This window comes from Astatotilapia calliptera, chromosome 19 (genome assembly GCF_964374335.1).
Source record: "Astatotilapia calliptera chromosome 19, fAstCal68.1, whole genome shotgun sequence".
Taxonomy (NCBI): Eukaryota; Metazoa; Chordata; class Actinopteri; order Cichliformes; family Cichlidae; genus Astatotilapia; species Astatotilapia calliptera.
The window spans coordinates 6,174,312-6,296,207 of NC_137440.1; the positions used below are offsets into that span (position 1 = coordinate 6,174,312).

The 121,896-nt window shown below is 40.7% G+C and overlaps 1 protein-coding gene and 3 long non-coding RNA genes across 5 annotated transcripts; 1 reads left to right on the forward strand and 3 right to left on the reverse strand.

Moving 5' to 3' along the window:
• Window positions 1-22,155: 22,155 nt before the first annotated feature.
• On the reverse strand, window positions 22,156-22,911 carry LOC113011610 (uncharacterized). Its single transcript, XR_003270596.2, has 2 exons — window positions 22,646-22,911; window positions 22,156-22,398 (listed from the first exon to the last, which is right to left on the reverse strand). It is a non-coding gene; the product is annotated as an uncharacterized LOC113011610 (long non-coding RNA).
• Window positions 22,912-54,162: 31,251 nt separating this feature from the next.
• On the reverse strand, window positions 54,163-54,550 carry LOC113012619 (uncharacterized). Its single transcript, XR_003270727.2, has 2 exons — window positions 54,376-54,550; window positions 54,163-54,296 (listed from the first exon to the last, which is right to left on the reverse strand). It is a non-coding gene; the product is annotated as an uncharacterized LOC113012619 (long non-coding RNA).
• Window positions 54,551-60,567: 6,017 nt separating this feature from the next.
• LOC113011733 (protein jagged-2-like) lies at window positions 60,568-112,883 on the reverse strand. 2 transcript variants are annotated; one of them, XM_026151426.2, is made up of 26 exons: window positions 112,497-112,883; window positions 111,207-111,530; window positions 93,704-93,761; window positions 86,928-87,182; window positions 86,140-86,200; window positions 80,457-80,587; window positions 79,548-79,667; window positions 79,309-79,422; window positions 79,057-79,170; window positions 77,093-77,206; window positions 75,805-75,851; window positions 75,076-75,249; window positions 74,826-74,976; window positions 74,550-74,714; window positions 74,147-74,260; window positions 73,508-73,621; window positions 73,304-73,417; window positions 73,087-73,203; window positions 72,844-72,871; window positions 71,961-72,046; window positions 71,247-71,360; window positions 70,489-70,604; window positions 70,122-70,382; window positions 69,492-69,623; window positions 64,210-64,369; window positions 60,568-63,876 (listed from the first exon to the last, which is right to left on the reverse strand). In XM_026151426.2, the coding sequence occupies exons 1-26, from the start codon at window positions 112,566-112,568 to the stop codon at window positions 63,371-63,373; spliced, it is 3,762 nt and encodes a 1,253-aa protein (XP_026007211.2). In that variant the 5' UTR covers window positions 112,569-112,883; the 3' UTR covers window positions 60,568-63,370. The 2 variants fall into 2 exon arrangements, with proteins under 2 accessions (XP_026007211.2, XP_026007212.2); XM_026151427.2 differs by lacking the exon at window positions 77,093-77,206.
• LOC145422281 (uncharacterized) lies at window positions 111,396-119,068 on the forward strand. Its single transcript, XR_013903554.1, has 4 exons — window positions 111,396-111,594; window positions 116,104-116,178; window positions 117,123-117,225; window positions 118,687-119,068. It is a non-coding gene; the product is annotated as an uncharacterized LOC145422281 (long non-coding RNA).
• Window positions 119,069-121,896: the final 2,828 nt, after the last annotated feature.

Sequence of the window (121,896 nt, forward strand, 5' to 3'; positions counted from 1 at the left end):
CACACGGTTGGAGAAGATCGCCAGGTCAGCATGCATCTTTGCATTTCCAAACATAATTCTGTCCACTCGCACACTTGATACTGACAATACTGACTTCATCACCTCATTTTTTTAAATGTAATTTTATGTTTTTAATTAAACACATTAGTAATGTTTGGCATAGGGTTCTTTTTCTTTTGTCAAAGCATCTCAACTGGGTAATGATAAAACATACAGTACCAGTTAAAAGTACACACCCACTAATTGCAGATAAAGTGTAGAAGTTTCTGGTATAACCTCACTTCCTTCCAAGGTGCATGGAGAAGAGCAGACGTCTTAAGAGGTTGAAGTCTGTAGTATGAAGAAAAAACTGCTTGACTTGCACATTTTTGCCTGCAGCCCTCATCGGGGTCATCTTTGATGACCTTGATTACCCTGGGTGAAGAGTACAGTGAACTCTGAAGGCAAGTGTTGCTGAAGGCAAGCGTCAACCTCTTGACACAACCACTGATTCAAAAGTTTTTCACTATTTTTTTTTAACATTGTCTGTAATATAAAACTAAGTTGACGTGAAAATTATGAATGTTTACCTGATGGTGTCTGCATATCTGGTTCTCACTGTGAGGATGGAAGTGGAGGTGTGATCGAGCTTTGCTGGTGAGACTCAACCTGCAGTGACATACCAGTTCACATGGTTTAGTAGGCCCACCATTTATTTTCCATCAGGACTATAAGTCAAAACACACATCCATGCAGAGTAAGGACTGTTTGACCATGAAGCCGTGTGATGCAGTTCTGCATCAGATGACCTGGCCTCTGCAATCCCTTGGCCTAAATCAACAGGAATGGTTTGGAAGGAGTTGGCCGCAGCTTGTTGATAAGGCAGCCAACAAGTGCTCGGTACGTGTGGGAACTCATAAAGCATTCCAGGTGATGACCTCGTGAAGCTGGTTGAGAGAATGCCAATATTTTGCAAAGCTGTCATCAAGGCAAGCAGAGGCTTACTTTGAGGAATCTAAAATAAGGACTTTTTTTTGCTTTTACTGACTTTGTAACTCAATATGTGTCATTTCATAGTTCCTACGTGCTCGGTACTGGGTTACAGCGCTGAAGGAAAAAAAGGTCAAAATAAGGAAAACCCCTTGAATCTGTAGAAGTATCTTATTTTTGTTCAACGTCCCCTAATCATAGAAAAGATTCAGACAATTTCAAATATTTCTGTGGCATTTCATTTTGACCCTCCACTTTACTGATCCACTGTAAATTATTTCATATCTGTCCTCCCCCGTCCAATTTTCTCTTTCAGGACTAAAAGAACAAAAACAGAAGCTCTGCATTAATCTATGTGCTACATCTTTCTGCAACACCTACTGGCCTTACAGTCACAGTGCAGGATCAGTTGGGTGGTGCATAGGCCTTGCTGTCTTAACTGTACACACCCGGCAAGGTGTGGATAAAAAGCATGCCTGCAGAGGCATGCATGGTCACCGCTCTTTTGCAGCTGGGAAGTATCATGTCCACATTGCTTCTTAATCTGTTGGATGTTCTCCATTATATCTTGCCCTTAAGTTATTGATTGAAATAATACCACTGTCTTTGAAAACTGTGGTGTTCGGTCCCCATTTGATGTGCACACAAAAAAAGCTCTAGTGGATAGTCAACGCTGAAGCAAAGCAGCCATTAACTTTAAATCTAAACTTTTACTATTTACAGGCTGCTAAACACTCACACACTTATCGTGACTAAATTTCTCCAGTTCACCTTGAGATTACACTGTTTACACACGGTTCAGTACTTCTGTAATACATTACCTAACTCCTTACTCCAGGCCGACACTTAAGCTAACTTGAATGTAATTCTTAAAAAATAAAACCGTTAAACAGCCTTTTGAAAAAAAATGATGGCTGAACAAAGTTTACTTATATGCAACAGTTTCCAAACTCTGAAATACTATGTTTGCTATTTATTTATCCCACAGTTAAAATCATTTTACTTTATCTTTCTCCACCTTTAGTCATCACAAAGTCAGAAGTACAAAGAGGGACATCATCACATGTGCAGTAATAAGCAGATCTGCTATATAATATGGATGCAGATGGCAAAAGAACAACATCAGCATGAACACTTACACTTTTGCTAACACACAGACATGTACATTAATGAGCCAAAGCAGCCAAACATGCTGTTGGCCCTTCATGTACTGCCAAATAAGCTCCAACCTGCCAAGTCCTGGATGTTACAAGACCTCTAAATGTGCATTTTACATTGCTAGCAGATCCTTTTAGTGATGTAAGCTGTGAGTTAGAGCCACCAAATATTAGACTTTTAGTCACTAATCAGTGTTTTGAGGCATTCACTGCTACTGACAGAGACACTCTGACTCAGATGTTTGGCTGGATGACAAAATCACCACAATTTTTGTGCCTGGCCGTTTCACTCCCATCTAAGCTGTTTAATATATCCCTGAACTCAACACAAACTGTTATTATGAGATAATAAATGTTACTGAGGTCATCTGTGAGTGGTTATATTTTTGGCTCACGCTGTGCACAGGTTTTCTAAAATGACACACAGTCCTACTAAAACACTCGTGTCTAGCTTCCACTTTCTCTCTGTCTGTGCCTGCTCCCCATCTTGACTGGATTAAAAACTGACAGACAGTTTGAACAAATGATGTAGTACGTGGTTTTCAAGCATGCCACTCAGCAAATCATCAGAAACTGAGAGGTGATGATTACCAACCAAACCACCGGAAAAAGCAAACACACTGTGCTCCATTTTATGTTCAAGGAAGTGCCCATTCATTTTTTTTTGAGCCAAACCAGAGAGAGCATGTGAGAACAAGAGCGTTAGAGCCCAGTACAGAGAAGCCAAGGCAGAGTGAGGCCTGTGAATCCCAAAGGAACAAAGGTGGGAACTTTTTCTCTAAACCGCACGTCGGACTGACTTTATCCTCGGAAACAATTCACTTCCTCTGGGAACTTCTGCTCAGTACTGAATGACAAGAAGACAGAGACAATGGTGGCAGTGAAAGTGTGGCATTTAACATTTCAGCTGCAATATATCACCATCAAATTTGAGTGTGATTAAAGTATAAGGAAGTGTGATTAAACAACAGAACCCTTTCTGCTCCACACCACAAATCTTTTATCCCTGGGTCAGAGCTACTGGGAACTCTGCTCGATTGCTTAACAGTCAGAAAGAGTGTGATGTCTTGGAAATAAAAAAAGACCTGCAATAAAATAACTTTTTCTAGTTCTCCCACTAGCATTGTTGGTAAAGTTAAAAAGGCTCATGATCAGGTGAGGTTTACTGTTTGTCTGTCTTTCAATAAAAGTAATACCAGATAATGTGCAGAAAAGATAAGATATCAACAGCATTTATAATGGAGCAGATAAAAGCATGTATGACACAGGCTGTTATCCTCTACCACATATTCACTTGTTTTAGTGTGAAATACACCAGCCTAGGACAGCTGATTGTGATTAATATCAGGACCTGTGTTTCACGTTTTTGTGAGTGCTTACAATTGCTGATTTCATGATGGAGTAGAAGCAGCACTGAATCACAGAATCTGTGAGGATCTCCATCAAGTGGTCCATGATCACCCAACTTTCACAAGAGCAGAGAGAGTTGGGTCACTTTAAGCTGCATACACACTGGAAGCGATTTGTGGTGATGTGGCTACCACAGAAAGTGAATGATGTTTGGCAGTTTCAACGAGCCGAAAGTGAAGTGGGCAGGTCCTACAACAAACCATCTGAAAGAGTACTTCTGGAACAAATCAGCTGTCTTGATTGACAGGGGTCTTGATTCCGGCTTTGGCTGTATTTGTCCAGTCTATGGAAACCATCCTATAGAGGAATGAATGTGTGTTCTAAATATTAGCTTCGGCAACTCAGAAAGGAGAGATACCAGCATGTCAACAGGGGCTCAAACCAGCAACTTTAATAGTCAGCTGCACTAAACCCATCCAAGTTGCTTATCTGCTGTTTGTAACTGTCCACCCTAACAAAGCATGATAGTACAATTTATCTTAACCATAAGGTCTTGGCTGCTTGGATTGTCTACATTTAAGTTTTATGATCCAAACTACAAACACCTTGACAACGCAAAATATAAAATGGCCATTCTGAGTTTGTGAAACAAATGTAGTTGCACATAATCCACTTCAATTAAATTTGGTGTACCCCAGAGCTCTGTCCAGGGACCTCTCCACTTTATTATTTATCTCCTATCTCTCAGTAATATTTTCAGGGCATGTCACGTTCAATTTCAGTTAAGCAGATGACAGCCAGCTCTATTTCTCTTCCAAGCCCATTGCTACTCTCTCACGAACATCTGTTTCTGATAGTTTAAATAAAATTAAAGTTTGATTTTCTCACAATTGTCTTAAACTTAATGGCAATAAACTGAGTTTATTCTTGTTGGCACCAGATCTTCCCCATTTAAATCACATAGTTTTTCGTTATCTGTTGATAACTCTGTCTTCCCTTCCCCTCAGTTTAAGGGTCTGGGTGTCATCTTTACAATACTCTCACGTTCACAATACATATAAACAATATTACCCAGTCTGCCTACCTTTGTCTTTGCAATATTAACTCACTCACATTTACTCGCTTTCCTCACAGTACTGCCATACATGTCAAAGCTCTTGTCACATCTTGTCTCAGTTACTGTATTTCTCTTCCCTATGGTCTGTCTCATAAATCTCTCCATAACCTTTATTTGGTTCAGAATGAAGCCTGCCACATTATCTCCAGAACCAGATCCGCTGAACACATAACACCTGTTCTTAAACAGCTCCATTGGCTTCCAGTTCAACTACATATTAACTTCAATATCCTCCGTCTCACTTTCAAAGGCCTTCATAACTGATCTTCTTGATACTTACTCACGCTCTCACATACTTTGCTCCTCTTCAGCCTTTCCATTGTGTTCCATCTGCTAACCTGACTACCATGGGACTTGGAGCCTTTAGTTGGTCTGTCCCAAGACTTTGGAATGCACTTTCACCAGATCTTTGGATCTAAGTCACATCTCAAAACCCATCTGTTCAATCTTGCAAACACTTCATTACAACATGGTCTTACTCTATTGTTACCTTGATCAGTATAATTCCCTCGAAGCACAGGCAGACGCAAGTGGTTTTCTGTCACTGGTTTATTTGAAGACTTCTCTCCAAAGCCACCGTGAAAACTATACAGCATTAACAAAATAAAACTCAGCATAAGACACAGCAGTAAAAACACTGTACAACAAACACGATAAATAAATAAATACCTCGTTGGCTGCATGCTGCAAAAAGGGAATTAGCCGCCGTTCTTCTGAGGTTTCCTTTAACCGTGTGTAGTCAAAGTCCACTTAACATGTCTTTCAATAAAAACCATCCTTTCTGCGCGCTTACAGGTGTTTTTCTTCGTTCTACCCAAAGAGGAAACTAGCGCAACTTGTAAGCGAACTTGACTTTCAAAATAAAAGCACCAAAACGTTGACTACAAAAAACAAACAAAGTACTGTACAGCTTAAATAATTTACAATCATGACATGGATCTTGACGAGATAAAGAAATAATCCAAATTATATACAATGTCATCATGCCAACAGTTACACTCCCACCAAATCACACAAATCTTTACGTGGGATTTCCCTAATGAAATAGTCTCTCCAAACAAGCATTTCTACTTATCACCAAGACTTCTCGTTATCAACCCTTTGTCAGGTAACTTCCAGCAAATAACCATTTAGTCTGCTTCTAAGAGAGTAACCACTCTTTGAACAGGTCTCTCAAGAACAACAGTTTTAGCTGTGTGGCTCCCTCCTTTGTCATGTGTATCACTGACGTGCAACTTTATTCTCCTCACTCGATTATCTGATCCTGGATAAACTTCTGTGACTCTAGCCATCTTCCACTCATTGCGTGGTGCCAGATCATCTTGTAGAAGGACAATGTCGTCAACCTTGATGTTCCTTCTGTTCTTCCGCCACTTTTGTCGCTCTTGTAAATTTAGAAGATATTCTTTCTTCCATCGAGTCCAAAACATATTAGCCAAACACTGCACTCGACGCCATCTTTTCCTAAGATAAACATCTTCTTTGACAAACTCTCCAGGCGGGGGCAGAATGATCTTGGACTTCATTGTTAAGATGTGGTTTGGAGTCAATGGTTCAAGGCCTGATGGATCATTCAAATGTTCAGTCGTGAGTGGTCTGCTGTTGATGATAGCCATGACCTCATACAGAAAGGTTCTCAAGGAGGTGCAGTCAAGCCTTTGAGATGACTGATCGAGAATAGCGGTAAGAACACTTCTTATAGTCCTTATTTGACGCTCCCAGACACCTCCCCTATGGCTTGCTGTTGGAGGGTTCATGAGAAATTCACATCCTAGAATCTTAGCCTTTTCTTGATCCATTCCCTTCATTAACTCCATGAACTCTCTCCTAGCACCAACAAAATTTGTTCCTTGGTCGGATCTTAGCTGTCGAACATTTCCTCTTATGGCTATGAATGCCCTTAAAGCATTGAGAAATGCATCAGTTGTCATGTCATCAACCACTTCTATATGTATGGCTCTTGAACATAGACAGGTAAACAAAAGACCATATCTTTTGAGAGTCTTTCTTCCTTCCTTAACATAGATTGGACCAAAGCAGTCCATGCCAACGTAGGTAAAAGGCGGTGTTGTTTCTGTCCTATCTTGTGGCAAGTCACCCATTTTTTGCTCTTCAGTGGATCTTCTGTACTTCCTGCAGGTCACACATTTAAAATATGTGATGAAACTGCACCGCTACATCCCAGGATCCACCAACCATTTGCTCTCAGTTCGTTCATTGTCATTCCACGTCCTTGATGATGGATTCTTTCGTGAAAATGCTTGATTAGTAAAACTGCTACGTGGCTAGTTTTTGGCAGAATTGCTGGGTGCTTCACATGAGGGTGCAACGTGGCTTGACTTAAACGTCCTCCCACTCTTAAGATCCCTTCTTCATCCAAGAAAGGATTTAACTTGCACAGTGGACTGTTTTCAACTATTGTCTTTAGCTCCAAGCTCTTTATCTCATCTGAGAATGCTTCTTCCTGAACCAACTTGACAATCACAAGTTCTGCTTCTTTTCTCTCCTCTAGACTTGTGCTATCACTTGTTCTTTGCTGAATACCTTTGTGCATTCTGATGTATCTTTTCAGTCTGGCAACTGCTCTCGATAACCTTGACCAGTCAGAGAATTTCTTGAAGTTATCCAACAATGATTTGTCTTCCTTTGACTTTGTGTTACACACAATCAGCTTGCGGAGTTCAGGATCATCCTCCTTGATTTCACCCACCTTGCATTGTCTGCCAGGAAGTTCTTTTTGCCAAAGAAATGTTGGGCCGGTAAACCAATTTGAGGTCCTAAGCCGCTCTGCAGTCAAACCTCGAGAAGAATGATCAGCTGGATTATCTTCTGAAGCGACATAACCCCATTGTTCAGGGTTTGTACTTGACTTGATCCTCTGTATGCGATTTGCTACATATACCTGAAACCTTCTGGCGTCGTTGTTTATGTAGCCAAGAACAACAGTGGAATCTGTCCAGAAGAATTCCTGAAGATCCTGGATTTCCAGTTCACTGCGAAGCATGTCGCTGGTTCGGGCTGCAACAACTGCTGCAGTGAGTTCCAGTCTTGGTATCGTAGTAACACTGATTGGGGAAACTCTGGATTTTCCCATTACCAAAGAGCAATGTACTTCATCAGATTCACTGATGGCTCGCAGGTAAGTACATACACCATATCCTGAGAAACTGGCATCTGAAAAATGGTGAAGTTCATACCTTTTGACATTACCAAAATCAGAAGGTAAGAAGGATCTTTTGACTTGCATGTTAGTCAGGTTGGGAAGGTCTCTAATCCAGGACTCCCACTGAGGTTTTAGGATTTCTGGAAGCTCCTCATCCCAGCCAATCCTTTCTTTACACATTTGCTGGAGCATTTGTTTCCCTACAAGGACGAAGGGTGCGATGAATCCCAAGGGGTCATATATAGAGGCCACAGTAGAGAGCACACCTCTTCTTGTTAGTGGATTGGATTTCACTTGAACTCTGAACTTGAATGAGTCAGACGTGACGCACCACTCTACTCCAAGAGCTCTTTCCATATGTGGTAAGTCCAAAGCCATGTTCAAATCCTTGATTGTGGCACGCTCTTCTTGTGGAATGGTTGCCATGACATTCTCGCTGTTGGAAACAAACTTATGCAGTCTCAATCGTCCGATACTACAAAGCTCTCGTGATTCCTTGACAAGCTGGATGGCTTCCTTCTCAGTCGGAACACTTGCCAATCCATCATCTACGTAGAAATTCCTTTGGATGAAATGTATTGTTTCTTCGTTGAACTGACCTTGCCCTTGAGTTGCCAGATGTTTTAGGCCAAAATTGGCACAGCCAGGCGATGAGGCCGCTCCAAACAAATGAACCTTCATTCTGTAAACTGATGGTGAGGTTTCCAAGTTGCCATTCTCCCACCATAGGAATCTCAAATAATCTTGATCTTCCCTTTTGACATGAAACTGGTGGAACATTCTCTCAATGTCACACATGATTGCAACAGAACCTTTTCGAAAGCGACAAAGGACACCCACCAATGTGTTCGTTAAATCTGGACCAGTGAGTAGATGGTCGTTGAGAGATGTTTCTTGGAATTTGGCAGAGCAGTCAAATACCACACGTATTTTCCCTGGTTTCTGTGGATGATAAACCCCATGATGTGGAATATACCAAGCCAATTTCTCATCATTTTCTTCATCAGGGACCTTCTCTGCATCACCACATGAAATGATGTCATTCATGAAGCTTACGTAGTCTCTGTAGTACTGTTGGTCTTTCTTTAGTCTCCTTTCCAGGCACTTCAAGCGATGTATGGCACATATCTTGTTGTTGGGTAATTTAGGCCTGTCTTCTTTGAATGGCAGTGGCATTTCAAAGTGACCTGTATCATTTTGCACAATGTTTTTTCTCAACTTTGTCAGGAACTTGAGATCATCTTGAGACACAATATCATCTCCAGTTCTTTCTGAGAAGTCTGATTCCAAGACCCTTATGATGTCTGAAGGAGTTACTTCCTTCACTTTGGTTTGGCTCACATAATGCACTACCCTTTTGAGGTTGACAGAAGACTCAACATCTGGTATCACTTGTCTCACTACTATGCGATGACTGATTCCGATTGCGTCCCCATAATCAACACAGGGGTTTCCATTACCAACAATACTCCATCCAAGGTCTGTACGTTGTGCATAAGGCTCGTTCTCTTTGCCAGACACAACTTCTCTCGGAAGCAGGGCTTGTGAACAGTCATATCCGATAAGCAGACCCACGTCACAGTCCTGCAGAGGTGCAATTTCTGACTGTAAGTGTACTAGATGGGGCCACACTTCTGCAGTTTCATTGGTTGGGATGTGAGTTCTGTTAGCTGGGATGAAATCACGCGTGTACACTGGTGGTAAGGAGATTCTCTTGTTGGAGTAAAAGCCACGGACTTGTAGGTTACTTACTCTTAGAGAACTCACCACTGTAGTTCTTGACGTCATGGTAGAAAGCTTAAGCTTGACTTGCTCTCCATTTGTCTGTAAGGTTTCTGCTGCTTCACTCAACACAAATGTTGTGTCACTCTGCGAGTCCAATAAAGCATACACAAGGACTTCTTGTGCTGGTTGTGTTGTGCAGGAAAGCCACACTGGAACTATTGCCGCTGTTTGCATTTTAGCTCCATGAAGCATTACTGTATTTGAAGTAGCAGTTCTGGTCATTTCGTAATCCTGTGCTAGTTGTACTTCTTCATGAACCTCACTCGAAGTTTCATGATTCCGATTTTGCTTGGCCTGTGGTGGTTTTTGCTTCTCTTTGGTTCGTTCTTCGTGCAAACAAGTAGGATGACGCTTCTGGCACTTGTCACAAACACTCCTACTGATGCAACTCTTTGAGTGATGACCGTACTTCAGACAACCAAAGCACAACTTTTCCATTTGAATGAATTTAATTCTATCATTAACTGCTTTCTCCCCAAACTTCCTGCATTGGTGCAATGTATGCCCAGTCCTTTTGCAGAAAAGACATGTATCAGCATATTTTTCACTGGAACTTGTGATGAGTGTCTTTGCTGCAAAGTTGAAATGTCTTGAGGATTTGGTTTTTTCAGTTTCATCTTGTTTCAGTGCCTGCAGCGATGTGAGAGGGTTGCAAGCAATTTTCACCTCTCTTGTCAAGAACTTCACAAATTGGCTGAAGGAGGGAAATTGATTAGTCGCTTCTTCTATTTCAATAACTTGTCTATTCCATCTTGCTGTTAGCCAATCTGGTAATTTTGACAAAATTTTTCTGTTTTCATTACAGTCATTCAAGATTTCCAGTGCCTTAATATGGACCATGGCGGCTTCACAACTACGGAGAAAGTCAGAAAACTCTCTGAGTTCAAAGCTGTCCTTGGAGCCTATCTTGGGCCATGTCTGAAGCTTATCTCTATATGCCTTTGCAATCGTGAATGGGTTTCCGTATCTTTCCTCCAAAATCTCAACTGCGGCAGCATAGGCTGATTCAGTTCCAAGAAGGAAATAGCCATCGATTGCTTTCTTAGCTTGTCCACTTACATACCGGCGAAGGTAGTAGATTTTCTCCTTATCTTGAATGCTCTTCTGGTCAATCAGCGTTTCAAAGGAGATTTTCCAATCACTGTATTTCAATGGATCCCCACTGAATACTGTAGGTTCAGGAATTGGAATTCGGTTGGCACTTAAAGCTCCTGCCAGCACTTTGACAAGTTCTGCAGTACTGTCATTTGAAGAAGTGGTCACAACTTGTGGTGCAGGAGGCATACACTGGGGCAAAGAGCCTGTGGAAGCACAAAGTTTATTATCCACTACAACCTCAGGTTGCAGTATGTCCTTTTGCTCTTCCTCTTTGTCATTCTCTTGATTGTACACCAGCATTCTCGCCCTTGCTGCACTGAGATCCTTCATTGCCTCCAGATGCTGTAATTTTCTCCGCTTTTCCTCCAGAGTCCTTTGTAGAGCTATGTGCTCTTCCTCTAGTTGAGCCTTAATTTTAGCTTCTTCTTCCTCTCTCTGCATTCTTCGTTTTACCTCTTCTGCCTCTCTTTCTAACCGACGTTTTACTGCTGCTGCCTCCTGCTCAGCTATCTTTTTCTTAGCTTCGGCTTCTAGACGCTCGATCTCTAACTGTTCTTTTTCTTGTTCTTGTAACACTTTAAGAACAGCCTGACTTGCAGCAACATCAGCAGCAGCATCTTGTCGCCTTGCAGAAGACCTGCTTGAAAGTACTGAGGTGCCTTTCAAAATGGAAGCAACAGAACCTGAATTGCAGGTGCTTGAATTAAAGAGAGAGCCTGCTTCTGGCCAGTCTTGCTCCTCCTTTTCTGGAGACCTTCCATGCAACCTACTTGAGGCTCTGGATGCAACAAATGTAGAAATCTCTACACACCGATCCACTCTACGACGCGTGACCTGGTCTGGAGCAGAGATCTTTCGTAGCTCTTCATAGACACGCTGGACATCTGCAGAAAGACCTGTGACATCACTTATAATGTCATTAAGCAAGTCCTCAGATAAGGTCTCTGCTGTCTGTGATAAGGATTGTCTTGCAGATTTAACTTGTGTTTTCCATTTGTCATATATATAGTTAAACCTTTGCTGGAGTGCTTTAATTTTCTCATCTTGCATTTCTTTGCCTTTCTCTGTTAGAGTTCTGATTCTTTCACTTCGTCTTGGCTGCTGCGCTTCCTCTTGCTGAGCTTCAGCACCATGCACTTGACCTTCTTCAGACTGATCTTGAAAGTCTGCACTGTCACTAAACTGAACTGTAGGCTCGCTTGGTTCTGACATTTTACAGCACTTCTTAATCAACCCACTTAGAAATAAGAAATGTAGATGGTTAACCAAGCCTCAATGTTTAACACTTACTCATATGTAAATGGCACAAAAATAACACAGTTCAAATGGAAGTGTTATCTTACAAAAATACACCTGATAATAAACTTCAAAACAGTTCAAGAATTTACATCCAAAACCTTCACTTATTGCTTCCCAAATGCACTTTTATCTTAAAATCTTCAAAAGTTTTAGCTTACACCAAAACAAGATGTACTATACACCACAGTAGTTATCAATCACAGTATTCTTCAGAAATGTTTGCAAAGGTCCCTTCTTAGGCCACTTAACTTAAACACCTTTCCTTAAAACACTGCCCTTTAATACTTGTGCATGTGTCATATCACCATATGCATATAGTACTTTCAGCTTATCTGCCAGTTCTTGTCAGCTCCGCTGCGCTGTAGACATGTAGGAACAAGCCCGCTGATGCTTTGAAGTTGCCGCATCGTCAATTAGTGGCCGCTTGCGTTGACGAACAGTCCGAGTTTTCACTATAATTCCCTCGAAGCACAGGCAGACGCAAGTGGTTTTCTGTCACTGGTTTATTTGAAGACTTCTCTCCAAAGCCACCGTGAAAACTATACAGCATTAACAAAATAAAACTCAGCATAAGACACAGCAGTAAAAACACTGTACAACAAACACGATAAATAAATAAATACCTCGTTGGCTGCATGCTGCAAAAAGGGAATTAGCCGCCGTTCTTCTGAGGTTTCCTTTAACCGTGTGTAGTCAAAGTCCACTTAACATGTCTTTCAATAAAAACCATCCTTTCTGCGCGCTTACAGGTGTTTTTCTTCGTTCTACCCAAAGAGGAAACTAGCGCAACTTGTAAGCGAACTTGACTTTCAAAATAAAAGCACCAAAACGTTGACTACAAAAAACAAACAAAGTACTGTACAGCTTAAATAATTTACAATCATGACATGGATCTTGACGAGATAAAGAAATAATCCAAATTATATACAATGTCATCATGCCAACAGTTACAATCAGTTTTTACAGTTTTAGATTTTTATTTAGTTTATTTTGTCAATAAATTATGTATGTGTTTAAATATCTGTATAGATGTAAGGTGACCTTGGGGGTTTTGAAAGATAAGATAAGATAAAGTCCACAAGTGGGAAATTGTGCTAAGTCATGGCAGAAAGTGGACAGTACAAAGGTAAGAGCGGCAAAAATTAAAAATAACAACAACAACAGAACAGACTAAAATAAAATAGAATAAAAGCCAGCAATAAAAATGTATTGCTATTCTTTTTCTTATTATTAAATGTTTCTGAATCTGTCTTTGACATATCAAAGACAGTTAGTACAAAACAGTCCACTTCCGGTGTTTTCTCACACTACTCTAGGCATTACCTTTGGTTTAGGCAAGGATTCTGCCTAGAGCCTGCAGAATGTAGGACATGTCACCCACTTGCTCACTGTTGATTCTCAAGACAAACATGGACGTTTTTCAAATTTTAGGAAAGACCTTCTATTTTATTTTATTATCATTATCCAGTGACATTCTTTTATATAGCAACATCTTGAAGGGAAAATCTGTTTTTTCCCACATCTCTCCAATACTCTAGGTGTCTATATAATTCCTGTATAACATTCATCACAGAAAAAAGATTTTTAGTAAGCCTTTCAGGAATGACATACAAGACTTTGTGACCTCAAATGCCTTTCATACAGTTCAAACTCACGTGAAGGCAATTGAAAGGTCAAGCCATTTAAAGAACTGTTCTTTTCTTCTCCTTACAGGAAGTTGCAAATGAAACCTTAAGATAAGGGTGTGCCACCAGTCGCATCTCATTTCCTTTAAAGACAGAGAGAAGAAGTCAAATCGCCCACTCATGCAGGTTCTCTTGTTGAGTCACTCAAAAAGCGCATGGACCCCAAAGCTATGTGTAAAAGATGTTTATTCAGTGCCAAAGTATTTCACCCAGCGGTGAAACACTCTCGGCCTCAGTGCTGTTTGCCCAGACAAGCACAGGTAGGCACAGTGCAGGCGGCGTGTTTAGGCAGGGATGAGGCTTTAGCTCACTGACAGTAATGTTCAAAGTGGGAACAAAGACACACACCTCAGACTATTAATCATGCATGACTCTGTTACACTAAGTTGTCCTGCTCTTTCATTAAGGATCAAGAACCAAATAAAAAAGTGGGTTTGATTTGAGTCAGTCCTAGAATCCATTGGATGCAGCGGTTTGTGTTGGCCAGTTTTCATGAGCGTAATCGACAGATTAATGCAGTCTCCATTCAAATATGAAAATATGCTGCATCTCCCACGCATGCTTCAACTGTTGACACTGAGGTCTACAGATGCTGACAGAAAATATGCGAGTGGTAAATTTCCAAACTTCTTCATGGCCCAGTGGCAACAGTTTTCTCGCCTAGATTTACACGTACTTCTCATTTTCTTGGTGTGGAGGGCAAAAATCACAACTTTGGTTTATTTACTTTTCATCACCTGAGTCCTCCGGCCTGATGTAAACTACAAGACCCTTGGCCCCATTAGCTTTTTTAAGTGAGAAGTGTTGTTTGTTGTCATGGACATGATAATAAACATGCCCTACCTGCACCTTTGAGCTTTGGTGATTCAGTGGAGAAGTCTGGTAAATGCATATATATTGGGCATCTGATGAATATATATTCATACAATATGCATTTTCATTGTGCTTTTTTTTTGCTTCTAATTGGGAAAATTAGGGAAAAGACTGACTCCTACTCTCTAAGCACATCGAGTCTTGTTCCTTTCATCTCTGAACCTTCACAAAACCAAACCTTTGCCGTCATTAGTACCCAGTTTTCTGCTTGAATATTGTGACACACTTCCCTAACCCATCTTTAGTTAATCCAAAATACAGCAGCTTGACTGCTAACAAAAAATAATTAGTACTTGCACATAACTCCTATTCTTGCTTCCTTTCGCTGGCTTCCAGCGAAATTCAGAATTCATGTTAAAAATGTTATTAATCACGTATAAACCCTATCTGCCCAGGCATAGCAGATCTGCTGAGTCTGTATTCCAACAATTGGCCTTTCTGGTTATAAGATCAGACATTTTAAATGTACTAAATTATCTGCCAAGAAACTTTGTATTATTTTTAACACACATTTGAATTTTGACTGTCACGTCTCTGAGCTATCCAGTCTTGTTTCCTTCATCTGAGAACCAGTGCAAGAATCAAACCTTTACCAGCAGCCAATAATGTGGAACTATTAGACCACACTTTTCTTTTTTCTTTTGGTTGTAGTTCACATCAGATGTACGTAAGGAAGTGCATGCTGAATGATTTCAAGACTATATCTGCTGTCTGTTGGGACATGTTGACCTAATCTTTTTTATTACAGTGGTTTAATCTAAATATTTTGCAACTGTGTGTTTTAAAAAGTTCTGTACAAACAAAGTTATTTGTATGAAGATTATTTTGTACACAGCGTCTGTATTCGTCTTTCAGATCTGTTTTTAGTGAATCATCCTCAAAGCACTCCTCTTTTCGAAGCTATAATGGTATATTTTAGTTGATATCCCTTATACCTGATGACCAACGTGATCTTTTCCTCAAGCAAGAACACCACTAGTTAATTTGAATGTTTAACTATTTAAAAACCATAAAAGAACAACTGAACATGAATATCAGAGCAGAATTTTATAATTCCTCCAGACTGGGAATCCTGATGACTCCATCTATACTGCATAAAAGTTTGCTTTAGATGAACAGTAGATCTGAGTGAATTTTAAAAAAATTATGGTATGTGCGCTTCCGCTAACTCTCATCTGAGCTCATATGGAAAAGTGGAGGTCATGTCCTTGACTCCTAAAACAGCCAAATCAACACATAAATCAAACGAGATTAGAGAGAAAATTGACTCTTCCCAAGGAGCAATTAACTAATTCAGGTTTAAATCCCTTATAAATGCACAGCTAATAGTTCAAAGCTGCACAACAGTTTATGAGAAAATAAATCTTTGCAGTGCCTTCCGGCATGAAGGTGGATGGTTGTCTTTCTATTCATTCCCATATGGAAAAGAAATAGAAAAAACTTATAATAGACTTGCATCAGATGTGGCCTACTTCATATAGTGAATCATATAAGTCTTACATGATTTACTCATGAAAGTGGCCACTTTCTCATTACTTTCATATATTGTTTTAGAAAGAATCCAAAACATACAAGCTTCATTTATATAATTTTTCAAGGGATCTTACATCTGTTTTCACTCTTGTATGCTTTTCATACAAGTTTCACACAAGACAGAAACAAACTTTATAAGATTTATTTATATCTTTTCCGTATGGGTTAGCTCTATAAATGACAGGTGAATTATGCAACTTATACTGAAGCTTCTCCCAGTGGCTGCTGAAATAAGCTTGTTTATCCCACATACACTAAAGCTTGAATCTGCACTTCTACATGAGTCTGCCCTTTTGAATTTTGACCCATAGAAATGTGATACAGCATATTAGATATTTTGCAGCTATTTGGTTAGGTTAATGTACAAGAACATCTTTGGAAAGCTCAGGATTTGCATTGCGCAGGATAATGGATTCATACTGTTAAGGCCGTTAAACAATAATGGGGTTAAGGCTAGAATGGGTTAGCAGCTTCCCATTCAAAGTTTTGTAGCACCAATCGCTCCACCCCAAGCTCCTCCTGTATACGTTTGAGAGTCCAGGAAAACACCATCAAATAGAAAAATATAGCAAAAACACACAGACACAAAAGACGTTAAGTAAAACACAACCAAAGTAGAAAAAGTACAGTATTACCATGCAATTCGAAAACACGTTACCTTAAATCTTTTTCTTCCTCACAACACCAGCAAATGCTCCTCTTCTTCAAAGCTTTTTTCAGTGCATTCCCTCAAATGTTTTTCTTTCCGCAGCTCTCACAGCTGTTTTGTCAAGTTATTGTCTCACCAAAAAGGATTTTCAATTATTTATTTATCTTTGCTTTTTGTCTTTTTACTTTCAACATACTTTTTGCTGTGATCGCGAGACTACGACGGCGTATTAGGGCCACATTCAGAACAAAATGTTTGTTTTTAGGAGATTACAGTTTTTGTTTCCAGCCAAACACCTGTCACGGCTCCTTTAACATCTGCAAAGCGCCTTGTGTAGATGAGTCAGTGTCAAAAATTAATGAGCCATCTTATCGTTCCTTATGATGCAACATACATCCTTTTTATTGCACAAGTGTGTAACCATCAATATTGTTTCATCTGTCCATTCATCTGTCCAAATCCGACCAACTCTTTCAAGTTTATGTGTTTTTTTTCCTTTTGACCACCTGATCACCAACATCCATCAACGTCTTTGTACTTATCATCACAATGTGTTGATACACATACAATGATACAATGTCCTAAAAGCAAAATCATTTCCTTTCAACTAAAACCAATTCTGAAGTACAATTTCACTGACTCAACTACACAAGGCATTTTGTAGTTCACTTCATTATCAAAATATTATTTCGACTTTATTCTCAGAATGATCAATTATACATATTTTTTTCTAAATGTAGCCCTAAGATACCTTCGTACTAGAGGGACAATGAAAGCAGCTATCATTCCTAATGAACCTTCTCGTGCAGGTTTAGGTTAAGGTTAGCGAAAGAATCCCTAAGATGAAAAAAAAAAATAGGATGTGGCCTTTCCAAACACTGAAATGTTGTCCAGTATGTTTCTTTTTTTGCTAACTGGTTGTAAGTAAAAATAAATAATAAGTACTATAGTTTAGAAAGGTAGGAAACTCATGATGTAACGGGGAGCCTGAATCTAAAAGTGAATGCAGGTGTTGTGGTATAAGGCGACAAAGTGTTCAACTGCCTGTCCAGTAAGTGATGCAGAGTGTAGTCAGGACCCATTTACTATCCACAGCCATTCACTACAGCCCCAAAGATCATTTAGATGATCATTTAGATGCTCTTTGTGTAAGGTGAGGAGGAATCTTAACAGTAAGTTGTTTAAAACTAGATTTAAAGTACAACAGCAATAATGAATTACCTCAGCGAGTTCAATATTCAAGCCACAGAATCATTTATTTGCAGTTACATGGGATTGCACCATATTTCTTATCACTCATATCAATTGTTTTGTTTTGTTTTTTCAACTTACTAGACATTCCGATTAGCATTTCCTCATTATGTAAACAGATAAGCTAGCCAACTTAGTGCAATGAGGTTTGGCTGTGCAGTTCCCACTTTGAGTTTCTGTTGGCAGGTTTCATTGCTGACTAGCTTCAAAAAAATGTATTTATATTTCTGTTAGATTTCTATATGTCAGTTTTTTTTTTTTCTTTAAAGTTGCAGTGATTAAGACTGTTGCAGGGAGAGCTACACGTAGACGATCGTAGACGTTGTGTTTTGCTGGCAAAATGTGTACTGCAAACAAAAGTTTCTGTCTCTTATAAAATAATGTTTTCCTCTCGTTGTTCCAGGGGATCAACAGAGAATTACACCGAATTCTGAGGTTTATGTTGGCAGTCCACCAGCCTGTGCGAAGATAATCATTAGATCAAGACAGAGAATCCACGATAAAACACAAAAGTATGCCTCCCACGCACTGGATCATCTCCTCGTATTTGACTTGTTGATGTTCCGGTCTGAGACCCTTTGTGAAGAGAGAATAATTGGTGAACGGGAGGAGCAGTTTTAGAGATGAAAAGCTCTTGTTATCACGTTTAAAAACTGAAGCATGACTTATGAGGTTTGGTCTCGTTAACCTCGAAGAATGGTGATTATAAGGTTTTGGTGAATTTCTTGTGAAAGTTTGTCATGGTTTCACCAGATTCCCTACAGCAAACCCCAAATTATTGTTTTTGGGATAGTAAGGAAAGGAATTTTTCTTTTTAGAAAAAAGCTGGTTCCCATAAAGTCTGCCAAACTGTGCTTATGTCATGATAATGTACCAATCTGTTAAGGCAAGACTGTTGGGTAATTAAAAGATAAATAAATAAGGACTTGTCAGAGCAATGGCTGGATTATCATCAAAGAAAATGGCTTCTTGTGATACATTTATTACTGAAAATAATAAAAACATTTTTTAAAGTGATAACAGGATTGTGGCCTCTTGTGTTAATCCAGTCCCTACTTGCCCTTGTTTGGAAACAAACATTTAACAGTGAGTTCTATAAAATGTTAATTTTACAGAACTAGTAAATTCTCTTATTCAATGGAGATTAAGTATCGGAATTTCAGGAGTGGGACCACGCCTCCAAACACATTCCTTCTGGTTCTCATATATGTTCCCCCAGTTCCACAACTGTTTATTCTAGTTTACGTGCCCTCCCCTCCCTCCTCTTTTCAATTCTTTCATTTCTTCACTCCTATTTAGTACATGGCGATCTGCCAGGCCCGGGAGCCACCGCCAGTCCACTTTGAGGCTTTCCCCAAACCGTAGCTCAATTCATGTCCAAGCCATTCACCTTTACCACTAAAATGCTGTCTAACCTAAGATGAGGACGTGGGCCCAGCAAGTAAATGTACCATTAAATAGGGAATTGTAAAAGGATGGAGTGCTAAATTATCAGCTAATGCTAAGAAGCTTGGTGTGGAAGCTGCAACTATAAACTGTGCAGATGCAGCAGAAAAAAACACATATCTATTAATTTGCTGAATTGCAGGCAATAAATTTAAACAGGACTTTAAACTTCTTAGGTCTGGACCATGCAGCAGGCCATAATAATCCTCAGGTGCTTATATACAGTGGCTTGCAAAAGTATTCGGCCCCCTTGAACTTTTCAGTTATTTATTTGTAAAAAATGTTTGGAATCATGTATGATTTTCATTCCACTTCTCTCGTGTAAACCAATTTGTATTGGTCTTTCCTGTGGAATTCCAGTAAAACTGATTCATGTTTGTGGCTGTAATGTGACAAAATGTGGGAAAGTTCAAGGGGGCCGAATACTTTTGCAAGCCACTGTAGCACTTTGCTACTGTTACTGAGCACTCAGCGTGCTTTCAACTACAAGCCTCATTTACGCAATTTACACACATTCATACAGCACTTTTTCATTCTGCGCCTAAGCACCCTAACAATGACTCACAACATTTATTTATGCAAGGCTGCCTGTTATAGCATGTGCAGTTTCCCCAAAAAAGAGGCCTAATTATCATCATATGAGGCTTGAACTGCCCTAAGAAAAGGCTTTAAATGGATGGTCTGAGATATGTCTCATATATCCCAACTGCAATGATATCTGGGAAAAAGTCCACTCTTTGTATTTATGTATGCAGATAGTTTATACATTTAGCCTCAAGAAAAGATCTGTGCCGATAAAGTTTCCTTTTTCTTTTTTACTGCCGTCGTAATGATTAGACAGCAAGACACCTACATGCTGAACAAAACTGGGGAAACCACACAATCAGATTACGGTTTCTGCTTGTAGTTTTGTTCTTTAGGCTTGAGTTCACTCAGTGATAATGTATTCCTTTTTTGATGCCAGCTCATAAATCCCAAAATACGATTGTCCTCAAACACAACATGGAGTGACATGTTAATGCTAACAACCACGTTTGCTTCTTACATCTCATAAGTTGTTATGCCGATGTTATCTGGACCTGCATTGTGCAACGTCCATGTTCCCCTTTCGGGACTTGTGTCTAGTCAGCGTGTGAGTCAGGTCAGACTTTCAATATGATGGATTTTTGAACATCACAACCATAGCTAAACCTGTTGTGATTACTTTGTTCTGAGACACACACACACCAACACACACACATACACATGCACACACTTGCATATACAAAAAGAACAGCTGCTGCAGACCTCAACCCCAGCCAGTGTCTTAACGGCATGAATAATCAGGCATGGTATGTCTTCTACACACATACTCTTTGTTTTCTGCTTTGTGCCAGACTGGTATTCATGTCACCGTGGGGCTTTTAGCTTTACATTTGTAAAATTCTCACACAAACAAATGACCAAGAAAGTTTAAACAAAATAATAGAAAGCGACAATGTGATTTTTTGAAAAATTGTCTGCTTAATTTTTAACCATTTATTTTTGAGTCAGTGTTCAAAGTGCGATGAGTCTGTTTAGAGCAGGTCTTCAGGTAGTCCCTCATAAAATGTTTGGGTAGTTCAGTTTAACCTACAGGAGTTTCTCAGGCCTCAACAGGAAATAAAACCACAAAAACTGAAAACAGACTAATGACTTTTCCTGGCGTCATCACAGCAGACATGAGCCACTGCGAAAATCAGTCAATCAACCAATAAATTACAAATGTCACACACTCTCATGAGCTGAAAACTACGTCAGGAACCTGACATGAGAAAGAGTGATCTGCCCATGATAAACAAAACACAAACGTAGGTTTTATGTATAATCATTTGTCATATATTACTCATACAATCAGTTAATTATATTTCATGGCAACTAAACAAATATGAATATCAATAAGTAAACAGGTGTTGGAGTGTTGGATAAAAGGTGTTTTTCATCAAACGTGGAGCTGTGCATAGGTGTGCAGACTTCCTCCTGGCAGTTGTTCCAAATGAGCCATACTCATTTTTTTCTAATGCTTCTGTCATGAACTTTAACATTTTACACGGAGAGGCGGAGGTGTAATTCTTGACTTTAGTTTTGCAATTTCTCTGACCATTGCAAGGTCTGACCTTGGAGTGAATTTGCTGCAATGTTCACTCCTGGGAAGACTGTGGCATTATGTTAACACACATTTGAATACTCTAGACCAGCAAGCTGTCAAAACAATTCTGTTTTTATTGAAGTGCTCAAGCTTGCTGATGATTATTTCAATGAGTGTCACCTTTATTTGCTACTCTAAGGTTGTTACTTTACAGAATATGCAATAGGATTGTAAAGAGTAAAGATAGTTAACACAGGGTTTTGTCTGGGTTTTTAGTATTGTGAACTATTGGTAATGTCTTACTGTTGATTTAGACTTCAGCGGTGAATCTTTGTAGAGACTACAGTTACATAAATGGCAGACATTGTTACCTGTGTTCGTTTCCCAGTGTTAACACACAGCCTAAACAGTTGGCCAAAGTGACACATTTTGTTTGCAAAATGCTCTAACCGTGCCAAAACATTTAAACAACAATTTGTGAACAAGTGTATGCGCTCTTCCAATCAATCATTACACAAAGGACAACAAAACACAGCACTCAGTGCGAGTCAGTGCACCATTGCTTGTCAGTGTAGCCCATTACGTAGCCTTCATGGCAGTGGCATTTGCTATCTTTCTGCATAGACTGTGTCAAATATGTCTTCTTGCAATGAGTTGGATCCAGAATCAGAACTGCTTTGACGCATATTTTATTGATTCCTTGACTTTTTTCAAGTTGTGACTGAAAACTGAAATACTGGAAATATTACAGAAAATACATGTAAACCAAAATAAAATCTGTTGCAGTTGTACTGTCTTTCCCTCTTCACACTGCACAGAAGAGGAACCAGCAGCAAGGTTCAACACTTTTCTTCCATCAAGACTTTGAAGACCATTACTCTTTGTCCACAGGTTTAATGATGTAGAAAGTGTGAAACTGAAACAAACATAACACAATTACAATTACAGTATATTCTTTAAATCTTACATATACACTGTACGTACAAGTCTACAATAATCTAAATCAACATAGCGTAGCACTTTAGCTGCAAGAATAAGCATAGCCGCGCTCTAAACATGTGGCTTTAGCAACGTAAGTAACACATTTACACATTAAACTTCCCTCATGTCACAAAATACAAGAACAGAACTACAGACAAGTATCAAATAAACAATATACATACAGACGATGCTCCAAAAGATGAAGGATTGAGGGCAGATGCATGTGGATTCATGGCAGTCTCCTTGGCCATGTGCAAACTTCACTAAACCTTACTACTTCCTGCTTCCAGTGATGTCACCAGGTATCAGAACTATTAAAGGGACAGCTGCACTAACACTATCAGCACACTCCCCGCCTGGCATGATAGAATGCCACTACTAACATACAATACAGAACAGTTATACATGGTTATATATGTATATACATATAGAGTAACAGTTCAGTCTTTGTCTGGATGTAAGAGAAGAATGAGCTCCGACACAGGTCTCAAAAATACTTTTGACCCGTCTTGCCTGGATACCTTCACCTCTTATTGTCCTGGCAAGGGAAGACTTGGGTGATTACTCCAAGGGGCCATTCATTTCTCGAGCTGCTGATCTCTGAGAAGTACAATGCTCCCAGGCTCCAGATTGGGTTGACTGTCCTGCCACTTTCTTCTTGGCTGCAGTGAAGAAAGATACTGTTGTCTCCATTTGCTCCAGAAAGTCTGGGCCAGATGCTGCACCTGACGCCATTGTTGTTTACATATGTCTTTGATATTGGAGTCTTTAGGTGGAGCTGATGGAATACCCATCTTCTGAGTTAAGAGAGTGGCTGGGGTGAGTAGAACTGGGTCCCTTGGATCAGTACATACTGGTAAATAATCAAATAAATCAAATAAATTCAAATTTTATTTGTCACGTACACAGTCATACACAGTACGATATGTAGTGAAATGCTTGGACAACTGCTTGTGACCTAAAGAAAACAAAAAAGGAAAAGGCTATGAATAAGATAGGAAATAAATATGAAAAATTAAAAAGGGTAAATTTAACTAAGAAGGAATAAAATATAAATTAAGGTTAAAAATGAAATAACTGTACAACACAAATTAGAATGAAGGGTAAATTTAACTGGGAAGGAATAAGATAAAATATATAAATTAAAGTTGAAAATAAAATAACTGTACAACAAAATACACAATATAGAACTATATAAGAATGTATGAAGAAATCTAAATATAAATAAATATATACACAATAACAGCAGCTGTACAAGTATTAACCGGAAATGAAGAATATAGTGACCAGTGTTGTGCAAAAAAACAATGTGTGCAAAAACAATGTCCAGAAAGTCCAGTGTGTGTGTAAGAACCATATGTGTGGGTCAGTACTGTGTGGTGGTGTGATTGAGAGACCGTATCGCCTGCGGGAAGAAGCTCCTCCTCAGTCTCTCTGTGTTGGTCTTCAGGGAGCGGAATCGCTTTCCTGACCTCAGCAGAGAGAACAGTCTGTTGTTGGGATGGCTGAGGTCCTTCACGATCTTCCTGGCCTTGGTCCGGCACCGCCTGCTGTAGATTGAGTGCAGGTCAGGGAGCTCGGAGCGGATGGTGCGCTCAGCTGACCGCACAACCCTCTGTAGAGCTCGTCTGTCCTGCATGGTGCTGTTCCCGAACCAGGTTAAGATGTTTCCCGCCAGGATGCTCTCTATGGTGCACGAGTAAAAGTTCCTGAGCACCTTGGAGGGCAGTTGGAAGTCTCTCAAGCGTCTGAGGTGGTAGAGACGCTGTCGGGCCTTTTTCACCACGGTGTTGATGTGACAGGACCATGACAGGTCCTGCGTGATGTGAACTCCGAGGTATTTGAAGCTGTCCACTCTCTCCACTGGGCACTCGTTGATGACGGGGGTCTGGTAGTTCCTCTCCTGCTTAGTGCTGAAGTCCACTATCAGCTCCTTTGTCTTACTGACGTTTAGAAGGAGGTTGTTCCTCTGGCACCAGTTCTCCAGATTCCTAATCTCCTTCAGGTAGGCGGTGGTATGAGAGGCCTAGCGTTGATAATTGCCACCACTTCTGCCATCAGTGTAGTAAGGACCTCATGCGTCAAGTTTGATGTCTCAAGTTGCAGGAACATTGAATCGAGGATTCTTTTGGCTATTCCTATCATCCTCTCCCATGCGCCACCCATGTGAGACGCATGTGGAGGGTTAAAGACCCATGCACAGCCTTTTCCTGCCAGGTACTCAACAGACGTGGAGTCAATATTGGATGGAATCTTTAGTTCAGCTGAAGCACCCACGAAGTTTGTGCCTCTGTCCGAACGTATTTGTTTCACAGGACCTCGAATAGCTAGAAACCTCCAGAGGGCATTAATGAAGCATGAGGTGTCCAGAGATTCTATGACCTCTATGTGGACTGCTCTAACGGCCATACAAGTGAATATAACTGCTCATCTCTTACTATGAGTGAGACCACCTCTTGTACGCCGTGCAACAACACTCCACGGGCCAAACACGTCCAGTCCAACGTAGGTAAATGGGGGTTCCATAGAGAGGCGATCTGATGGCAGGTCAGCCATCTTTTGTTGTTCAGGGAGGCCGCGGAGCTTTCGACATGTGACACAATGGTGGATGACAGTGCTCACCAATCTCTTCATACCTATTATCCAGTAGCCTGCTGCACGGATGGCACCCTCTGTGAAGTGGCGTCCATGGTGCAGGTCATGGAAATGTCTGACCAGCAATGTTGCAATATGGTGCTTGCAAGGAATGATCTTAGGGTTCTTAACTTCATGAGGAACCTCTCCATGCCTTATCCGACCACCAACTCTGAGGACATTGTGTGCGTCAATGAAGGGGTCCAGGGTCCTAAGAGGACTCCCTTGAGGGATCACCTTATTCTTCATAAGACAGGCCAACTCTTCAGCATATGCCTCTTCCTGCACAGTTTGAATAATGATGTGCTCTGATAAACTGAGTTGATCAGGTGTACCTGCTTTCTGACAGAAATGCCACCCCTTGGATCGCATGGTCCCTTTGACCTTGCGTGTGTGAAAGCTGTTCACAATGTGAAGGAGATTAGCAATGGCACATTTCAAAGCTTGCCAGGAAGAAAATTTGGAGAAACGGTGGGACCCAAGCAGTGTGCGAGAAGCCTGTGTTTGCAAAGTAGAGATTTGTGGGCGTATCTCAGCATCTATGTTTGCATCCACAAGGTCAAAGGAGTCTGGTTCTAGAGAATCTTGCATAGGCTCAGTCAGAAAATGAGGTCTAGTGAGCCAAGAGGTATCTGAGAGAAAGGCAGCCGGTACAGACATAGTCGCACAGTCTGCTGGATTTTCCCCTGTAGACACATACTTCCACTGCTTAGGATGAGAGGACCTTCTGATGCGCACAATATGATTACTGACATACACATAAAATTCTCTTGTCTCGTTATTTATGTATCCGAACACTACTTTACTATCAGTGTAGAAGGTGATAGCATCGATGCGCATGTCAAGCTCTGATGATATGAAATCTGCTAACTCTACAGCCAGTACAGCTGCACAAAGCTCAAGTCTGGGGATTGTGTGTCCAGGTCTGGGTGCCAGCTTCGCCTTACCCATAACAAAGCCAGTATGAGTATTCCCTGCTTCGTCCACCACCCTGAGAAAGGCAACTGCTGCAATAGCCATTGTTGACGCATCAGAAAAGACAAACAGTTCTCTCGTCTTTGTTGTTGAAAGAAAAGCTTTGGTATAGGGTCTTGGAATCTTCACGCCACTTAAGTCTTTCAGTGAATCCCGCCAAGACTTCCATTGTTCCTGCATCCCTTCAGGGAGCTGAGAATCCCAGTCACACCTTTGTTGTGTGAGCTCTCTTAGAATGTGCTTCCCTTGAATGGTCACAGGAGCCACAAATCCCAGGGGATCATACATGCTATTTACCACTGATAGGATGCCTCGGCGTGTGAAAGGCTTCTCTTCTTTGTTGACTTTAAAAACGAACGTGTCAGACTCCAAGTTCCAATTTAGTCCCAAGCTGCGCTGTACAGGTAAAATATCTGAGCTCAGATCCAAATCCTTCAAGTCATTTGCGAGATCTTCAGGTGGGAAAGCCTCCATGACCTCTTTGCTGTTAGAGGCGATTTTGCGGAGCCTCAGGTTTGAGTTTGCCAAAACATCCCGAGTTTTCTTCAACAGACAGACAGCGCTTTTTACACTTGAAAAAGATTTAAGTGCATCATCGACATAAAAGTCAAGGCAAATGAACTGTTTCACCTCAGGGTCATGATGTGGTTCTCCATCCATCGCAGACTGCCTGAGGCAGTAAATGGCAACTGCTGGGCTAGGGCTATTACCGAACACATGTACCGAACATGCGGTACTCAATGACATCTTGTGTAGGACTGTTGTCTCTGAACCAGAAGAACCGTAGGAAGTTACGATCTTCTTCTCTCACAAGAAAGGAATGAAACATCTGCTTGATGTCTGCAGTTACTGCAATGGCATCCTTGCGAAACCTCATCAGAACTCCCAGGAGTAGGTTATTGAGGTCAGGTCCTTTCAAGAGAACATCATTCAGAGATACTCCCTCATGTTGTGCACTTGGGTCAAAAACGACACGGATGTCGCCAGGCTTCTTTGGGTGGTACACTCCGAAAATGGGTAAATACCACTCTCTGCCATCTATAATCCAGTTTTGAGATCCCTTCCCAGACGCCTTAACGCCCACTCACATCCTGGGCCATCTGACCTCAGGAATTCGCATGATAAGGTGGGGCCAGGTTTCACAATGAACTCACCCGAAACTCTGGCTGATTGGGACGCACACCCAGTTTCACACCTTGGCTCAGGCGATTAGAGGATCATCAAGGGGTCCTTTTGTCCCTCTGTGGGGGGAAACTCCCACTAAGTTTAAATCTGGGACTCTCCACCATTTGACCTTAGAACTGAAGAAGCTTCTCGGATGAGAGGTGAAACGTCTTCAAGTAACTTAAAGAAGTCCAGACGCTTTTCTTTGCAAGCTCCTTTGACCATCGTTCCTGGTTTGGAGTGAGAGGAGGAGCAACTTCAGCATGACCATTTTCGAATATTTTCCCCATGAATTAGAAGAAATGTTGGGACATCTCAGGTTTCCTTGTTAAGTTGCGTTTGAGGGAGCTGAAGCAGTTAAGAGCTTGCTGTCTGTTACCAGGGAGGTGTTATCTACCAAAATTCACCGCCAGATCAACCATCTCATGATTAGTGACTGCCTTTGCTAACCTGTCCGCTGCTTCATTCCCCCTTACCCCATAGTGAGCCGGGACCCATACAAACACTACCGATAGACCCATCATATGTATCCTGTAAAGAGTTTGCTAAACCTCTAATAAAATATCTGACCTACCTTTCGAATGACCATTCTGTAGACTAACCAAGGCTGCACTGGAATCTGAACAAATAATTGTGTTCAACGGCCTCAAATCTTCCACCCACTGCACTGCTAATAGAATCGCTATCATTTCTCCTGCAAACACAGACAACCCATTATTAATCCTCTTCCCAATTTTCACCATAAAGTCTGGAATTACCACTGCCACCCCCCACTAGCTGGATTCTTTGAAGCATCCATATATACCTGCACATACCCATAATACTGATCTATGAAACCCTAAAACCCTAAGATTACCCTTCAATTTCTTAAAAGCCTTATTATGACATTTAATCACCTTATCACACTCCGTTGTCCACCATGGCACAATCTTCCTTTTCCCACTACCCCCTTTTCTCTTGATTACCCTGCTTGCCGCCACTAAAATGGCTTTACAAATTGAGTCATTTAAATCGTCCACCCCTACATTCATATCAACCTTTTGAAATTCCTGTTCACTGAGTACCTTAAAGACATCCCAATTATCCTCACTAAAACACCATCTCTTCACTCCCCCGGTAACCTGTCTCTCAATGCTCAGCCTCACCGCAGTCTTTATAGGATAATGATCACTTCCTATTGTTGTAAGTTTCATTACCTCCCATGAACATAAGCCTGCCAATGAATCAGACACCAACGTTAGATCAATAGCCGATTCAATCCCTGTTCTAACATCAACCCTAGTATCACTCTCATCGTTTAAACACACATAATTCTTCAAATCCAACAACTCCTCAATCACTTCCCCATTCCGATCACAACTATAGCCCCATAAAGAACTTGTGAGCATTAAAGTCCCCACACCACATCACTTTCCCCTTTAAGTAAGTATCCAGTTCCGCCACTTCCATTAGCTTGCCACCTGGATTATAAAAATTTACCACTCTAATGCTCCCAAGTCCCCCCCCCCAATCCCCAATTTCCAATACTATATACTCTAACTGCTTACCAATAGCTACCACTCTATATTGAACCCCACGTTTCACAAAAGGTACACAACCTCCCCCATTACCCTCCTTCCTATCCCTCCGAACCCCATCATATCCTTTGATAACAAAATCCAAATTAGGCTTCAGCCATGACTCCTGTACACAGATTATATCTGGTTTCTCTTTGCATTTTTCAACAAGTCCTTTAAACTCTTGACCATTAGCAATCAAATTTCTAGCATTCCACTGTAAAACAATCAAAATGTCCTCTCCCCTGATCCTTCCGCTCTCCCTTCCCCTCCAAGTCTTTTATTTATGTTCTCCCAGGATATGTCTTTAATCCCGAAAAACCTCTCTGCCCCCTTCACTATTATTTTGATTTTCTCTGTCTTATGCTTCACTTGATCTGAACAGTTTATGACATACACAATGAACAAAATCAACTTCTCCATTGTCAAACCTGGGTAAGTCCTATGCACACTAACAGCTTCCGGGGTAACCCTGTCTGATCTTTTCCTGGACCATCTCCACCCCTCTGAACCCTCCTGACTGCCTCAGCATAACTTATGTTGTGAGTAACCTTGACCTGCTCAACCTCCACGGCCTTCTTACTTACCTCACAGCCCCCAAAACTCACCCTATGCTGCCCCCCACAGTTACTGCATTTGTCCAGAACATTATCTCCACACTCCTCAAATCTGTGCTCACCCCCACACTTGGGACACTTCTGCTTCCCCTTACAGACTACAGCAATGTGTCCATATCTCTGCCATTTATAGCACCTAAGGGGCGGTGGCACAAATACTCTCACAGGAAAGCTCATGCACCCTATTTTAACCCTGTCCGGCAACACAGTACCTTCAAATTCCAACAAAACTGACAAACTACTAACCCTTTCCCCATTAACAGTTTGTAACAGTCGCTTTACTCTGCTGACCTTGCCCCCCTGAATACACCACTTTAATTTCTCTAAATCCTCTTCTACTGGGATACCAGAAATCACCCCCTCTGGTCGCTTTACTGTCTCCCAACACCCGTTTCTCTTGTACTATCTTTTTGCAGATACTTTCAGTACTCAACACCTTGTTTTTCTGTTCTTCTGACTTGACCACTACCAGCAAATTCCCATCCCTTAGAACCTTAGCTAGAAGAACCTCTCCAAACTTCTTTTTCAATTCCCTGGAATTGCATTCTCTCATCCTCACTCCTGAATCTCAAAATTATCCTAAATTCCTCCCTTACCGTCTTCTTCCTCACGACCCTGGACCCGTCATCCGAGCTGTTCTCTTCCAAACTCCTTTTACTCGTCTGCGACCCAACCAAACCCACGTCCTCTCTCCTGCTTCTCCCTCTTCCTGATCTTCCCCCTCCAGCCACTGGGGTCCAGTCACCAAAATCCATATCAACATCCTCATCCACCAGAGACACCATTCCAGCCAGTCGCATACCAGTTTATGGCAACTGCCACTATCCGTGATCCTAATCCGTAATCCAAAATCCAAAAACTAATCGATTCACTCAATCCTTATGTAACGTCCACCTTCAAATTTCCCGCCACCTCATGGCAGTCTCCTTGGCCATGTGCAAACTTCACTAAACCTTCCTACTTCCTTCTTCCTGTGATGTCTTCTCCTTCTGTATAGGGTTTATTGGCAGTTGGCAAACAGCAAAATGGTGCATTACCGCCACCAACTGGTGTGGAGTGTTTCCTGTGGTGTCACCAGGTATCAGAACTATTAAAGGGACAGCTGCACTAACACTATCAGCACAGCAGTATAAGAAACTGGCACATTTGATACTCACTCTCATCCATCACTCCATACATGCTGGTAAAGAGCAATACAGACGTGGCAGGTTTGAAGGCTTGCACACTGATTGCTAAGTGAAGATTTTCAATTCACAACAACAGTCGCCTCAAGGTGCTTTATATTACAAGGCAGACCCTGCAATGTGCATACAGAGAAAAACCCAAAAATCATACGACCCCTTATGAGCAAGCACTTTGGTGACAGTGGGAAGGAAAAACTCCCTTTTAACAGGCAGAATCAGGCTCAGGGAGGGGCAGCCACATGCCGCGACCAGTTGGAGTAAGAGGAGGAAAACAGGATAAAAGACATGCTGTGGAAGAGAGCCAGGGATGAATAACAAGTATGATTCAGTGCAGCGAGGTTTATTAACACATAGTGAGTGAGAAAGGTGACTGAAGAAGAAATACTCAGTGCATCATGGGAATCCCCCAGCAGCCTACACGTATTGCAGCATAACTAAAGGAGGATCCAGGGTGAGCTGATCCAGCCCTAACTATAGGCTTTGGCATAAAGGAAAGTTTTAGGGCTAATATTAAAAGTAGAGATAGTGTCTGTCTCCTGAATCCAAACTGGAAGCTGGTTCCATAGAAGAGGGGCCTGAAAACTGAAGGCTCTGCCTCCCATTCTACTTTTAAATAGTCTATGAACAACAAGTAACCCTGCAGTGCGAGAGTGAAGTGCTCTAATAGGGTGATATGGTACTACAAGGTCATTAAGATAAGATGGGTCTTGATTATTTAACAGGTACTTCATTGATTTTAATTCAATTAAATTCAATTTTATTTATATAGCGCCAAATCACAACAATAGTCGCCTCAAGGCGCTGTATATTGTACAGTAGATCATGCAATAATACATACAGAGAAAACCCCATGAGCAGTGGCGGAGCGGGGGGTGGGGGGGTGGGGGGTGGCTTACTGGGCTTAAGCCCGGGTTGTTTTTTCAGAAGCCCGGGGTCTTTTGGAGTGTAATTTTTTCATAGTTAAATGCCTGGCTGACAACTGTATAAAACAAAAACTACACACAATATTCGAAGCACATAGTGCACACCGTGGGAATTTACGACTGTGTGTAAATCCCTCCTAATATTGGTATGATCCGAGCTCAGGCACTAAGCGACTGAGCGAGGGGGCGGGGCAGCTGCTGCCTGCGAGTGCGCTGTTGGAGAAGCGCAGCGAGGCAGACAGAGGAGAGCTGAAATTCGACCAGGTACCAAAGCAAATCATTCGTACTGTACAAATAATGTAAATATGACGGTGCATCACAAAAGATTGATGTTAAACTGATCACTTGACCCATATTACGTTACTCGCTCTTCAAGTGAATCAACAAATGGCGAAATGAAAAGCGGAACAACAACAATGCTGTTTCTTTAGAGAGTCTTAGCTTATGTGTGTTTATTTCATATTTTCAGTTGTTACCCTCCACGGCTAAATAAATCGGTTTCAGTAATGCACTGATATACAAGAATGGACATAAGGAGCTTCTTTCAAAGAACAAACTCAGGTAAATGTTATTTTATATATTATGCTTTGTGTGTTGTTCAGTATATTTCTATGCAAAACAAGAGGAGTTTCAATACACAGCAGTATATTCACAGTTGAAACCAGATATTTACATACACTTTATGGAAAACACAAGAATATTTTTTTACTGTACAACATCAATTTAGAGTAAACTTGTTTTGTTTTGGATAAATAAATATTGAAATATCTTTTGAATTAGTTAAATGTCAGAATAAAGAGACAGAGCTTTCTGTTTTTTATCACTTTCATTAAATTTAGGAGTACATGTACACTCAGTTTATTGTTAATTAATAAGAAAACTCCAGACAATTCCATTGTGAGCTGAAGAAGCTTCTAGTAGAGGGAAAACACAGAGCCTGTTTCTTTGAAATGGGAAAATCAAGAGATGTCAACCAAAACAACAATTTGGTGCCATTTGTAATTAAGAAATACAGATAGTTTCTCTCTTTACTCTTAAAGTTAACAGATATGTTTTTTGTACTTATCAACCTAAAAAAAATAAACATTTAGTCTGATTTTATGTTACAATTAAAAAGGTATATCTGTTTTTATCTGAAGAGTTTGTAAATATCTGGTTTCAACTGTATATTTGATGATGTTGGTGTTTGGCTTGATTGTCAGCACAAAGAGGAACAGAGAGGAACAGAGAGAGAGAGAGAGAATGAGGACAGAACAGATGGAACAAGAGCAGGTGAGACACACATGTTAGTCAAATGGTTGTTTACCAAAAGTATCACCGTATCATAGGTACTCATGTATCTCGTACCTAGTGTTTCTTTTTAGGTTTGTTATTTTTCAAATTCTATATTTATTAAGTTATGTAGGCTTGTTTGTACAACAAGGCTAAATAATTATATAAAATTTTCTCAATCTACATAGTGGACTTTGGTAGAATTAAAAAATAAGTGTAGTGCAGGTCTATGATGATTTTTAGTGCTACTATCATCTAGTTCTGATTATGGTTCTGTTTTGGTTAAATCCTCAGTAGTCCTGACTTTGAACTGTTGTAGTCCTGTTTTAATTGCGGATCAGTTATGGGTTTGGTTGAATTGGGGTTTAGTCCTCGTGTCTTGATACAGCCCTGATTTTGTTCTGCCTTGCTGCTTAATTAAAAAACTAGTTTAAGGTGTCCTGCATATGTGATATATATTTTTCCCTATATGAAGTCATTCTTTTTTTCAACAAAACTCAAAACAGAGCCTATTAATCTTTCAGTCATTTCTAACCTCCCCCCAATCCCACATGCATACTACCCTTTAGGGCTAAGCCCCGGGTGTATCAAATGTCTGCCTCCGCCTCTGCCCATGAGCAAGCATTTTGGCAACAGTGAGAAGGAAAAACTCCCTTTTAACAGGAAGAAACCTCCGGCCGAACCAGGCTCAGGAAGGGGCGGGGCCATCTGCTGCGACCGGTTGGGGAGAGAGAAGGAAAACAGGATAAAGACATGCTGTGGAAGAGAGCCAGAGATTAATAGCAGGCATGATTTTTTTTTCTGATCGAGGTAGGTTTCTAATAGTTAGTAACAGGGGATTTCTGTTTGGTTACCTTAGATAAAACAGTGGGGTTTAGACTGGTTGAATGACATCTGTGTTAACTGTTTTGCAAAAGGATGATGAAAATGTGTCAATCCAGTGAGAAAGGGTTAACACATTTCCAAGAGGTTTCTGCTCTGCTGAGATAGTGATGATGAAAACTGAGTGGATCCCATTTTCTTTCGGCAGGTCAAAGCAATAAAAAAAACCCTGTAACACAGAGATGGACACTTTAAAATGGGACTGGGGTTACTCCACATACCATGAGGCAAATAGGAAATGCACATCTACCTTATTTGACAGTCCACACAGAAAGCCCACAGCTGGCCAGGGGGTTCAAACCCAGAATGTTCTTGCTGTGTAGTTTCAGTGCCAACCACATCGCCACTGTGCCACACAAATTTAATTATATAAAAAAATATTTAGAAAGATTTTATTTGATTGTGGAAAATAGTAGCACTAGTACTACCATCAGCTGTCTGCCTCTATATATATATATATATATATATATATATATATATATATATTTTTTTTTTTTTTTTTTTTTTAATCTTTGATGGGGTTTCCTGATAACCTCAGCTGTCACTTCCTTCCCTCTTCCAACCCACTTGTCAGCCAATCAGCACATTCAACAACATGTAGCTGGGTTTTTGGAGGTCTAGGGTATATGGCTACTTTTGTTGGATCACTTGTGAGTGTTGTTGGCCAGGTGATAGCAATAACACTGAGGGGTGCTGTGCCACCCTTGATGTGATTGTTGTGTGGCCATAGCTCTCTATTTTGTGGTTGGTCACTAGTATGCCTGCTTTGCTGAACCTTGTTGATTAAAGTAACTTGTTGTGGTGTAAGTCCACTTGTATGTGACTGTTTGTGTGGTGGAGACAACAGATCACTTGGTTGTGATTATTTGTTGCTACTTTTGGTTTTGTGTTGTAGTAGGTCAAGTAATCATTTTGGGTTTGACTGTTGTGCTGTGTTGGACACAAGTTACTTTTTGTGCGTTCAGTGTGGCAACTTCAAAATCCTGATGCAGGAGTATCCCCGTTTAAATATATATGGCACTTATTCAGTCTCTGCTGGGCCTCTAGCTGATAATTCCGGCTATGTTGGCTGCCTACTTCAGATGCTGGAAGATTGTGGATCCCAGAAATCTGAAGGTTTCCATAGCAAACAACAGTACTGTTGATTAAGGTGAGAGTGGACAAAAGAAAGGGGCGGCTCCTCAAGTGCTGTCACCTCCACAGTTTCAAGTGCATTCAACTGTAGGTTGTTTTGACCACGCCACCGTGCCAAATGCTCAACACCATGACTGCAGACTCATCACTGTTCTTGATGAACTTTGTGTTTTTGATGGGTGGTGTAGTCATTTATATAGAGGAAGTAGACATACTGGGAGGCGGGTGCTAGATATGAGTCTCCCCAGCCTCACCTGCTGCTTCCCGTCTATCAGAAAGTTGTTTTTCCACTGACAGATGGAGGTTGGAACAGTGATCTTGGCAAGTTTGGAGTGGACTTGATAAAGTTACTCAACTGAAGTCAGCATACTGTCCCTTTCATACGTCTGAGCAGTCAAGGTGTTGTAGAGCTACTTGGCCCAGCAAACTTTAATGATTTAATGACTACACGTGTCAGGTCTGTATACATTTAACCCAGTAATAGAATGCTGTTGTTTTTTTTTTTGGGGGGGGGGGGGAATAGGATGATTATGGAGTGCCTTTTTACTGATATTTTGGTATTGTGGGACTGGGGTTAGCCCTGGAACCACGGGCAACTTTTAGGGTTTTTGTCAGCTGTCAATGCTATAACCTTTCTCAATTGCAGTGTTTTTGTTTTGTTTTTTTGGCTAATACCCCACTATGTAACTGAACGTTGCATATTTTGATCTTTCTTGAGTGAATTATAACTGTTTTAAATACTAGAAAAAGGAACAACCTCCAGAACACTCCAAACACATGAACACACACTGGTACAAAGCCTGTAGTACTCCCTCTAAATCAGCTGCTGGGCTTTTCTGCTGTTCAGGAATGTAACTGGAGATAACAAATAAGCTCAGAGGGGTCAAAGTTTAATATATTAAATGACGTAAAAAGGAAAAGACAGAAGATGACACTTGATGGTGAGGCTCAGCGTCCAGCTGTTACGGCAGTCGGCATCAGGGAAGGTATGCAGCCATCACGGCTTGTAATGTTTTCACTCCTCACCACATGGCTCTGGTAGCTATTTCCTGTCTGACAAGATTCACATATGGGGCAATTAAAAAAAAAAGTTTAGTCTGTTGGACAGGTCATTCATACAAAAACTTTAAAATACTGACCCTAGCCCACATCTAAAACCCAAGTTAAAATCTAAATAAGTATATGAACAGTAAATATAAAGACAGTCTTCATCTCACAAGTTTTTAGACAACACGTTCTCACTCCCAAAGCGTAACCTTTTACACTAGGAGACAAATCGTCAGTATAATACACTTTAGGCCACCCAACACGTCCCTATATTACAAGTTCGGGAAAAATGAGGGAACACGAGAACCATTTGGAATGAATCTACACATGTACATTTATTTTACTTACATTGCTTTGGAAAATACTAACTAACACGATTAAGGTGTTGGTTAACATTACGGATGAGGTTATGGTTAAGGCTGAAAGACACAGCTGGAACGTGTGTTACCGTGGGAGCATAATTCTATTTGATTTTATGCACAGTCTGGCGCATAGCATAGGAGCGCAGACGGTCACCTTTCGCATTCCCATGGAACGCCTCGGGACGTGACAAATATTCGGTACGCCTCGGGAGAGAGAACAGGCTGTTTTAGAGCAATGCAACTTCAGTTCAATTTTATTTATATAGCACCAAGTCACAACAGCAGTCACCCCAAGGTGCTTTTTATTGTAAATTTAAGATCCTACAATAATACGGAGCAAACCCGAACAATAGAATGCCCCCTGTGAGCCAGCACTTTGAACCAATGAGAGGGAAAAACTCCCTTTTAACAGGAACCTCTATCAGAACCAGCCTCAGGGAGGGGCGGCAATCTTCTCCAACCAACTGGGAACTGGGAATGAGGGGAGGGCAGACAGAACAAAAACAAGATTTTTTTGTGATATTTTAAATGTGTTGTAAAGAGCCCAAAGTTGATTATTTGATTTATGAGCCAGAATTTGCTCTGCAGAAATTGAGCTCCAGTTTTGACAGAATGCTGCCTCTGAAAACGGGGGTTTTATCGTAACAGGAGACTAATTACCGCTGGTGATCTTCAACACAAAAATCAAGTTACATTTCACCCAGTATTTAGGCTGCACCTGGATCTCTAAAGTGATCACCAAAGTAACTATGTATTTACTTTGTATTTAATATTTCTGAATATTTGCACTAATGCTGTGCACTAGATGTGAAGTAATCTGAGGGGGGTTAATATAAGTATTCTTTGGTTAGGTGCTTTTGTTTTTGAGTAAAGACATCCATACCCAGAGAGCTCTTGCACATAGAGCACCGATCTGTATCTAGACAAAGCTGGCATTAAAAAGAATCCATTGTAATATAAGTTAGATTGCTGGTGACAGATGTGTTCTTTCCATAAACTTTAAAAGAAGTGCCTTTCACAGCATGACTAACTGATAACTTAGTAAGAACTTTTCCTCCATATTAATAGCTGTCTAGTATGGTTCTTATATTAGATGGCTAACATGAGAAGCATACCCACAGTCACGAGCTGTCATTTCCAACCACATCCAAACATCTTTGGAGGATTCAGTCATCGACATCTTTGAAGTATTGAATGATGAATTCCTGAAAATGGATCAGGCTTTGAAATAAAAGCTCTCCTTTTCCACGAGTGGATCCAGTTTTCCCTGTTGCTGACGTTTCTATGAAAAGTTGAGTAAACCATCCTGGCACTGATCATCGCAGATGCAGCATGTGTGTAGGAATCATAAGCAGGTGTGTGCTTTCCTGATAGAGGTCCTGCATAGCTTGTGTTGAGCTGCATGTAGACAGTTAGCTGCCCATCACAAGGTGCTCAACTGGTTTTCTTAGTTGAGTAGTTGATGAAACACTGTATACATTTTTAAAGAAGTAAAGATTTGAACAGCATCCAGATCACAGACCTGTTGGCCTGTGAAACAGAAACTTGGAAATTGTGCATATGACTGTAAATGACTCATCCAGTGCAAACCAAATCTATACCTGTGGGTGAAAATAAAGTAACCTGATCCTGAACCTCCATCCTTGGAGCAATCCAACAACCTCACTGTTGATGTGAAAATCCAGACATTTAATTAACATGATATTTTCTCATTTGAGCGTTGTAGTCTTTTCATTTTTGTTTTGCTTTTTGCATTTTTTATTTGGTTTTATGTGTTTTGAACACTTTGTATGCACAACCTGTATTTAAATAGGAGTAAATACAGTTTTTAACTTGATTGGATCCCAGTTTCCTAACTTTATTAAGTTTCACCCAAACTGACTAGTATACACTGATCAGGCGTAACATTATGACCTTTGTGTCGGTCCCTATTTTGCTGCCAAAACAGTCCTGACCCTTGATTTTTTTTCCATAGTGCATCCTGGTTTCTGGTGACCCCCAGTTAAGTAATGCACACTCACCAAGCCATGCAGGTGATGTGAAAGAAAGCATGATTTACCAGACCAGCCCACCTTTTTCCATTGCTCTGTGGTCCAGTTCTAATGCTCACATGCCCATTGTTGGTGCTTTTGGTGGTGGACAGGGTTCAGCATGGGCATCTGGCTGGACTGCAGCTATGATGCACTGTCTGTTCAAGATTCAAGATTCTTTATTTGTCACGTGCATAGTTATACAAGTACAGCACACAGTGAAATTTGACCTGATATGCTCCTTGACTGTGCAAAAAGGGAGAGAACATTATATATAGTGAGTGAATATATACAAAGAGAACATCATGTGCAGCTAGTGGGTGAGTTATATACATTATATAAATAAAATAAAATAAAACAATATGGAAATTTTATGAAATCTGATAATGTATATTGTGTGAGTGGGGTGTTAAAGTGTCTTGTTCTGACGCCTTTCCATCAGAACCTGCATTTTTCAGCAATTAGAGCTACAGTAGCTTGTCTGTTGGATCAGACCACGCAGGTCAGCTGTCACTCCCCACGTGCATCAGTGAGCCTTGGCTGCCCATGACTCTGTTGCTGGTTCACCACTGATAGATATTGACCACTGCAGTACAGGAACAACCCAAAAGAGCTGCAGTTCTGGAGATGCTCTGACTGAGTCGTCTAGCCACATCAGACTCATCCAAATCCAATCCCGAAGCCCAACCTTCAACCAATAACTCAACATTCCAACATGATATGAAATGATGCGCTTGACTTTGAAATCAATCAGCTAAAATACCAAAATTTTCAGTGAGCATTTACTCAGTTACAATAATGAAGTAAAGCGAAGCAGCTTTGAGACACCAGTGCTCTAACCCGTCTGTTTTCTAGTTTTCCAGTATGTTAGTTATTCCGATCCATCTGCTGGAACTCTGCTGGACTTCCATAAGGAGCATCTGGGACTCTTTGTTTCAGACTTTGGTTGAAAGCAGAGTTGAGTCTTTGAAGCATGGGCCAAAGCACCAACCTGCCTACACTGGCCAGCCCGAGGTGTAGGACGGCTGCAGGGAGGTGGGGATCACAGAGGAAGTACAGAAATAGGCTTTGATTTACATACACTTCTGTGTTTTCTGTCTTTATGCCCATATTCTGTGACACACACCTCCAAACTCTAAAAAGAGGGATGTTTAGGTTCCACATGTTTCCGTGTAGAAGCAGTAAGATATAATGATTTATGTCACATGGATCATTTTACACGAGGCATTAAAATTCCATTGCAGTTAGAAGATGCATCAAAGTGATTTATGAGGCGAAGCAGCAAGGAACAGCATCGAAACGCAGAGGTAAATTTACAGAAGGTGCATCTCACCTGTCGCCACACAGACGGAAAGTTTAAACAGTAGTGCTGGGTGTACGTGAAACATTCTAATCTAACCTCAAGCCCATGGACAGTTTCATTTTTGCATTCACTTTGTATAAAGCTCAGAAATAAAGTGACTGAAATCCTATTCACACAGGAGTTGTATTACTTGAGAACCTGGAATAATTTGTAACAGTGGGTCCTAAAGAATACATCCACAAGTTCTGTCAACTAACTCACTTAAACTTAATCAAACAGCACCTTCAAAGGAGGATCAACTGCTCTGCAATCAGATCACCCTCTCATTTGGTTTTATGAGCAGCACTGAGACAGCCTCCAAAATCAGAGGTGCATCTGTGCTGACCTGTCAGGTTATTACACAACAGAAACTCCTTCACTTGGCCCTCAGCCTCAAACAAGTGGCAGTGTAACATCACGTTGTGAGATGGTACAAACAGTGTGTTGGTAAAACTCCAAACCAGCTGGATGCAAGTCTTTCCACTGTGAGCATGCATAAGCTGATGCACAGACCTGCAGCAGACTTAAGCTTACCTTTAAGCCATTCAGCCAACTTCCTGCTAAGCAAATTTGTGCAACTAATAATCTTTGTCATGCACGCTACAGCCTTCTTTACTTCGACTCTGGTAAGTTGGAAAATTCTCCAAAGGCACTCGTGTGTCAACACATAATCATGAATGAGTGCTACCCGCACTTTTTTTTTCTTTTTGCTCACTGATCTAAGTTGCCATATACTCAGGAACTGAGTTGGTAAATTGTTCCAGCACAGTGAGCTCACACAATACAGTGAAATCATGCACATCAGAAACTGAACAACTCATATTCAAACTTGAGATAACTTTATGCATTGACTTTGTTGTTCTACTTTTTCCCAGGACCTAAATGGTTTTATCAGAAAACTTGGTGTATGCTGTTTACATTGAAACAATGTGTCTGACTGGAAGACAACACAGCCCTCGCATCACCTTCAGCTAAAAGCTCATGTGGAAATCAGTGTTATTGTTAGTGAGGGTGTGTGAGTGGATGACTGCACAATTCACAAAGTGATGGAAATGTTAAATAGCACAGAACAAAGACATGCATTGAAGAAGAACTCTCAAAGGTAGACTGAAGGGTGGGTTTCATATATGAAACACTGGGCCCAGGTGTCTCCAGCTGACCTGATCATCGCTCCTACCATCTGCTGTAGCATAAACATAGAACACAGACGAGCACGGCATCATGACAGAAACACAAGAAAGAATAGCAGCAAAATTTAAAAAACCTGTAAAGTCTAACCCATGATATAGAGGTCTCGATAACTCACAAAAATTAAAGTATAAACTAAATTACACTCAAATCTGTAAATTAATTCAAGTCAATTCAACAATTCAATGACAACAACAGTCGCCTCAAAGTGCTTTATATTGTAAGGTAGACCCTACAATAACTCATACAGAGAAAAACCCAACAATCATATGACCCCCTATGAGCAAGCACTTTGGCAAGAGTGGGAAGGAAAAACTCCCTTTTAACAGGAAGAAACCTCCAGCAGAACCAGGCTCAGGGAGGGGCGGGGCCATCTGCCGTGACCGGTTGGGGTGAGAGAAGGAAGACAGGAAAAAAGACATGCTGTGAAAGAGAGACAGAGATTAATAACAAGTATGATGAGGTGGATTCAGGGTCACCTGATCTATATGCGTTAGCAAAAAGGAAAGTTTGAAGCCTGATGTAATACTTGGGAACTTCAGCTAAATGGTTCGGTAAGCATAGTGAACATGTTTGTGGTTCTACGAATTAAGTCCAACTTAACTTTTTCAGTGAAGGTTGTGGACACTAACTCTGTCTCATAGAGACAGGCATAGATAGACTTCTCAGTACCTTTTAATAATGTGTGCTTGCTAGCTTTCTAACTTTAAGATGCTATAAGGTTTAAGTTTTAACATTTCTGCTTTTAGAAGAATCTGGTGTCTTCTGGTCCACTTGGTTTTGGTTTGCCTGTATCTATTTTGAGACGTGGCCTGGAAACTGAGGGATGAAGTGGCCCATTAACTTCCGCCTGGACTTCTGTAGGCCTCTTCACAGCAGCCATTAGCGTCACTGCTGTCGTCTCAGGTCAGCTACTCTGAAGAGCAGCAAACATCTCTTTTCAAGAAAATTCACCCATCCCAACCTTTGTCTCGCCATCCATCCATGCAGGAGTGCTGAAAAGATGAGTTGAGAAGTCAGCAAAAATGAGTCCTTGAGTAGCTCCCCAAAATCCACTCAAGTCTTTGGTTTCACTTGAAGGGTGGAAAAAACGCAGGTCCTTTTTGTGCTGGACATCAAAGCCAATGGCCCTGAAATGAGATTTATATGCTCCTCTGTCAGATTGATCCTTTTTTATACATGGCTTTCTTCTACTTTGACAGCTGTTCTAAAATAAAATATCAATAAATAGTAAAAACCCACCTTGTATCCAGTGAATTAGTACTTGTACAAGATTCCAGATGAAACAAATTTGATGTTTGTTCAGTTTCTTACCTGAAGACTATAGCGCGGGTCAAGCAAATTCTATCTCGATAGTGACCCATTTATAACATACCTGAGGAAATCCCAACACATACAAGGGTCCTGCAAACTGATCACAGATGATACCACATTTGCACCTGAGAGGTCTCAGAACCACTGAGAATGATCTGAAATGTTGTGGTTTTACATTATAAGACCATTATAAAATTGGCATATCCTCATTTAGAGTTCCTACATTCACAACATCATTGGTTATGATCATGTTCTATGTATCAGATCATTTAACTGCAAATTGAAATCCCATCAAGCCAGTGTGCACTGACGAAATGGTAATTCAGTAATTTGGTCTATTTACTTTCAAAACAGCAAGCTGTAATGAAGCAATTTGTGGGAAAAGAGAGAAATGCACTGTAGTACATTGTCTACTGAGTGAGGAAGGATGCAAAATCTTTCAAAACTTAGGGAAATTCCTGAGTTTGTTTTGCACAGATGGACACCAGAGGGATGCAGGAAACATCTCACATGGTAATCATCAGAAACCTTATGGTTAATAACAGTCTTGTATCCAAAAGGATTGGGGAATGATTGTCAATAGGAAAAGAAACATTTACTGCAGAACCTATAGGTAATCTGGTAACTCGTTTATATTGTGTGCAATTCTGTAATACACATGGATGAAGAAATAAAAGCTGGAAAAAGTCCAGTGCCATGTTCTACACTCTAAGTTGAGACCAGGAGTTCCCCTGCTGGGTGCCCTGCAATCTATCTGTCTCTGGTAAATTACGCAAAAAGAATAAACCTTTGAACTCACGCCCATAAATCTTTGAAACTCAACCCAGAGCTTTCAAAAGACTTCATCAAGCCAAAGATTATAAAACTTGCCAATAACCCCACAATTAATCTGTCCATGGAAACATGTGCGCATTGAAAAAACAGAAACAGTTATATATATGTTTTTCAGCTAAATTATTCATCTGACAGTAGCTAAAGGTCTGTTGTCTCTCTAGCGAACCATCTTTCTCTGCACCATGAAAAGGCAGATCGTAACACGTTTGACATAAGATGCAAAGTCAAAATCCCGGGGCTTTCTAATGATTAGCTTCAGCTAAAAGAAGGGAAAGAGAGAGAGCGCGAGAGATAGTTTGTTATTCCACCAGTCAACACCACAACTAGCATCTTCTGTAGCGTTGACAGACAGGTAGTGTAGAAAGGAACGAGTAATGTGCCCATGGAGCTGAAGGCAAAGACAAATCGTCCAATCCGATCCTTTCCATCACTGAGGATGGGCACTAACAAGAATTTGAAGGGTTTAATGTTACAGAGGTATCATTTTGCACAAATCTAATAAAAGTTTGAGTATGGTAAGGTAAGAGCTTAAAGTGAAAGTGATTGACACATCATAGAAAATCTGTTCTTAAATGTGCCAAAACAGCAAAATGCGGTAAGAGATAATGAGTGAGGCATTTCATGTTAGGGATGTTTAGATGTGATGCATGTCAGAGAACAAGAAAGAATTTTAATAGAGGATAAGATGAAAAGATAAAGGTGCTGTACCAGCTGTTTGGCGAGGGAGGAGTGGCTAGCAGGTCCAGCGGGGGAGTGTGGAAGTCAACCAGACAACTTGGAGGCTAGTCACATAGGTAGAACACTTGGCCTTTTTGGGGGCATTAACAATAACAAGACCATACAAGCCATACATGTCCTGGGGTCAGGTAGATGCCTGTGCCAGCCCGTTACAAAGTTAAGGCCTTTCTGATGAAGAGGTGAGAAGAAAGCAGCATGCTCGTCTGTTATGGCTACGAGAGCGGTCTCCCCTACTACCAAAATGGTGGAAAAACACCCCTCTAGCAGTGCTGTGCCATAATAACAGTTGTTGCAATGCATCAAAGACTATAAAGGTTTTAAAGACTCCCAGAGAGTGTCTCCCTAAAGTGAAATCCACGAGGATTACAACAACATGTTGATCAATAATTGCTGGAAACAAAATAGGCTGAAGTGTCATAATAATAAAATATATAAAAGGCACAGAGATGCAGGAATAGCTAAATTAATAAACAGTTACATTAAATTACATTACATTAAAAAGAATGAATGCACTGGCCAGCTCAGCAACAACAAAAGGCCTGAAATCTGTCAATTTGTACGACAGCATATGGACAGAACCAAGAAAAAACAAAGACTAGTCAGCAGGTGTGTCTCACAGCTGAACCCAGGTATTGCTTCTTGTAAGAGCGGCTGGTTGTCACTCTAAAACGGACTATGTGAATGGGAAAGGGCTCAAACAGCTTGATAAGGCGCTCCAGCTTGGTCCAATCACTTGTGAGACATGCGTTCATGTCTGGCTCACTAGCTGTTTTAGTCCAGTGTCAGCAGTCGTCTCAGCAAATTAAAAGTGCTGTTCCAGCACGTGCAACATGCTGGGTTCAGAGCTTTACCACATCTTTTGATCATTTGTGTACCAGCTCCTCTGCTTTAGTTATGAATGGATCAGAAATTTGATGCTTCATGGCATCCTTTAGTGTGACCTGGATTGTTGAGAGCAGACTACACCACATTTTTCTAATTATCTTCTGGTAGCTCAGGTTCATAGAAAGCAAAAAGAGAAAACAGGATGTTATTAATAAATTAATTAATCAATGAGAAGCAAAAAATAGTTATACAAACAGCCTGACAGACCCATAAAAAATGCTTTTAATTCTGTTTTGATCCAGGCATCTGTTCCAGTCCTCTTTCACGAGTGTTTTTTTTTAGTTTCTACTTTTCCATATACATCTTAGCCCCTTTAATAGCAAGCAGATCCACATGTTTTTTATTTTGGTTCAAGTGGAGCGCTAAACATCTTGAGCGCAGCTGACTGAAACAGTGCACATCCCACTCTCAATAAACATATTGAACTACAATTCCTCCTCCCCCTTTGCGCCTGTGAGTTATCAGGTAACCAACGGAAACACTGCCTTCATGTTTTCCTTTGCCTTTCCATAGTTTAGCTTCTTTTGCTGCAGGGTGTGCTCTCTTACCTTCTTCAGGTTAGCTAGGTTAGCTGGGTTTTCTGAGATGGACGTTCCCACTTTGGGATTTTGTCATCTCAGAATATTCCAAATATTCTGTTTACATCCATTACAAGGCACTTACTCTCATCTTAAACAAAGTCATATTCAGTGTATTCCCAATGTTGTATGTTGATGGAAAATTTTATTATTTTATAAACCAGTTTTATTCCTGGTCTTTGCGTTCATCCCTAATCAAATTAATATATATGTGGAAATATACAAGCAAGAGCAGCACGGTTGTGCAGTGGTTAGCTTTACAGCAGAGCAGTACTGTGAAGTCCTAAACAGTGTTGATCAACCTACTTGAAAATAGGAATTAGTTACTAATTACTGATTACCACTCCAAGAAAGTAATCCCATTACTTACTGATTACATAATTTTAAAAGTAATTATTTACCTTATTACTAAAAACATGATACACAAGCTGAATACCTAATAAAGCACTAGACCTTTTAGCTCAATTTCATTTTTTATGCATAATCCTTCATATAACATTTAATAAAATAAAAAAGTCTCTTTTTAAAACTTGTTTTATTAGTTTTAATCTTTTAACTTTATGCACATTGCATCAAGCAAAAATTAAATTATATGCAACAGTCTTTGACTTGAAGAAAGTTGTTTAACATTTAAACCCATTTCTTTGCGTATTATAGCACATAAAATAAAATATTTTTTTGTGTTTACACTCACTCTTTTAAATAGATGCAAGTAAAACACAGTAAAAAATAAACAAAATCAAAGACTCGGCAGCACTAAGGCCTGTTGCTCTTAAATCTATTTTCACCTGTTTAGCAGGAGTGGGGCCGGTGGAGGTTTTTGTCACTTTCTGCGGAATCAAACTCAAAATAATGTCAGTACTTCCACGCTTTAAACGCTGCACAGTCGTACTGTTCTCCCGCACTCCATATTATCCATTGTTGATCTGCACGCCTCTGTTGTTGCCACGGGCGTCGCACGCTCATACGTCATTGTCATGAGACACTCTCACAAACAAAATCACGGTTTAGTGACGTAGTAACGTAGTAACGTAGTAACACAGCGTGCTTATGGGAAAGTAACAGTAATCTAATTACTTTTTTGCAATAGTAATCCCTTACTTTACTCGTTACTTGAAAAAAGTAATCGGATCTCTAGTCCTACAGACCTTGTAGTACCAAATAACCCCAGTAGAGCACTATGCTCTCTGACAGGTGGCTTACTTGTAGTAAGATATCAAAGTAGGATATTGTAGTAGTAGGTACTGCTACAGTACTACTGTTTCCCTCCTCTTACTCCCAACCAGTTGAGACAGATGGCCCCGCCCCTTCCTGCTGGAATTTTCTTCCTGTTAAAAAGAGGTTTTTCCTTCCCGCTGTCACCAAAGCACTTTGGGTCATATGATTGTTGGGGTTTTCTCTCTTTGCATTATTGTAGGGTCGTTGTCTTATTTTTTTCACTTTTACTTAAGTAAAGATGTTGACACAGCACTGCAACTTTTACTGGAGTATTTATTAACACAAGTATCTGTACCTCTACAGTTACGTTATGTATACTTTTGCCACCTCTGAAAAAGGCAAACATGACCCAGGTTACCAGATATGCACAGTGCTTGTGAAGGACTTTGAGACCTAGGTCCTTAAGCTAAATGTGTTTGACAGTTCAACTGTAATTTCCCCACAGGAGGAAGAACGTAAAAGCAGCACAACAAATTTGTGCCAACTCATGTCAAAAGATTGTGTGCTATAGCCTTAAATAGAGTATCAGATGACAGACTCTAGCTAGTGATGACAAAGTCAAAGATGCAGAAAGAGTCTAAAGCTGCAGAAAGTCTATGAGCCTCAGCATGAGTTCAGAGGGGAGCTGTTAGGGCAGATTTTGATACAGGGTTCAGTTTTCTGAAAGGGAACCACACTGCACTCACAGTTGACGTGCTCACTCATAATGAGAGTTGATTCGGGACTTAATCATGCATTAAGCCTTTTTGTTGCACCTCCGGCCAACTGATGACACAGTGATCCGACCATCACGCTGTCTCAACCCAACTGCCCCGGGGCTCGACCTCACAGCGTGCAAATGCCATGACGTAAGGTCCGCCTCACCCTGTGTCATGTCACTTTGTGTTTTTCTGGGGGTGTGTTTGTTACAGAGCCGTAAAGGCCTAAAGAAAGGGTGCTGAAAGGTCACAAAGTCAGGTTTCTACACCAGTCAGCTTCCAAATCCTGTATGTAGAAAAATGCTATTGCATATAAAACCCCAAAAAAACTACTGTAATCTGTAATCAAATTTGCAAACCTAGTAAAACAATATTTTATTCACTATATGACATAGAAAACATGTTATATTTGAACTGAATAAATGTACCATTAAAAAAAATTACCTCCTTTTGAACTTGATAGCAATAACACATCTCAAGAAAAAGGTAGGGGGGGCTGCAAAAAGCTGGAAAACTAAGTAATATTAAAATGAAACAGATGGAGGGAAGATTTTACAACTAACTGGCAACAGATTAGTACCATGATTGGGTAGAAAAAGAGCATCTTAGAGAGGCAGAGTTTCTCAGATGTAAAGATGGAATGGAGATGGAAACACTGTGTAACAATTTCAGAATAATGTCCATCAAAGTAAAACTATATATTTTATCATCTACAGTATATAATATTATCAAGGTATTCTGGAAATCTGCAGAAAACTGGGGCTCAGAAATCATTGCCCATGAACACAGTCTGCCGTCCACACATAAGACTTTGTCATCCATAGAAATAGCCATATCTGAACATGATGATCCAGAAATACCACCATCCTCCCTGGACCAAAGCTTATTTAAGATGGACTGAGGTAAAGTAGAAAACTCTTCTGTGATCCAAAAGCAAATCCAAGTGTAAAATTCTGGATTCATCTGCAAAAATAAGTAGACGGCTGTCTCCATGGACTATGAAATTGTCAGCCATTAGGAAAGGCACCATCAATGCTCAAAGGTATATTTTAAATGCATATTTCAGCGAGACAATGCTAAATTTCATATTATTCATATTCATATTACAATAAAATGATTTGCTGAAAGATCTCGTATGCAGGTAGGGCGGATCAGCACCCAGACTCTTCTAAACATTGAAAGAAAAAGAAAAAACCCAAAGACTGCTGATTAGCTCCATGCAGACAAAAAATGGACAGCATTCCCTGTGGGAAGTGAGGAGACCACTTCCCACATGGAATGCTGTCCATTTTTTGTCTTGACATGGACTATTGTTAAAAGAAGATCAGATGCCACACAGTAGTGAACATGGTCTTGTCCCAGATATTGTTGCCATTAACTTGAAAATAATCCAACATTTTTCTAGAAATGGTACAGTTTCTCAGTTTCTTCTCAGTTTTTTCTATATTCTATTGGGAATAACATATGTCTTTAGGAGATTGTGTTCTGTTCTGTTTTGTTTTATTTTATTTTATTTTTAATTTATTGTATTTGTTTTTTTCCGTGTCCCAACCCAGGATATGCTCAGACATAATGCAGCATCGACTATTTATTATTTATTTATTTATATATACAAACTTCCTGTACCATAATTATTTAGCAAACTATTACATACATTTAATGTATATTTTATACGTGTATTTTTGATTGCTTTGTATTACTTGTACAGAACAAACAAATATACGTCGTGTATTCTATCCAGATAACATCTCACAACAGGGCCACAGCCTCTCTGAGACTATAAAGTTCTCAGACCATTGTAGATACATTATATATCGATGGTTTACACCAAAAACACTTCAAATATATGATACCCAAAATGCAATTTTTTGATATTTATGAGAAAGCAAATAAAACATCCGCAATATCAATGTTTGCTTGTGTTACTTTGCAGTATGTCAGACAGTGAATTAGCCGAGTTTGACCGATACATTGCATGATGCTGATGCTCAAAGCACTGATAATATCTTTCTGAACAAAAAGTAGATGTTGGCTTTAGATCATGACCTTTGGCATTGGTGTAACACTGACTTGGTTGTAGGTTTTAACAGAGCTTGAATGTTTTTTTCAGTCATGACCTTTCTTCAAACTCGACATCAATATTGATCCTAATGACACATGTAAAGCTTTAAATGTGTCATTAGGATACTTCTAGTTAGTTCTACCTGCAGTAGGTGTGTACAGGACCACACGCACATAACACATGCTCAGAAAAACATGGAAAGCAGAAAACTGTGTTCCTATACGATGTTGTATACGTGAGAAATGTCATTGTTGCATTTCCTTCACTTCTATAGGTCCAATAAAGGTTATCTTATTCATGTATTCTAATGGCATGCTTTATGTTGGTGTCTGTACATGCATGAAACCGCACTGTATGCTTTATGGTTGTCAACCATAGTTGAACTTTTGCTTTCACCTTGAGGCACTTTTTTGTTGCTTTATAAAAATTACCGACCCATGCGATCTACTTTGTACACTTTATACTTTGCGGCACGCACATCTATGTAAGCATAAAGATAATGTGTTTTACAGCAACACAATAAGATCCACTTTTCCCTTCCTGTGAAGGAGACTCCTCAGCTTTCTTTATGTGTGAGCACTGCAATTCTAACATGAAACAGATCCAGTTCATTTGTTAGGATGAATAGGTGGATGATATTGGGAGTTACGGCGTTCCTTTCTGAGTTGAGGCTTGTCTATGAAATGTGTAGCCTTGGGTGGTGTTCATGTAAGCCAGGCGTGCCGCTTCAGACTCTTCAGATTTCAAAAGGCGATGAAATGACTCCGCCGCTTTGACTGAATACCTCATTTATTCGTTTTTCTGAACTGCGTACTTACACAAATGTTTTGAGCCTACTGATTTAATGCGTTGATAAAAAAAATTAATTTACAAATGTTTCCTGTAAGAAACATTTATCAATGCAGTCAGACAAAAAGCTATGTGGTTAAAAAAAAAAGTGTAGATCCATTTTTGCCAGTGTTTGAGCTCCTGCTACTTCTCAGATGAATTAAGAGCCTTCTCATTTTGCATCAAACTGCCTCAACTAATTTACTTCTATTTTATTTTAACCCAAATTACACCTGTTTTCACCAATGTGCATGTGCATTTGCTACACTTGAATTTTCAAATTTATGACAGCGAAACATATTTCAATATACTCGTTATGTGCATGTGAGTTATTGTTTCTTTTTAAAGTGCAGCCTGTTAACATACAAGCTCAGAAGCAGTCATGATGTCATCTGTGGCACATAAGGATGTCTTATCTGTGCTGCCTTATAGCAAAGCATTTAAAGAAGTTCAATAACGAGTGGAAAGCACTGTTGCCTCACAACAGGAAGGTTCTTGGTTTGAACCACGCTCTGCAACTCCACACAAGAGCCAGACTTTCTTCTTCTTCTGGTGCTTTTCACTCATTTTTAGCCCAGTCTTTATACCTGACCCATTTTCAGACGAATGTTTTTTGTTTGTTTTTTTGTTAAGCTACTTAACACTAACCTATGACTCATTCAGATATCAAAAGGCACATAACAACCAGTGTTGTGTTTATACATAAAACACAACTAAGAAAAGAGTTCATTTGAAATTGTATTTTTATGCACTTTGTCACTAGCAGTTAGTGGATTAATTCAAATTTCAGTGTTTCTTTTAGTTGGAGAGGTCAGCGAGTGTCTACATCAGTCTGTAAAACACGGTGGACGGAGCTGAGCTTGGAGCTGCAGTTCAGCCAGTGGTGTCGAGGAGTTCAGACCTCAACATTACTGAAGCAGTGTGGGATCATCTTGACAGAGAATGGAACAAAAGGCAGCCAACATCCAAAGAAAACCTACAGAATGTACTTCACAAAGCAAGACTCCTGTAGTCTGTCTAAAGAAATTACAAGAAAGCTGCCGAAGAGAGATCAGTCTGTGTTGAAGACTAAAGGTGGTCATATAAAGTATTTACTTTCGAGGTTGTTAAGCTCCCATATAAACTCTATTTTTGCCGTATTTTTGCCTAAACTCCCAGGGTGTATCCTACCTCTCACCACGGACGGAATGGATGAATGGTGGATATTTCAAAATAAGAAAGTACACAATGCTTCTGTAACATAAAAATGTGACTTGCTGTGACTTTGTGATTTTTAAATCCATTTATTTTCTTTTACTGTTGCACTTTTGTCCTGCAAAACTGTGGACAGAAAACTTTACAAATAAAACGTGATCTTTAAATTTTAGTTTCTTATTTTTTGAGTCATTGCCTGGATAAAAGTTCCACCTTTACTCCCTTTCTTGTACAATAACTGTAGTATGATTGAGGAAACTATAGTATGCATCATTTTACTTTCACACTGTGAACATTTTTGAAAGAGTGGAGTGTTGAAATTTGGCACTTTTCAATTAAAATTAAATTATAAAGGTACATAAAAATCTCTACAATAAAACTTCAGGGCTGAAATACACACTAACAAGCAAAACAAAAGGACATAAAAAGCAAATGTCACACAATACAGCGAAATGTAAAAGTACATTTCTTCATGACATCTTTAATCATATTAAAGTTGGTTTATGCAGAGGTGGTAGTGGTATATTTGTTACTTATGTAGAGTTTGTTAATCCAAACACTCCAGTACTTATTCAGTTTGTTTACTGAAGTAAAAGTAAAAAAGGAAAATTGACATTTATACCTGCTATTTTATATGCAAAGCTAACTGATCCTTTTGATATATTAATATAATTATAAAATAATACATATAATAATACAGTACATGGGAATGCAAACATTATCTTTTTAAATTGGCTCCACACCTAAATAGAAAGAACGCGTGCAATAAGATATTAAAGTGGCGTTCAACAGGTTCAAACATATGGTCAGTTATAGTGGCTCAGTCTGGGGAAAAACAAGCTCCTGTAGATTTTCTTTGTGTACATATCAGTGCTGCTGCTCCTCTGAAGTTTACTTCTTTTTGTGGATTTACACAATTGAATTGTGACGTGAAGATTCAAGCACATGTTTAACAAGCTGTCATCTACACTGACAATCAATCTCTGCTGCTCTTCATGTAACCCAACGTTGACCATGAACACCACAGCTGCTGTGCACCAGTCCAACACAACCTTTGAATATCCTTTGTTTGGTTTGCAGGACATTTCACAATATACTCCCTTTATGCTCACTCAAAATCTGGAGTGCTAGCTAGGTGCTGAAATACTGGGACCACAACTTATGGAGGTCTGCACCAAACGCGCTGTTTGGATCATTCTGACTCACTTTAACCCTTGATAAAAGTAAGTGAAAGTAAAAAGTTAGCAGAAACATTCTCCAGTAAAGTGCAGATGCTTGAAAATTCTTGTACTATATTACTTCTCATCTCTGGTAGTATTACAGCTCCCATTCAAGGATGTAAGTACTTCTTACTGTGAAGCACAATACTGTATGTAGAGTACAGTGTGGATTGAATTATGAGCAAAAGTATGCGAATGTGAGCTCATAGTCAGTCAGTTCTCTGCTCTCCGGATTCATACCCACAGGACATAGGCATTAATGTCAACTATTCAGATGAGAGGCCCAACCCACTTCTTACCCTCATAAATCATTGATTCCTCACTCTGCACACACTTACACTCACATAAACACACACATAAGACCTTCGCTCTTCTCTGGAAGTGCTCATTGTTTTGAGTCCTCCTCCACACTTTGATGTGAAGGGGTCAAGCGGAGGCTCCCTCCTTGACTCCAGGGAGAGCCAAAGAGCAGAATAATCAGCGTCAGTAACATCTGGAAGCGCATGTTAAGCAGGGCTTACTTGGCAGGCAGTTGGTATTGGCACCGGCAAACCTTCCTACTGGGGGCCTTTCATCTCCGTTTGAACATGTGGATTCGGCCCTAACCCTGGGAGGAGTCAGAGGGCTCACCGCCAACAGTGAGGCCAAGGTGTGGCCAGTAACGACGAGGAATCCTGCTGTCTTCAGGATCAGTCTGATCCTGAAGACTTCTTGCTTCTGTCTCCTTACCCGTTTCCACACTCCTCTTACATCTATGTAATGAACTGTCAAACCCTTTAAACCCTGAGCCTCAGTCTGCTTCAGACTTAGTTTGGTGTGTAAGAATTCAATTAAACTGACCAAGCCCGGCTACAGCCTTATTCTGTGATTACACAAAGAAGCAAGAGAGGAAGTACTGAAAAAGAAGCTTAAAGACTTTAGACGTAAACATAGTGGAACAAATCCTGAAGATGTAAGGGGCAATAAATGAAGTGCTCAAAGCAATTTGAGGGACTAATTTTAATCATTTGTAATCTAGACTAATATTTAGTGACTGGACAAGCTACAGCAGTATCCAAGTTTGGTTTTATAATACCTGTAAACCATGCAAGGCAATAAAATAAGGACTGAGGGCTCAAATCAATTGAGGTTGAATTCAAAATTAGGCTTTGGTAAGTAGTTCTGGAAAATGCATGGCAATAGGATTACATAATAGGCTTCAATTTAAACTGAGAAAAGACCAAAACAATGTCGACATGTTGGTGAAATGAAACTCTGTACCCTTGGTTCAGGTTCAGAAACCTTGCTGAAAACATTTGGATCAAAGAGATAAGACATTACATTACAATGAAGTAATTTAGGTGAGGCTGTTGAAAGCAGTTTGTTTTTATGCGGGCGTATCATTCAACTAGTTCAATGCTACAAAAGATTTTAATTCTTTTAAAAAATGTTAATCCTTTAAAAATTCAACAACATAAATTCTGTCTGAAGCAACAATTCCGCATAATCATGGTATGGGGATAGAAACCTGGGCTAATTCACTTGAAAAAAAAATCCTCAAACCAAAACTAAACACTTTTTGAAAAGAGAACACACTGTAACACCTCCAGCTGTTGTTGTTGTTTATTATTGGGCAATGCGTTCTAAGCAGCTTTCAGACATAAATTGGATACCAGCGCTTGCTGGGACCTGGTCCAGGAATAGAGATTGTGGCAGTTATTTGTCAGTGCTTGGGTGTGAGAGTGCGTGAAAGCTCGCTGCTGGTGGTCAGGCAGAAACAGGTGTGTGCAGAGAGAGGTTTCTGTCACGGAGGAGCAGGGAGGACTCGGCGCAGACTGAAATCTCAGAAAAACAGGTTTATTTACACACTCCAGGTGCACTATATACAGGTGAAGGAGAAGGGGGCCAGGGTTCCCAGGGGTGCAGAGCGGGGTCGGGAAAAGCGTCCAGAGTCTCCAAACCAAACACGAGAAATCTGCATACAGAGAACAAGGGTTAGCACGGAACTTTCACGGACAGAGCTCAAAACTGGCTGAGGCTAAAGTAGCACTGACGAGCGTTATTCAATAGTCCAGCGGCGAGGTGCTCTCAGTCACTGCCTTAAGTAGCGGGAGCAAACAAGGTGAGGAGCCACAGGTGATTGCCTACAGGTGGTGGAGGCCGGGAGCTCACAATGAGCTCCGCCCAGGCAGCGAGCAGAGAGAGAGGAGAGAGAGAAAAGACAAAACATAACATGTAGCCACACAGGGCCAGCCGAGCAGGCACGGGGACCATGACAGTTTCTGTTTGTGTGGGAAGCTGGAGGAGGCCGGGAAAAGTCACTGAGCCTCTCAGCTTCATTATATCTGGGTCATTGTGTTTAAAAGCTAAGCGGCGCCAGACCAGCAGGTCAGGGAATAGCTCGGATTTTACTGTGAAACCCTGACGAAGTAGACACTGCCCGGTTACCCGTTGGAGAGTCACTCTGCCGTACACACTTGTAGCTTTTTAGTGAAATATCAGTAACAATTATCTCCATAGGCTTTAAAAAAAAACAAGTTATAGAGTTATAGCTGGGATGTTAGTTATACTGACACATTTTGGCACTGCCACCAAAGAAAACTTAAAATGTTCTTCTTTCTTTTGTTATATTAGATCAGTGTGCGTTATACTACCAATATTTTTTTTCTTTAAGTAAAACATCAGTGCATGAAATAAGCTTTCTAAAAATATTTTTGACCTTCAATAAAGGTAAGGCAGTAATTTTGAGTTGAACTGAAATATCAAAAATTGTGAAGAAAATGTGCTTGGTATAAAATGAATGTATGCAAGTAATTAAGTAAATGTTATTTGACCAGATGTCAATCAATGTTATGTTTTACATTGTACATATGTCACAAAATGGCATGGAAATTTTACATCTAATCAAATTACTTAAAATCAGTGTTTTTGGCATAAGCTTTTTTTTCTGTGTGGAATGTAAATAAAAGTAGAATGTAATATTTCACAAACAATTTATTGTACTTAAAGTACATAACAACATATAATGAAACTAAGACATTGATAGTTTTATAAAAATAAAAAAAATAAAAAATAAAATAACACTGTTTTTTATGGAGTCAGATCCAGTTATTCAGTTTCAACCTTTCATAAGTTGTATTTGTTCAAAATACAACCGATTTGAAAATATCTTTGGTACTGTTATGTTTCTCTTACACACTCAATCACTTTGTTAGGTATTCCAGTTCAACTGCTCGTCAACTTAAATACCTAATCAGCCAATCAGATGGCAGCAACTCATTGTGTTTTCACATGTAAACAGGGCATCAGAATGGGCAATTAAAGTGATTTAAGTGGCTTTGTTGGTGCCAGACGAGCTAGTCTGAGTATCTGAGAAATTTATGATGACCAACTGTTTTGTTGATGCTACAGGTGAGAGGAGAATAGGAAGACTGCTTTGAGCTGACTAAGATGTACAGAAGAGCATCTCTGAACGTGCAATAAGTCAAACCTTAAGGCAGATAAGCGACAGCAGCAGAAGACCACACTGGATGTCACTCGTGTAAGTTAAGAATAGATTTTTGGGCATCTTAGTACCAACTGAGCGTCATTTAAACACAAGACCACCTACCTGAGCATTGCTGTAGACCATGTGATCATAAAGGCATGACCAATATTTATGACCATCTGTTTATCAACACAGTTTACCCTGTGGTTAAAGAAGGCTGGAAGAGTGTTCCTGCACCCTGAGTTAATGAGTAATTAGATCTGACAAGCAGGTTAATGCATATTACTGTTGAGTGGGTTCATTTTTCATTTGCTACATCCTAGCTAGTGATGATATGTGATGTATTTTTGGTGAAGATGGAAATCTAACTAGCTGCTGAAGAAGAGCATTCATAGACAGAATGATGTCTATGAATGCTGTGCACCAAATATCACCAAACACACAAACTGTTTCTACATAATGCGTCTACTAGCAATTGTACAGTTGTTGTATTTTCCAGGGATGGATAAAAAAATTGCAGCATTTTCAAAGGTAAGGACAGCTCAGAAGTTACAGTCTATAATATTAAATGTTTGATGTTGATAAAAACTTTCTTTGCTTGGAACTCTTTGGATTTATTTGACTTCTGACACTTTCACTTATTTCTGATATCACAATGATGCCAGGTAAGTCTTCCTGAAAAACTGAGGCAGTCACAGGCGTGTATAAAAGGTGAACAATGGATGCAAGTTGATTTACTAGAAAAAGCCTCAGATGACTCAAATCCATCCATTCGCTTCTCCTTTTCAGGGTCGCGGGGGGCACTGGAGCCTATCCCAGCTGTCATAGGGCAAGAGGCGGGTACACCCTGGACAGGTCGCCAGTCTGTCGCAGGGCCAACACACAGGGACAGACAACCATTCGCACTCACATTCATACCTAGCGACAATTTGGATTATCCAATTAACCTATCCCCACAAGCTGCATGTCTTTGGACAGTGGGAGGAAGCCAGAGTACCCGGAGGGAACCCACGCAAACACAGGGAGAACATGCAAACTCCACACAGAAAGACCCCGGCCTGATGTTGGAATTGAACTCAGGACCTTCTTGCTGTGCGGCAACAGTGCTAACCACCGTGCCACCGTGCTGCCAGACTCAAACATCCGTTTTTTCTAAACTGAAGGAAAAAAAGACTAGAAAAAAAGCATAATCATCAAGCTAATATTGCAGAAAGTGAAAGTAAATAATAACATTTCTTTTGATTTGTGTGCAGCATCCAGACTGACCAGACTTTTTGAACCGCTTCAAACTGTCAAACTTCGCATCCATGCACCGTTAACAGCATCCAAGAAACCAACTGGCCGACCTGCAACACAGTTTATCAATCATTACACATTGCGCGCATCATTCTTTTCAGCCGCTTATCTGCCACATTGAGTCATCCTTCTAGGTACAGAGGATGATAACTTTTCAGTTAAGCACAAAGCAACGTCTTGATGTTATCACCATAGAAACGATTTTGAGTTGGTAGTTTAAATTATCCAGGATGACAAGCATCAAATGGTCCGTGAATCCACGACACATCTCCCATCAGTTAGAGTTCTTCAAGCATGACAGGGACCAACTTGGAAGAGTTGGTTAGTTAGCCATCCTGGTAGCAACAACTTAAATAGCCATGTTGTAATGTTAAAAAGAATGGAAAAGGAGGTTAATTATGTTTACTTGCACTTTGTATGTAGGTACATATTTCTAAACAGTACTCTATATATGAGACATGCTTCTATTGTTCAATGTGTTGGAAAATTTCATATTTTTTAAACTTACTAAATAGACTGTCCAGCCTACTGTACCCAGTCTTGGATTGTATGTAAGCAATTTGTGTTTCCCTTAAAGAAAATTATTATTTTGACTAAAACAATATAATTTCTTTTTTATTTTGTCAAAAACTGATGGAAAGCAACTTTGGATCTTTGATTTTCTTAATACCTAAATGTCTGCCTGCCTGTTGGGCTTTGTCTTATTGTAAAATTTGTTATTGCACAAAAGGAAGCTTGTGGATTTTGACATATTTGGAATGCTGTACAGTGTAGTGAGGAATGCTCAGACCTCTACATTGGAGAGACCAAACAGCCACTTCATAAACGCATGGCACAACATAGAAGAGCCACCTCGGCAGGACAAGACTCTAAAGGACAAAGGTCACTCCTTTGAGGATGCCAATGTTCACATTTTGAACAGAGAAGACAGATGGTTTGAAAGAGGAGGGAAAGAGGCCATCTATTTCTCTCACCCCAACCGGCCGCAGCAGATGGCCCCGCCCCTCCCTGAGCCTGGTTCTGCCGGAGGTTTCTTCCTGTTAAAAGGGAGTTTTTCCTTCCCACTGTCGCCAAAGTGCTTGCTCATAGGGGGTCATATGATTGTTGGCCTTTTCTCTGTATCTACCGTACAATATAAAGCGCCTTGAGGTGACTTTTGTTGTGATTTGGCGCTATATAAATAAAATTGAATTGAACTGAATTGAATTGAATTGAATCTATGCCCACTGTGAGCGACCATATTTGAACAGAGGCGGTGGCTTACGACACCAACTGTCTGCCATCTACAATCCAGTTCTGAGATCCCTTCCCTTCCTTAATACTCACTCACATCCTGGGCCATCTGACCTCAGGAAATCTCATGATAGGGTGGGGGTAGGTTTCACAATGAGCTGACCTACACCCGTTTTCACACCTTGGCTCGTGTGATTAGGTAGAGGATCATTAGGGGTCCATTGTCCCTTTTGGGGGGACCCTCTCATAGGGCTTAAATCTGGGACTCTCCACCGTTTGACCCTAGAACTGAAGAAGCTTCTTGGATGAGAGGTGAAAACAACTTAAAGAAGTCCAGATGCTTTTCTTTCCAAGCTCCTTAGACGACATATTTGGAGTTGTTCATGTTTTCCCTCTTAACTTTTTGCCTCCATATGTGCTTAAAAAGCTGAGCTAAAAACAAAACACATCACAAGTAGATGTTCTTGACTTCCTTGTAGACAGTTATTTGGCTCTTTTCACCCCTGGAGGGACATAAGGCACTTCCACTTGTATCTTTTCTGAGATCATTTGAGATCCATGAGGAATCCATTGTGGAAGGTGTTGATATTGTTCATTAGGAAGGACATTGCTGTTATAAAGTGAGTTCTTAAGCTTTATTGCTCTGACTTTCTAGATGGGCTGGAGTTACAAATGCTCCGCGTGGCTTCCCAAGCCTTGGACTTTATCACCAGATGGAATTTGCTGATGCCATTAAATTACTGATTCCCAACATGGACAATGTGATTTTAACAGGCCTCTTAGGTCAAGTTTGTCTGAGGACACAACAACGGAGACTGTCCGGCCCGGGGCTCGAACCGGCAACCTTCCGATTACAAGGCGGTGCTCTGATACAAGCAGTTTAATTCTGTTTACATGCTACATTGTGGGACGACACCAGTTGCTAATGCTATCGCTTGTTCCTGCTGTTTGTACTGTGCCGTTATTTTTCATTCTCCCATTGTGCTCCACTCCAAGCAGGTCAGCAAATGTGCACTGAACGTGCATGTGACCTGAAAGCTATGCCATCCAGGATTCCAGACACATTTCCCATTCTTCCCAAAACAACTGATGGGTTAATGAACACAGCATAGCACATAACGTCCCACCAAGCATTAAGGATATCCAACACAGCTGCTGGAAGGCTTTCATGCAGAGCGGGCTACTGTTAATCATTTCCCACCATGTCATTAAAGGGGCAGATGTAGTCATGCAAAGGACTTCTCTTATTGGCTTGGCGCTAAATGAAGTGGGAGCGGGATGCTGGGCAATTGTCTCCATGGCTAAAGAAATGTTTTCGGTGTCAAGCTACATACAAAAATAAGATAGGATAGAAAATATTGCAGAAAAAATGTGTACTTTTTTCTTCTTCTTTTTTTAGAAATGTAGAAAGTAAAAAAGGTAAAACAACTCATATTGTGAACTCCTGCAATTTAAACCTATTTCGTAACCCTTTACAAATGAAACATAAGCAAATTCAGTTTATGGAACAAACTTCATTTAGGAGAGTTTAACCACACTCCCTGTAAACATTTTGCAAAGCTAATATTGACCCAATACAGCAGTTCTGTGTGACCTAAAGTGGACAGACTTTTAGTTTGAAAAGGAAGGAAGTGTCAGCTTGACACTCCTTGATTACAGCGCCTTTTCTCAAAACTAGTGAAAACTAGGTTAGCACCAAAAACATGCGGTAGGTTTAAATTTAGGTCTGCAAATAAAAAACTGCAAACTGTAAAACACAATTGCTGAATGAAAATTGAAGTTCCAGTGACAATTTGAGTCAAGGAGGGAAAGAAGTTCTAGAATGGAAAGTGACATTCTAAAATAAAAAAATGTAGAAGTTCTAATTTGGAAAAAAGGTTAAAAAAAAAAGTAATTGTGTGGGATTTAAAATCGAATGAATATAACTTTACTGGAAAGTGACGCTCGAGAATTGAGGTTGGAGTTTTTAAGCAGGAAGTAAAATTCTAGAATACAAATGTAAAATGTTCCCTTTCAAAGTGCTGATTTGAACTAAATGGAACTTGGAATTTTACAATGAATACATAGAAACACTTTACAACTTTAGGATGAATTCAAATGTCTAGAATGAACAAGTTACAGAATGGAAGGTAAATGAAAGCTTCAAGAGTACCTTAGTGAAAGGTCCAGTTATAAGGGCATTTGCAGTAGCCAATGACAGCTTTTTAACAAATGAAAACACAAAACAGACTTTGGTATAAAATACTTTAATAAATAATAGTATTGTTCTAAGAACAAACAAAAAAATTCCACTAACAAACCAAGACTTTTACCAAATATTGTACAAAATAATTACAATGTTCTGCACATTCAGCCCTCCGTGTGGGGCTAACAGAAAGTAAAAATTTACTGAGAGAAAAATTATTTGGGTTTTCTATGAATGCATCTGCATTAACAAAAAATATTGAAAAAAAAATCATCATATTCATCTGCAAACAGTGACGATAACTGACCCCCAACCCCCTCCTGCAACTGCTGTGGAGGTAACACTAAACATTTCTCTTTCTGTGTGTTCTTAGTGCAGAAACAGACTGGACAACATCCACAACAGTCAAACAACATCAACAGTAATACAACTTGTTCCCTTCATTAGACCAGAGTAGATACACACAGGGAGAGGCGGTACATTAGGATACAGACACATCTATTGCAAGCAGGTTCCCATTCACACAACACACTGTCTGTGATGAGGTTTCAGTGTCTTGCTAAACAGCACTTCCCCTGGGTGGATGATTACCGTGGAGTTGTTTGAAGCTAACACCATGCTGCTCTGTGCAGCATCTCTGCTGTCAGCAGACTGTAGAACTATAAATTTGTAACTCACATACTAAGAGGCTCAAGTGAGACTGGCAGCGGGGCTTTTAAGTTGTTTGGACCCTGCGTCCTCTACATACTGAAAATAGAAATCAGATGCATCAGTGCTGATTAAAGATTCACCAAAGTTTTCCTTTTTGCCATTTGGTGTCCAATAATCTCGTAAGCAGCATGTGGCAGAGCACCTCAGAACCGTCAGTCAAAAACTTTCTTAACTTGAAATTATATTTCCATTCTGCCAGACATGAACAGAAACACATCATTTATAGCATACAGCGCTTCGCCTTTGCTTTTGACAAGACAAATATCAAAATTCTTCAATTTGCTTGCCTGCTGTGATGCCAAAATGATGATTGTCAAATGTCAGTACATGCATTTCTGTAGGGAGTATGACATTAATGAATTAAGAAGTGCTTTCGGGAACAGCTTTACTCGTTTTGAGTGATGATACTGAGGAAAACCTGAACAAAGAAACCTAGATCTGGATCTACTCGGATTGCTTCAAATGTAAAAGAACAATGTGGATTAGAAGGTAGAGATCAGCAGTTATGAGTGAGTCATTAAGTGATAAATGACAATGGTGTGTTACAGCAAGTCCAATGTGGAGAAAATGAAAGAAAATACATAATTTAGCAAAAATCCAACAGAAAACTGAGCAAATACATAAATTAGAACCTATCTGGATACAAAATGGCATAAAATCAAAATAACATCAGTCATATTAATATATTTTTTGGAGGACTGGCTTTATACTTAGCCCTGAACACTGTGATAATGAAATTCAGGGACCGAAGTTTAAAAAGATCAAATGGACCCCCCCCCCCCCCAAAAAAAAGAAAATACACTACAAATTGAATTTGTAGAATTAAAAGTATCAAAAGTAATAAAAGGTGACTATTGCAAATGCTCATAAAATTTCACTCTGGAGGTCTCCAGTGAGATGAAAATGACTGTTAATGATGGAGTTCCTGTAGCTGTAGCACTGATGACCCAGCTGATCCTCACAGCCTGTTCCAATGGCTGGCAGGTCTGGGATCAGCTCTCTAACAAATAATTCTAAACATAAAGACAAACAATCAACACTTAATTTCTCTTTAAACAAGTTTTCATGACTCAGTGGGACCACGGGCACTGAAAAATCTGTCTAAAACCTGTCGTAGTGTCAACAGACACTGATAAACGGAATGACATAATTAAAAAAAGAAAGAAAGAAACAACCACAAAACAATCTTATTTTTTAGAATAACTATGATACAAAGCATCACTTAAGTTATTAAACTCAAATATACACAGCCATTTTTTATATTTACATATGTACAATGCAAAGAAGAAAACAGCATTTACTGCGATCGAGTTGTTGTTAGGACTTCTTTCCCTTTTTGTGTATTTAAAATCTGCGTACAGTCTACAAGAGGAAGGAAAGAAGTAAAAATAGGAGCTGAAGGCACTTTTCTACTAAAGCAATATGCTGAAAAATAATCATGCAGACTTGCAGGAAGTAGTGCCAATTATTTTCAAATGATATATAAACCTTTAAGATGTTTATGACTGTAAACAAACAAACAAACAAAAAATCATGCCAGGCATTATACAGTGGTTACTTTGTGCCAACTTTCAAAGAACTTAAATATATATATAAAACTTGTTTTTAGTATTTTTTTTCTTTAAATAAAAACACATGATTTGAAGACAGTGTAGAAAAGGCCCACAGGTGTGGGCTAAGGCAGACAGGAAACAAATGCACCACGCCACGCAGTAGAAACGGCGTTAACAGCTGCCAGCCAATGACGTTCAGTTAAATCTCCAAAGTTTCAAAGAAACAAACGTGAGCGTTAGTTTTTTTCTAGTGAAGCAAAAAAAAAAAAATAGAAAGAAATGTGTGTAAACAGAAAATCTAGAAATGTGAAAAGAAAATTCTTGATTTCAACAGTGTAACAATCCAGAAATCCCGAAGCCGTGATGTTTAATTTTCATGCCTCTTTTTTTTTTTTTTTTTTTTTATAGTAACATCTGTGCTGCAGAAGAAGAATTTAAATAAGGCGAGGCAAATAAAAAATATAAAATTAAAGCATCTGTAATCTTCACTTTTGGTGCTTTTAAGAGTTGAAAAGTCAGTGACATTGAAGACATCGCAGTTTCTTCCTTTTACTCAGACGGTCCCTCCTCTTCCTGTGTGGGGTTCACACGTAGTGATCTTTAATGTCCTCGCTGAGTTTGGCGGCATTCAGGTTTTTACACCGGTTGTCTTTGGGGCTGTACGCTGTCCGGTGCGGCACCTTCAGCGGACCGCTGCGCGTTGTACAAATCATCCCTCCCTTACCCATCATTCCCCTGTCCTGTGTTATGGTGCACTTCTGAGGCGGACACTTGTCTCCCATGCCCAACGCCCTTTCCTCGTCTTCCGCCTGATCCCCCTCGTGCTCCCCGTCCTCCTCACCCTCGGCCCCATCGCACGTCCTGTCAGAGGGGCCCATCAGTTTCTTGCATTCATACTGAACGTCTTTGTCGCGGTTATCCTTGAGAGCGTTGCTTCGCAGCGGCTCCAGCTGGTTGTTGACTGTTGTCTCCTCAGATCGGGCCGCTCTCTCGCGCTCTTTCTTCCTCTTGCGGGTCCACCAAACGCAAACAACGATGCAGAAGATCCAGAGAACGCTGAAGACCACACACAAAACTGGGACCAGGTAACCTGAAGAGGAAGGTTTAATGGGATATTAGGAGATCATTGCATTTAAAGATGTTACAAAGATATATCATACCATCGGCAAAATTAAGAAAAAAGCATGTACCTATTGTTTTGTACAGAATATAATAACTAAATTTGACTAAATTTGGAACCGCTTCAGTTTTTTCTTGCAGATCAGAGGCCAGAGAGTGATTGTATAGAATTTTGTAACATCAGTGTGATTCGTGATTGAGCAACACAATTTTAAGTGATAAATTGAACAAAAATGCTAGTTGTAGCAAATATGACAAAAATACGGTAGACTAATTCTCACAGAGGAACCGATGTGTAACTCACCAACAGTAGGGCACTCCACCACCACCTTCACTTTGACCTCAACCACTGCCAGAATGATGGTGCTGTTCTGGCGTTTGGACAGCGCAGTGGTGATAGCGCTGGCCACCTTCTGGATCTGTCCACAGTCGCCGTCTTTCGATCCTCCATCCTGCTCAAAAGACTACAAAGAGGAAGAACAGGAACAATAAGATTTATTTCTCTTTTTAATTCAAAATAACTTGTTTCGCCGTTTAGATTTGAATATGTGGTGGGTATAGCTCAGAGAAAGTTTAGTGTTTTCATAGCTGATTGGAGGAATTAATGGTTTCATTCAATTATGGTCCTGGAAGACACTTGCTTTTGTATAATCCTGGATTACATGAGAACATCTCATTGCATTTATTTTTGGTTAAAATCACATCATTTCTGTGCCTCTTCTGAAAGGTTCATCGTGTCACGTTTAGTTTTCTACTGCCAGAAAGTCTGATTCTCACAAACCAAACCCAGAAGATAAGCAAAACCAGAACCATCGTGACAAGAATAACAGAGAGAGTTCCAATCAAATCATGATCCCTGCACACACTAAAATATGTAATGCACATCTTAAACATCTGACAGTTGCTTTTCATTACAGGGGACACAAATACTCCCTCAAACCTTTCAGTGCTCTTTGAATAGAGCTTTTCAGCGATGTAAAGAAAAGCTGATTTGTAGGTAAAAGGAAAAAAATTTGCAAAACACAGATTCCCTCAGTGCAGCGGAGAAAGAAAAGAAGTCCCATTCGCCAAATGGTCAAAGTCTCGCTCGAGGCCATGTAAGAAGACAAAAAAGAAGAAGAAGAAAAAACACATTCATCCGTCAGAATAAAAGAGATTCTCCTCCCAACATCTGGCAGGCTGTGAACCCACCCCCCCCGCTGAGGGTGGAGTTAATTGCCTAATAAGGTGCTGATGGTGAGAACAGAGAGGTGGAGTTGGGGATGCAGGGCTGTTGTTGGGGGATTAGCTGTGTGCTGTGTAGTTCAATTAGGACAAACAATAGAAAAGAGGCCAGCTGTGCTCCCTGCTCGCCTGGGGACAAACACTCCTTTTTTCTTCTCCTGAGGAAATCAGCAGCTCATTCACACACCCAACTTCCAGACTGACTGACAGATCACATTGCAGAGATACTGAGCTCAGTGCACAACGTGCATGCTGTAGACTGCAAGGAGATCTTTTGGGGTTCATCATTTTCTCTATATATTGTTTACTGTGTGTGGAGGTCCGAGTTTGCTTAATAACACCCAAATACTCTTGAAGGATTTATTTATTTATTTATTTTTACCATATTTTGTTCCAGTTTGGAGAGGAAATGTATCTAACACACTTGACAGCAACATGTGCTCAATTCTAGAACAATCACTGTTCTAGTGTTTAAGTTCCTCTTGTGCCAGAAAGCGGCTATCCTGAAGCAGGAGCTAAAACATCCCAACGCTGGAGTTCTAAGAACTTAGTTGTAATTTTGGGCATGTAGACAGGACTCCCTCCAAGAGCTGTAAGAAGAATCAGTCCACATCCTCTTACACTATTTCTACCTAGCGGGAAAGGTAATCCTCAGCAAAAAAAAGCTCAAACAGAAGGAAATAATTAATTTTTTTTGCAATTATTTGGGACTATCTTGAGCAGCGGATGAAAACACATTTAGTGTTTAGTTCATTAGTGTTGGTTTGTGTTTGTCCAACCCCAACTGGTCACGACAGACGGCTGCCCCCTCTGGAGTCTGGTTCTGCTAAAGGTTTCTTCTTGTTAAAAGGGAGCTTTTCCTTCCTACTGTCACCAAGTGCTCGCTCAAAGGGGGTTGTTTGATTGTTGCAGTTTTCTCTGGGGTTATTTAGGGTCTTTACCTTACAATACAAAGTGCCTTGTTGTTATATAAATATATGTATACCACATATATATTAGGGGTGCAACGATATTCGTATCGATATTGAACCGTTCGATACAGTGCTTTCGGTTCGGTACGCATATGTATCGAACAATACAACATTTGTAATTTATTTTATCAACTTTCCTTCTGACGATGCTGTCTGTGTTGAGCGCTCAGTGAATCTGTGTTCGACTACTCCGCCTAGGCTGCACTGTCGAGCGCAGATCCACTGAGCGCTCAACACAGACAGCATAGTCAGGAGGAAGAGCGCAGGGCACCTCCCCCACCCTCATTCAGATCTGGCGTTTGGAATTATTTTGGTTTTCATGTGACGTATGACCCTGAAGGTAAGCGAGTCATGGACTAAAGTAAAACAGTATGTTGGATGTGCCATGCAATGCTCAATTACATTGGTGTGAACTAGTGTGTTAGCGCAGTTAGCTCATTAACGTGTTGGCCGTCTAGCCCCATGCACGGAGCGATCGGCGGTAGCTCGTTAACGGAGATTTGCCGTGTTGTGGCGTTAAGGTCATTTCAACGAGATTAACCTGAAAGCACTAGTGGGAACACAACGAATATGACTGCACATTTACGCCGACATCATCCTAGTGCAAAGACAAAAACAACAAGCATGCTACTAACTTTAGCCGAGTCATTTAGACAGCTGTTAGCACGTGATTCTCCTTATGCTGCTGAGAATATACCCCAGAAGAAGCGGATAGTATAGCTTTTATTTTGGAAAGAGACATTTCTCTGTAATAAACTCTCTTTTCCAAAGATGAGTGATTCCTCAATCAGATACAGGGCTTGCAATATGGCTAGCCCGACGTCCCGGAGCTAGCGATTTTTTCAGTCGGGCTACCAAAATCTATCTCTTCCCTGCCCGTCGGGCTATTGTAGGAAAAATATATGTCAATGCTTTTGCATTCTTTCAGAAATGTAGCTGGGTAATTATGTCATTGGCATCGGTGAGCCACTGTCAATATGTGACATATTGAAGTCGCGTTTGAATTTGCGCTTGTTTTTTTGCTTTCACTTTGCAATCGTGCGAACTGTGTATAGAGAGTGACAGCACTGATCTGTGAGTGATGATAATTTGTGCACCAATTCCTCTGACATCGTCTTATTAATCGTTAGCTTACTATGCAAACATGACAAGTGAAATCTCCTGCAGCAAGCTTAAACATGTGAGAGGTTGATCACGCAGAGAATCGCTGAGCTTATGTGAGTGCGTGTGTAAAAGCAGCAGGAGAAGTTATGACAAATCAGACTATAAGGCAAAAAGAAAGTGCAGCTTTATGGTTTCATGGACAAAAGAATTTCTATGGCTGCAATATGATGAGCTAAATAACCAGGGCTGCACATAAGTGGTCCGCAGGTGCGCATTCGCTGTCAAAATAAAAAAACACGCACAAGGGTTAGGGTTAAATTTAAAAACTGTACTTTTGAGTTAAAATATATATTTATAATTTTAATAAATGACAAATTAAAAAGGCATGAACATTTTTTTTGTATCGAAAAAATATCGAACCGTGACACCAAAGTATCGAACCGAACCGTGAATTTTGTGTATCGTTGCACCCCTAATATATATATATATATATATATATATATATATATATATATATATATATATATATATATATATATATATATATATATATATATATATATATATATATATATATATATATAAATAAAACTCAACTAAATCGAATGCATGGCTACAAAGACAGAGGAAATTCCACCAGCGCCTCCAAAAAGCCAACAGCATCGAGCCAAACGTTTGCGATGCTATCAGCAGACAGAGCGCTGACTGGTAGAAACGCTGGCTTGGACAGTAATGGGAACAACAGTGGAATTCCCCATGAAGAGAAAGAAGCACAAAAAATTGTTAAAATTAAAAACAGTTTCCAACACTCCACTACAAAAGATTTCTTATGTATGATGACTGTTTTTTCCATGCCAAGCGCTAAAGCAAAGGACCAACACAGCATGAACATAAACAAGTGTTTCCCACCTTACTAGTTTTTCCATATCTGTATATAAATTCAACACCGCCACACCTACAACAAGCGGACATCAGTCTGCAAAGGTCTGTGCAGCACCCATGGACAACTCTCTGATGAGCATGCCTGATGAAACAAATCGAAGTAAACACTTTCAAATATTTGGCCACAACTTCTTGAACATCCCTCAGTTTTCCTTAAAAAACATTTGAAGAGGCCACAACATGTTCGAGGGGACACAAACCAAGACAAACCACTCGTCCCCACATGCATTCTGAAACACAGGCATCGCACTTCTTTCTCCGCTCAGGTTAAAGCCTGCGCTCAGATCATAAAGATTTCACTCGCACGTGAAACTGAGCGGTGACATATCACTGCAACACAAGTCCGCAACAAGTGGGAGTGGAGCTTTTTATTTTTTTTCCTCCTTCTTTTTATGAAAGCCTTGTTGAGGAGTTTGGGTGGATGTCAGGCTCACCACTCCTTTTCCTGTATCTGTCGCTCAAAACAGGCCTGCAAACATCAGAGGAACAAAAACTAATCCCCTCCATTAAGAGCTTAGATGTGACTGATTCCCTCAAGTCTGGGTGGCCGAGAGTGAGAAATACAGAAACTAAAACAAAGAGGGGGGAAATTATAAAGGAGGGCAAATAAAAGCAAGCAAGGGAGACAGATGGGATCAGACAGATTGTGCAGATATTAAAGGAGAAGATAAAGAAGACAGGGAAGGAAAAGATGCAGAGGAAGAAGAAGAAATATGCAGAAGGAGAGCAAGATCGGCAAGTTCCCAAAAGTAAAGCTAAATTTTAACCAGATGTTGTTAAAAGCATCAAATACTTCTTTCTTTCCTCTCTCTGTTTTCTAAAACAAGGACGAAATAAACCAAAAATAGAAAAAAGATCTGATTTTATTGTCCTCTACTGGAAACAATTTGCAGTGGGGGGTTATGTGCGATTCAATAAAGTGGAAGAAGAAAAAAAGGGACAAGTGAGGAGGAAAGACTGGGAGTTCGTGTAAGCAGGATCAAAGATCAGAGAGGCATCTCCACAGAATCATGGTAGTGGGTGGATGCAGTAGCCATAATGGGGGATGAATTATTTGCATAAAGATACATATTTCAAACTGAAGAAGCTTCTCGGATGAGCGGTGAAACATCTTCAAGCAACTTAAAGAAGTCGCTTTTCTTTCCAAGCTCCTTAGACTATGATGACCTGTATAACTGAGAACCTTCACAGACTTTCTAAACGTTTCTTTCTTCCTTTTCCTGTCTTGGAATCATCCTAAAACTTCTCACCAATGCTCTTTGCTTTTTCAAATATAAAGGCACAAGTCAGTCTTACATTGTGGGACAAGTGCACACAAGTGCATGTGTGTGTGTGTAATAATTACCAAAGCGACTTCCACGGCATCACTGGTGGAGTAGGACTGGTCACAGAGGATGAGCAATGCCCGCTCTTCAGCAAGCGTCCGAGTCACGGGGAGATACCTCAGCTCCGAGCAGATGTTCTCCACTGTGGTTCCCTGCGGCACACGGACAACACGGGTGAACAAATTCCTCTCATTCCTTTTAAGTCTTTCTTACATGGATTCAATCCGAAAGCATCCCCCAGCAGGGGGAAAACCTTGCCTCATCAGCACTTTGTCAGAGGAGCAGATTTGTTCCCATTCAGACATGCCCGACAGGCATGACCCAGACAGCCAGACAAACTTTTCCCCTCCCCCTGCTAAGACTCAAAGTTTTTTGGTCAGTACAGAGCTGATCCAGCACCTGTCCCTTTGTAAAAGTGTCCTCTATATTAAAAGCCATGTGTTAATATTAATAAAGTCTTGAAATGTATGGAGAATACATTAAGAATCACGTTTATGTGAACTGTGCCTGCAATGTAAAACCACAGATTTTTGTTCAGTGCCACTAAAGCATAAGACATAAAAGGCTTTTGTAACTGGACCCACAGACCAAGCTTCAAAAAAATTCAGAAGACAACGATTCAAGTTCCTACTTCTGTATGATTTACTCACCTGTGGCACTTTGTCCTTTTTAAAGATGAGTGTGATGTGAGCACAGTTGTTATCCAGATAGCCGCTGTTAGGTTCACACTGGGTGTGCAGAGGTGTGGGGGGGTCTGGCGTTGAGCACACCCCCCACTGATGACAGGGTGGCGAGAAGCAGGTGAGGAACTGGTGCTCCACACACTCGTGGCCTCCGGGGCAGGACGGAAGGTTTGCTTCGGGAGGCGGAAGAGCCTTCGGGAGGATGCAGAGCTTACGGCCACATCTCACCTAGAGGAATTCAGCGTTCAGAGAGAGGGTCCACACCAAACGCTCAGTTAGCTAATACCGAGCTAGCTTAGCTTTAGCAATTACGATTCATTCTCGTATTCCTAACCTTGGAACAATGAACATTCCCGTTGACACACTGGCATGTGTTACATTCCTCGTCCCAGCGGCTGCCGTGAGGAAACTGTAGGTCAGTGTGACGGCATGGCTTCCCAAGTCCGATGACTGGAAAGAAGAAAGAATTAAAGCAACAATTGAAGTTGTCAAATGTAATCTTAAATGTAAGTTATAATCCTATAAAACTACTGGAGTTCACTGTAGTCACATGAAAGCCATAGAGCTGCCCTAGGTAGACATATTATTCTCTCTCCTTTTCTTCTGTCATATACAGCACCTACTATCAGAGTAGTGAATGCTTACATTAAAAATGGTGGAAGTTCAAAATAATGATGTCAGTGTATGCCGATGTAGTCCTGCAAGCCAAAAGCTCACTCCATTTCAGATACTTTTTCTATTTTTAGCTCTGCTTGATGTCATAGACAGAGGATATTGCAAATATGGTTGTCTTAGCCCCTCCTGCTTTTAAGACCTTGTGTTTACTGGGGACAGCCAATCAGAAGACAGGGAGCTTAAATAGAGGGCCAAGGGATCTACGTATAGGCTTCAGACCCAAAGGGCACACAAAGGGTGCTAAATAAAGACAAACGTTTGTGAAAAATGAACAAACAGCTACTCTGATAAAAGGTCCAAGCAAAGAAATATTGGAAACGAGCATAATAGGTCTTCTTTAATAAAATGATTCAAATCTGGTTTACGTCTAAACCATCATCTTATGAACCTCTATAAACAGCTATTTATTGTACTTACAGTCTTGGCAGCGAGGTCCAGCATGTCCTGGAGGACAGAGACAGCGGTAGCCATTGATCTCATCCATGCAGGTCGAACCTTCAGCACAAGGAGACGACTGACACTCATCGATGTCTGAAAGAGAAAACCGCAGGCAGCGTGCAGAGAATTATTAAACTTCTAATGCCCACCATAGACCAGTCTAGACAAGTCCCAGTGACTCACTGTAACAACTGTGAGTGCTTTATTTAAAAAGCAAGCATTGTAGGCATTGTTAGAAAAAACTTTTCAGATTATAGCGCATAGAAAGTTGAAAACTACAACCTAAAAACATTAAGAACTAAAAAATATTTTTAAGTACAGATATTTCTTTCAGTGTTGCATTTCTCTTTTGAGTGTTTCTCTACTTAAAAAAAAAAAAAAAAAAGTCTCAAATACCGGTTTGGTTTTAAACTCTTTAAAAGAATAACGCTGAACGCTTTGGTTCAGCGGGGGCTTTTTCTGAAGAGCTCTCTCCCAGAAGGGCCACGGGAGAGCGCACAGACCTGTCTGACAAACTTCAGCTCTGACCTCGCTCGGTGCAGAGGGGAGAGGTTAAGACGGTCTTCCTGAAAGGCTTCCTAATCTGTCGCCCTGAAACAATCGGCTCACGCTCCCTCGCTGCGGCCTTTCACCCCTGAACCCCCGCCCATCTGACCCAAGCCTCATGCCCCCTTCCAGTTCCCAGGGACTCACTGATGCGGCAGTCCGGTCCAGCGAATCCTGGAGCGCACTCGCAGCGAAACCAGTTCACACCATCCACACAGATGCCACCGTTGTAGCTACAAAGGAGACAGGAGACAGATCCAAACAAGTCAATCAAAAGTGGATTTAACCTAGAAACAAATATTCAGTTTTTGATGTTAACAAAAGCTCTCTGAATTTTTTTTGTACTTGGTAAGTAAATAATCTAATTTGACCCATATAACCCCGCCCACACACACAAAAGAGATAAGAAAATGTACGCATAGCTGGAAAATGGGTGAACGGGTAGATATGTGTAGCTTAGTAGTCCTGATTTATCCCACGCTCTGCTCTGTGGGTCTGCAGAGCCTCTCAGGCGCAGCAGGATGAAGCTGATCCCAGATCAATGTCCAGGCTTCATATGTAAATCTGCCCAGGCCACATACCGAGCCCCCCCAAACACCCCTCAACACCTTCACTCCTTACAATGTTTCCCAGGTCGAGGTCGGTGAATGGTCAGAGGGGTGACACTTCACACTCTCCTGCACTTCTCCCCCTCCTCATCCACCGCCTTCTCCAAAAAACCAAAACCACCACTAATCCACCTGTCAGTCATTGAAGGGGAGGGCAAGGGGGAGGGAAGGCTTTTGTCCAGGGTAGCCTCTCTGATGTAGAGAATCCCAAGATCTCAACAGTTTGCGTACTCCTCATTTTTTCAATAAATTGCAAAAAACAAAAAAATTATAAAATGTGTTGTTTTGTGTAGCCAACCAACCAACAACCTCAAACTCATTAACAAAAACACATCACATACAGATTTCCTTAGATACTGATATATTGTAGCACCAATACATTTTTAAAAATCATTAGAGGGCAAAATATTTCCATATCTTACCAGGGATGAGGATTGCAGTCATCAACATCTGCAAGAGGAAAGACATAATTAACTTTAAAACTTGAAACCTGTCATAATCCATAGGTGAGAATGAGTGAGTTGTATAAATGTATAAAAAGCATATGTAACTGATTTTATCCTGATGCTATAACAGTATATAGACATACGTTTTTTTAAACACACAGTATCTGCATGTATCCTGGTTAGTAAGAGAATGTAAGAAATACCCAAAACTTTGCATACTCTGTGAACATGTGGGTCCTTCCCAGCCGTCTTTGCATATACAAGTGTAGGCGTCTCCCCCTCCAACACATGTCCCTCCATTTTCGCAAGGACCTGAATCACAGGTGCTGTTCTTGGCTAAAAAAAACAAATAAAACACAGTAAAAAAATTTTTTTATAAATCATTAATGTAACTCTGTGTTTTTGCAGTGAAACAAAAGTGATGCTGGTGTCTCACCCATGTTGCAGGTGCTGCCACCCCAGCCTGAGTGACAGCTGCACAGGAAGGAGTCTCCGTGGTCATAACACGTTCCCCCGTTACTGCAGGTAGTGGAGTCGCACTGGCTCTCGCCTACACCGAGATGGCATGGGGAAAAGATTTTAAGCTTTTGACGCAATGCAAAGTGTCTATTTAATGAGTTGGCTCGCATGTTGAACTTACGTGAGTGGCAGGTCTTTCCTTTCCAGTTGTCTACACAGTTGCAGTAGAAGTCATTAAGCAGATCGACACATTGGCCTCCATTCTGACAGGGGTTCCTGCTGCACTCGTTTACGTCTGGAAAAGAGTCAGACAGCAACTCAGTGCACTCGTTTTAGCTACTGATTACCGTCCTAACGTAATCAGATAACGTGTGATAATAGTGTGGTTCAACTCTTCAGCAAAAACTCAAGCTTCTCTAGCCCCAGGCATAGTCTTGGCAGAGATTATAGTATTTTGCACTCAAAACTGTCAATGTTTATTTCACCAATAAATTACTTCTGTCTAAACCTAACCCTTTTCCTTTCAAATATAATATAGACTGTCATCTGCAAATGTGTGCACTGTCTGTAAGCACATAGCCACAAAATAGATTTTGAGTCTGTCAGCTGGCTTGATTGTTACATTTTACACCTGTATTTATCTCAAATCTTCTAGTCCTCTGCGAGATCCTCAAACTGCTCATCATTCCTCTTGTGTCTCCCATGGCTGTGACTCATAATCTGCATGACTCAGCCAGGCTCTCCTTTACAGCTTGTACTGTTGAGCTACACCAACACTGAGAAAAATCCACTCCTCTGCCACACACCTACACACACTCACCAACATCACAGAGGCTGCCCTCCCAGCCGTCTGGGCAGAAACACTTAAAGGAGTTGATCTCATCGATGCAAGTGCCTCCGTTCTTGCACGGAGATGATGCACAGTCATTAATGTCTGCAGGCAAAGAGAGAAGAGTTCTTTTAATACCCTGTTAATTTTCAAGAAAAGATCAAAACTGTTGATTTTTGTCTTTTACATTTTGTTTATTGAGATTCTTTCTTCCTTCTGCTGTAGACCAAACTAAGTAGACCAAACTAAGACAGACATGATTGCTGAAGTGAGAGTTTGAATTACCGTAAGAATTATGTGGTTCCCAGTGATGGTAACTGATGATAAATATAGTCAGTGTGTGTGTGTGTGTGTGTGTGTGTGTGTGTGGGTGGGTCAGCTAATAATGACTCACTCTCATGGCAGTAGGTGCCAGTGAATCCCGGATCACAGGAGCAGCTGAAGTTCCCAGCCGGCAGGCTGATGCAGCGGCCACGCGGTCCACACACGTTGGATGAGATGTTCCACACCCTCTTTTTAGTGTCGTTAGTTGTGACGGCAACAGTGCAACTATCAATCACTTGGGGTAACGAAATGAAAAAGAGATGATCAGCAAGGGGAGCACTTTGGAATTATTTGTCACAATTTTCTGATGAGTACATTTTTTAAAAATGTGAAGATGCTGGGTTACCTTCACATTGGTTGGTCTTGCAGTGGTCCTTGAGCTCTGAACAGGTTTTGCCCTCATAGTCATCCGGACAGCTGCAGTAGAAATCACCGGTCAGGCTGTGGCACTGAGCCTTGTTCTGACACGGGTTTGGGCTACAGGGGTTGTTCTGCAACTTCAGGAAGAAAAACAGAAAATGCATTTGTGAAACGAAACTACAGCAAAAACATCAAACTGTCTTCTGCATATTATATAAGTTGGATTTAGTCCTTACCTCACACGTTGTTCCAGTGAAGCCCTGTGGGCATTCACACATGAAGCCGTGCAGCAGGGTGTGGCAGCGCCCGCTGTTCTTACATGGACTGCTACTGCACCAGTTCCTCGGAACCTCGCAGTGCCGACCCCCAAAACCTGGCTGGCAGACACACTGGTAGCCTCTGGCCAACTCCTGGTATAAAGATAAGAAGTCATCAAAGTGTCTGCTGACACATTTTATTTATAGAGGATAATTAAACTGTCACTTTTGTCCAGATATGTTCAAGCTTTCACCATGACAACTGCTGTGACATTTGGAAAGGGTAAGTTGCACATCACAAATAGTGACTGATTTCAGGTTATAAGGAAAAAACTGTTTTTCACTAAGAAACAGCTCAACACCTTCTTTAGCTAATACATGCAAAACTAACCAGGAAGCTGATGCAGCTTACTTGACTTACTGGATCAATGCCATGCATTTTCTTTAATTCTTGATTTATCTGAAACAGGCTTCAAATCCAAACCCAAGTCCATATTTGAAGTTTTGTTTTTTATTTGTTTAACAAAACACAAAAGCTCATTCAGTCATTGAATGTTGATAACCTTTCAAAGTCATAATAGCTTATTCTTTTATGTTGTGACAGGTACTTGGATGATTGACAAGAAGCATGTTACTTCTCCGTTGCTGTCATCACATCAAAAATAAAATCAATAAAGACCTCATTATGTTTGAACTAAAAAGTCTCACCTTGCAGGTCCCTCCGTTCTGACACTGTCCGTGACAGCTGTTCACGTCTGTTGAATAATCAATCACAAGAAAAATGTCAGATCTGAAACCGACTTTGACAAAATGGGCAGAACAGTGTTGTAACGTGCAGCTGCTACAGGAAAGTGGTCGATGAAACCAAAGCAAAGTTTTCCATGCCTGGAAGAATTGCAGATTCAGAGGTGCAGATGAGCTGTGAGAATGTGCAACGGAATTTAACTTGCAGAGGGAAAAAAGCTAACCCTAAAGAGTTTAAGCAATTTAAGAAAAAAGTTTGATAGTTTGGGAAAACATTGTAGTTTTAGAAGAGTGAGCCAGTGTGTAGCAGGTACACAGCCATAAGGGAGGTATATAAGAGACAGAATACAGCTAAAGCCCAGCTTCCTTGGCCGACAAGCTTCTCTTCCACTGCCATCTGCAAATCTCTGGATTTCTCAGTAGACGTTTTTCTTTTTGTGCTTTCTAAGAAGATAAACTCTTCTTGACTTTTATGTGTACAATGTAAAATATACTATATACATATGAATTATTAAGGACTATACTGGACAGCAGCTCATTCTGTTGCTAGCACACCTGTGTCACCAAAGCATAAGGAAATTCTAGTCAAAATGTTTTGGTCACATAATATGAACATGTACTTTCTACTGTTGGAAGATTTTAAGGTGAAGTTTTGATTGTTTTGCCAATATTTTTTAAATTTACCACTGAGCTTAGAGATTGGACTGTTTCCAAAATTAAAGGTCAAAGATAAATTTATTCTTTAATATATCTTTAATAAACGTGATTAATTAAATCAATTTGCCAAAGAAAAAAATTTGGTGGCAATAAAATTGCTGAAAATATGCAAAAACAGGTTAAAACTCACATGCTTTTAAGGCCCCGTGTGACTTTTTTGTGCAGATATTTTTTTCTTTATTTCGGGAAAAGAAAAAAAACTGCAGTAAATACTATGTTCAGATATTAAAAGATGTTACCTATTATATTGGAATTTACTAGAATTTTGCTAGCAATTTTGATATCGATAGATATTAATAGCATATTGCTATGCTGTCAGTGCTTGTAGTAAGCATCTAGAAAGACCATTTTTCCTGAAAAATTGGTTATTATTTTTGAAATAGGAATTACATGATGTAGATTTTCATGAGAAACCATCTATCAGAACAAACACTGGAAAAGAAGCTGGCTGGACAGAGGCCCCTGTTTCACCTCTGTTTTCTACAGGTAGCTGGAAAGAGGCTAAAGACTAATGATCTGCTGGACTGATACTAACTGATGTCACAGTTCTGGCCCACCCATCCATGAAAGCAGGCACAGTGATATCCACCAATCAAGTTTTTGCAAGCGTAAGCATTGAGGCACGGCTTCCCCGCGCACTCATTTACATCTGAAAAATGGAGATGAGAGACACAGAGAAAATGAATTAAAGCCAAGAACCTGCTCAGAAAGCCCGTCACCAAGCACAGCCTCCTGTCACACAGCCCACTGAAATGAAGGCCAAAGATCGAAGGTCTTTCCCAAACTTCCCTTTTAGCGACAACTTATGTGAATTGTTTTTTTTTCTTTTTTCATTTCATTTACGGGCTTTAAACGCAGACTTCAGGAACAAAAAATGCTCCATGGTAACTCAAAGTGCTGCGAATTATCCTGCAATATTTGACTCATGGTAACTCTTTCCAACACCTTGATTTATGGTTGTCATCCGCACTGGGCATACGCTGTTTGTAGACCTGTTTGGAGCTGTCTCCAAAACCAATTTTGGTGCTTTGATGGTTATTGGAAACACTTCAGTAGCGCCCTACCACAGCACAAGTTTAATTTAATTCCTGTATTGCTCACAGCTTTCTATGACACATCAAGTTACTTTTTGCACAGTGTGCAGTCATTTGCACAACCCACTGTCATTGTTGTCATCTGCTGTCTTGTGTCTGTATCGTTCTGTTCTGTCTGGTGTTGCACTGTCTTTGTTTTGTGTTTTTGCCATTTTTGCACACTTGCACTTTATGGAGTCCTGTGTTGATTGTCTGTTATATGTCATATGTAGCACTATGGTCTTGGAGGAATGTTGTCTCGTTTCACTGTGAACTGTACCACCGCACATGGTTGGAATCACAATAAAGCCACTTGATTTATTTAAATAAATGAACACTGAAATAAATGTAATGTGTACTAGGTAATAAAGTAAAGTTCATGTCTGGATGGGTGTTTACTTTTCCACTGGTTTCCATTGCCTCCCCCTACTCCTGCCATTTTGTCCTCATCCCCACCCCTAGGGGTTAATGTCTCTCTTTTGCATTCCCTGAGGGCCAACCTGCGGCATTCCAAGTGGTCAGTTTCAGAGGCAGCGCTCGCCGCTCCCACCGTGCCGCCTTGCCCACTATAAACCAACACACAGTGCATTAATACTACTCCCAGGAGGTAAGCGGCACCTGTTAGCCTGCTGAAACTAAACACCCCAAACCCCTTCCCAAAACCCGAGCCTCCTCCCGATCTAAAGCACCCGTTCACTTCATCTCCCTCTCCCACAGGTACCACCCTGCTCCCTGAAAGGGGAAGCACTCTGAGAATAACAGGACTCGTAACACAAGCCGCTGCATTTCGGCTGCTCCCTGTGTATGTTTACAGGTTATAAAGTGTTTCCTGGCTGAAGCCGGAGGGTGTGAGGGCTCCGCTATGCTGGGGCGTTGCCTCACCGTAGCGCATATACTCCACTGTTACGGCCAGTCTGGAGCCAAAGATAACCCCCCAGTGGAGTAGATTTGGTCCCAAGGCTAGCAGTTGCCAGGCGGGGGGTTATTTTTAGCTTTACTCAAGTCACCTGGCTCAAATTGCAGACGATGCTCGGAGAGCGTCTCCGCTGGGCATGCGCATGCACAGACAGACACACACATGAAATTAGTGGGCCTCTTGCAGTTATACTGCTGGTTAAACGATGTGGCAGGATAAACAAACAACTAGATATGCTGTAACTCTGCGCGCAAGTGTGGATGCATGGAATTCACCATAGGTGCCACACACATTGGCTTCACCACATATCATCTAGCATGCAGTGGTTTTTCAAATTAGGATTTTAAAATTAAAATTATATAATATTATGAAGCTTCTACCTGAAAGACACCTAATTTAATTTGAAAAACACATCAATTTATGATGTTGAGCAAAAAAAGAGCTGCTCAAATGAGATGATTCTCTTTCTTTAGAATACATCATTCATTAGATGGAGACAGACAGACATACCTATCTGGCAGGTCTTGCCTGTCCACTGTGGAAGACAGAGGCATTCGAAGCCGTTCTCCATGTCGATGCATGTCCCGCCCTGAGCACAGGGGCTGGAGGCACATTCATCAGTGTCTGAAATATAAGACGTATGTTAAAGCTACTATCACAGCCACAGTACTTAGTGTGGTACAGAAAACTATAGTTATATGTATCCATCTAAGTAATATTTGCCATACCTGGGAAATACCTAGACAGTTTAGCACCTCTCACCTTTAGCACAGGTTGGCCCAGTCCAGCCAGCAGGACAGTGACACTCAAACCCCGTAGGGACTTCGTGGCACGTCCCTCCGTTGGCACAAGGGTTAGACACACAGGCATGCTCCGCTAAAAAGAAAGTCAAATGTCTAATTGATTTTTATGTTTCTTTGGAGCTTTGTCCCAAATGTACTGTGGCCCAAAGCAAAGGTCTTTGAACCTAAATGTTTGGTGCGTTGTATTTAGACACTGACCGATTTCGCAGTTCTTGCCAGAGTAGCCATCCGGACAGGCGCAGTGGTATTCGTCTGGTTCCGTGTTCATACACGTTCCTCCATTCTTACAGGGCCGGTTGGTCCCACAGTAGTTCAGATCTGCACAGAGACAGAACAGTAAAGTGTGTGTGTGAAGTGATATTTCTGGGAGAAGCTATCTGATAGATAACTAGCAGCAAAATTGTTACGTACAAAAGCCTCCCTGACCAAAAAATAATAATTAAATACTTTGAGGTGTCATTATTCTGCATCTCTGTGCTCTTTAACTTCCAAAACACATCAGCCACCATCACTTTTTTCCTACAAAATGATGAATTTATTCCATTTCTATCTCACTACCCTGCATCCTGACCAGTCTCACCATGAGGCCAAGATGAATCCAACAACAAAGGATCACAGTCCTACAGGAGCAACAGGTTTTCTTTATTTCCAAGACATTGGACAACTGAAATGGTACCTATTATGTCTGCTCACATTGTTGTCACAGTTATATTTTCTTTGATCACTACAACCCAAAGACATTTTTTATTTACTGACTAATTTTAAGATCACAGCTTAATTAAGCCTCGAGCATCTATTTAAGCAGTCGCTCTCTCTGCAAGCCACTTGTCAACCCACCTCCAACCCAGCTCCTTATTTCACGCTATTCATGTTGTTTCTGACTTAATTAATTCTATTCAGGTTATATGCTGCCGCCCTCCCCACAAAACGGAGGTATACTGCCACATGTCAATTAGTGCACACAGAATAAGAATCCTGTGTTGACTAACATGGTCCCGTCAGAGCTAGCGTCTGTAATAAATAACCATAAGGATTGTTTGTCTTGGAAATTCTGGCTATGTTAAAGATGGATATCTTAGATCTTAGAAAACATATTTAACTTCTGACCTTTATCACATAGCAGGCCTCCCCAGTTCTTCTCACAGTTGCACTGCCAGGGCTGCTTGCAGGTACCATGAACACAGCCTGGGTATGGCAAGCACTCCTCACACAACGGACCCTGCCAGCCGTAGTTACACCTGCAACACAGAGAAAAGAAATGTCCTTATTTTAATTACCAAATACTTTTGCTGTTGATACAGACAGCACACCTGGGCAGCTGTTTTTGCCTCCTCGCTTCTTTCTTTTCCTCAATCAGGAGCAATATGAACCCTAAAACTGGTTACAGACAGTTAAGCTCCTGAGGACTGAAATACTTGTGCCATTACTAATAAATAAAAAGCACACATAGAAGAGGGAAAACAGTGGGTGAGTGTATTTATTAGCAAAATAAGTGCCTCTTATTTCACACGCACAATAAGAATGTGTTCTTAATAGCACAACCAGCTTGAGGGAGCATCAGGCACACAGACACGCTTAAAAATGCGAGGGGAAAGGGTGGGGGGGTAGGAGGATTTAGCCTTGAGAAAGAGTGATAGTTACGTATTGATAACAATAAAGTCATTTAATACTTCTACGATGTCGGGAAACACAGAGGAGCACTTGATGTCATGCCATCGTGCCAGTGGGACATGGCTGGTGAACACGAGGGATGCTGCCGGGTGCCAAAAAAAGGGCAATTTATGGAGTTCAGAGAGGGAAGAATTCTGCATACATGAAGGGTCAGCAAGTACAAACATCACTGTACTTGACTCAGCCACACATTACCACTGTGACACTGCAGCTGAACGCCACAGCAGGACAAAGCATCTTCATCGAGGTGAGTGACATGTTTGCTGCCACTCCTAATCTTAGAACATGCAGGGCCAGGGGACATTCCTGAGTGTGTTGTGTGTGTGGGTCTGCAAATATCTCGTCATGCTTACTTTCATGTGCACATTCATTCACATTTCCTACAAAGTTTCAGGTCAATTATTCAAAACTAGCTTATGTCTTACTGCTGTAGCACTTATATATGAAATGTGACTTCACTGCTAATATAAAAGTCCAAAAGTCTCATCAGAAGTCTTCAAATTGTTCATTTTGCCAACATATTTGTCCAAAACTCCCAAGTATTAAGTATTAGCAAAAAAAACCTGCACTTTTATTAGAGTTAAAGCCTTCCTTGGTGTATAATACGACTTATATCATCAGAGGCAATACTGTAATCTACAAAATACTGTCGATAAAAGAGAAAAGTGACCTTCTAAGAGCCCGCCCATTTTGTTTGTTTTGTGCATTTCTTCACACAGACGTCATGCACGCCGTGTCTGCTCTCTGCCCTCTTCCTGTGCCGTGAGCGTGGCTTGAGGGCAAACTTGGAACGGGTGTTTTTTTGTGGAACGAGGCTTAGTCGTCTCGAAGCAGAGGCAGGCACAGGGTTAGCTAATCTGTTGGTATATGGCAGCGCTCTGTTATTCCAAGGCCAGTGGTAACCTTGCCCCACCTGTCCTGTCATTTCTCCGTTGGGGCTATTTTGGGGCCCGCAAAACCCACCTCCCCACCCAACCAGCCCTCCTCTCCTTCGACTCTCATGAACACTTCAAAATGGAAGCCGACCAAAAGACCAAAAGGCAGCGAAATGGGTCTCTGTAGCCTGCTGTGATGTGCTGTAGTACTTTGGGACAATGACAGACGGGACAGCACTCAAAAAAAAAAATGTGACTGGGCCCTGGCGTCCAGGAAAACTATCAGAAACCAAAAGAATAAAGCCTATTTGACCCAGGATCACATTTATTATGGTAGCTAATTTCAAATTTTGCTCTAACGGTCTTTAAACTCAATTCATGCAAAATGCTAACAACATATTTTCTGTAGCTGGTGGCCTTTCCTATTAAATGAGCTTGGAATACCTGTGTGTGGTATCAGGCAAACAGAGGCACACTTAAAACAAAGAAAGAAATGGAGCAGTGACCAAGTTCTGATTACATCAAAACATGCACAGACAGTTTGGTCTCATGCACAACTTGCAAGTAGAAATGTTTTTAACTGTATGCATGACTGCAATTTTCATCTGATCTCGCTCTGTATTTGCAATTCACTTATGCATATGTGTGTGTTTGTGTGTCTGGGAGACAGTGCTATGTATTGTTTACTACTGTATGCAGTGTTGTCCGGCTCTGCGGTTGGCAATAGTGCCCTGCACACTGTCAGCGGTGGCAGAGCGGACAGCCTGTCTGGCTGCAGTGTGGGAGAGCAGGGAAATGGTTTCGGGCAGCCACAGGCCAAGGGTGGCATTACCCACAAGCACCGTCACTGGGCTGCTGCTGTCCCATCAATGGAGGGGGCCATGGGGGCCAAGCCAGGGCCTAAAATATCCCTCCTTTACCACAAAACCCCACGCCCCGCCGCTGCCCCTCAGACAAACCACACCCTGAAGACGGGACGGTGGGCCGAGGTAGAGGGGGCTGTGTGTGTGAGTGTCCGTGTGTGGGACCGCTGAATTATTTACAGGCAAGTCTCGCGCCCAAATCCAGCAGACGGACTTAGCCTGCTGTTGCCTAGCTACATGTTTAGTAGTGTCACATGAGGGAGCGTAGGTTGTGAATGCGCTGTGTGTAAGAAACAAGATACCAAACACACATTTTTAGTTTCCTTCTGCCAGGCTGAGATGCTTTTTTTCCCCCTGTTTCTTTCTCTTTTCTCTTCCCTCAAAATTTCCCAGACATTAACCCAGTAACTACTTCTTCTTCTTCTGTTTTTTTCCTCCTCTCTGAAATATAAAATGTTTTGACCGCTATGAGTCGGGTTTTCTCTGTTCTATCATGGGGACAAAAGAATCGGGGTTTAATACTTCTTCTGACATCACATTCGCTCTAACTTGTTCGGTATGCGTTCGCCCTGACACGGTTTTCTATTTGAATCATATTAATACAAGCCCGTTTGTTTTGCGAGATCGCATTACGTGTGATTTTTCTGGAGCTTTCAATCAATTTGCACCTGACACCACAGGCTGAGCCACACTGTAACGTTTGACAGGCGCATATTTGCGGCTTAGGTGGCTGTCTTCTGAATAAACGGATCCTCCCTGTACGTTATTAGATTTACGTGCTTTGTAAACGGTGAAATTGGATTTTTAATTAAAGGGCCTGTATCATCCACAATTTTCATTGCATCAATATAAAGTGGAAGTGGCTGGATCCATTTAAGACTTTTCCACTGACTCCATTGAAAGGGGGCTAATTATGTTTTACCTCAAGTAATGAAGGCAGTGTATACGCAAGTGATCCCCATGAACCAAAAGGTCATGAGAAGACTTCAGACTGCTCTAAACGTGAAGTTTTATACAGTTTTTTTTCTCTTGGACCTGTATGATGTCAAAGACAGGGGATACCCTTAGTAGGTTAGTCTCACAGGAGCCCCACTCACCTGCTATTATCCAGTAAGAAAGTTGGCTTAAAGAGAAGGCATAGTTAGCTAAAATACCTTGTTTTAGAAGGTGGATTAATTTAAATTAAAGATCGATTAAGGCTAAAGTACGAAGTTGGTGTGATAGACAAGAGACTGTTTGTTTTTCTTCTGAATAAATTGTGACATAGATCAGCATTTCAACCTTAACATTGATATATAATACAAATAAATCCTTCTAATGCAATTCATTTCATAATTCATTTCATATCAGTTTTTCTGTGCTCAAGAGTGTTACGTTTATTGTCAGGTGTGTCTGTTTTAGTTTTATTCTCACACAGTTAGGCTTACAGTTTTGTTATGTGTTCGTATAAATGTGAACTATCCCCCGACTCTCTCTTTCTCTTTTGCTTCTTCTCTTTCTCAGCGCTGCGCGTATGTGCGCACCTGATGGCGACGAAGCTCCAAATCACATGTTGAGGCACATTCCAGGGTGTTGCTTTCTCTTACAATCCTCTGGCCATTTTCAATGAGAAATGTCAGCCTCATCAAACCTAATCAAACCTGCCACAGTGTAAAACCCTAACCTCCCTCCCTCCCTTCTGTCAACGCTGCTCTTCTGATGTTTCCAAATACTTGGCACTATGTGTGTGTTTGTGTGTGTGTGTGTGTGTGTGTGTGTGTGTGTGTGTGTGTGTGTGTGTGTGTGTGTGTGTGTGTGTGTGTGTAGTTTGGCTTTTTAAAGCTTGTGTTCCACTCTGTCTAAATGTACAGTTCAGTTCCAAATGTAATCAAATCTAAATATCTCTCTGCTGCCATCTCTGCTGTTCACATAACTGTAAACGCTTCATCAGCCTTTTTTGAATGCTTGTTGCTTTAAGCAAAAACACTGTAGCTAGTGTAGAAGTACTGGTCTAATACTTTTCATGAACACACGGGAGCCATGAAATACAATTTTTTTTGGAGCAGTAGCATCTCTGATTTGTTGTATTTGGTATCTCATAGAACGTTCATCCAATGAATTATCAAGGCTAAATTACTCAGGTAAAGTACAGCCAATCGCTAGACAACAGTGTGTGTTCTCCAACTGGTTTAAAAATGTTTTCTGAGAGTTGCTGGTAGTTGGAGAAAATGAAATTGGTCACATGTATATATATACAACCTCCTTGTGATTGGTTTGGTCAGTAGCAGGTTGTCACGTATACCGTACATGAAAAATGGTCTCCTCAAGGTAAAAATTCAACCCACAACTTTTTAAACTTGTGGTCAGCCAAATCTTTTACTTTGAAGATGATCATTGTTCACTTTCTTTTTTTATGAGATTGAGGTATGCAGACAAATCGACATCTTTCAAGAAACTGACGTGTGACTGCATCTGTTAGTGACCAGCAATCTGCCACAAGAACCACTCAGAAAAATACATTTTTTTTCTCCTAGTGACTCAAGATTGTCAGGGGGTCGATGACATGTCCCTTAGCCTGTGTCAACCAAAGCATAATGAAGGTTATCTGTAGTGAGGTAAGTTCTCTTGGTTTTGACACGTAAAATGTCATTTAAGTAATTGGTATTTCTTATTTCATGTACTTTGTGTTGTTTGTGTAAATGGACTTGATTACCTTATTATATATTTATATTCGAGGTACTCACAGACTATGTATTGACCTATAATTTGAGTTACCATTAGCAACCAGTGACACTGCCCTCAATGCCCCCTGTCTTTATCCCCGCTTGCTGTCTGTAGCTTTGTGCGCGGAATCCACACTTCCTAACATAAGAGTGCCAGCCATAACAAGATCCAGGATAGGAAGAGGTGATGTGGGCTCCAGACACTGGAAGAGGGTGGTGGAGGGAAGGGACTGCGGGGAGGTACGGTGCCTCTCTGTTGCTGGAGAAGGATGAGGAAGGAAACATGGAAGAAAAAACAAAAAAAAAACAGGCTGCTTTCTCTCTTTCTGTGTGCGGGCAAGAGCAGGCCAGCTTTAGAACAGGAAGCAGAACAATAGCTTCTGGATCAGAGTGGAGCTGAGGGATGGAGGTGGAGGAATGGGGGGCAATGCATCAGACTGGGATGGGGGAGTTAAGAGTGATGCGGGGTTAGGCTGCTTGGTATGTTATTAACAACCCCCTCACCCACTCACCACTCTGTTGTGTCAGGACTGTTATTCTCATTAACTCCCTATGTGTTGGAGGTGGTGGTGGTGGTGATGGGGTTTCCATCCAAACAAGAACATATTTTCCATCACTTGACAACAATGCCGTAAGAGAAACAAAGAGGTGCATAAAAAAAAAACTAGAGGTGACTTACTTGCATTCTCCTGGCACATTACAAATCCCGTGGATGGGGCTGCAGCCTTGTTTGCAGATGGCTTTTGAGAAGGAAAAGAGAAAACGACATGTATGGATTTGTCCAAAAATTGTGAAAAACTCTTTTATTTAAAAGCATAATAAGGCTAACATAAAGCATTTGAATTCTTTTGAGCTTTCAGTCATTAAAATGTCCTTCCTTAGCCCTCCCTGCTCGTGAAAATGCAGAGAAACTGTTGTGACAATAGATGGATGAACTGTCAAGACAGCTGAAGGTGCCTTCAGCAATGGCAGGAATTTCCAGACATTCTTCACATTCTTGCAAAGTGACATTTGACACGAATTTCCGTGAACTTCTGAATTTCATCCAAAAAGGGCAATAAGGAAGGAAAAACTGAGGATCCACGTGATCATAGTAAGCTTGGATGAGGAGTGTTTATTTGAACCTGGCTGCTTTTGGCTTTCCAAAAGTGGTAAGTAATTAAAAAAAAAACATTTAAAAACAAAGTGGAAAATGATGCCAATGAGAGCTTCTAAAAGACAGTTTTGATTCATTTTGATTCATTGCACATATACCAGTACTCCCCCATAAAAAGTGCTGCGATTTCACTATGAAATAGTGAGAAATAGATACATTATTAACTGGTTATGACACTGAAGATTTAAGGTTTATATTGTATTATTTAGTTAATTATTAGTTAAGGATTAATTATTTTTATTTTCTTGTTAACATTATTACATGGTAGATTGTGTTGCTGTTTGCACTTTGACTGATATATTTTTTCCTACCTTTGTTGCAGTCAGGCCCTGTCCAGCCCTCCATACATTCTTGGTTTCCAGTTTGGTCGCACACATAATGGCCGAAGTAGTCATTGCGTGGACGGCATACTTTATTGCATTTGGTGCCATAGTAGTTTTCATCACAGCGCACACGGATGGTGTAGCCAATACTAGCAATCAAAGTTTTATATTCCACCACTTGTTTCTCCTCTCCAGGGTTAATCATTCCTCTGTGGATGCTGCGCACTATCAGTAGCTCATCATCTGGACAAAGCAAAAACAGATGATACAGAAACAGATGTTAAAAAAATGCTATGACAAATTATGCTTGTTATTTACTCAGTGGACAATTTTTCCTTTTAACTAAAAAAAACCTGCAGCTCATGGAAACAACGTCAGTCGATTTTCACAGGGTTATCTCTCCCAGCTTTTTAGGTCAATATAGCTGGTTGCCAACTGCATAGCAATGGAAGGTTCACAATACTGAACGATGAATTCTTGAGGCCCCAGTGCAGAGCCCTGTGGTACTCCGTGACTAACTTTCCTGTCGCTAAACTGGCTAAAATCAAGTGCCGTCATTAGTGCTGTTTATAATGTGCACTAATTCCTGACAGATTATCTTTGCTACAGTCACAACTTGTACTGTGAAAAAATCCAAAGCCTGTCAACTGGTGATGCAGTTCAAATTTTGCCTCACATGGTATACGTGGACAGACTTCCTTTCGCAGTCTAGGAAAAGTTGAAGTAGTGATTCATTTTCATGTATACAGATAAAGAACAAAAAACACAGAAATGCTCAAAAGATCTGATGTTTTGAGGTGTAACCTCTGGTCAAGCTTCACTCTGTTCTATCAAGAATGTGGTAAAAGAAAAAATAAAAGTTGAGGAAAAAGAGTGAAAGAATCGGAAAATTAAGCAAGCACAAGCGAGGTCTGCGAGGGCTTGATAACCGAAATGCTTTTTCAGTTTTCCTGCTTGGTGAAATGCTTTTCAGGCCCCCTCCTCTCCTGCCACCCACTTTCAGGATATCCAGCTCGACTTCATCGGAGCCAGGCCGGAAATAATAAGAGACGGGGAACAGGCAAGGAAGGGCGACATAGGAAAGGCCCTTTAGCTCGTTCTCAAGGAACAGAAGCACCACGACCCAGCAGGCTTCTCTGCATTCTCATGTTTTTAGAGAGTGACAAGGTGGAGATGGACTGAAAGACTCGTTTTTCTCTCCTGGCTCATAAGCTAAATGCTGACAATGCTATTAATGATATGTTTCCATTATAACTTGGGTTGCCTTTAGTTTAGCAAAACTTTTCCTTCCAAAATGCAAATTATCTATGCAAAAAACAAAAAGCCCCAGAGATAGGACTACACCTTAACGTTTGATTCAGATTTTCATTCAGTAAGTAAGCATTGAGTTTTCCTTTTTGGAATAGGGATGTGGTTGGCTTTTTTTTATACATGTTTCGAGATCTATATAGTCATCTAAGCTGTCTCAGCTCAAGTGTCAGACACTCTTGAACCTCACGCTCAGTTCATGTCATTGTTGCTAGCTTAGAATGCAATGTATTTTTTTTTAAGTTGTGATGAGTCATGGGTAGATCTGAGCTGAGAAACCCCTTTTAGCCTATATGTGACATTATTTACAAAAAGGAACATTGTGTTGCAATAAATAAGCTCCGAGACTAAAGACTGAGACCATAAACTCATCAGGGGAGTGTTTACTCAGGTCACACATCAAGTGAGCAGTGGGGTAATTTTCTCATAGTTTTAACTTACAATCAGAGGCAGCAAAGGTGACACCCCCTGCTGGCCTTTAAAAGTAATGCACATTTAAAGCATTCCCATACTGACTTTAGATTACAGCAGGAAGGCATGTCCACCTTTACATTACTGGATTTAGCCACTTTTCACACCTCTTTAGTCATGGCAGAAGAATAAGACTGTGAAGTTGTGTTTATAAAATAACTTTTTAAAAAATATTTATGGTCAATAGTTATGGTAATATAATACCTTAAATATATTTGTGAACAACATTTACCCTACAATAGCTCAACTTCCTAAGTTAGACAGTGTAGAAAAATGACTGAAAAGCTAAAAGACCTAGAATCCATTTTCACACTGTCCTGATTTACTGAGGCTCACTGTGAGTTAACACACTGCCACAGATTTCAGTCCCACACCCACCACCTGAAACACCCAGGCACTCACTCACTGCTGTTCATCTCCAGCAATTAGATATAAAAATATAGACCAATCATGAGCTCCCTCTGTAGTGGAGGAGACACACTAAGAGGGGCCGTTGTTACTAGGGAGAGCAGGCGAGGGAAGGCCATTTAAAAACCAGCTTATATAAACAACGAGGGGCTTCAGATCCGAGCAGCTGATCATGTCAAGAGCAGCACGATTGTCTTTGCTTTCAAAGAGAGGAATTAATTTTAAAAATGTAGAGTGATGGCTTTGTCCAACAGTTTCAGTTGTCAGGCAATGTGCGACACAGTTCATGGGACAGGAGAGCTTTAAGAGGGGCTGGGGGTCTTTGAACTTTGACCTCTTTCTCTACCTGACATCTAGCATTTTGCAGAAGTTGTTGTTACTGTTTTTTGTTTGAGTCTGCAAAATCTACACCTGTTTCCTCACAATTTCTCCAAACCAATTGTCTGAATAAGACACGGGGTTGTGACTACAGCTGAGCTGATAACAAAAATCAGAATCAGAAAAGTTCTGCAATGTCTGTCCCAACTTTTCTTTCTTGCTTAAAGACACCAACAAACAGAACACCGAGAAAGAATGCCAGCTGAGTGACGTGACTCTTACATTCTCCAGTGAAACCATGAGCTAACTGGTTGGCAAGGAGTTACTTTCCTTTGTGAACCATCTTCCTCCAGGTGTACCACCTAACGTTTACAGCCATTTGTCATCTCCCTACCTTCTTAAGGCAACTGTAATAAACCTGTTTTTTTCCCATAAATATTAATGGAGCAGTCCTCTCATCTGAGGATTTGTTGTGACCTGCTTGGCACTACAGACAGATCTGAGTTAAATGGCAAATTAAAGGGCAAAAAATGCACTAAATCAACTCCTTCCTTTGATTGCCAAAACTTTATCATAAATTATTCGATGACAGTTAATAGTTTGGCACAACTTAGCAAAAGACTCACTGATATTTCCCATCAGTGAACAAGCAAATCATCCATTTTTTAAAGTTGAAATCATCACTATACGTGCAGAGACCTCTGCAGGTTTCCATTACATTCAAGATTTAAAGGGGAACCTTAAAAAACCATCGTCATCTCCATTCCAGACGTGCAGCTGGCTGATGTATTTTTAATACTTTTAGGACCAAAGCTGAGCTTATCTCTAAAGAATGCTACCAGTGTTTTAGCATCATTCATACTACCATCCAATCAGTCTGACATGCATAATTCATAATTCTTCCCCAATACACCAACAATGCACCAGCTCTGATGCTCAATAACATCCCAGCCCTCTTTTCCCAAGGCTTTTCTGTTTTGCTCTGAAACAGGCGGGGGGGGGGGCTTCCTGAAACATAAACAACCTTTGCGAGGCCTTCTTTTTCCTGAGGCCTCTGCAACCTGCAGCCCAGGCCTGTTCATGCATACACTGAAACGCAGGCGAGGAAACTCCCCTCGTATGCTCTCAGAATATTTACCAGAAGTTGAGAGGAAAAATCGACACATTGAGACACGTCACACTTTAATGTTGTTGTTTAAGTGATGAGCTGCTGATAAAGTGTTAGATATTTTGGGAAAAGAGCAATACTTCTCTCATTACTCTGAATTAAACAAAGGTAAGCCATGTTAATTATCCCCTGACTGTGAGTCATGACAGTGGACTTACCATCGAAGACTCTGTACGAAAGCAACCAGAGTTTGTGGTTTGAATTTGGATTTTTTTTTATGATCATCAGTCTAAAAATAATCAATTCATAATGATATAAGTAGCAGAAAAAAATAAAGTAATTGACTATGCTTGCTGTTTAATGAACTGTAAAATAAAAGTAATAAAAAATGTATAATAATAAAAGCTTTTATAAGATTTTAGACCATTTACAAAAATTCCACAGACCAAATCTGAAAAAGAACCAGTAGATTAATTAATCAAACCACTGTTTATTACACAATGGCCACTACAGACTGAAGTCTGGCCACCTCTCTGGCCAACCCGCATGACTAGGGCTGGCTGTGGCTCAGGAGGTTGTCCACTCATTGGAAGGGTGACCTCAGTCCCTGTACTTAAACTTAGCAGTTTGTTGAGGCTGGAAATGAAGAGGGACAGCCTAAATCATGCTCAGATTTCACCACCCCAGCAGATCCCTAACCAAACTCCAAGGACGATGCAACTGCTTTACACATGAAAAAAAAAAATACAGTACAGAGTAAACAGGGTTTGGGTTGGAAGATATTCAAAGCATTCATTTCTGGGCTCCTGGGCAAAGCTCAACTTGATTGGGACATCCCTACGTAGATTCCTATTCTTGTGCACGCCTGGGCACATGAGAACTTTCTCCTTCTCTATAATTATGCTACACTATCACTAATGTTTGCTCCACCTCCACCTGCTCCACTCTCACACACACACACAGCAGGATGCTGCAGGTTTGGGCCTGCTCTCTGACGTGCGTCGCGAAAATGTAGGAAATCCCAAAACGGAGGCAGAAAAGACAAGCGAAAGTAGGCAGATACACCGAGAAGTCAACACTTAATCCCCAAACAGCTTTGGAAAGACACTTGTGGTGGCTTCTCATTATATCATTAAATATCTATTTTTAGTTTGTCCAGTTTGACCTATAATTAAGCCCAAACTGTAAGCTTTCTCTCTTGACAGGACCCTCGACTGCTGACAGACTAACTGACAGATTCAGGACTGAAACCTATGATCATGCAATGAGACTCAGACCAACTCTGCAAGACAAGACACGGCGGTCGACACATCAGCACCTCCTGCATGCCTGACTGCCTGTCACTACCTTAGAATACACGCCTCCCCTCCCGGGATAAGTAAAGCACCCCCCTCCTGCCGCTGCACCATCACATCTAGCAAGCTAAAAAGTACTCGAATCACCGTCCACGCTGAGCCATAGCAGCCTGTCACAGTGATAACAAAGTGGCGTGCAGTAGCCAGACAGCTGCCAGGATGCTAATTAGGAGGTAGCGAAAAGTGGGGGTGGGGGTCTGCAATTAATGGCTTAACGAGGCAATGCTCTCACAGACTTAATATAGAGGAGAGGCATAAACAGCCTGGGTGACCCCGAGAAGGGTAGAGTAACACAGTTTGTGTGTACGTGTGTGGTTGATCATAGCAGTCATCTTCATTTAAATTAATGTGAAAAGGTCATTTTACCTTCAATATTAGATGCAAACAAAGCCAAAGCTGTTTGGGAATCCTCACATTATGGACGAGCACCTCCTCTCTTTTAAAGCTATGCATCCATATCCATATGCTAGTATTGCATCCCATTAAGTTTACATCTTCTCTGGCCCGAGGTTTGCTCACTTTCTTCCTTTTCTGCATTTATGTCTGATCTGCACTTACTGGCTCACCGACCTGCTAAGTGTTTACTGTCATTACTGTCTGCACGGCTATTCATGTCTCATCTGATGGCTGTGTGACCTGACTCGTCTTGAGCTTTTTTTCCTCCCCACTATCACTAAGTGTTTGTTTGTTTGGTTAACATTGTAAAATCTTGGCTTAACTATGGGAAAACCTATAAATGCTTCCATCATGAGTTAACACAAAGTTAATGTATTGAGTAAGGAGCTGTTCCTGTGGCATAAAAACATCACGTATGTAGCTAACAAAATACAGTCTGGATACGGGCTGACAACACCCAGAAAATAGGGAAAGGAGTGGTGCTACTCAGGCCTCCCTTCAGCTACACTCCTGATCTCATATAAATAAAATTGGACTGAATTTCAGCTGAATGGTTCACTCAAGGAGTTTTCTCCTCACTGCGTCTGTTCCTGCACGCGTGGAACAAAAATGAAGCTAAAGCCACTGAATCAAGGGTTCTCAAGATTTAATAATGAACTTCAAATTTAGAGTGACACATCATCTTTAATTGTTCTAATGCATCTGTTTGTGTGACGGTGGTTTATGTTAGGAACAGCCATTTTTTTGTAAGGTTTATAAGCATTTTATTGCATTTTTTCTTTATTCCTTGACACCAGCTGTGAATATTAAGAAGATTTTTATAGCTAGAACAAGAAGCTGAAAAATGAGAAGAAAAGCTCCCTTGTGGATGGATGAAATGTACAGCAGCTCCCCAGAGCCGTCATCGACCCACATGACACACCTTGAGAACCCTGGCACTAAATGAACCGGGTCCTGAATCAACTCCGGGAAAATAAAGCCAACAACGCTAACGAAGCGTTGCCTCCTAACGTAGATTGCATCCTTCAATTAACCTTCCTCACTATGGTGCTGGAAAACAAAGCCAAACAGAACTGAGACCAGAAGTGTGTAAACAGGATACAGCTGTGTACTAAAGAAATCTGGTGCTGGCAGGCAGGTCGGTTAGAAGCTTCACAAGTAGATTTGATCTTTCCAGTTCACACTGTCTGTGCTGATGTCTTGACAATGTTCAGTGAGTTTATCATAAATGAACTGTGCATTTATGCATTTATGCCCCTTGAACCATCCAAACAAAAAGAAGTCAGCTGATAATAATTTATTTTCTTGATTATTTAAAGATTTAAAAAAGCCTAAATGTCACTCTCTCATCATTGAGATAGATGGAAACGATGGAAAGAACACTGAAAGGTGGACCTTACCATTGCTGTGTGTGCCGTTGTCCCTGTCCCACGCCTCCACTATCACAGTGAACGCTCGCTGAAACACAGAGAGGAGGAGAGACAGAGGTCATCACGGGGTGCACTAATACGGAAACATCACAATCAACTTTTCTGCTCAGACTCGTGCCCAGTTCATGATGTAGACATGGCACACGACAGTGAGTTTACACAGAAACCCAGATACGAACAGACACGGAAGACTGCTTTCAGAAACTGGCACACACACATATTTGGCACAGAAGGTGAGAAGCGGTGGGAAAATTTGTTTTGTTCCCACACTGCTGTCACTGATTACCTTCCGTGTAACCAGGGCTAGTTAAAAAGGGCAGCAACCTGATCATTCAAAAAAGAAAGCATTCACCTGGAAAGTAGCAACACACAGTTTCCATATGATCCTTTCAAGTTCAGTCAGATAGACATTCTCCTAATTACATTCTTTATATTTTTCTCTCTTTTTTTCCGGATTCTCTGGAAGGTCAGCACCCCCAGAGCTGGCAGGTTTTTGATGACTTGCCAAAAGGCGGTTAAATAGACTATATTGATCTCCAATGGGGAAATATAATTTTCTTGCCTTCTCCACTGAAATCCCCCACAGGAAACTGTGTCCCAACTTGTTTTAAATGTCTAGGTACGCATACACCGATCAGGCATAACATTATGAGTACTGACAGGTGAAGTGAATAACACTTATCATCATGGCACCTGTAGTGGTTGATGTGTTAGAAGTGGGAAAAACGGGCAAGCCTAGGGATTTCAGTCTGACGAGGGCCAAATTCCAAAGGCTAGATGATTGCTCCAAAACTGTAGCTCTTGTGGTGTGTTCCTGGTCCCCAGTGGTTAGTATTTATCACAAGTGGTCCAAAGAAGGAACAGTGGTGACCAAGAGTCTTTGATGCATGTGGTCTAAGTATAATAGTAGTATTGAGCTACTTAGATTATACACCCCCGCTAGAGTACTAAGATCATCTTCCCAGTCACTTTTGGTAAAGCCGAGATCCCAGCTGAAGACTAGAGGTGACCGAGCGTTTGCCTCCATCTGTTGTTTGGGTTTGCATGTTCAGGATGGTTACTATGCCTTTCTTTGGATTGTCTGTCATCCACAGAAATGAGGATTAAATTTGGATTTCTGTGTTAAATAATACCAGATACAGTAAATGTCACAATCTGCTGAGTGCTAAACTGCAGGTTTATGTGTATAATGCGTGTGAAAGCCCAGCATGCCTGCACACTGTGCCCTACTTTCCTGAAGAGATGGACTCCACTGTCCCACAGCAACAAACTCAAACTGTGGATTGTTTCAGGTGCAGGGCTATTTTTCCCCCCTCTCCCTTTTTTTTCACGTGCATCAGCAAACAAACCGAGATGGAGCTCGCTGTCTGTCATCTGCATGGGGCCAAGCAAGCAGCTGTGAGTTCCCATGACCCAAGTCTGACTCAGAGTGACTGAAGGCTGCAGGGAAGATTACAAGGGAGGTTACAAAGTGGCGCTAGGAGAGATTAAAGACGAAGCGCAAAAGACATGGGGTGAGGTAGAGCGCTCAGGTGCTCGGTGGTGCTTTAAACGTAATTGCGTGGTGTGAAGCTCTTTGGGTGGGTAGCTGAGAAAAGTCGTGGGTGAGACAAAAATACAAGTCAGATATTGCTCTTAGCGCTTGTTAGCACGTGTTTTTTAAATTAGTTTTTATTTTAGGGTGTGTTCATAACATGCAGGTTGGCACCACGGCAAAAACAAGTCCAGAATCGAATGCTTCGTGGCAAATAGAGTGTGACTAAATGATTAATGACGTACTTGAAAACGAATCAAAAATTCATGTTCAGTTTTGTGGATAAGTTGTTTTATGCTCAACTAGTACACTAAACGAGTGTCACTGTTTCTTTAGTCTCATGGAGCTCTATTCAAGTAAAGTCTGTCGACTAATTAAAGGGAAGAAACAAAATAATTGCAGTGAATTGGCATTGTATAAGGAGAACTGATTTTTTTGATTATTCTAGAAATGAAATGTGACTATATATTTTTTTTTAAATTACGCTTTTTCCCCCCTTTTTTCTTCACCCATTACATTTTTGAAGTAATCACCCCAGCACCAGGTAGACATTTTCATCTTTTTACTCCACACATCACGAACTGATTAACGTAAAAACTGCTGTATCTGATGTTAAAATCCTGGGTACATGAAAGGTAAAGCTCCTGTCTTTACCTCCCATCTCTTTACCTCTCATCTTAATTCAATGAATGCGCCTACTTTACCAATCCTAAATCTGAAAGTTGGAGCGATCTCAGGCATGCCTGCCAAATTAGCAACGCAATCAAATGTGGGAAAGTGGAAATGACATTAAACAAAGAGGTTTCGTAGCCGCAAGGTGTCTACGTAATGTCACAGAACTTCCAGAGAGAGCCAGAGGCATTCACAGGAGCATTTTCTTACAGGCTCTTTACACTCCCTCTGTGAGTGTAGGCATGTGTTACAGCATCACCACAAGGGACAGAAAGCCGCTACAGTTTTCCCAACTTTTATTTTGCAATGCAGCTATTACTACAATCGTTTGGAAGAGGATGAGCTGTTCTACCCTGCGAGATAAAGACTGCAGCAGTAATATAAGCAGTCACAGTGTGAATGGATGAATGAGACATGTTGTATAGAGTCTATACGTAACCATCGCCTCTCTGGGCTCAAATATTAAAAAACAAGAAGGATTGTAAAAGAGGTAAAGTCTTCAACACCAGCGCAAATTTATTTTTACAATTTATTTTAACAAGATTAAATGTTGAGAAAAGATATTCAGCCATTGGTTTTTCAATGCTGAAGTGTTTGCTAGCACATAATCTTATAATTGCTCAGAGTTGTTCCAGTACTAATAATCCCCAAACTATGGCATCATTCTGAGGACAATCTGAGCACAAAGTGTCCAGATCATACCAGCTTCTTCTTCTTCGGTTCGTTAGATGACACAGTAGTGATTTACGAGCGCGTGAGAAGCCACAATTCTACTCTGAGTGAACACAAGTGGACATTATCATAATCAATTTTCCCCTTGTAATCAATTTTAAATGTCACAGCCACTGACTTCCAGACAGATGGGGTTTTCTCCGAACCTCAGAGCACCTTGACATGAGTGCATGTGTGTTTCTGTATAAGAGTGTTTGTCATAGACTAAAGCAGGAGGCTATGTGTGTCACCGAAGGCCAGGAGCTTGAAGATCAAAGTGTCACGTCCCTGCAGTCTGCAGCGAGACAACCTTATCTGTGTGTTTGTGTCTGTGCGTGTGTGTGTGTGTGAGAGAGAGAGACATGAGGCTTGGGAGGGGAGGAAGGGAGTGTAAGGGTGCGTTGGGAGACACTTGACACCTCCTAACCAATTTACAGGAGTCAGAGGGATTTGAGTTTTCATTAGGCGAGGAGAAACCAGCCCACTCCTCACCGCCTTCACCTGTTCAATGAATAAATTACTGCCTCACCACGGCAGGAACAGCCGCCAGCGACACACAACTCTGCTGAGAATAAACTGTACAGTCTGGAGCTGCTCGACACGCTGCAAATTATGTGTATCATACGCACTAACAAGCTTTCTTCCACTGAACTGCAGCCACTAGAAAACTTGGAGTTCTCGCTTGGATAATCGAAGTCACCCTGATTTTACTTTTCCATTCCCAGAAGGGAATTCCAACTTTTTATAAAACTGATTCAGGGAGTAAACTGAAAAAAATATGCAGTCTACAACAGCGCAGTCTCAATCTGAGTCTTTTGGAGAACCCTCTGAACGCACTCAGCAGTGTGTGTAATATTGTTGGAACAAATTAAACTGCACTACAAGCCATAAGAGAAGCTATTGTGCAGATGAAGTGGTGCCAGTACTATAAAACTAAGGCCAGAAGATCATTCACTGTTAAGAACTCCTAATAGTACTAGAGTAGGTTTGCATTATTCACAGCAATAATCAAATAAGCTGTATTTTTCTCACTGCGTATATCTGAAACAAGATGTTTTAGCTTCCTTCTCCTCTTTTTAAGCCAACTTTTTCTGATTGGCAGCTACTTGAAAACAAAATACTGCAAAAGGTGGGTGTGTCAACAAAATCTCTAATCACCATAATTCCATGGTTCGTTTGCTGTATTGGTTTCTGTGCTTTATGTCAGGTTCTGAGTGTAACTTCATATAGTTAGAGTATATAGAGTATATTTGAGCTTACATAAATGCAGCACAATTAAAAATGTATGTTACCACCTTGTCTTGTCTCCCTCGCCTCATGCCCCTCCCTGAGCCTGGTTCGTCCAGAGGTCTCTTCCTGTTAAGAGGGAGTTTTTCCTTCCCACAGTCGCCAAGTGCTCGCCCAAAGGGAGCCACCTGATTGATGGGGTTTCTCTGTATTATTACCTGTAAAGTCCCATGAGGTGACTGTTGTAGTGATTTGGCACTAAATAAATAAAATATAATAGAACAACTGAACTGAAGGATGCATTCTTATTCAGTAATACCTCAGGGGATTCATTTGGAGGCAGCAAACTGAACAGCTGAAACTAACAATTACAACTAACGACCATTTTGGCTCCAGTGGGCACCTCTAACAATCATTTAATTTACTTCCACTTTAATTTTGGAAATCCTTATAAAGGATTAGAAAAAGAAAGAAAGAAAGAAAGAAAGAAAGAAAGAAAGAAAGAAAGAAAGAAAGAAAGAAAGAAAGAAAGAAAGAAAGAAAGAAAGAAAGAAAGAATATCACAGCACAAACCCTTCAGAAGAACTCAGGAGCTAAAAACAAATGTCAAAAGCCTCCATGTGTGAACAGTCAAATAAATTAAAAGCAGAGTGCAGTAATGTAAAATTAATACCACAAGGATGTTGCATAAAAGATGTGCAACAACAATTTTTGAAAAACTTCCACAGTCACAGGTGGAGCATAATGACGAGGAATGTTCTTTGAACTGAAACTCACAACAGCCAGGAATTGTTCACGGCAAAAGGAGTAAAAAAAAATCCAGAGACCCAATTAACAACTTTTCCAGAGTTGTGATCTGAGGAAGAAGAAAAAAAATAAAAGCAGCAGCAACACCTGTCACGTCACACCTGTTAGTCTATTGACATGAATAAAACATGTTGCTCCCGGCAGAGAGGGGCTCGGATGGTTAATTTAGCACGTTATTAACAGAACGAGCCCAGCACCCCTCCACCCACTACCACCTCTTCTCTCTAAGGAGGCCTCAATGTGCCAACCCTCCCCGAGGAGGCCTCGTTCAGACAGCAAATCTAATCAAAGCTAATCTAATCAGGTCTTTATACTGGAGCTGCAGAATGGTGAAATGACCCAATTCACTTTTCCCACACCAAACGCGTGAAAAGCTATTTCTGTCGCTCCAGGTCACGCCGCCTCCTCCGGCAACAGAGAGGAATTCTGTGAATTTGCCTTTCATACTGAATCAATAGCACGTATGTCTGAGGGAGAAAATACCACCTTAAATCCATTAGTTAGTCCTAAGTGATATAACTAAGAAAGAAATGTGACTTTCTCTAATCATACCTCTACAGTAAGGTTATACGATGCTTCTCCAAATTTCCACTGAACGCTGAAAGTCAGAGAATGTACAGAGATAAAAATCTGAGTTTTTATTACCACCTCATCAAACCGTCAGAAGCTGCCGCTGGCTGCACTTACTCAGCCATTGTGCATGTACATCTGTGTATCACAACCACAAGTGGGGGACTCTGATGTTTTCTCATGTTTTACTGCATTATCTCGGAGTACTAGCACAATCGCTCGTCTCTTAACTTGTGATCTTGGAGGAGCACAATAGGTATCTGTGCATCCGAGTCTGGATGCAGTCTGTAGAGTGAGTATGAGTGAAATTTCAATTGTGCAGATTCTCCAAACTTTGCACTGATTTATTGTAAGGAGTGTGTCTGTGATTAGCTCAAATGCTTGGCTGAAGCTACTGATTTGATTTGTAAACTCAGTGAAGTGCTGGAAAAGACCAGAGAGAGAGAGCCAAATTCAGACCAACCATGGCCGTAAAAGTCCACAGTGGCTCACTGAACAAATCCACTGGGTTTACTTATTTTTTTATTTATTACAACCTACTGATTTCCGAAGTGAGCTGAAGCGAAATATAAGTGTGTAGGTACTGTGGTGGGTTCCTTGGGTAATGTGCAGTTCTAGATGTGTAAGTGGCAGCAGGCTATTTTCAGAGCAAAGCTAAGCTAACACGTCGAAGACAAACAAGAACAGCTTGAGAAAAGTTGAATTTTATACAAATATTGTAATATCAGATACAGAGAGAAAAGAAACGGCACACATGTATCCATACAGCGTGAAGAAAAGCTGGAAAGATGAGTTTACTTTGCTGATGGACAGACAATTTGTTAATTATATGATGACTCCTTAATCACATTTAATGATGCCAAATGCTTGTATGCTATAGCTTCTCCAACATGAGGTCTCGCAGCTTGTTGTTAGGTGACAAATCTGAAACAAAGGCTGAAATCTCAACACAAATGTCCACCATACAGAATCATAATTCACAATGTCCAGTGGCCATGTGCAGCAGTTAATACCCAGTTAAACGATGCTAGTCTGGTGAAAGCTATACTGTTCAAATATTGTTCAGGAAACTGAACTGGAACTGCATAAAAGTCATCCAAAGACATAGACCAAAACATCCAGGTGTGCACAAAAACAGCCAGTGAGGCAGTCAAGAACAATGTTTATTATCGTAACTTTGTTGTCTGCAAGATCTCTCAAAACTATGTCAGAACAACTGAACTGATTCTAATGTAAAAACTGCAAATAAACAATACACTATTTCCCCTTGAATCATACTCACAGCAAACCTCTTGGCTATGAGGGGAAAACTCCCGACTCAGCACAGGCACACACACCTGGGGCTGCGACCCGGCCAGTTAGCCAGCCAATTTCAACTGACCTGTGTGTTTAACCAACTGTGATCAAGCAGCCTGTGGCAAGAACAATATTTTTTTCAGTTCTTTTTACTTTCTTTATCAGCCCTCTAAAGATAAGCTGACGTATGATATAAATCCTAGCTTTGTAAGTCTGAGTTATTCCCTTTCTGTTTACACAAGACACACAACTGGAAATACCTGCAACTCATTTTTCATGTTCTGACATTTACATACTAAACCACAAACTGATTTAACAAAGAATTCACTGATCTTTTTTCATTTCCTTTAATCTCCACCTGCAGTTTGAAAGTTGGAAATTGCCGAGACTTACAGTAATACCTCTGATACGTACAGTAGGATTAATAATAATGAGGACTAGAAGTGAAAGAAGTGATAATGAGCAGTATGGAGGTGCTACCCTGACTTCATCCCAGAGTCCAAAGACACATTTGCTGAATATATATTTATGAATAGCATATTCAGCACTTCCAGATGCTCTAATGCTGACAATTTGCCCAACACAGCTGTCCTCCTAGATCTCTGTTTCGCCTTCTCTCCACTTGTCTTGTTAACTCAATATCCAGGGACAATAGCTGAGGTATAAAGTCATTGTTCCTGCTGAAAGGTGCGGTGACAAAGAGGTTAAAGCAGGCCTCATTTCCACAGCTCCACTGGGAAAGCGATATTCACGCCATGGGAAAATCCTGACCGAGTCCTTCAATAGTGGCCCACCTTAGCACAGATGTGACAAATAAACGGTCCACCTGCCCTTTGCTGCAAACACAAATAATGTTTTTTAACATGTGGACAAGGTGGGGGCAGTTAGGTAATGTTAGGTCTAAATGCTGTTTTAAATGAACTTCTTCAATGGTAGATAAACTTTAAGTGGTATGAGAGCACGTTGGGTTCAGAGTTGCACATTTATGCCAACACAGGATTAATTTTAGTGCATTTAAAAAGAACTAAACTCCTTTTAAAGTGTTCTAATGGGCATCTATAGTTTCAAGATTTCTCAAGCAAACTACACTGATGATGACAAGCTTGTGGAGCTGCTAAAAGCTACAGGACAAGTGGATGAGTGGAGCTTCATCTCTATCAATAAAAAGTGACAAGAAACAAGAGAAGCAAATAAAAAATACCTCAAAAGTCAGAGAAGGATGGAAAAGAAGGTAGAATAAATAGGGCCCTTAATCCATCATTTCTGTCATTTCTCACTCACATACTGATGCTCGCTCGTGCTTCACTATGTGGCCAACTGGCTAAAACTTTGGTGTAACCTTCTAACGCCCAGCTACGTCTGATAAAGTACAATAGGAGTAGAAATGTCACATTTCTTTACAACGTCAGTTTTAAGTTGCCTTACAATGTAAGACAAAGACATCACAGGCACTTTTTATAGATTCGATCTGGGACTTTAAGTTAAACACAACACATTTAAATGTCTGTTAATCTTATAAGCATACCGGGTTAATAACATTTGCTTTGTTTGATCAGCTTTAAATGACTAATATCAGACATGACAACCTTACACTTTGATCCTTTACATGGAAAAGGAGAAAGGTAGATTAAGTTTAGTTACATTATAGCGCTTCAGAGAGTATTTCACGGGTTTCTCCATGAAGGGGAGGTTGGGCAATAGAGATTATTGGCAGAGATTTGGGTCCCACATGAGTTGAGAAACCCTGCTGAACCTTCACCCAATCCCTCTGGAGAGGCCAGTTACAACAGGCTGCACAGTATCCACGTTTCAGGGGGATACAGAGGACGAAGAGGGACTTGTAGTAAGATGTGTAAAGGCCCATTTCTATGAGTTTCTCTCCAGTTTTATTACTTCAGCCGAATGACGAGTAAGGGTAAGGTCAGGGTTTGTTCATGCTGTATATCTTTGCAGTGGTTTACTTGAACTCTAGTGTGTTTATTCCTTTCGTTCGCTTCATTTTTCCACAAAAAGAATGACAGTCGTGTCAGGAAGTCTAACTCCTACTTCATGTGCTCTTTACTGGAGTAAACTCTAAAAAAGAAGATCTACCAACAAGTGTGTCACTCTAGTGTAAGTATAAACTACAAAATCCTGCAAACAACTAAAAAAAAATCCTTATAAGATGAGGATTAAGATTTGATTATGCTTGTTGAATTGCTGACCTTGTGCATGAAAGAATTCCAAAACTTCTCCCCGTGTCATTTTAGTTCATCAGCTGGTTCACAGCATGAACCTAAATGAGCCAAATACAAAAATAAAATAATGCAATGATCCTTTCCCAGTCTGTTTTTGGACAAAGAAAAAGCAAACCTCAGGTGAACGCTGAACCCTGAAAACAAAACAAACTAACCAAAGCCAAAAACCTTTTAACTAACACAATATGTAGTTGGAGGGTGTTCTCCTGGTAGGTACCCTGTGAGAGAAAGAGGGAGATGGATAAAATAAACATGGGATTGATGGGAGATTTTGGGAGGTAAATAAATAGTGGAACAAAGGAAGGTTTGGCCATCACACAAAATCGCTTTCTCTTTTCCATCCCGCCTTATGTCCTCTTCATCCCATCATAATGTCTCTCCCTGTACCCACATCTAACTGCGCTCTATCAGCCCTGTCAGCAAAACTGGAGAGTCGAGTGGGAAATTAAGCTGCTCTGTGTGTATATGCCTCTAACATGTTGTTTTTATCACCCCTGCTCACCTCAGTGTTCATAATCCATATACTACTTCATGTCTGCCTCACCAAAACACACATGTTATGAATTTAACACAATTAGAATGCTGGAAAGTCACTTATATGACCGTGTGACCGAGCACCAAATCACAACATCAGTCACCTCAATGCATCAAGGCACTTTATATTGTAAGCTATACTAATGCAGACAAAACCTCAACAATCAAACAACCCCCTTTGAGCAAGCACATGGTGACAGTGGGAAGGAAAAAGTGCATTTTAACAGGAAGAAAATCTCTGGCAGAACCAGGCTAAGAGAGGGAGTGGCCATCTGCTGCAACCGGTCAAGGATGAAGGGAGAAAGACATACGACACTGTAATGCAATAGTATTAACCTGCTGTGTTATTTATGATGTGAAATGTCAATTACAAGCCATGTAAAGCATTCTGTGTAGTTTTATCGTGACTAAATTCTATTCACGTTTTGCTTTAGAAAGTAGCAAGCTAAAAAAAAATTTGTATTTACTTTAAAAAGTTTGAATTAATGATGTAAACCCATTTATATCACCACAGCCTAATAAGTGCAGAAACACAAACCCGCCCCCGCAGACACACAAGTCACACATAAAATCAAATCCATCCACAGCATGTGCATCAATCAGCTGACCAGGCAGAGCAGCTAACAACACATTTCCATGCCTCTGACCAGAAACAGGTCATCTGACATCAAACCAGCGTGGGAAAGATGAGCAGATCCACTGTGAGTGCAGTTAACATCACGTAACAGAGCCTCACCATGATCACGCTGCAGGCTTTTAGGCTTATTAAACACAAACTAAGAGAAGCAGCAGGCTGGAGACCGCAGACTATCATTTCTATTTTGTGAGCGGCTGCGTTTTCTGAAATCTGCATCCATGACTAAAAGCTTGCTTTCTAAAACTGCTTACTAGCACTCTGGTGGACACAGCCAATAAAGCTGGTTCAAACTGTTGCATGCAAGTAACTAATTTTGCAGGATGTTGTTCAAAAGCATTTTAATCCAGGAAATGAGCAACCAGTCTTAACTCTAAATACTTCATCTTTTTTGTAGTTCCTGTGTAGTTTCAAAACACTCTCTCCACCAAAAACCAGTCATTTACGTCAGCCTGCGCCAAACTAAACAACTGCATAATCCTTACATTCAACATAGATGTACCTCCATATTCTTTAAAAATTATATACGTATGATGATCACTCAGAAATACAATCAAACTTTATTTAAAAAGCAGACACTAGCTTTCTAAATTCCTTCTCTCCTGTAAACTGTGTTAACGTGAAATGCAAGGAGAATACTTCAGTAAGCTGACACCAGAATTCTGGCTTTGTGACCACACTGCCCACCTGTAACACCAGGTAGTCAGCTTCATGTGCTTTTGCATCATGTGTCTTTTCATTCAGCTTCCCTAACCAGACCAACCCTACACCTCTGTCCCTTTGGGCTTCACATCCTCCTAACCAATACCCAAACCTAATCAACCATAAAAGTATCAGCAAACAGGAAAGAGCTCCCTGATGGAAGAGACAGAGACTGCGCCAAGGACGCACTCGGCAAATGAGCCAAACGAGCCTACCGCTGGCAGTGGCAGCATCGAGGACACAACCGAGGAAGGCAGCAACTCGCTGTCATCCAACATTACACTTTGTGATTGCTCACTGATACTCCTCCGAGAGACGTGATCTTACACGACGTGTGCTGTAATCATAGCCTGCTTTCCTAATGCAATTCGCTAAAACATTTATCCGAGGAGGAGGAGGGGGAGCAGGAGGTCTCTGAACAACAGCTGTTCCACCTCTGTCCCTTAGCTCCACCAGGCTGAGGGCGGGGAGGGGGTATTCTGGCAAAAGATGGGGCAGGCAGGAGGGGGGGGAAAAAAGCGGGCTATGAAACTGAAGGAGTACTCACCCTAGATCCCTGATTTACTCACAGAGGGGTGAGAGAAGGACAGCAGCTCTAAAAATACCCCCATAAGGAGAGAGGGAGAAGGAGATGGAGGGCCGGAGGAAGGTTTGGGTACGAGTGGAGCGGCAGAGAAGGAATAAGAGAAGAAGTAAATGTTTGTTTTTGCTTCAGTCACTATAAAAAAAACAACTAAAAGAAAGCAACATCTTAAAAGACCGCATCCTAAAAATACACCTCCCTTGTGGCAAAACCTCAGAATTTTGAAAGGGGGCCCATTCTTCCCTTCTACCTCCCTTTGCCCCATCATCACTACTTCCTTCATTCTATCGACCAATCCCTCCCCCCCTCTCTTCTCTAATGAAAGAACATGTCATTGAAGGCCCCAAAAGCCAGAGGGGTTAAAATGAAGGAGAAATGATTGGCAAAGGAAGAGAGGGCAGAACAATGTCCTTTTTTTGCAGCTAATTTATGTCAGGACCAGTGGCCCAGATACAGAGGTCAGCCAATGGAGTCTACTATAGCAGCACCACAGGCTACAGGCCACAGCCTCATACATGTGTTCATCCTTTTGACAACAAATTTTACACGCATACGACACATATTTGGGATCTTAAACAGAGTTTTCCTCGAAAATAAAACTAATCCCAGGTGAGAAAAGGCTACATAACTACATTAATATGTTTTAGAAATAGAGTTTTCATCACTTTGCAAAAACTGACTGAAGAAGGTAGGACAGTAGTTCCATGAAATTGATGCTGCAAAAAGGTTTACCAATATCAATACCAACCCTGGTATTGGTATCGGATCAATACTTTGTTTCTCTCCTCTGAGTTCACTATTGTGTTACCAAACCTCAAACATGCACTATAAAGACTGTCTGAACCCTTTTGTGTTGACTGTCATGTCTATTTTATTCATAGCATTTTGCTATAATCATTTAGTTTATTCTCCTCACCGGTTGAGTCATTTCCATCACTTCTAAGTGTCTGACAAGATTTGGGAAACAAGGCCAAAGTTTACACAGTAATCATTCAGGTGTTCCTGATCTGGAGGTTTGAGATGACTGAAGTTGTGGTGCACGTGCTGTAACTGTCTTTAACCAGGAATCTGAATATTTATAACTTTCAAGCTGAAAGAAACAGTTGCTTAGAGTCGGTATTATCTGGGATATCACAAACGGTTACATGCAATGGCCTCTCTTTTTCTTTTTAGCTGCTTTTCTCTCCTGATTATTATTTTAAATGATGTCTGTCTGTGGATTTTACAGTGTTGCCGGGTAGAAAGAAGACACTCAAAGACATCATTTTTGATTCCAGGCATCTTTTCTTTCTTTCTTTTTCAATTATCTTACATTACATGATTAATCAGTTACTCCCAAATAATCAACATGATGACGCTGTACATATAAAACCAGCTCACTCAACACTGTTAACTTTATGGAGCACTGCTTTAAAATGTGAAATGCTATTTATTTCTAACTATTTGTTTTACAAGCCTTCAACTGCTGCGACTTTGACATCCTCATCAGAAGAAGCTGCTGAATGCTGATACCCTCCTTCTTTATGCTGCTCTCTCACACACACACACACACACACACACACACACACACACACACACACACACACACACACACACACACACACACACACACACACACACACACACACACACACCTCTATCTGCTGTCTGTCAGATAGCAGAAAACAGCAACCCCACACATGACGAGTGAAACAATGACCCAATAATGGGTAGAGCATGAACCTGAGAGGCGGCGAGGTAAAGGCATCCCCCAGCCCCGATTGACCGGAGGATGTTCACTTGTTTGAGTAGAAGGTGACACTGATATCCACCGCCTGTGTCACACACAACTTAGTGGTAACCGAATCTGCCTGCAAGGCCCCAACTTACTACTTCCATCTTCCCCTCTGCTGACAGCTGACCATGGGGAGTGATGAATGGGAAGGTCTTGCTGCCAACCCAAGCACACAAAGAACCCGATATGTACATTTTGACATGAACAGATGCACGGGGACTCATCCCCCCCCCCCCCCCCACCCACACACACACACAGTCATTCATAAAAGTAATTTCATGTTTTTATTTTTTCTTGCAAAATATTATTTTTGAATTCTACCAAACACCCACCACATGATCCTAAAAGTTCAAAGCTATGTATTAACGTAAATCTTTTAAAAATCAAAAAGATTAGGTACACCGTTGTACACTGAAAAACTGCAACAGTAATCTGCTGACAGATGAAACGGATACCGCTGACTAGAGCTGGGCGATATGAGATTTTTTCATATCACGATATGTTTTTTTCATTTATATCACGATATAAGCCAAATAACTATATTTGTAAGATTTAAATGTGCCGTTGCTCACAAGTAAAATGTGAAATAATCAGCAGCTTGTTTTGATTTAAATATTTATTTCTCATAATAAGTTCAACAGGGTAGATGTACTTAAGGAACATGAGACTTTTTCAGATAAATAAAGGCAAATATTGCAAACTACACAAAAGGTAGCCACTAAAGCATTTAAGTTTCAAAATAGAACAAACGAAACAGACTAAATTGTCAATTCCACTTAGAAACAAAATATTAATTCTAAAAATAAATCTTAGTTTGTTTTACAGAATAACAGACAAAACTGACTAACTTTTGTCAATATCAAATAAACTGAGAACTAAAAGGAAATTCTCAATCTCTCCTTGTTGTATAGCTGAGCTTTTCAAACAGTTTTAACAGTTACTTTAGTCTGACAAAAGCCGAATGACGAATTAGCGCTTCCATTCAGAGACTGAGGCTACGTCCACACGTACACGGGTATTTTTGAAAACTGAGATTTTCCGTTTTCGTTTTAAAAAATAATCCCGTCCACACATAAAGGCAGAAATGAAGGAAAACGCTGCTATGAACATGCCAAAGCAGCAGGTGGCGCTAGATTCCTAACCGTGCAGAAATGTTGGCCAATCAGAAGTCTAGAAGCCTCGGTGGGAAAAAGTAAACAAAGCTGCGGCATAGAAGCAGAACCGAGTCGTATGTGTGGAGGGACAGTAACTGTGTGTATATGTAAGCATTTAAACACTGCAGAGAGTAGAATTAACAGTAACAGTATTGTAGAAATTCATTTCACCGAAACAATCCGGTTGTTCAGTCTGACGTCACTAGCTGTGTCTGGGTCTAAACTCGCAGGTCCATATATCAAACGATCACTGTGGCATTACTGAGAGTTGAAAAACTGTCTAAAGTCTTTCATCTTTAATAAAATGATCAGCGTTCTGCTCTACCAGGTGTAACAATTGAGTTTAACATCCAGGCATCCATGAAAACGGAATTTATGACATTTAACGGAGTTAGAAGTTAGCGGGGAGTTAGCTTGCTAGCTTCTATCTAAATACAATATAGCATGTCCTGACTGCGGGGTTTTGGAAACAAATTAAAACGTACAGCTCTGTTATCACTTCCAGCATAAATGAAGACAGAAAACTAAACAGCAGTAACGTTTGTAGGGTTACTGAAGTTTGGCTAGCTGGTATATAATGATGTGCTGCGTGACCGCTAGCGACACAGCTACGTTAGCATAATATAAACAAGCTAACTTTTTTTTCCACTCGATAAAAGTTACCGTGAGTGTTCTCGGTGGTCAGGAACAAATGTAATCGCATGGCAGGATGCTGTAAAAGGACCAAACTTCAGCCAGGAGAACAACTGAGATAATCCATCCACAATACGAGGTTAGTCATTCATGGGCTGGGCTGTAGTTACATCCTAAGGTTTTAAAAACTGAGCTTAAATAAATGATTAGCGGTAATAAAAGCCGAGGGAGGTCAACAGTGATCACTGACTGTTTTAGGAGCTTTTTGAGATCAAATAGAAGAAAATACAAAACATTAAACATGTTAACAACACAAAAGCCATATTAAACGCAGACTACTTTAGACCCGGAAGTAGGATTCGTCGCGTCATCACTGAACAACCGGATAACGTGGCGCACAGTGTGACGCATGCACCAGTTTATTGTATTTCCAGACTTGTTTTCGGCACAATTTACAGTGCACGCTACTCTGTTTTTTGTCAGACTTGAAATAGCCGAAATACCTTCACACTACGGAACTTCTATGGCTCTTCCGTTCGACAATCTCTCCGGCATTGGAACCATCATCTGTTTTCTCTTCGGTCACGCTCGGTTGATTTTTCTAGTCGGCACACTCATTTCCTCCATTACGCGCTGGCTGCTTCCCAAACAAACACACGTGGGGCTTGGCACTTGTGCTGTACGTAACAAGTCACGCGACGTGACGCTGCGGCTGTGATTGGTTCGGCTCTGCGCTACTTAATTTGGATTGGCTGACCTTTTTTTTTTTTTTTTTTTTTTAAGAGGACAAGAGCGGCGAGGTCTATCGCGATAGCTTAATTTCTCTAGCGAGTAAAAGTTATATCGCGATACATATCGTTATCGTTCTATCGCCCAGCTCTACCGCTGACCGTTTTGTTACAATGAAATGTTCTGCTGGAAAATCTTGGGTCTTGTGTGGATGCCACCCACCGAAAAGCAGCTCCATCCTTTAGGACAGTGCACCGGGCCACACCTCAAAAACTCCTCAGAACAACCAAAGAAAGTTCAAATCAAACACAGACTACAGATCCCATTTCCCAGTGGAATAAGTCTGATGCACACCTGGGAACCCAGAGAAGTCCTCTGCCACAGGACATCCCAGCACCCTATCACGCCCCTCTATCATCATTTATCCATGACTTCATGGGTCAGACCTGAGATATTTTTAACAAAATAAAATGCAAAAAAATGTTATAAAGTGATTTTTTTTGAGTAAAGGAATCTACCAGTGTTTCCACTAAGAAGTCAACCGTTTTTTGTGCATTTGGTTTTGAGTGTTTATTTATTAGTTTTTCTAACTGTGCTAAATCATAAAATAGTTAGGAATTGGGAATGTAAATAAATGTTTGCTCAATCATTAAAAGATTTATCACTTTCCCTTCCTTGGCTAATTGATTACTGGACTAATCACCTCCCTTAATATCGTGTGATTATCCCTGCCTTCATGCTCTGATGATCAATTTTAACCTTGATCCTCTTCTCCAGATTGTCTCACAGTGACTGATGACTCTTGTTTGGACAGCTCACTCAGCTGTTTTGTGGGAACAAAACCTGTAAACTCCACCAAAACATCATTTCAAACAGTAAACCTCCCTGATGCAGATCTGTGGGTGTAACAGCAGTGTTTGTTTTTTTTAACAAAACTCTGATTGCCAGCTCTGATCCACTTTCCCACGCTGTGCCTCCAAATAAGGAGCAGGGGCAGGTTTTGATTGGCTCTCCATTCTGTTTGGATTAGATAATAAGTTACCTGCCACTTCTTAATCAGCACTGAAAATCCTTACATAACCCCCCCCCCCTTTCCTTTCATTTAAACACACAAGCCACACAAACAGCAGCTTGTTTGGTATCTCATCGAACTGAGACACCACTCCACCACTATGCGTAAAAGTCTTGCGTCCTGCGCTCACCAGGTGGTTTTGGCTTTATCAGAAGCACGCGGACATTTCCTGCAAAGTTCCCAGAGAAGAGCGTGATCTACCCCGTGACTTGACTGAATCACTGATGATGTGAAGAGTCCAAAAGTTGCCAAAACTTCGGATAGAATGAGTGGCAAGCAGAGATTCAGACAAGGAGCGACTTGTTGCAGAGAACTGTGCCAAACTGATGCGCGCTGCACTTTGCGTGAGCCAGGGTTTAGCCTCAATACGTGACAGCATCCAATTTTACATTTATATTTTATTTTTGGCAAATAAAATGACATATTAGTAAACTTGCGTCCACCTGCGCGTCCTAAATGGCCATTTCAACGAACATAGTGTTTTACGCGTTCTTTTAAGAGAAATCGGAATGTTACAGCAAAAAAACCCAAAACAAAACAAAAATTTAAAAAGCGCAATTATCACATAAACGTGGCAAATTTCCATCAAACAAGGTCCACTTACCGGCCACGCGAACTGGAAGGGAATCTTGATCTTCCCGACATCGTTGTTCCGGTTCTGTCCCGTTTTCTGTCCGCCTTTGAACTGAAAAGTATTCCCACCGATAACCTGTGTAGTTTCCGTGCCGTAGGTGCACGGTCCATTAGTCGTGACCTCCGTTTGGTATTCCTTTAAGCACACTCTTAAGTAGGTGTCACACTCGTCCTCGCCGCAGTGGCCTTCCGCCGCGCTCTTCTCGTCGTCGCAACAATCGCCGTTGTTTAGCAGACCTTTGGGGTTTTCCACCGAAATCAACTGCAGCTCGAAGTAACCGGTGGCCCGAGACACCTGAGGAGAACAAGGCAGTGTGAAAAAAAATGCCTAAGATGGTAGCAGCATCTCTCTGTAACAGGTAATTAAAATAATAATAATAGTAATTTAAACCTTACATTTAGTCAGTTTATTGTTTCTATCAGTGATTCATGCAGGTATACAAAGTGTTGCATGACCCTCGGTTAAATAACCATCGCCGCCCTTACGAGAAATGTCACTGATTCAGTGAAAGCTCTCCACAAAACTGCACGCGGACATTCCAGGTGGAAACAAGTGGATGTGGGGAGAAAACACGACCTGGGCTCATGTGTTTGCAGCGCAGTCACTCTGCACAGACGCTACTGTACATTTTTGGCACGTTTCAGCTTCGGGACCTAGCATTCCCAGTTTAGCTCACTCTGCAGATCAGTCTGCAGTCCTGCTTTACAAACACATCCACCTTGAAAACCCATCCAGTCTGAGTTAAAAGTCAAAATCACCTAAAGTGAAAAGACAAGCAAACCATTAAAAGATTTAGAGGCGCTTGCTGCTGATAACAGCAGTAGAGGGATTCTCTGTGCAGGTGAGGGTGCACTGCTAACATGTGAAGACACTTAACGATCTTTTTTTTTCTTAGAGTAACCAAACTTTCAAGAGCGGGCGCGCATTAACGCACTCGGTGCGGATGGCAGTCATTCGGCGCCTGGATGAGAACAAATTTGCGGATGTCTGCTGTTACACGCGCAATTATGACACAGCAGAGAATTTTGGCAAATCTAATTTGTCTCCCGAAATTCCAGAACACGTGATTCAGGAGGCAATTCAATTAAGAATGGAATTTATTCCGAGCCCCCCACAAGAACCCCCCCCCCCCCCCCCCAAAAAAAACAAGCAACCACACACAACAAACCCCCAACAACAGCATTAATAATAATAATAATCAGAACTTCAGAGCAACAAAATCATCATTTGCCTCGGAGCTGAAAGATATAAAGTTCTCACCTCAGCCCGCAGCGTCAGGAGAAGACACACTAAGAGGAAGAAGCGCTGCAGTTTCCCCAGATTAGTCCACATGTCTCCGGCTGCTCGGTGTTGGTTACCATTAGGGAAAAGCGAAAATATGGATGTCTCAATGAGTCAAAAAATAATAATGAATGAGGCAAAAAAGCAGAATCTTCTTCCTCCTTCTATCCAATACATGCACGGCTGCTGCTCCTCCCCGGGATGCCCGCGGCTCTGGAGGAGGAAAAGCGCACTGGTGCTGCTGCTGTTTGGTCCACGGACTCACAACAAGACGCACAAACTCCAATTCCCTCCGCCGCTCGATGCACTGAGCAGCAGGGACTAGAAGCAGCGTGCGTCTCTCTGCCCAAAGCCGGAGCTCTCTTTGACGGCCAGCCCAGCGGACCAATCGCAGCCCCGTTAGCGTGGAACGTCGGTGTAGAGAGCCAATGAAGAGAGGGGCGGGAAAAAGGGAGGACAGCTGATAGATTTATTATTGACGTTTTCTCACACTTTACCTCGAATTGGGCATTTTTAAGGCTCTTAGCAAAAAATCAAATCAATTAAAACAAAATTCAAACAAAAGTTTCTCTGTATGTTTCTCTATATGAAATTGTCACGATAAAAATGTGACAGAAAAAATGTACAGAGAAACTTTTGCTTTTATTCTTATAATTCACATGCTGTAAACGATAGCCTTAAATAATCAGTGAAGACATGCACAGCGCAGTTCATGCTGTTTGCGCCACGAGCTGCTCCTCACTGACTTGCAGCCTGAGGAAACAGGGCTGTTAGCGCCCTCTACTGACTCCCGAGACTGATGCACTGTAAATTTACACCTTTGTTGTCTTATGTTTTCTGACGTGCTGCATGAGTGCCTACACTAAATGACTCCTACCAATGCAGTCAATGCATGTCAGGCTTAAAGCAACTCCTTAAGCAGCATGAAGAGTTTAATGTGTAAGATGAAAGAGGATCCCACCTACTGTTTGTGTCATTTTCTGCATCCACAGTTTCACACTGTCCCATCTCATATTTTTTTAAAAACTAATTCTAGAGAAATGTCTGCATTGTTATCTTGGTGCTCCAAATCTCCATTATCTGTGCACATTGTATGCTGAGAATATTAAAACCGTCAATTTTTTGCACATCATTGGTCCCTACTGTTTACCTGCTGGGTACTTTTCTTCTTTGTTCCATTTGGGGCTTCTTGTATGTTTCTGGACCTGCCGCTGTGTGTGTATATCTATATCTATATATCTATATATATATCTATATAGATAGATAGATAGATAGATAGATAGATAGATAGATAGATAGATAGATAGATAGATAGATAGATAGATAGATAGATAGATAGATAGATAGATAGATATGGATAGATATATTTATTTAAATGGCTTAAAGTTCTGGAGATGAATCCATGCAAGAATGGCTTGAAAACTTTTCAATCACAATTTCAGTTCAGTTTTATTCATACAGCACCAATTCACAACGCCAGTTGCCACCAGGCTCTATATACTGTAAGATAAAGACCCAGCAATAATACAGAGAAAACCCCAATCACCAGACGACCTCCTAAGAGCAAGCACTTGGTGACAGTGGGAAGGAAAAACTCCCTTTTAACAGGAAGAAACCTCCGGCAGATCCAGGCTCAGGGAGGGGCGGGGCCATCTGCTGTAACAAAAACACAAACAAACAACCACAAACAATAAAAGATGACATGCATTAAAAACACAAATAGAAACAGAAAACACAAAGATTCCAGTTTATATAAAGGGAGTAAATGCCTGGTAACCGCAGTCTACAACAGCAACAGGCCTGAGAATTTACACATCAGGCTGAGCTCTTTCATACACCTGAAAGGGTGGAGAATCACTGGGGGCCATACACACATGACTGGATTGCTGATGATGTAATATATTTGGAAATCGTACCATGTTGCTAAATCAAAATGATGGCACTTTCTCTGGAACTGACGGAAATTTCGAAATTTGGAAAAACCATAAAAGACACCTGCAAGCCTCTCAGCACTATGGTGCTCTGTACAATGGAGCCTGGAGCCTCTTCTTAAATCTACTTATTTTGATAGCCTGGACTAATGGGGGAATATACCTCCATGCTTTCAAACAATATCACAGTCCCAAACAATGTCTTCTGTCTGCCAGACCAGAAGAACACATAAAGTGAAATGAAATGTATTATGATGAAAGATGAGGGCGGTGAATGGACCCGTAAAGCCCTCAGTGTTCAACAAGACAAGTGTTACCTCATTATGTACCAACAACCAAACAACATAAAGGAATATTTTAGTAGTAATTACTATGAATTTATCTCAAAACCTTTAGATTTCAAAAATAAAATGTTTATCTTTATGGAAAACATTATCTGTCCCTGAGACTTATATTTATTGCTGCTTCTCAGCTGTCTAAACCTTCAATAGACATCTATCCATCTTCTTGCCTCCAAATGCAGATTTTTTTCTTTTGTCAGTAATTCTAAGCAAAAGCACGTCATATATGTAGTTTTAGAAATGGTTTTATAGGACATTTCGGAAAATAGGACCAAACAACCATTGGGGATATTGTCAAGTTAGTGGATTTGTTGTTTGCTGACAATTTGTTAGATATAGCTATATTTCCATCTGCACCTAGTGATCCAAAGAATGGCCAGTATTACCATTGCTTCTGTAAACTAAGGCAAGTGGGGGTTTTTTTTTGTTGTTGTCTTTTTTTTAAGTAATTATTTAAATTGGTTTAGAGAAATTGTTCATTATTGATTTTCTTCTTACCCCATGAATTGTTCTTTTCTGAGAAATATAAGGTTAATTTTGGCATGTCAGGTGATTTCCTGTCTGGAAGGCTTCATTTAACAACTTCAGGTCTTTGGGCATGTGCAAAAACCTTGTTAATCTGTTACTTCCAGCATGCCGAGAAGATTTCCTGCTGCTTACGTAATTGACCCAGTGGGTTTCATTCGGACAAACAGTGTGAATCTGCATTGTCTCAGACAGAAGTCTGTGGCAGAGTGTAATAAGACGGCTGTTTCTCTTCACACAGATCTTCCTGCTTCAGACTGAGCTCATGCAGATAGTAAATCAGTCCTGAAGGCTGGTCAGTCAGTTGCAGGATAGAGTCCAACAGGTGGCCACTGACACTCTGCAGCAGATGTTTCCTCCCAGGGAGGCAGGTGCAAACACACACACACGCACACACATACACACACACACACACACGCACACGCACACGCACACACACACACACACGCACGCACGCACGACATTTGTGCAAACTTGTGCATGTATGACTCATTGATATGCCTGCGCACAAATAGAGACGTCTTTTGTTCATCTCTTTACAACATCAGCGGCAATGAGGAAATTCCTAGGAAATATTTAAAATGCAGTTTCAAGGCTGATTAGTTACTGACATTACAATTGGACATTTATTCAGTGTCATATTGCAACAATGTATTGTACTTGCATCTGGATAGCCATTTTCTACTCTTACTAACCACTGGAAGTTCTTTATACTACAAGTATTCTGGACACTTCAAACACCAATTTCTAAGCACTAATTAAAATAACAGGTGTGTCTTTGGACTGTAGGAGGGAGCTGAAGTACCTGGAAGAAACCTGTGCAGACACAGGGAGAACATGGAAATTCCTGGAAACTATTCAACAGTGAGTGTGGTGCAATGGATATAGTTGTATGACATTTTCTGTATTTGTTTCATCTCCCTCCATCAGTTTTAATAACTGCTCAGTATTGAAATGCTAGGTCTCAAAGAAGGTTTCAAAAGTTCAGTAACTTGTAGCAAGAACACAAGATAAAAAAGTATGAAGCTCAGAATTAAAAATTTCAAATTAAACTTTGAAGCATTAACAATAAAAGCAAAGGAAACCACTGATACTGACACTAGACGTGTCGAGGGTTACGTACGCAACCAGAACCACTACCAACAAAGCAATCCAAGCAAATCATTAGATACAGACATGAAGACTGGGCTTTAACCTCAAACACATTTCTGGTTTCAGGTTTTGCCAACGGATATTCAGTCCAAGTCTTCCAGCTGAAAGCCAAGCCATCATTAGACAATAGATGGTGGTTTAGAGATTGCATTTCGGTAATCCATGGGACTGTTTACCTGGATGCCACCCAGGCTGGATTGGTCATGACTGGTCAATACAGTTCTGACAATAAGAGGATGCAAAGACAAACAAAACATCTAATGCCAAAACTATTCTCCTGTGCAAAACATAAATGGACTGGTTCTTGTATAGCAAACTTGCCTCATTGCTTTGTGTCTAACATTCACACGCATTCATACTCGGATGCATTGGAGAGCAACATGGAGTTGGCATGCACACTGGTCTGCTCTACCAGTCACAGCCAGCTCTGTATTCTCAGTTTTCTGTTCTTACTCTTCTATTACTATTTTTTTATTCTTACCTGATAGAAGAAGAAGAAGGCACTTGTTGTTATCTTCTCCTGCTTTAGCCACTGTCCTTCAAGCTTAATGTGTTGTACATTCACAGTTGATCAAAACCATAAATAATGACTAGATGATCACTGGCTCCAAGTTATGTGACATATTTGAGCACTTCCTTTCTCATTTGTGTTGCAGGTCATTGAAGGACTCTTCCTGGCGAGCTATGTGTTCTGGTGTGGTGTAGACCAGATGTTTCTGGTACCTCTGTTGCTGTTTGAAAGGCAACATGCTTTAGGTGGTGAGCTCTCAGATAGGGATGGCTACTTTTTACCAAACTCTGAATACTTCCACACACAGCTTGTTACATTTTTTTGTAAAACAATTGTGTGTCTCATTTGAAAAATCCTTTGATTTATGCTTTTAACTTAGTTTTAAAATTGTCTGATTCATAAAACATGCGTACATTCATAGCTTTGCTAAAAACATTTTTAGCTTAGTAGTCATTGACAAAAAAATTTCTTTTTTGCTTTTATGATTTTCTTGAGCAAAAAAACACAACTCCCTTACCTGGAAGTCATTTTCAGTGCCTTCTGGAAAAACAGCTTTGGGTTCTACATTCTTGAAAATGTATTATGATAGGGTCTATCTTACAATATAAAGTGCCTTGAGGCAACTAGCACTTGGCTCTATATAAATAAAATTGAATTGAACTGAACTGAAAATCTGCTACATTTATTTGGTGAGTCCTGTTGCATTGTTTATACAGCTCATGCAGAGCTCACCACAGGCTTGCCACAATGCAAAACCCTATACAATGAGAAGGATTACGTGTTACAGTACCTCAAGTCCAGAATGATTAGAGATAAGATCACATGTCAGCAGTTTATAAAACTGATCTTAAGCTTGTTTTATAAATGAGATTACTGATCAGCATCACTCTACTCGGTAATGCCCTCTGTGCTTTTATTTATTAGCTTAGCTTACTACAATTTTATATTGACAAGAGGGCAAGTTGGACTAGATTAACTGTACATTTTTGAAAACGTATCTTAAATTTCAAAATTCTAAATTCTAACACGAGTGGCAGCCAAAGGTGGTCAAACTATATATATATTTTAAAACACATACAAATATGAAGCGACTGAAGATGACACAACTGATATGCGTATGCTCTTTTTGTCTACCTTTAATGGAAAGGTGCCAGTTTTAGTTACAATTTTTAAAAAGCTGATTCAGTTTTTGTATTTAGGAGTCACAAGTTTGAAGGGAAAGAAATTCAGCTGGAGATAAAGACTCGTCTCACATTGCTGGGGCCTCTAATGCGAAACAAAGACTAAACATGAGCCCTGCTGAAATCTGTACAAACCTATCTGATGTGACCTGTTGTGTAGATATGACTCTGCTTTAACAAGCACCGTACCAAATCAAACAATATTCAGAGATTCAACTCTTGGGGACAAAAAATGTTTAAAATAGTTTGGATGGATGGATGGATGTAAAATGTAAATTAAAAAAAAAACGAATGAAAAATTAGGTTATTATGAATTTAATGGCATCAACACAAAAGTTGAAACAGGCTCATGTTTACCACTGTGTAGCATCCCCTCTTCTTTTAATAACAATCCATAAATATCTGGGAGCTGAAAAGACCACATGCTGGATTTTTGGGAGAGGAATGTTGTCTTATTGTTGTCTGATACAGGATTCTTGTGTTGTTCTGAGTTGAGTCTTCTCTGTTTTGTTTTTTCCAAACATGTAGGTACCTCAGCATTGATGGTGCCCTTCCAGATGTCCAAGATGCCATAGATGCACCCTAGGTCATGCAGACTTTAGGACTGAATCCAGAGGACATTGTGTCCGTTTGTCCATAAAAATTTTCACATTTCGATTTGTCTGACCACAGAACAGTTTCCACCGTTTCCTCAGTCCATTTTAAACAAGCCTTACATTTGTGTTTCTGGATAATCTTTACATACAGCTTCTTCATTGTACAGCAACTGTTCATAAACAATGATTTTGTGAAAGGTTCCTGAGCTCGTGCAGTGATTTCCATGAAAGAATCATGTCTCTTTTTAATGCAGTGCTGTGATGACATATAAAGGCCAAAGATTCTGGGCATTAAATGTTGATTTTTGACCTTTCTCCCTTGTGAACAGAGATTTCTCTAGATTTTCTGAATTTTGTAATGTAATGTATGTGAATGTAAAGCAGATGATGAAATATTGACAGTCGTCACAATTTTATGTTGACAAACATTTTTCTGAAATTGCTCCACAGTTTGTTGACAGTTCTCTGCAGACCGGTGAAGCGCTCCCCATTTTATTTCTGAGAAACTCTGCTTCTGTAAAATGATCTCTTTATAACCAACCATGTTACTGATCTGATACCAGTTCACCTAATTAGTGGCAAAATGGTTCTCCGGTAGTTTCCTTTAAAAATGACCTTAAGATCATACATTTAAGCTTTAAAAGAAAAGGTCAGCTTCTGAGTTTAAAATATGTTTAGGTTCACCGTGTTGTTTATGTCATGTCAGCTATTATATTTATATGTAATGCACTATTTTACAAGTTTAGATCTGCAGGTGTGTCTCTGATTCTCACACATTCCTTCACATTAATCACACCTAGTGATTAAAGTAATCATTCCTCTGATTACTGTATTTTGCGATCTGAGTGGACATGAAGTACTATTATCCCTCTGTCATTGTTGGAAGCCCTGAGTCAGCTCTGCAGGTGAGTGTGGTGCAGCATGTACCTACGTGCAAAGGAGTCAGTGATTTTAACTCCTTTTCATTTTGTGCTGCTTCATTTAGAGGTTCACATCATCTTCTGTCCTAATATATACATACATACCATGCAGTTTAACAAGTCTACCACTTTTAGGTAGACTTGTTAAACTGCTCATTAATGCAAACATTTGATCAACCAATCAGAAGACAGCAGCTCAGTGCATTAGGCCCAAGTTCAAAGTAAGTATCAGAATGGGGGAGAGAGGTGAGAAAATAACTGAATGATTGTTGGTGCCATATGGGCTGATCTCTAGTGTTTATAGAGAATGGTCTGAAAAGGAGAAAACATCCAGTGAGGGCATTTCTCTGGATGAAAATACCTTGTTGATCTCAGAGGTCGGACAAAAATGGCCTGACTGCTTCAACCTGATAGGAAGGTGACAATAACTCACATAACCAGTCATCATAACCCAGGCATACAGAATAACACATCAAACCATAAAGGATGTGGGATAAACCAGGAGAAGACCACACTGGGTACCAATCCTGTAAACTAAGAACAGGAAAGTGAGGCTACAATTTAGAGTTAGAGAGAATTTGGCAAAAACATGTAACCAAAATCTCTGATAAATGTACCAACCCAGTATTAGCAAGGACTATGTAATAAAGTGTCTGGCAAGTGTATATACTGTTGATTTGATAAATGAATACTAAACATAATATGTACCAACAAAATAACAAAATGGTTTTAATGTAATTGTGAATAAATGGGACCCGCAGAGTTTACCGTTCCCAAAAACATCACATTACATTCATTGTGGTAGTTATATGATGGGTTTTTGTGTGTGTGTGTGTGTGTGTGTGTGTGTGTGTGTGTGTGTGTGTGTGTGTGTGTGTGTGTGTGTGTGTGTGTGTGTGTGTGTGTGCTTTCTCCAAAACTTATAATTTTTTGTGGAAATATTCAAAGTTCTGGACATTTCTTATCATATCACCACAAATACTCATCAAACTGAAAGAGCAAATGTTGGAGGACGCCTTGTTCTCAAGAAAAAACCAAAACACAATCTAATCTGGAGCCTGATATTCTGGATCGAGGGTCTCAGTTCATGCATGGTGTAGATGGAATTTTGAGCCGTGGTATGCAGTTTCAGACTGCTCCAGTTTTAAACAGCTGCTGGGAGTAATTGCTTTTTAGCAGAACCTCTTCCTACTATCCCCACTATCCCTAGTCACTTCCACGTAACCAGTTACTGTCTACTGCTTTAGATGGACCACGGATTAAAGATAAAAGCAAAGTAATCTGTGTTGATTATGTTTTTCAGTATTCACACTAACATGCAAATGTTTAGCTCAGTGGGTGAGCTATTTCCCATATGCAGAGAGGAGTGGCCTGGGTTCGAGTCCTACACTCCATCCTTTGCTCTGAGCATCTTGGGGTAGGTGGGGTGACTGTAGCTCATGAGGTAGAGCAGGACATCTACTATTTGGAAGGTGCGTGGTTTTATTGGAAGAGATACTAACCCAGAGTTGCTCTCCAATGCATCCATTGGAGTGTAAATGTGTGTAAAACTTTGATGAAAGCTATACATAAGAACCAGTCCATTTACCATCTATCTTCACTGCTCCATTATCAAATGAAGGCAAAAAATGCCCAAACAATAACTACTTACTAGTATAACTAATACGTCTAATATTGTTTTGTTTTTGTTTTTTTACAGCAAAAGGACTCCTTGTTCAAACCTTTTGATCAGCCGGGACCTTTCCGTGTGGAGCTGTTCTCCTTGTGCCTGTGTAGGTTTCTTCTTGGCACTAAAGTCCAAAGATACGCAAGTTAGGTTAGCTGGTGATTCCAAACAGGCCGTGGGCATGGAAGTAAGAATTTCTGATTGTCTGCCTTTCTGTAGTCACCTAATGCCAATTGGGATAAGAGCCACTATGCTGCAATCATATGAGTAGTTTAGAAAATGGGTGGATGGAGGGACATGATTGGAAGAGCTGGGATCAATAAGGAGGAGGGAAAATATGTGTGGAGTTACGAGCACTACCAGTGACACAAAGAAAAAGAGAGAATAAAAAAGTCAGCAGAAACTATCACGAAAGCTATCAGCCTCCTGGTTTCAGATGGCTAATGCTAACATGGTGCCTACCTAGATAAAAGAGCACTGAGAAGGCAATTACTTTAACTGAAAGAAACCAGGCCTGCTCTAAACCACATCCCAACCACAAGCAGCAGAGTTTGTC

Coding starts and splice junctions, on each gene's coding strand:
- LOC113011733 (XM_026151426.2), bottom strand. CDS start 112,568: ATGTGGACTAATCTGGGGAAACTGCAGCGCTTCTTCCTCTTAGTGTGT. Junction 73,622..74,146: donor GGGCAGCCTCTGTGATGTTG/GTGAGTGTGTGT, acceptor ACTCTTTTCCAG/ACGTAAACGAGTGCAGCAGG. Junction 73,204..73,303: donor TGGCAGCACCTGCAACATGG/GTGAGACACCAG, acceptor TGTTTTTTTTAG/CCAAGAACAGCACCTGTGAT.